General features: G+C 45.3%; 5 protein-coding genes across 11 annotated transcripts; 1 reads left to right on the forward strand and 4 right to left on the reverse strand.

Annotated features, from left to right (window-relative positions):
- Positions 1-25,528: 25,528 nt before the first annotated feature.
- On the reverse strand, positions 25,529-35,800 carry mmadhcb (metabolism of cobalamin associated Db). 5 transcript variants are annotated; one of them, XM_079276676.1, is made up of 9 exons: positions 35,596-35,800; positions 35,255-35,302; positions 34,470-34,626; positions 31,537-31,742; positions 30,943-31,048; positions 30,559-30,689; positions 29,273-29,359; positions 26,398-26,629; positions 25,529-25,855 (listed from the first exon to the last, which is right to left on the reverse strand). In XM_079276676.1, the coding sequence occupies exons 2-8, from the start codon at positions 35,261-35,263 to the stop codon at positions 26,435-26,437; spliced, it is 891 nt and encodes a 296-aa protein (XP_079132802.1). In that variant the 5' UTR covers positions 35,264-35,302; positions 35,596-35,800; the 3' UTR covers positions 25,529-25,855; positions 26,398-26,434. The 5 variants fall into 5 exon arrangements, with proteins under 5 accessions (XP_079132802.1, XP_079132803.1, XP_079132801.1 ...); XM_079276677.1 differs by having other exon boundaries at positions 25,529-26,629; positions 34,470-34,614; XM_079276675.1 differs by having other exon boundaries at positions 25,529-26,629.
- A 3,802-nt stretch (positions 35,801-39,602) lies between these two features.
- nmi (N-myc (and STAT) interactor) lies at positions 39,603-49,128 on the reverse strand. The gene is made up of 10 exons (XM_079277585.1): positions 49,005-49,128; positions 48,867-48,908; positions 48,700-48,771; positions 43,513-43,671; positions 43,318-43,434; positions 43,008-43,173; positions 42,213-42,319; positions 41,890-42,076; positions 41,200-41,303; positions 39,603-40,166 (listed from the first exon to the last, which is right to left on the reverse strand). The coding sequence occupies exons 2-10, from the start codon at positions 48,903-48,905 to the stop codon at positions 39,960-39,962; spliced, it is 1,158 nt and encodes a 385-aa protein (XP_079133711.1). The 5' UTR covers positions 48,906-48,908; positions 49,005-49,128; the 3' UTR covers positions 39,603-39,959.
- An 11,294-nt stretch (positions 49,129-60,422) lies between these two features.
- ubxn4 (UBX domain protein 4) lies at positions 60,423-76,079 on the forward strand. 2 transcript variants are annotated; one of them, XM_079276671.1, is made up of 13 exons: positions 60,423-60,617; positions 61,211-61,313; positions 63,353-63,381; positions 67,512-67,630; positions 67,977-68,130; positions 69,144-69,261; positions 70,245-70,296; positions 71,312-71,476; positions 72,576-72,703; positions 73,242-73,344; positions 73,906-74,037; positions 74,684-74,898; positions 75,637-76,079. In XM_079276671.1, the coding sequence occupies exons 1-13, from the start codon at positions 60,536-60,538 to the stop codon at positions 75,758-75,760; spliced, it is 1,524 nt and encodes a 507-aa protein (XP_079132797.1). In that variant the 5' UTR covers positions 60,423-60,535; the 3' UTR covers positions 75,761-76,079. The 2 variants fall into 2 exon arrangements, with proteins under 2 accessions (XP_079132797.1, XP_079132798.1); XM_079276672.1 differs by having other exon boundaries at positions 71,315-71,476.
- Positions 76,080-79,920: 3,841 nt separating this feature from the next.
- On the reverse strand, positions 79,921-91,325 carry LOC306783866 (interferon alpha/beta receptor 2-like). The gene is made up of 7 exons (XM_079277686.1): positions 91,212-91,325; positions 90,699-90,831; positions 88,391-88,566; positions 88,149-88,300; positions 82,878-83,040; positions 81,715-81,836; positions 79,921-80,417 (listed from the first exon to the last, which is right to left on the reverse strand). Exons 1-7 carry the CDS (start codon positions 91,246-91,248, stop codon positions 80,298-80,300), a joined length of 903 nt encoding a protein of 300 aa, XP_079133812.1. The 5' UTR covers positions 91,249-91,325; the 3' UTR covers positions 79,921-80,297.
- A 931-nt stretch (positions 91,326-92,256) lies between these two features.
- LOC306783661 (interferon alpha/beta receptor 2-like) lies at positions 92,257-104,028 on the reverse strand. 2 transcript variants are annotated; one of them, XM_079277392.1, is made up of 8 exons: positions 103,920-104,028; positions 103,241-103,342; positions 102,505-102,634; positions 100,557-100,732; positions 99,848-99,996; positions 99,241-99,400; positions 97,593-97,708; positions 92,257-94,270 (listed from the first exon to the last, which is right to left on the reverse strand). In XM_079277392.1, the coding sequence occupies exons 2-8, from the start codon at positions 103,284-103,286 to the stop codon at positions 93,623-93,625; spliced, it is 1,425 nt and encodes a 474-aa protein (XP_079133518.1). In that variant the 5' UTR covers positions 103,287-103,342; positions 103,920-104,028; the 3' UTR covers positions 92,257-93,622. The 2 variants fall into 2 exon arrangements, with proteins under 2 accessions (XP_079133518.1, XP_079133519.1); XM_079277393.1 differs by having other exon boundaries at positions 103,241-103,374; positions 103,920-104,005.
- Positions 104,029-113,130: the final 9,102 nt, after the last annotated feature.

Below are 113,130 nucleotides of genomic sequence, written 5' to 3' on the forward strand. Positions count from 1 at the left end.
GCAAGATGACAATATGACTTGCAAAAATAGATAATTATGTGTATGTGTATATGGATTTTTAGAAGATGAGAAAAATATAATATCGTGGCTTTTTCACTTCACCCTGAATGAACTGAATTTAAAGCTGCAGGGCAATTCAGTGAACATCATTTATCTAAAATGAATTGTGTTACGTAATGTATTCTTTAATCCAGCCGTTATTTTACTTGAAATGAGAAGAACATTTAGTCATGTATTTCTATGTATTATTTATAATCCATCCAGTTAAATTTGAAAAATGAGAATATTTGTTAAAATATAATTGATGTGTACTTTCTTTATTTGATTTGACAGTTTACTACACAGACGTCAGACTTCTTGAAAACATTATATTTTCCTGAATATAAGCTTCTGCATTTTCCAGATGCTCGAGTACTATCCAAACGTATTGCAAGTCTCGTACTGAACGTCAGTACATTTAATACGTACATAGTTACAGCCTATTAGAAACTAACTGTGGCGCCATTATGTGGTTATAAGGTGGTATTTCAGCTGCAGGACAACAGTAAAGGCCCAGGTATAAAATACACGGCCCGCCACTGCATTTGACACAGGACTACATTTAAAACTGGCTTAAAAATGAAGGACTAACAGTTGATTAATATGTAATGACGTTTCGTTGATGTTTTGAGTTGTTGTGGACTAAAATGTCATCTTCAAACTTGAGCAGCTGGGGCTCAACACCTCGCTGTGTAACTGGCTGCTGGACTTCCTCAGCGAGAGGCCACAAGCGGTACGTGTCGGCAACAACACCTCGAGCAGCATCACACTGAGCACAGGGGTCCCTCAAGGCTGTGTGCTCAGTCCACTGCTCTTCACCTTGCTGACACACGACTGCACTACAACCTACAGCACCAATCACATGGTCAAGTGACCATGATTGTGCGACTCCAGCCACCCCTCAGTCTCTTCAGCCTCCTGCCCTCTGGGAGAAGATACCGGAGCCTCCGTGCTGCACCACCAGACTCTCAAACAGCTTCGTCCACCAGGCTGTTAGGAAGCTGAACTCTCTAAAATCTCTCCCTCCTCTCTTTTAAGACTCCCCATGTCCAACTGCTGCTAAATACAGATTGATAGCTTTTTTTTTTTCTCTTATTATATATATTTATTGTCTAAATGTTTTTTAATGTTTTTTAATCTATTGCACTGTATTCACTTTATATGTTTATGTGTTGGACTAGAGAGAAATGTCTTTTCAACTCCTGTGTATGTTCAGTACATTGTGGAATTGACAATAAAGCAAACTTTGGAACTTTGAATGTATGAAGGATAAAATGACTAAATAGTGACTGAAACTAATAAGCAGGTCAAAGAGTAAGTCTACAATGCACACCGGTGTGACTTGAAACCCTCAAGACTGACTGATGGTCTCGGGTCTTCGTCTCTCGTCACCAACAGAGAGCTTCTGAGTCCTTTTACAGACCCATGTGTTCCTCTGCTCTCCCAGATCTCTGCCAAAGCCTTGTCCTCACTGCTCACGTCATCACATTGCAGTTTGAGGCTTTTGGACGTATATATTTAAACCAAAGTCCTTTCACCTATTGTGGAGGCATGTCACTTGCTGTCTCACTACATCCAGTCCCTTCTACATGGTGCTTCTGTGTGTAGATTGTTGTTGTGTGGAAGCAGTGATGGATAGCAGTGATGGATAGCAGTGATGGATAGCAGTGATGGATAGCAGTGATGGATAGCAGTGATGGATAGCAGTGATGGATAGCAGTGATGGATAGCAGTGATGGATAGGGCCAGCCTGCCACTGGCCCTGCTGTGTGATGGATGGTGTCTGGAGCTCCGAAAGTGACGGGGCTGAAGAATGGGCTGTGGCCTGTGTGGGAAACGATTCACCCTCATTAGCAGCAGACACTTTCCATTATGGCTGTGTAATGGAGGGGATACCCACATCTGTGGTCTGTGGGAGGGGATGCTCCCAGGTGTGGTGAGCACAAAAGCAGAGCAGGAGCACATGGGGGGATGGAGGCTGTTATGATGCTAGTGTGATATTCCAAGTCAACGCTTGTGTCATTACCATAACCTCACTCTGACACGTCAGTACCTGTTCTCCGTGTGTCACTGTTGGAGGAGGATTTGAGTTCCCTCAGAACCCGGAGTACCACATCAGAAGATATGAGGCTCTCCACTGGAGATGCCGGGATCCCAACCGGTCACGCACAGCAGCACAGATAGTGATGACACACACACACAAATATTCAGTTTTTACTGACTTCAAAGGCCCACTGCTCTGTTTCTTATGACCTACAGTGTGTGATTCCACTAACACAGCGGTCGGCAACCTTTACTGTCCAAAGAGACATTTTGTCCTGTTTTTCCACCAAATAAAATTTGTCTGGATCTGCAAAAGCTATTTTATATCACAGCTTATAAAGTTGTATATATAGTTATATTATATCAACAAAAACTATAGTTTGTTGTATTTATGATATTATAGAACAAGAATTAAGACAATTCTTGACATTGTATTGTTATTTTCAGTGACACAGCATCACCTCAAACTCCAAGATAAAAGCTGCTCCCTTTGAAAGACTGTCCACTGTGCAAAACATCAAATAAAAACAACCGTTATTTATTTCTATGTTACTTTTTGTCAAAGCCTGAGGCCATGTCCACACTACGTTCTCATTGAGGGATCCTCCTCTGTTGCTCTCCCACAGGTTTCTTCCTCTTTCCTCCCGTTAAAGGGGTTTTTTGGGGAGTTTTTCCTGTTCTGATGTGAGGGTCCCGGGACAAGAAGATGTCTAACGTGTACATATTGTAAAGCCCTCTGAGGCAAATTTGTAATTTGTGATTTTGGGCTACACAAAAATGAATTGAATTGAATTGTAAATGCATATGTTTTGCTACGTTCACACTGAGCGTCCACACTAACAGCTGTACTTGTAGTGCTGTAACATACGTGCCTCAGGATGGAGACGGCTACATTAAGGTACGGATCAGAACCGTACACAATGTTACACAATGAAACAATGTTACGGTTTGGACAGCAGCTAAAACAGCAGTCTGACCACATTCATCAGGTTGACCGTCCGGGTGAGACACCCTCCTGCATTAGATATGCCCCCCCCCCCCACTGACCGATAGTTCTTTACAGTGAATCATGGAAACCACAGAGGAAGAGGAGGTGCTTGTGGGGGAGGTGGTCCCTGAACACGAGTCCGTTCCTCATTCTTCATCACCGTAGATCTCTAGCAGTGACTCCCATCAGCACCACGGTGTCACTGCAGTATTCATACGTTCACAGCAGTCAAACTGATTGCATTCACAATGATTCACAATCAGTGTATCCACCCTGGATATATTTCAAGATGGGAGCGTGATGGGTGAACATGGTGTTTACTTCTTTAGGTGCCGTCATGGGGCCCTTGGCCCCGTGCACCATGTCGAGGACTCCTAATGAGGCCGTGGAGCCGTCCACACTTTGCTTAATTGCCCCTGAAGAAGATGTGCTGGCTGAGGTGACTGGAGGAGCGTGTGATGGTCACCAGGCCGTCTCCAGTGAGCTCTGACAGTAACATCTGATAGCTGCTGTCAGTTTGTCTGTGTACAGCATGCTGCTTCTACACAATCAAAGGGACCAGATGTATGAATCCATACAGTCGTGTTCACTGCACACATTTTACTCTACACATGAAAACTGTATGGAAACTAAACTGCTAGATGCACAATATTAGAAAGTATTATTGAAAGCGCTGCGTTCTGCAGCTCTTTAATGATAACTTGATCTGATGTTCTCTTGTATTTCCACAGCTGATGATGCACATTTCATCAGCAAGGTGCAGACGGTCCACCCTCTCCTCCTCCAGGGTGAGCAATGTGATGAAATAGTGAGCAGAACTTTATTTGAGATTTCAGTTGTCTTCTGGAATAGTTCTGGCTCATTAGCACAAACACCTACAGGTGGGAATCACCAGAGGCCCCACGATACCATATGATCACAATACTTACCCACCGTACAGCTTTATTGAGATTTATTACCTTATTTCAGCTGCAACTGATGCAGTTTTTCAACATCTGTTTCATCTGCTGTTCACTGCACTTCAGTCCATTTCTAACAGGTCTAGAGCCACTATTCACTATTTACTTTATTTAAGTGATCTATCGGGGGGATTTGCATAAGAACATAATTCAAATAATTAGGAAATCATTAATTTCAGTCATTTTAGTGATGAGCTGCTTAGAGCTGGTGTTAGGAAGTTAAACAGCTCATTACTCTCTAATATGTATTCATGTTGCTGTGACATAATGATAATATCATCATTTACTTTGGTCAGATGCTCATTTCTCCTGAATGGCGCTTGAAGGCTCAACAGTAGAACTCAATGGAACCTTCTCCGTTACAACAGCTGCTGCTGTCACTGTTACAGCTGCTGTTGACCATTCAAACACACACTTGATCTGTAACTACTGAGGTCACATGACTCTCTGCTCATTAGTATCCACAATGATCTCACTGCTGATTTCACTCACTTCATACCAGATACAATGTTGCAATGTTAGTTTCCTCTGAAATGTTTACTGCAAAGCTTCAGGTGAGCAAGACCCTCAAACACACAAAACAAAGGGCACACACACACAGACACACGCACGCACACGCGCACAGACACACGCACGCACACGCGCACGTGCACGCACACACACACAGACACACGCACGCACACGCGCACGTGCACGCACACACACACAGACACACGCTCACGCACACACACACACGCACGCACACGCACACAGACACACGCACGCACACGCACACGCGCACACAGACGCACGCACACGCGCACGCACACGCACACAGACACACGCACGCACACGCACACGCGCACACAGACGCACGCACACGCGCACGCACACGCACACAGACACACGCACGCACACGCACGCGCACGCGCACACGCACACAGACACGCACACACACACACGCACGCACACGCACACGCGCACACAGACGCACGCACACGCGCACGCACACGCACACAGACACACGCACGCACACGCACGCGCACACGCACACGCACACAGACACGCACACACACGTTACGTGACCGACTGGAGAGGACACCATCAACATGTCTCAGTGCAGGAGTCAGGACACCATCGATACAGTAGCTCTTTCTATTCATGGTGATGAAACTGTGACTTAAACAACCGCAGTTACTCCCGACATCCCTAATTGCAATATTAAAAGCTACGAATAGAAAAGAACCTCTGACTTCACTGTGTTCTCACGTCTGAAAGCAAACGCGTGCCCTTGATTGTCCACTGACGTTGGTGTTGTTGGCCCAGCGTATGTGCGTATGTGTGTATGTGCCATGTGTGAGAGGAGCACACGTTATTCTGTAGGAGGTTCCAGGACTAAATGTCTGTAATGTCCCCACACTGCGGGACATGTGCTCCCCGATGTCCTCGAGTCTGGATCCTGCCGTCAACCTTCTGTTGCCTTCCTGTCCTCACATGTGAAACGCTTCCTCTGCACAGGCTCCTGATGCACTCAGTAACGGCCTCTTAATATTCCTTGAATGTCATCATTCACATTTATGGTGAGTTGTATTGCTGGAGGTTGGATTTATCTCGTTGTGCAAATGTTTGAGATGACGGAGAGACGTGGATAGAAATAGAAGAAGAATCAACAAAGCAAATACAGTTCTCTGAAGTGTAGATGAGTTCTGATTGTAATTCATCAATTCATACATTTTCTTTATGCTTTCTCGTTGTTGGTAATTACGCTGAATATCTGCAAGATGTGCATGAATGCTGACGCGGTTTACATGTCGGTGAGCTGTTGAAGGATGAAATGGTGTTGAGGCTCAGTCATTACAGGCTGGACTCACAGTTACAGTCATCAAGTGGACATCTGCTAGAACGCTCCCCCATGTTCCCCCAAGACTTGATGTAAATAATGATGCCTGAGACCGATGATCAGTTTACAGCACATTCATGCAACACACACTTGTGTGTGTGTGTGTGTGGTTCTGTAAAGGTAAACAATACAATGTAAACGTCATAATAAATGCCTTAGCCTTCAATAACAGCATATGTCCAATAGTTTACAACTGAGCTACAACACCCAAACTGGCAAACTAACAAAAGTGAGAGCACCCTGTCACAGTGGACTCGTATAACCTCGCAATTTAAATAAGCATTCAATAAACTGTATGCATGATGGTCAGCATGATAAAGCTAAATGATAACAGACCGTTTGGTGCCATGACGTATTTCTACCACTATTCCTACACACGGTAATCACCGAATCATGAAGATGACAACAATAAGAATATATCCGCTGATAAACATCATATAACTTGGGTCAACTGTCATGTGTAGCCTGAACAGATAAAAACAATAACGTCTGAATCATGCTGCTCCCATAACACCAGTAAACCTACATCCCAGTTGGCTCTCTCAGACTATTTAACTGAGTCTCAGTGTTCATTGCCATCCAGTTGTGCAGCCCTGCAGCCCTCACACACCTGTGTGACTCAACCTAACCAGAGCAGGAGGAACACATGTCCCACACAACCTTCAAAGGGTTGACATCCTCTGCTTCATGCAGCTCTCAGACCCCAGTGTGACAGCAGCCCACAGGTGTCGTGGAGGAATGTGTAAAGTGCACATAGATCACACAGTGAGGAGAGGAGCAGCGAGGGAAGGACAGACATGCTTTTATTTGCTGCTCCTTCATCACTCTCACAAACCCACCGACGCTCACCTGCTGCCCTGTTACAAGAGCAGCAGGTGTTACAGAGCAGACTAGCTTTTCATCTGACATAACACAATGTTACATGACAAAGATAACCCTCCATATCATCTAAAGACAGTCCTCCAGGATCTCATCGCCTCTAAAGGGCACGCGCTGCCCTTGTTCTGGTTCTTGTGTTGGGAGATGTACTTGTTGCCAGAGTGATTGAACAGATGCACCCTCAGGTAGTCTGTTGCGGGACAACAACTCTTATGCTTTCTAACACGGGGGACTCCAGCCATATATCTCAATCACCTTCTTCACATATTTTTGTGTTTATCTTTTTTAAACACACAAATACAAATAAATAACCAGAGTTTATTCAAATCTAAACCTAAGAAGGCGTTTTCAAAAATATCCGTTTCAGTGACTTAAAACTGTCTGTGTGTGGAAGAGAGGTCAAAACACATCGCTGTTAAAATATATATGTGCACTTGCAGACACCATGGTAACACCATGACTGGACATGCAACAATAAAAGAAGCTTTGCAGCATTTGAATGTTATAAATAAAGTTTCAAACTACAACACAGCAGCTCAGTCCTTGAAGTCAGATTACTGTCCTCATCTCTCAAGTACAATGTTGGGATCTGACGACGGCGTTACATTACAGACGCTTTTATCCAAAGCGACTTACAATCCTATCTATTCTATTCTAGTAGTCTGTCTATTCTATACACCGTGTGCACAGCTACTTGCTCAAGGACACATTGACATGGACTAGTGGAGCCAGAGGATCGAACCGCCGATCCTCTGATTGAAGGACGGCCCCGCTCTCCACTTAGCCACCGTCAACCACGCAGACAAAGGAGTCAGGCCTTCCTGTTTGCAGAGCAACCTGGAGCCTGACTTGTGTATGTCATCAAAGCAACCAAGACTCTTTACTGTGCCGTCATGTTGCATGAATGAAGGCTTTGTGTCGGGTTGCTTACAGAATTGCTTGGTGTGGTATCACAACGGAGACAACGTCCATGTAGCAAGCTGAGCCGAGGATTAAAAGAGAGAGCGTTTACGTGGAGCACTTCAAGAGAAAGTGAGTGGACGAGGCTGGTCAGGAAGGAATGAAGAAAAACACTGAAATCAGTTGAGTAAAGTCTTAGAAGCAAGCTCTGGAATATTTGTATTTTACAGTAAACCTCGAGAATTATGACTCAATACTTTCTATACACCATATTCACGTGATTGAAAGTAAAACGATTGACACCAGAGACAAAGTTCTGTTTAGCAAACTGTGTTAGAGCCTACTTGGCACGAATCGAAGTATCAGAGCAATAAACCAGATAGTGCCGCTCGACTCCGGCCGCATGCTTCATCCATGATCTTTACAGCGGTCCTGAAAATGAATGGTTTTGGACAAACAGCGACGACGTGGAGCTGCATCTCCTGGTGAAATATGCAAAACACACTTTTTATACTAGTTGTTTTTTTGACAACTGGTGTCACAACATTCTTCAGACCGTCATTGTCAATAATCATGATGTACATCTTCCTTCTTTCATGGTACAGCATCATTCCTGGGAAAGATATTGTCGGCACATGAAGTATGAGGTGGAGATTTAACACGCATTTGGTTTTGCATATCTGCTTTAGTTTATTAATTGTTTGGTCTACAACATTTTCTTTAATCCACTCATTAAGCACAGACTCAGTGGGTGCAGCACATAAGCCGCCGACACTCCAGAGTGGGAGGGTCTCTTCCTGCCTATAGGCTTTGGAGATGCACTCAGGAAACCTTCCAGGCGTGTCTTGGACAGGTTACCGGCCACACAAACAGCTGCTCTTTGCTTGATGGGTCTGTGCGTTCAACAGAACATCCCAACACGTAAACTGGGCAAAGCGGATGTAACTGGCTCTCTGTCCCGGGCATGGGGTGGAGTTCAACAAGCAGCTAAGGTAAACGGACAGGGCAGTTAGTTTACATACTCCTGAGTTGAGGTCAGTAGCAGTGAAGCTGTTTTGAATGAAGATTCAACATGTTTATCGTCACTCCAGTTCCACAAGTACAATCATGTGAAATGCTTTTTCTGGGAGGCTCCTTAAAGGTGCCCACATGTCATGAAACCGACATCATTCTGGCTTATTTTGTGTGCAAAAGAACACTTCTACGCACATATTAGTGACTGAGGCCCAGCGAGAAGGGTTTCAGCTGAGCTGTCTCTTGATGTGCTCATGATGTAATGTGCATTTACACTGCCAGGTTAGGATGCCTTACATTCTGTTTCTGTGGTTTTAAAATAGCCAGCACGACAGAGCATTGTGCTCTGATGTTTACCTCTCCGTGGTTGAGTAGCAGGGCCTTTTCAAGTCAGCTGACGCTGTTCTCAGCCAAATATGAGCCAAGCAGCTTCAGAGATAAATGTACATCTGACTGTGTGTGGGACTCTTTGTGAGCTGTTCAATGAGTCGGCTCATTGATAATGAGCCCGTCCAGATTCCTGCAGGGCCTTCAATGCATCTGGCTGTGGTGGAGAACGGGGCACAAAGGACCAGAGTCAAGTGCATGTGACAAATGTTCAGTTGGCTCCATTTCTCTTCTGTGTCAGAGCAGTGTGTTGTCTATGGGACAAACTCTCCTGTGTGTCCTGGCTGTTGAATGAGCCAATGTTCTCAGTGGGCCCAGTCTGGCCTGACTTTACCTGCAGGGTAATGGATGAAACTGGTCCCAGTTCAGTCAGCTCCTGTTCTATCCTGGAGTTTCTATTCTCTGGTGTAAAGCAGGAAGAAGCCATCTCCGGCCATTGGAACGTCTTCATTCTTTGATTAATCGTCACATTATTATTTCACCATATAATAAAAGCTTACACTGAGAAAAACAATGAGCAGTAACAAAGCTGTGTGCTTGCTAAAGACATTAACTCTGTCCCAATTTCAAACTACATCCCAATTCAAAGCACTTTGAGTCGCACTGCAGAAGTGACGAAATAAAATGTCAGTACCAAATCCTTCTGATTCATGAGTGAGCTGTTGAGAGACAGAATAACATGCAAAAGGAACATTAATGTGTTACACGTAGTAGCAATTAAAACACGTGTGTTTCGTGAAAGCTTCAGGAAAATCTAAAATAAAATGTTTTCTTTCTCTCAAAGATGATCTTTCTGTAAAGCTAAGCTTGAGGTGAAGTTGGAAGTTGCAGTTTGATTAAGATCACCACTTTGGCAAAAAGAGCAACTGCATTGGGGGCCTCAGAATTCCAATGGTTCTCAAAAACACAAAATTGTGAAACACTCGTAAATATTTTACATCAAAACTCTTCACACTGGCAGCGAGGACAATTGGCGACAGTTGCATCACTTCAATAAAAGGTTGGAAACGATTCGCTGCGGCATGCTACCGACTCAGAGCTGCGTCTGTCTGAGTCAATCGTATAAGCTGCTACTGGCTTCATGTATATGTATATGTTTATGTATATGTATATGTTTATGCCTTCTATTGTGAAATGTAAGAACAGAAGAAGTGGATCTGGTCTGCCTGCCTTTGTCAAGGTTAAAAGGAGAAATAAAGTTTACTGTGTGGTCACTTCACTAAAATGTCATCATTTCACTAAAATGTCCTCACTTCACTAAAATGTCATCATTTCACGAAAATGTCCTCACTTCACTAAAATGTCATCACTTCAATAAAATGTCATAACTTCACTAAAATGTTATAACTTCACTAAAATGTCATAATTTCACTAAAATGTCCTCATTTCATTAAAATGTCATCATTTCACGAAAATGTCATCATTTCATTAAAATGTCATCACTTCATTAAAATGTCATCACTTCACTAAAATGTCATAACTTCACTAAAATGTCCTCATTTCACGAAAATGTCATCATTTCATTAAAATGTCATCATTTCATTAAAATGTCATCACTTCATTAAAATGTCATCACTTCACTAAAATGTCATAACTTCACTAAAATGTCATAATTTCACGAAAATGTCCTCACTTCACTAAAATGTCATAATTTCATTAAAATGTCCTCACTTCACTAAAATGTCCTCACTTCACTAAAATGTCATCATTTCACTAAAATGTCCTCGTTTCACTAAAATGTCCTCACTTCACTAAAATGTCATAATTTCATTAAAATGTCCTCATTTCACTAAAATGTCCTCACTTCACTAAAATGTCATCATTTCACTAAAATGTCCTCACTTCACTAAAATGTCATCATTTCACTAAAATGTGATCATTTCACTAAAATGTGATCATTTCACTAAAATGTGATCATTTCACTAAAATGTCCTCACTTCACTGAAATGTCATCACTAAAATGTCCTCATTTCACTAAAATGTCCTCACTTCACTAAAATGTCATCACTAAAATGTCCTCACTTCACGAAAATGTAATCATTTCATTAAAATGTCATCACTTCACTAAAATGTCCTCACTTCACTAAAATGTCCTCACTTCACTAAAATGTCATCATTTCACGAAAATGTCCTCACTTCACTAAAATGTCATCACTTCACTAAAATGTCATCATTTCATTAAAATGTCATCACTTCACTAAAATGTCCTCACTTCACTAAAATGTCCTCACTTCACTAAAATGTCCTCACTTCACTAAAATGTCATCATTTCACGAAAATGTCCTCACTTCACTAAAATGTCATCATTTCATTAAAATGTCCTAATTTCACTAAAATGTCCTCACTTCACTAAAATGTCATCACTTCACTAAAATGTCATAACTTCACTAAAATGTCATAACTTTACTAAAATGTCCTCACTTCACTAAAATGTCATCACTTCACTAAAATATCATCACTTCACTAAAATGTCCTCATTTCACGAAAATGTCCTCACTTCACTAAAATGTCATCACTAAAATGTCCTCACTTCACTAAAATGTCATCATTTCACTAAAATGTCATCACTTCACTAAAATGTCCTCATTTCACTAAAATGTCATCACTTCACTAAAATGTCATCACTTTACTAAAATGTCCTCACTTCACTAAAATGTCATCATTTCACTAAAATGTCCTCATTTCACTAAAATGTCATCACTTCACTAAAATGTCATCACTTTACTAAAATGTCCTCACTTCACTAAAATGTCATCATTTCACTAAAATGTCCTCGTTTCACTAAAATGTCCTCACTTCACTAAAATGTCATCATTTCATTAAAATGTCCTCATTTCACTAAAATGTCATCACTTCACTAAAATGTCCTAATTTCACTAAAATGTCCTCACTTCACTAAAATGTCATCACTTCACTAAAATGTCATAACTTCACTAAAATGTCATAACTTTACTAAAATGTCCTCACTTCACTAAAATGTCATCACTTCACTAAAATATCATCACTTCACTAAAATGTCCTCATTTCACGAAAATGTCCTCACTTCACTAAAATGTCATCACTAAAATGTCCTCACTTCACTAAAATGTCATCATTTCACTAAAATGTCATCACTTCACTAAAATGTCCTCATTTCACTAAAATGTCATCACTTCACTAAAATGTCATCACTTTACTAAAATGTCCTCACTTCACTAAAATGTCATCATTTCACTAAAATGTCCTCATTTCACTAAAATGTCATCACTTCACTAAAATGTCATCACTTTACTAAAATGTCCTCACTTCACTAAAATGTCATCATTTCACTAAAATGTCCTCGTTTCACTAAAATGTCCTCACTTCACTAAAATGTCATCATTTCATTAAAATGTCCTCATTTCACTAAAATGTCCTCACTTCACTAAAATGTCATCACTTCACTAAAATGTCATCATTTCATTAAAATGTCCTCATTTCACTAAAATGTCCTCACTTCACTAAAATGTCATCACTTCACTAAAATGTCATAACTTCACTAAAATGTCATAACTTTACTAAAATGTCCTCACTTCACTAAAATGTCATCACTTCACTAAAATATCATCACTTCACTAAAATGTCCTCATTTCACGAAAATGTCCTCACTTCACTAAAATGTCATCACTAAAATGTCCTCACTTCACTAAAATGTCATCATTTCACTAAAATGTCATCACTTCACTAAAATGTCCTCATTTCACTAAAATGTCATCACTTCACTAAAATGTCATCACTTTACTAAAATGTCCTCACTTCACTAAAATGTCATCATTTCACTAAAATGTCCTCGTTTCACTAAAATGTCCTCACTTCACTAAAATGTCATCATTTCATTAAAATGTCCTCATTTCACTAAAATGTCCTCACTTCACTAAAATGTCATCATTTCACTAAAATGTCCTCACTTCACTAAAATGTCATCATTTCACTAAAATGTCATAATTTCACTAAAATGTGATCATTTCACTAAAATGTGATCATTTCACTAAAATGTCCTCACTTCACTAAAATGTCCTCACTTCACTAAAATGTCCTCACTTCACTAAAATGTCATCACTAAAATGTCCTCACTTCACTAAAATGTCATCACTTCACTAAAATGTCCTCACTTCACTAAAATGTCATCACTTCACTAAAATGTCCTCATTTCACGAAAATGTCCTCACTTCACTAAAATGTCATCACTAAAATGTCCTCACTTCACTAAAATGTCATCACTTCACTAAAATGTCCTCACTTCACTAAAATGTCCTCATTTCACGAAAATGTCCTCACTTCACTAAAATGTCCTCACTTCACTAAAATGTCCTCATTTCACGAAAATGTCCTCACTTCACTAAAATGTCCTCACTTCACTAAAATGTCATCACTTCACTAAAATGTCATCACTTCACTAAAATGTCATCATTTCACTAAAATGTCCTAATTTCACTAAAATGTCCTCACTTCACTAAAATGTCATAATTTCATTAAAATGTCCTCATTTCACTAAAATGTCCTCACTTCAATAAAATGTGATCATTTCATTAAAATGTCCTCATTTCACTAAAATGTGATCATTTCACTAAAATGTGATCATTTCACTAAAATGTCCTCATTTCACTAAAATGTCCTCATTTCACTAAAATGTCCTCACTTCACTAAAATGTCATCACTAAAATGTCCTCACTTCACTAAAATGTCCTCACTTCACTAAAATGTCATCAATAAATGTCCTCACTTCACTAAAATGTCCTCATTTCACTAAAATGTCCTCACTAAAATGTCCTCACTTCACAAAAATGTCATAATTTCATTAAAATGTCATCACTTCACTAAAATGTCCTCACTTCACTAAAATGTCCTCACTTCACTAAAATGTCATCATTTCACTAAAATGTCCTCATTTCACTAAAATGTCCTCACTTCACTAAAATGTCATCATTTCATTAAAATGTCCTCACTTCACTAAAATGTCCTCACTTCACTAAAATGTCATCACTTCACTAAAATGTCCTCATTTCACGAAAATGTCCTCACTTCACTAAAATGTCATCATTTCACTAAAATGTCATCACTTCACTAAAATGTCCTCATTTCACTAAAATGTCCTCACTTCACTAAAATGTCATCATTTCACTAAAATGTCCTCATTTCACTAAAATGTCCTCACTTCACTAAAATGTCATCATTTCATTAAAATGTCCTCATTTCACTAAAATGTCCTCATTTCACTAAAATGTGATCATTTCACTAAAATGTGATCATTTCACTAAAATGTCCTCATTTCACTAAAATGTCCTCACTTCACTAAAATGTCATCACTAAAATGTCCTCACTTCACTAAAATGTCCTCATTTCACTAAAATGTCCTCACTTCACGAAAATGTCATCATTTCATTAAAATGTCATCACTTCACTAAAATGTCCTCACTTCACTAAAATGTCCTCACTTCACTAAAATGTCATCATTTCACTAAAATGTCCTCATTTCACTAAAATGTCCTCACTTCACTAAAATGTCCTCACTTCACTAAAATGTCATCATTTCATTAAAATGTCCTCACTTCACTAAAATGTCCTCACTTCACTAAAATGTCATCATTTCACTAAAATGTCCTCATTTCACTAAAATGTCCTCATTTCACTAAAATGTCCTCACTTCACGAAAATGTAATCATTTCATTAAAATGTCATCACTTCACTAAAATGTCCTCACTTCACTAAAATGTCCTCACTTCACTAAAATGTCATCATTTCACGAAAATGTCCTCACTTCACTAAAATGTCATCATTTCATTAAAATGTCATCACTTCACTAAAATGTCATAACTTCACTAAAATGTCATAACTTTACTAAAATGTCCTCACTTCACTAAAATGTCATCACTTCACTAAAATATCATCACTTCACTAAAATGTCATCACTTCACTAAAATGTCATAACTTCACTAAAATGTCATAATTTCACGAAAATGTCCTCACTTCACTAAAATGTCATCATTTCATTAAAATGTCCTCACTTCACTAAAATGTCCTCACTTCACTAAAATGTCATCATTTCACTAAAATGTCCTCGTTTCACTAAAATGTCCTCACTTCACTAAAATGTCATAATTTCATTAAAATGTCCTCATTTCACTAAAATGTCCTCACTTCACTAAAATGTCATCATTTCACTAAAATGTCCTCACTTCACTAAAATGTCCTCACTTCACTAAAATGTCATCATTTCATTAAAATGTCCTCATTTCACTAAAATGTCCTCACTTCACTAAAATGTCATCACTTCACTAAAATGTCATCATTTCATTAAAATGTCCTCATTTCACTAAAATGTCCTCACTTCACTAAAATGTCATCACTTCACTAAAATGTCATAACTTCACTAAAATGTCATAACTTTACTAAAATGTCCTCACTTCACTAAAATGTCATCACTTCACTAAAATATCATCACTTCACTAAAATGTCCTCATTTCACGAAAATGTCCTCACTTCACTAAAATGTGATCATTTCACTAAAATGTCCTCATTTCACTAAAATGTCCTCACTTCACTAAAATGTCATCACTAAAATGTCCTCATTTCACTAAAATGTCCTCACTAAAATGTCCTCACTTCACAAAAATGTCATCATTTCATTAAAATGTCATCACTTCACTAAAATGTCCTCACTTCACTAAAATGTCATCATTTCACTAAAATGTCCTCATTTCACTAAAATGTCCTCACTTCACTAAAATGTCATCATTTCATTAAAATGTCCTCACTTCACTAAAATGTCCTCACTTCACTAAAATGTCATCACTTCACTAAAATGTCATCATTTCACTAAAATGTCCTAATTTCACTAAAATGTCCTCACTTCACTAAAATGTCATCATTTCATTAAAATGTCCTCATTTCACTAAAATGTCCTCACTTCAATAAAATGTGATCATTTCATTAAAATGTCCTCATTTCACTAAAATGTGATCATTTCACTAAAATGTGATCATTTCACTAAAATGTCCTCATTTCACTAAAATGTCCTCACTTCACTAAAATGTCATCACTAAAATGTCCTCACTTCACTAAAATGTCCTCATTTCACTAAAATGTCCTCACTAAAATGTCCTCACTTCACAAAAATGTCATCATTTCATTAAAATGTCATCACTTCACTAAAATGTCCTCACTTCACTAAAATGTCCTCACTTCACTAAAATGTCATCATTTCACTAAAATGTCCTCATTTCACTAAAATGTCCTCACTTCACTAAAATGTCATCATTTCATTAAAATGTCCTCACTTCACTAAAATGTCCTCACTTCACTAAAATGTCATCACTTCACTAAAATGTCCTCATTTCACGAAAATGTCCTCACTTCACTAAAATGTCATCATTTCACTAAAATGTCATCACTTCACTAAAATGTCCTCATTTCACTAAAATGTCCTCACTTCACTAAAATGTCATCACTTCACTAAAATGTGATCATTTCACTAAAATGTGATCATTTCACTAAAATGTGATCATTTCACTAAAATGTCCTCATTTCACTAAAATGTCCTCACTTCACTAAAATGTCATCACTAAAATGTCCTCACTTCACTAAAATGTCCTCATTTCACTAAAATGTCCTCACTAAAATGTCCTCACTTCACGAAAATGTCATCATTTCATTAAAATGTCATCACTTCACTAAAATGTCCTCACTTCACTAAAATGTCCTCACTTCACTAAAATGTCATCATTTCACTAAAATGTCCTCATTTCACTAAAATGTCCTCACTTCACGAAAATGTCATCATTTCATTAAAATGTCATCACTTCATTAAAATGTCATCACTTCACTAAAATGTCCTCACTTCACTAAAATGTCATCATTTCACTAAAATGTCCTCATTTCACTAAAATGTCCTCACTTCACTAAAATGTCATCATTTCATTAAAATGTCCTCACTTCACTAAAATGTCCTCACTTCACTAAAATGTCATCATTTCACTAAAATGTCCTCACTTCACGAAAATGTCATAATTTCATTAAAATGTCATCACTTCACTAAAATGTCCTCACTTCACTAAAATGTCCTCATTTCACTAAAATGTCATCATTTCATTAAAATGTCATCACTTCATTAAAATGTCATCACTTCACTAAAATGTCATCATTTCATTAAAATGTCCTCACTTCACTAAAATGTCATAATTTCACGAAAATGTCCTCACTTCACTAAAATGTCATCACTTCACTAAAATGTCCTCATTTCACTAAAATGTCCTCACTTCACTAAAATGTCATCATTTCACTAAAATGTCCTCACTTCACTAAAATGTCCTCACTTCACTAAAATGTCATCATTTCATTAAAATGTCCTCATTTCACTAAAATGTCCTCACTTCACTAAAATGTCATCACTTCACTAAAATGTCATCATTTCATTAAAATGTCCTCATTTCACTAAAATGTCCTCACTTCACTAAAATGTCATCACTTCACTAAAATGTCATAACTTCACTAAAATGTCATAACTTTACTAAAATGTCCTCACTTCACTAAAATGTCATCACTTCACTAAAATATCATCACTTCACTAAAATGTCCTCATTTCACGAAAATGTCCTCACTTCACTAAAATGTGATCATTTCACTAAAATGTCCTCATTTCACTAAAATGTCCTCACTTCACTAAAATGTCATCACTAAAATGTCCTCATTTCACTAAAATGTCCTCACTAAAATGTCCTCACTTCACAAAAATGTCATCATTTCATTAAAATGTCATCACTTCACTAAAATGTCCTCACTTCACTAAAATGTCATCATTTCACTAAAATGTCCTCATTTCACTAAAATGTCCTCACTTCACTAAAATGTCATCATTTCATTAAAATGTCCTCACTTCACTAAAATGTCCTCACTTCACTAAAATGTCATCACTTCACTAAAATGTCATCATTTCACTAAAATGTCCTAATTTCACTAAAATGTCCTCACTTCACTAAAATGTCATCATTTCATTAAAATGTCCTCATTTCACTAAAATGTCCTCACTTCAATAAAATGTGATCATTTCATTAAAATGTCCTCATTTCACTAAAATGTGATCATTTCACTAAAATGTGATCATTTCACTAAAATGTCCTCATTTCACTAAAATGTCCTCACTTCACTAAAATGTCATCACTAAAATGTCCTCACTTCACTAAAATGTCCTCATTTCACTAAAATGTCCTCACTAAAATGTCCTCACTTCACAAAAATGTCATCATTTCATTAAAATGTCATCACTTCACTAAAATGTCCTCACTTCACTAAAATGTCCTCACTTCACTAAAATGTCATCATTTCACTAAAATGTCCTCATTTCACTAAAATGTCCTCACTTCACTAAAATGTCATCATTTCATTAAAATGTCCTCACTTCACTAAAATGTCCTCACTTCACTAAAATGTCATCACTTCACTAAAATGTCCTCATTTCACGAAAATGTCCTCACTTCACTAAAATGTCATCATTTCACTAAAATGTCATCACTTCACTAAAATGTCCTCATTTCACTAAAATGTCCTCACTTCACTAAAATGTCATCACTTCACTAAAATGTGATCATTTCACTAAAATGTGATCATTTCACTAAAATGTGATCATTTCACTAAAATGTCCTCATTTCACTAAAATGTCCTCACTTCACTAAAATGTCATCACTAAAATGTCCTCACTTCACTAAAATGTCCTCATTTCACTAAAATGTCCTCACTAAAATGTCCTCACTTCACGAAAATGTCATCATTTCATTAAAATGTCATCACTTCACTAAAATGTCCTCACTTCACTAAAATGTCCTCACTTCACTAAAATGTCATCATTTCACTAAAATGTCCTCATTTCACTAAAATGTCCTCACTTCACGAAAATGTCATCATTTCATTAAAATGTCATCACTTCATTAAAATGTCATCACTTCACTAAAATGTCCTCACTTCACTAAAATGTCATCATTTCACTAAAATGTCCTCATTTCACTAAAATGTCCTCACTTCACTAAAATGTCATCATTTCATTAAAATGTCCTCACTTCACTAAAATGTCCTCACTTCACTAAAATGTCATCATTTCACTAAAATGTCCTCACTTCACGAAAATGTCATAATTTCATTAAAATGTCATCACTTCACTAAAATGTCCTCACTTCACTAAAATGTCCTCATTTCACTAAAATGTCATCATTTCATTAAAATGTCATCACTTCATTAAAATGTCATCACTTCACTAAAATGTCATCATTTCATTAAAATGTCCTCACTTCACTAAAATGTCATAATTTCACGAAAATGTCCTCACTTCACTAAAATGTCATCACTTCACTAAAATGTCATCATTTCATTAAAATGTCCTCATTTCACTAAAATGTCCTCACTTCACTAAAATGTCATAATTTCACTAAAATGTCCTCACTTCACTAAAATGTCATCATTTCACTAAAATGTCATAACTTCACTAAAATGTCATAACTACTGTGCTCACTGTGTGATCACACAGTGACCACACAGTGATCACTGTGTGGTCACTGTGATCACTGTGGTCTGTGTGGTCACTGTGTGGTCACTGTGACCACACAGTGACCACACAGTGAGCAGTGACCACAGTGATCAGTGACCACAGTGACCACACAGTGACCACAGTGACCACACAGTGACCACAGTGACCACAGTGACCACACAGTGACCACAGTGTTCACCCAGTGGTCACTGTGATCACTGTGGTCACTGTGTGGTCACTGCTCACTGTGTGGTCACTGTGGTCACTGTGTGGTCACTGTGTGGTCACTGTGATCAATGTGGTCACTGTGTGGTCACTGTGTGGTCACTGTGTGATCACAGTGACCACACTGTGGTCACTGTGTGATCACTGTGTGGTCACTGTGATCAATGTGGTCACACAGTGACCACACTGTGGTCACTGTGTGATCACTGTGTGGTCACTGTGCTCACTGTGGTCACTGTGTGATCACTGTGTGCTCACTGTGGTCACTGTGTGGTCACTGTGTGGTCACTGTGATCACTGTGATCACACAGTGACCACACTGTGGTCACTGTGTGATCACTGTGTGGTCACTGTGCTCACTGTGGTCACTGTGTGATCACTGTGTGCTCACTGTGGTCACTGTGTGGTCACTGTGTGGTCACTGTGATCAATGTGGTCACTGTGTGATCACAGTGATCACACTGTGGTCACTGTGGTCACTGATCACTGTGTGGTTACTGTGTGCTCACTGTGTGGTCACTGTGTGGTCACTGTGGTCACAGTGAGCGGCTCTCCTGCTCACAGCACGGAGATGAACAGACAACGCTATGAGGTTGCACTGACTTCATTGTGTTGCGTTCAAGCTCTACTCAGTAAAAATGAGTATTGGGTGAAGGTAAATGAAAGGCTATCATGATGTGTTCAAATGTAGTTTCTACTGAAATGTGAATAAATCCAGTAGTTTGAGATGTTTTCACAGCAACATCAATAAACATGAGAGATGAATTATGAGCTGTTTAACTTCCTAACACGAGCTCGAAGCAGCTCATCATTCATGATTAAAACTACTAATGCCAAGATGCAAATATTTGAATAAAAAACAACCATTTAATTCCTAATCAGTAGAATTGTGTGTTGTCGGCACTACAGATGACAATAACAAAGTCATGAGACAACATCAGATGTTTACACGGATTCATAATTGGAATGATGGCATGCAGTTGCCACACCAGTGCTCCGCTTCAAAAGCATTCATGTTGACATGTTAGGAGAAACAAATATACCGTGAAATATCCCGGTACCGCCGTGCTTCACAATGATACCGTGATGTACGCTTCAGAGCGTACCGCCCAGATCCGCCCTCACATGTTTGTGCTTCATCTTTTAATATGTGTTCCAGAAGCCAGATACTGCTACACGCAGCACACGATAGAGTCAGGTGTCAAACATACGGCCCGCGGGCCGGACCCGGCCCGCCACGTCATTTTATGTGGCCCGCGAATCCGCCAGCAAAAAATTTAAAGTTAGATGTGAAAATAAAAATATCCCCATGGTCGAAATTATGAGATAGAAAGTCGAAGTGATGAGATGGCATGTTGTCTGTGTGCCGACATTAAAACTATCACAACAGGTGGACAGGAGATGCAACAGCCCATAAAGAGGATTTCCAACAAGTTTCTCAACATGCGTACTTCTCTGTACTGAAACGTCATCAGTCTCAGCCAAAGTACTGTTCCAATTCAAAGTTCACATCGAGCCAAGCACGGCCCTAATGCCCGGATGTGGCTCGCTCTGCCCATTTTACCCGGGATGCATCGGAGGTGACTTGTCTGTACTTGGGACAGCCAAATATCCCAGAATGCATTTTGCACCAGCAACAGGAAACAATGGCGGAGGAGAAATCACACAACTGGAAGTACGTGTTGTGGAAGTCACAGATATCCCGGGAAACTAAACTAACTATGTTAGGAGTACCGTAGTTACATTTACACCGTCTTACATTTACAACCGGCCCTTTGAGGGCGACCGTGATGCTGATGTGGCCCCAGAGTGAAAATGAGTTTGACACCCCTATCTATCGGATAGACGGAGAGGGAGGCAGTGTGTCAGTGACCAAACGCTGTGTGGCCCTGGAGGACTGCCTCTCCACAGGATGCACTGACGAGGCTCATGAAGGAAGCAAGGTGGGGAGTGTTGGGAGTCCACTTACTTATTACTCATTGCCATGTTTTAATATCTGCCTCCAACTAAATACAATGGAGGAAAATGGAGTAGAGGTGTTCACAGCACTGGTCATAAATGAAATGTGACATCTGTGTTTATGTGAAGTCAGTCAAAGTGTTCAAAGAGTAACTGGAGACGCTTCATAGTGGTGGTCAGTAGTGTGGAGGGTTCTGGTGCTTTGCCACATGAAGTGGACAACGATCTCCTCTCCTCTCAGGGCGTTCTTCCTCTGCTGTGTGTGACTGTATGTGATGATATCAATGAGGTTTTCAGCATCTGATCCAAACAGCGTCCATGATGTGGTAGCAGTGCTGTGGGGCTCAGCAGCGTTCATGATGTGGTAGCAGTGCTGTGGGGCTCAGCAGTGTTCATGATGTGGTAGCAGTGCTGTGGGGCTCAGCAGCGTTCATGATGTGGTAGCAGTGCTGTGGGGCTCAGCAGCGTTCATGATGTGGTAGCAGTGCTGTGGGGCTCAGCTGCGTTCATGATGTGGTAGCAGTGCTGTGGGGCTCAGCAGCGTTCATGATGTGGTAGCAGTGCTGTGGGGCTCAGCAGCGTTCATGATGTGGGGCTCAGCAGCGTTCATGATGTGGTAGCAGTGCTGTGGGGCTCAGCAGTGTTCATGATGTTGTAGCAGTGCTGTGGGGCTCAGCAGTGTTCATGATGTGGTAGCAGTGCTGTGGGGCTCAGCAGTGTTCATGATGTGGGGCTCAGCAGCGTTCATGATGTGGTAGCAGTGCTGTGGGGCTCAGCAGCGTTCATGCTGTGGTAGCAGTGCTGTGCTGTGGGGCTCAGCAGTGTTCATGATGTGGTAGCAGTGCTGTGGGGCTCAGCAGCGTTCATGATGTGGTAGCAGTGCTGTGCTGTGGGGCTCAGCAGTGTTCATGATGTGGTAGCAGTGCTGTGGGGCTCAGCAGCGTTCATGATGTGGTAGCAGTGCTGTGCTGTGGCGCGCAGCAGCGTTCATGATGTGGTAGCAATGCTGTGCTGTGGGGCTCAGCAGCGTTCATGATGTGGTAGCAGTGCTGTGGGGCTCAGCAGCGTTCATGATGTGGTAGCAGTGCTGTGGGGCTCAGCAGCGTTCATGATGTGGTAGCAGTGCTGTGGGGCTCAGCAGTGTTCATGATGTGGTAGCAGTGCTGTGGGGCTCAGCAGTGTTCATGATGTGGTAGCAGTGCTGTGGGGCTCAGCAGTGTTCATGATGTGGTAGCAGTGCTGTGGCGCGCAGCAGCGTTCATGATGTGGTAGCAATGCTGTGCTGTGGGGCTCAGCAGCGTTCATGATGTGGTAGCAGTGCTGTGCTGTGGGGCTCAGCAGCGTTCATGATGTGGTAGCAGTGCTGTGCTGTGGGCCTCAGCAGCGTTCATGATGTGGTAGCAGTGCTGTGGGGCTCAGCAGCGTTCATGATGTTGTAGCAGTGCTGTGGGGCTCAGCAGCGTTCATGATGTGGTAGCAGTGCTGTGGGGCTCAGCAGCGTTCATGATGTGGTAGCAGTGCTGTGGGGCTCAGCAGCGTTCATGATGTGGTAGCAGTGCTGTGGGGCTCAGCAGCGTTCATGATGTGGTAGCAGTGCTGTGGGGCTCAGCAGCGTTCATGATGTGGTAGCAGTGCTGTGGGGCTCAGCAGTGTTCATGATGTGGTAGCAGTGCTGTGGGGCTCAGCAGCGTTCATGATGTGGTAGCAGTGCTGTGGGGCTCAGCAGTGTTCATGATGTGGTAGCAGTGCTGTGGGGCTCAGCAGCGTTCATGATGTGGTAGCTGTGCTGTGGGGCTCAGCAGCGTTCATGATGTGGTAGCAGTGCTGTGGGGCTCAGCAGTGTTCATGATGTTGTAGCAGTGCTGTGGGGCTCAGCAGCGTTCATGATGTGGTAGCAGTGCTGTGGGGCTCAGCAGTGTTCATGATGTGGTAGCAGTGCTGTAGGGCTCAGCAGTGTTCATGATGTGGTAGCAGTGCTGTGGGGCTCAGCAGTGTTCATGATGTGGTAGCAGTGCTGTGCTGTGGGGCTCAGCAGTGTTCATGATGTGGTAGCTGTGCTGTGGGGCTCAGCAGCGTTCATGATGTGGTAGCAGTGCTGTGGGGCCCAGCAGTGTTCATGATGTTGTAGCAGTGCTGTGGGGCTCAGCAGTGTTCATGATGTGGGGCTCAGCAGCGTTCATGATGTGGTAGCAGTGCTGTGGGGCTCAGCAGTGTTCATGATGTGGTAGCAGTGCTGTGGGGCTCAGCAGTGTTCATGATGTGGTAGCAGTGCTGTGGGGCTCAGCAGCATTCATGATGTGGTAGCAGTGCTGTGGGGCTCAGCAGTGTTCATGATGTGGTAGCAGTGCTGTGGGGCTCAGCAGTGTTCATGATGTGGTAGCAGTGCTGTGGGGCTCAGCAGTGTTCATGATGTGGTAGCAGTGCTGTGGGGCTCAGCAGTGTTCATGATGTGGTAGCAGTGCTGTGGGGCTCAGCAGCGTTCATGCTGTGGTAGCAGTGCTGTGCTGTGGGGCTCAGCAGCGTTCATGATGTGGTAGCAGTGCTGTGGGGCTCAGCAGTGTTCATGATGTGGTAGCAGTGCTGTGGGGCTCAGCAGTGTTCATGATGTGGTAGCAGTGCTGTGGGGCTCAGCAGCATTCATGATGTGGTAGCAGTGCTGTGGGGCTCAGCAGTGTTCATGATGTGGTAGCAGTGCTGTGGGGCTCAGCAGTGTTCATGATGTGGTAGCAGTGCTGTGGGGCTCAGCAGTGTTCATGATGTGGTAGCAGTGCTGTGGGGCTCAGCAGTGTTCATGATGTGGTAGCAGTGCTGTGGGGCTCAGCAGCGTTCATGCTGTGGTAGCAGTGCTGTGCTGTGGGGCTCAGCAGCATTCATGATGTGGTAGCAGTGCTGTGGGGCTCAGCAGTGTTCATGATGTGGTAGCAGTGCTGTGGGGCTCAGCAGTGTTCATGATGTGGTAGCAGTGCTGTGGGGCTCAGCAGCATTCATGATGTGGTAGCAGTGCTGTGGGGCTCAGCAGTGTTCATGATGTGGTAGCAGTGCTGTGGGGCTCAGCAGTGTTCATGATGTGGTAGCAGTGCTGTGGGGCTCAGCAGTGTTCATGATGTGGTAGCAGTGCTGTGGGGCTCAGCAGTGTTCATGATGTGGTAGCAGTGCTGTGGGGCTCAGCAGCGTTCATGCTGTGGTAGCAGTGCTGTGCTGTGGGGCTCAGCAGCGTTCATGATGTGGTAGCAGTGCTGTGGGGCTCAGCAGTGTTCATGATGTGGTAGCAGTGCTGTGGGGCTCAGCAGTGTTCGTGATGTGTATCTTCCCGTCAAGGTGTGCACAGCCTGCTGTGAGGGAACCATCTGTAACTTACTGACGCCCTGGAACCAAACAGACACCATCTTCACCACCAGCAGCACTGTGGGGCGTTCCCAGAGCCACACACTGACTCTCTCACTCTGCATGGCGTCCTTCACCATCTCCAGCGGGTTTGAAAAGTGAAGACAGTCAAGGCCAGTGAGGTGAAGTGGGGGTGGTCAGTGGTCAGTGGGATTCTAATCTGACAGGTTTCTTTCCCTGTGAGCTCCAAACACACAGAAGTGGAAGCAGGTGGAGCAGCCTTTCAACTGAGAGCATCATCCTGACATTACATGCAGATCTACAGTGTTTGTTTTCACTGTTTACATTGTGGAACAAAACCTTTTTCTTCATAAAAACTCAATGAAAAGCTGAATAGAGGTTTTATTAACATCAGGAATTTAGCGGCTGCAAAAGTTGACATGAATTGTTCTCCTGTGAGACACGACAGACCAGCAGACTCCCACTGAGGAACTCTGTAAGCACAGACATGAGTCCTGTAATCTCACTACAACTGCATTCATTCATGTTTCTATTGCAACATCAGATCACATCACACACGTTCGTCTGCAGACCTCTTTGCCTCTTCTAGCTCATAGTTTTGGTTCGACGGCACACGTCTCACAGCTTCAGCAGGCTGATCGTGCTTCTCTGCGTCCTCTGGATTGTTTAACAGTCGTAGAGAGAATCTATCAGTGTTTTGGGTTCTTCTAAAGGGCCAGAAGAAGAGAAGAGAACAGGAGAACATTGCAACTGAAGAGACTGTTTTGTTTCGTCGAATCTGTAGGATTTGATGTTGCACGTGTAAGTCAGTAATCCATAGTGTGTGTCTTTGATGTACATCGCCATCGTATGTATTTGAGATCAACTGTCAGCTAAAGTTACAGAGTTTGATGTGAGACCTCGTGGTTCAGAGCTGAAGTCAATGAGAACAATCCATCAATATCATGACTAATAAGCATAAATCTCACGTCAGTTTCTCTGAGATTTTGAATTACTTGGTGTTCTTACAGTTTCTAAGCAGCAGCAGTAGGAAGCAGGATCTATTTTCTGCTTCTTGAAGTTTCCAAAGACGAACACTTTAAGCTGGCCGGTGACAGCACAGCTACAGTAGAGCTCATCAGTTCAGACACACAATGACATCAGCAGTGAGACGGCGGGCTGGTGGTACTGAGAGGGTTCTCATTCAGTTCAGTCAACAACCACTTTAATATGAGCGGGACTGTAATCGACATTAGAAATCAACACATACATATTACAGGGTTCATAGCGTTCTTAAAGAATTGTGTTCAGCTGCTCTGCAGCTTCTTCATGACGAGGCTGCTGGGCGGTGCGCTGGTGAATATAGTCCCCACAAAAACATGGCTCCCCCACAGAGAGTGCCGGATGACTCTGCAGCAGCCCAGGTCCTCGATCTGAAAGCCCAGGTGACGGTACCGGTCATCGGTCTCAAACAGCGTGTTGTTGGTGTACGAGCCGAAGAACTGGGGAGGAACACACGTCCGTCATGTGATCACATCCATCTCCAGCAACTCGTATGCAACTCTCTTCAATGCATTTACAACGCAACAGCAGCGCTGCATGTTGACTGAGGGTAATAATTCAGAGTTTATCTTCTGATCGACAGCTCACCCCGTTAACCTGCAAGATGTGGTTGAAGTTCACCAACGCACACACGTCCACCACATGAAGGAGCTTAGCTTAGCTTAGCTTAGCAGCAGAGTATCGGGATGTGTTCACGTCAGAGACGAGTGTGACGTCAGCAGTAACGTCACAGCTGTGAATGGAGCAGACGTGTGTCGACACTGAATAAATGCTCCAGCTCCTCACTAGCTAACTCCTCTCGCCTGATGATCAAAGAGGTTAGCCTCGAAGATAGAACAACTCAGGCTTCCTTAAGGTCGACTGACCTTTAAGGTGGACCAGCTATTCTCATTCTAGTGACAAGCTGCTCTTCTGAGTTCTGCTGAGTTTAAAGAGATATAAATGTGTTTCTTTTGTTTTGTTTCACTGATCAAAATGGTCAAACTGGATATTGTTGTCTGATGGTTAAGTATTAACATCCCTGATGGTGAGAGTACAACACGATGTAAAGAACAACACCACCTGTATCCTCGTCCTACAGCGATCCTGATCCTCGTCCTACAGCGATCCTGATCCTCGTCCTACAGCGATCCTGATCCTCGTCCTACAGCGATCCTGATCCTCATCCTACAGCGATCCTGATCCTGATCCTCATCCTACAGCGATCCTGATCCTCATCCTACAGCGATCCTGATCCTCGTCCTACAGCGATCCTGATCCTCATCCTACAGCGATCCTGATCCTCGTCCTACAGCGATCCTGATCCTGAAACGTATCCTGATCCTCATCCTACAGCGATCCTGATCCTCGTCCTACAGCGATCCTGATCCTCGTCCTACAGCGATCCTGATCCTCATCCTACAGCGATCCTGATCCTCATCCTACAGCAATCCTGATCCTCATCCTACAGCAATCCTGATCCTCATCCTACAGCGATCCTGATCCTCATCCTACAGCGATCCTGATCCTCATCCTACAGCAATCCTGATCCTCATCCTACAGCGATCCTGATCCTCGTCCTACAGCGATCCTGATCCTCGTCCTACAGCGATCCTGATCCTCGTCCTACAGCGATCCTGATCCTCGTCCTACAGCGATCCTGATCCTGAAACGTATCCTGATCCTCATCCTACAGCGATCCTGATCCTCGTCCTACAGCGATCCTGATCCTCGTCCTACAGCGATCCTGATCCTCGTCCTACAGCGATCCTGATCCTCATCCTACAGCGATCCTGATCCTCATCCTACAGCAATCCTGATCCTCGTCCTACAGCGATCCTGATCCTCATCCTACAGCGATCCTGATCCTCATCCTACAGCAATCCTGATCCTCATCCTACAGCAATCCTGATCCTCATCCTACAGCGATCCTGATCCTCATCCTACAGCGATCCTGATCCTCATCCTACAGCAATCCTGATCCTCATCCTACAGCGATCCTGATCCTCATCCTACAGCGATCCTGATCCTCATCCTACAGCGATCCTGATCCTCATCCTACAGCGATCCTGATCCTGATCCTACAGCGATCCTGATCCTCATCCTACAGCGATCCTGATCCTGATCCTACAGCGATCCTGATCCTCATCCTACAGCGATCCTGATCCTGATCCTACAGCGATCCTGATCCTGATCCTACAGCGATCCTGATCCTCGTCCTACAGCGATCCTGATCCTCATCCTACAGCGATCCTGATCCTGATCCTACAGCGCTCTCATAACAGTCAAAGTTTAAATGATTTGAAGTCACGCTCAGAGCTGGTCTGGCTTTTTTCTTTCGTGGTTCTTATAAATCAATCAAAGTGCTGAGCTGGGCGCTCAGCACCAACTCTGAACCATTCCCATTGTTGAGTCCAGCTCAGACCGCTTAACATGAGTCTCATGTAATCTCTGCCGGCTCACTGCTCATGTTGACCTGAGGCCTACACAACCATGTGACCTTTGAGTGAACCTGAGACGCTTCACTCAATCCAGTACTCTGGTTTGATGCAGCAACTAGTGGTGACAACATGCTGTGCAGCACTATAGCACTACAGCTCATTACTGTGGTGAAACAGTCTAACGTGCATAAGCTGGGCCAACACTCTATACTAGTGGAAGACGTGTCTAGAACCCGGCCCCGTGAGTAGATCTGCATCTGTTCACATCTGTGCTGGACCTTGCACTGCGGCTGGATTCTCAGCACGTCTCCAGACCGGAGTGAGACTCTCACGACCACATTTCACTCGAAATGTATCCTCAGGCTACAAATAATGACTGTGTGTCCAATCAGGAGCCACAGGCAGCTCGGGCGGGGCTTAGGTGTGTGTGACCACACAGGGAGGAGACTGTTGGTTCTAAACAACAATGGCGGCTTCTGAAGAGGTTAGCGTAGCTGCTGCAATAGCATCTACAAACAGGAGAGATCTTTTCCATGAAGATGTTTCCACCAAACAAGCCACCCAAAGAGATGAGATGAGCAGATTCTGAACTGGATTGAGATTTGATGAAGTGCTGACCCTCATGAAGAGTTCCCTCTACAGTGAGTGACAGCGCTATCTTACCGCCAGGCCCGAGGACGGGTCGATGAAGTCGGCCCAGAAGCCCTCCCTCTGCAGAGCGCAGCAGATCTCCTTCGCTCCATCAACAAACTGTAAGCAGAGGAACAGCTTCAGAGACCAGATGATTCATATCGTCTCCCAAAAACCCAAAGACACCTGGTTCTGTCGGATTCATTTGATGCACTTCTATGATGTTTAAAACGTAACAATGCAAACTGTTCTACTGAAATCACATCTTTGAGCCCGGTTCTGCCGGTTATGGACCGTTGGCTCTGCGGTCCAGACCTTCTCCAGATCAAAGTGTCTCCAGATAACTTCTGGAGGATTTGACGCTATGTGAATACATTGAATTGTCTCCTCCAGAGATAAGAGCCCACATGGTTCCTCTCCGTACAGACGGCGCTCTACGGGGATGAACTGTACTTCTTCAGTTAGTCGTCTCAGAGTCAGAGTACATCTGGTCTGTCCAGCATGAACTGACCCGTGCAACATCACTGATAGTTAAATATGCGTATTCATTATCTGGTGAGGTCAGAGCGAAGGAGGGAAACGTCAAACGTGCAAAGATCCTCATTGAAACACATTCAAGTGGGCTTAAAGGAAAACCCAATGAATTCATGGTTAAATGACAGAATATTTGACTCTACATATATCACAATATATAGATGAAGTGAATCTATACATGTGCACTGACACAATGTGAACAGTATATATTGATCATGCAGAGGAGGACTACTGTCACTGTTAGATTACAAAGAATGAGACGTCATACAGAGGAGATCAGGGAAACAACACATCACATTATATCAGGTCATATCAGGTTTAGAGCTCACAGACAAGCAGCTTCATCAGCACAAACGACTTTGCTTTTGTTTATATGGTGCGTGGGCTTCATAGTGATATTGACTCTAAACCGACTCCTGTACTCAGTCAGATGGGTTCATCAGACGACTACATCTACTAAACATATCGGTGATATCTGATGTTTGTGTTAAGCATACATTAACTGATTATGTTTTCAGTTCAGTTGGTTTGTTGGTGTGTCGGCAGGATGACAGAAGAACTACTGGCCCTGTTTTTAAGGAACTTGGTGGAAGGTGGAGCATGGGCCAAGGAACGAGCCGTCATACAGGTACTTAGGAGTGGATCCAAACCATGAACAGGCTTTATGTCTGACTGATGGAGGCCTGGGCTCTCTGATGGCCTTCTAGTTGAGAAGAGCTGTAGGACAGACTCTGACTCCACGGTTATTGGACTCAAAGGCTGGACCCCCCTCCACAGCAGCTCACCTTGTCCAGCATCTGATCTCTCTCCTGTTCCACCTCAGTGCTCCATGACGTCATATCGTTCTGGGTCTTCTGGGTCACTGTGACCACCATCATAGCAGTGGATGGAGCCTCAGGAAACATGGACTGGAAGTCTGTTGATGGAACAGAAAAGGAAACGCACACATCAGCAAGAAACAGGAAGCACTGCTCCTCAGCAGTCAGAGCAGCACCTTCAGGAGAAGGTGCTGCTCTGACTGCTGAGGAGCAGCACCTTCTCCTGAAGGTGGAGAGGAAGACCGCGACCAATTCACAAACATTCACAACACTGTTAACGAAGGCCACACTGCCTGCTGCTCCACATTCAGAACACCATCACGGATAATAACTGTGGTCTCACTTCTGTACCTGTCTTTAGGAGGTCAGGGCAGGACTGTATGGCACACTCCAGACCGGAGCTGTCAAAGTACTGCTCAGCTCGACTGACGTGAGACGAGGCTGGCTCATCTTCCTCCTGACACAAACACACAAACACACTCATGGATGTACAGTTGTTGTTAGTTTAGATATTAGTTGACTAGATCGTTATTCTTGGAACTTAATAAACTCTGTTATATCTAAAGAGCAGCTGTCTGTGATTACTTGGTCCATGTGTATTGTGATAACAGCTGATATGTGGTCTGTGCTGTGCTCACACCTTCACTGTTCACTCTGGATGTGTAACAGTACTCAGACTGCTGACATTGTGAGTGAACACGAATTATGAGACTTAGTTCATAGTTTGGTTATTGGTCCCTGTTCTCAGGGTGGAGCCCCGTTATTAATAATAATCATACTGACATTAATAATTCTATTGATGTCAATAATTTAGTTTTATATATGCTGATAACTCAAACACGCTCCTTTACGTTCCCAACAACGTGACGCACTGTTTTCCGAACAGCGGTGTCGGAGTCTGGAGCTCAGCAGCCGGAGTACGAGTGTCAACATTACTGTACTTACAAAGAGCTCTCCGATGACCTGGGCCAGAATGAAGTCATGCCTGTCACTGCTGGACGGGGAGGACAGCACGTCAGGGATGGCGTTTGCTGGCAGGCTCTTCTTCTGCTCTGCTAATCCCTCCAGGTGGCAGTCAAATCCCACGTTACCGGGCAGCTGGAAGCGCTGGTCCTGGGGTCCAAAAGGGCCCATGCTCTCATCGGGCCACACTGTCCAGAGTCCATAAGAAGAACGTTATTCACAGGTCAGATAAATGAACAGCTAAAATGATTTTCTTCCAGGCTTGGTCTACACCAGCGGTTCCCAAACTTTTTAGGCCGCGCACCCCCTTCTACATCCCGACTGGGTTCGCGCACCCCCCCCCCCCCCTTAATAAAGAAAAAAAAAAAAGAAGCAACAGAGCCTTTTAAGCCTTCATAGACGCATAAGAATCGGACAAATGAGAGGACAGTTTGCGCGCGCGTGGCATTTGTTTACAAGATTTAGTCCGCTGTTAAATGTTGCAGTGTGAACACAAACTGCAACATTGTATCATATTAATCCCTGAATCGGAACAAAGCAAATGAACTGAAGGTGTGAAAACGCCCTGAAACACTGCAACAAAGTTTCAATAACTTTCAGTGACACAAGGCGTCACTTTTAAAGGGCAATACGGATGCGAGCACACACGCACAGGCTCAGAGGCAGATTATCACATTTAATTTACAATTAATGAGCGACTAATGTAGCCAGGATGTCTTCGGACAAAGCATCGATGCGGCGACACAGTGTTGTTGGACACCGGGATCATGTCCAACTTTTTTGCTTCTTTCCCCCCAATCATACATTCCACCATCTCTCTGGCAGCTGGCAAGCTCACGTCTTCAGTGATTGTGTGCGGTAGCCCCTTTCTCGCTATTCTGTAACCAGATATGAAGCCCGTAGTGCGTCATTTATAGACCAACACATGAATGAGACTCCAGTTGTTTTTGGCTGTTTTGTAACTCCTCCAATGATTCGATATAAAGAATGTAAGGGGCTTTTGACTTGCACTGGCATGCTTGGTGTTCAGGTGGCGACGTAAATAAGAGCTTCAGACTGTTAGCCAGAACCTCACTGCACACCACGCACTGTGGCTTTGGGGAATCTGCGTTGCCAATCCAAGTGAAGCCCAGACACAGATACTTTTCATCATATTTCCTCTTTTTTTCCCAGTCTGATGCTCACTCTCGTTTCCTCTTTTTCACCTTGACTCCGCGATGGGCCGATGTGCTCCCGATTTGTCTGTGCTGCACCTCTCCGTTCCCCTCGCCTCCGATTCCTCTCTCTCTCTCTCTGTCCCTCTCCTCTTTTACGACTGATAGCTTCAGATGTCCCACCTGACAGTTTTTAAATTTAAATTAATTTTTTTTTAAATATTTAATATTATTACACCATCAGACCGCCATTACACTTTTCCTCTCGCGCACCCCCTAGAGCAGCGGTTCCCAAACTTTTTAGGCCGCGCACCCCCTTCTACATCCCGACCGGGTTCGCGCACCCCCCCCCCCCCTTAAAAAAAAAAAAAAAAAAAAGAAGCAACAGAGCCTTTTAAGCCTTCATAGCCGCATAATAATCGGACCAATGAGAGAACAGTTTGCTCGCGCGTGGCATTTGTTTACAAGATTTAGTCCGCTGTTAAATGTTGCAGTGTGAACACAAACCGAACAAAGGAGCAACTGCAACATTGTATCATATTAATCCCTGAATCAGAACAAAGCAAACGAACTGAAGGTGTGAAAACGCCCTGAAACACTGCAACAAAGTTTCAATAACTTTCAGTGACACAAGGCGTCACTTTTAAAGAGCAATCAGGATGCGAGGACACACGCACAGGCTCAGAGGCAGATTATCACATTTCATTTACAATTAATGAGCGACTAATGAAGCCAGGATGTCTTCGGACAAAGCATCGATGCGGAGACACAGTGTTGTTGGACACCGGGATCATGCACAACTTTTTTGCTTCTTTCTCTCCAATCATACATTCCACCATCTCTCTGGCAGCTGGCAAGCTCACGTCTTCGGCGATTGTGTGCGGTAGCCCCTTTCTCGCTATTCTGTAACCAGATATGAAGCCCGTAGTGCGTCATTTATAGACCCAACACATGAATGAGACTCCAGTTGTTTTTGGCTGTTTTGTAACTCCTCCAATTTGGATATAAAGAATGTAAGGGGCTTTTGACTTGCACTGGCATGCTTGGTGTTCAGGTGGCGACGTAAATAAGAGCTTCAGACTGTTAGCCAGAACCTCACTGCACACCACGCACTGTGGCTTTGGGCAATCTGCGTTGCCAATCCAAGTGAAGCCCAGACACACATACATTTCATCATATTTCCTCTTTTTTTCCCAGTCTGATGCTCACTCTCGTTTCCTCTTTTTTCACCTTGACTCCGCGATGGGCCGATGTGCTCCCGATTTGTCTGTGCTATCCCTTCCTCCTTCCTCCGTCTCATCTTCCTCTGACTCCCGTTCGACTTCTTCTCCCGGTTTCTCCCCAATAACGCACCTCTCCGTTCCCCTCGCCTCCGATTCCTCTCTCTCTCTCTGTCCCTCTCCTCTTTTACGACTGATAGCTTCAGATGTCCCACCTGACAGTTTTAAAATTAAAATTACATTTTTTTTTTAATATTTAATATTATTACACCATCAGACCGCCATTACACTTTTCCTCTCGCGCACCCCCAGGGGTGCGCGCACCCCCAGGGGTGCGCGCACCCCACTTTGGGAATCCCTGGTCTACACCAACATCAGTGGCTCAGAGGAAGAGGCTGCACAGATATTTAACCATCTTGCTGCCTTTGATGGCCTTTCAAAGCTTTGTGTTGACTGCCACACATTAGGATCTTTAGCAGGCTCTCATTTTATATTGTATCATCAGCTCCAGCTACGTCATGTTGAAAAGCAAACACCCTACCCATGTCAGAGGGAGTGATGGCTATGCGGGGCTCATCGGAGCCCGATGATCCAGCAGCAGAGGAGGCTCTGGCTCCGGCCACGCGATGCACCAACACATGCAGCCCTGGGAGGTAACTGACCAGCCTGGCTCTGCTACACAGCACCTGTTGATTCAACTGTATGATCATTTTGAATGATGGAGATCATAAAGAGCGGTGTTTCTTTTCTTCAGCCTACACTCATATGTATGTACACATACTGCACATGCAACCGTTTCAAATAAGGCTCTGTCTACACGTTAACAGATTTATTTATTTTAAAGGATATTGTCCAACATTGTGGTTAAAGGAGGAGCTGCCCTACCCTGAGCTACAGCCGTCCTCTCCACGAGTATTCAGAGAACTACAGCGGCCTTCAAGCAATGTAAAAACAAGGAGGTCTCTCTCTAGTCTGTTCAGTTTGTCCCTTCTGGGCTGCTGTAGAAACATGGCGGTGCAACATGGAGGACTCTCCCTGTGTAGACATGAAGAGCTCTTCAGATATAAACTAGACACTTTAGTAACAGACTTGGTTTAACATACTCTTAATTAATGTTAACACAACGATTCTTAGTCGCAGGTGTTTATACACCACTGAAACTTCTGCCAATAAATCATCCGAAATCCTACACACTGTTTCCCTAACATCTCCAACTGCACATCTACGGTGTGCACCGTGCATGCATGTTAAATAGCAAACAGAATGTCCCCCAGGGACTACTGCGCTAACTCTCTCGCGCGCACGCACACACACACGTGGACTTACACTGGTCATCCTGGTGGGCCTGTTCTCCTGCAGTGTCCACTTGTGTTTCTGTGAGAGGAGAAGCAGTCAGGAGCTAGCTCCAAGCACACACCAGTAACATGAAAACCTAACCCAGAGGGAGAACCGTGTATCCCACAAGATGTGACAGAACTAAACCAAGTATGCTATGATCCATACTTCTATCATTCGGTCACATACTGCACGAGACAGAGAGCTGTAAGCAAACCGTGTGCAGTCATTTAGATCGGGCCACTTACAGGAACTGAATCTGATGAGTCACGGAACACACCAGCGGTTAAAGTCACCGACAGGCTAACAACAGAGCAAGAACCCGAACTTACCGAACAGTTGAAAGTAGAAGCCAGCCTTACTGAGCGGCCATTGGCGGTGTAGGACAGACCACCTGAATACAACGGCGCTGGAGTCGTACCTGCTAGCGCTATGTGATACTTTCTATTACTCGTGCAGATGTTTAGAAAGACCGAAGTCACGTAAGGCTAGTTAGCATAACAGTAGCAGCTAAGTTCATGCTAGCGTCACCTTGAATTCGCGCATGCGCTGTTGTGATGGAGGCTCGTCTCTTTTTTTGTGTGGATTCGATGAATGGCGCTTGGCAAACAACTATCATACGCATTACCGCCATCTACTGACCGGAGTGTGGATGTGCATGGCTGTGCTGGTTACATGTTCTGATATCCAAATCTGCTTTATGACATACAAGTCATTTGACTCTGTTCTTTTCATCCCTCACAATGTAATTACACAGAAAGAGAAACAACAGCAGGTTGAACTTCCAGGGCTGGAGCAGGAAGGGTCAGTACGTCACTGAACTCACATTAAGTATTCTTAATGAATGTGACTGTAATCGAGCATCTTTGTTATCAATAACGAACCAACTATCAAACTGTTGATGATATTTCATAATATTCAGGAGGGCTAATGTTAACCAGCAATCTCTATTTTTGTCCGGGGGTGGTTGTTATGACTTAGAGCAGCGGCCTCTTCACTCCGGGCCACATCAGCATCACGGTCCCTCAAAGGGCCGGTTGTAAATGTAACTACTCCTAACATATTGGTAAATAACTGTCTCTGCATTTGATTATTGTTTATTCAAGTGTTAAAATATTGTACATGTAGTTATATAAATGTAAACATATATGTAAGCACATTTCTGTTATTATAACTTAAATCCTTTTAATTTAGGGTTAATAAACCCACATTACTCTATCAAAGATCAAACTATTCAAGAAAATATCAAAGACAAATATCAAACAAGATATTACAATAACTTTGTTCAAAGCTTAAAATCCTTTCAATGCACAATCCCACATGAAGTATTTCATGTGTTGTAAAGACACGTTTAAAGTAGTCTTCAATGTACTCACAATACATTTCCATGTTAAATGTACAGTAACCAGCCAAACAGCTGCTTCTGTGACTGTTGTGTTGAGGTATCTCATCATTATGACTTTCTATCTCATAACTTTGACTACGGGGATATTTTTATTATCAAGTCTTAACTTTAAATTATTATAAATTGTTTTGCTGGCGTATTCGCGGGCCACATAAAATTATGTGGTGGGCCGGATTTGGCCCGCGGGCCTTGAGTTTGACACCCCTGACTTTGTGGGCCTTTCTCAATATGCCTTTCTCTGAACTCGTGGACTTGTGAAACGTCATCAGTCTCAGCCCGAGTACTGTTCCAGTATGAGGTGCCGAGCACATTCATTGAGTCTGTCATTCAGCTGCATTGTCATGGCCTGTCTTAGCTCAGGCTCCAACGTTTCGCACAGAAAACACTGCTGGACTTCAAGGGACGTCCGTCGCTCTTTGAGTGCCCCTCACCGGGTCATTCTGATTTTCAGCTGCCCTTCTTCTTGCACGCTCAAGCTTGTTGTTGCTGAACATCAGACGACAGCTTCGGTGATATTTGGCTTTGTTCTTTCTCAGCGTTTCTTCAACACCACTTCCGTCGTCCAATCGAGACATGTCCAACCTGATTGGCAGTTGATTAATTGCTTGAAAGAGTGGTACATTTGTGGCAATCATAGAATAACCATCGTTTTCAGGACTACATGCATAATGAGTTGGAGGAGATTTCAACTCTTCCTTTTTAACTGTCTGACACAGACAACATTTTGTCCAGTCAGTTTTGGCGCACAACTCAGTGGATTAGAAGTGGACATTTGTGTGTGACGGTTCGGGCCGAGGGGCTATCCTTTTACCACCCAACTGTATAAAATACCTAAGCACCTTCAGGTATACAACCAGATTCAAACATCGAGATGCTCTACACCTAGCCCGATCGTTCACCCAGTGCCATTTAAGTCCCGTGCGATCTGTACAACATCCGGGTAACTAAAGCCCTATTACCCTGGGCTCGGCTATCCCGCGCTGGCACATCCTGTCAATTCAGGTACGGCTATCGAACTACTACACTACAACTAACTACACTGCTAGCTGGTGCATATACAGGGCTAATTAGATAGCATTTGGGACACTAAACTATACCAGAATTACAGTTAGCACTACAGTTAGTAGACTACAACTACAGCAAGTACACTACTTAGCTGATACTGAACCCCATGCTGAGTCTCACAGCAATGATGTCACCAGTGTGCCCTGGTTGTGCTTTGACATCACTCTTTTATAAACAGAATGTCACCTCATATAGATCAATCAAAACATTTTAATTTGGATCACAAAGATAACTTGGAACTTGGACTACTGCCTCATCCAGCTGAAACCTAATCTCTGATCACAGAACAACAAAAAGTGTGAATTGAGTAACAAATGGCTGCCATCTTGAAAAATAGCAGCCATATCGAATTTTTATTGGCACCATTGAATTTCTCGTGTCAAAATACATACATTTTGATGTCTAGATTATTCAAATATGTCCAGCCATTCAAGTTCTACACTGAAAAACCTTTATTCACATTGCCGGTGATGGCCATCTTGAAAAATGTCCGCCATCTTGGATTTTCAGGTGGATACCGGGCTTTTCTGAAGGAGTAGATCAAAGGCATTATTCAGCCAAATGTGGTGCTTGTATCACCAAGTGAAAGATTTTTATGGAATATTGACTTAATCTGCCGCACTAATCTTGTGAGGAAAGTCTTGAATACGTTTAAATCAGGGAGTACAAAGTACAACATAAATACACACAATTGTACGTTATATTTGTTGACGTCATGGTAACGTGATATATTGCAGCAAAGTGCTGTCCCATTCCTATTTACACCATTTCAAGCCCTCACGGTCTCTCACACTCACCCATCTACCAGTAGTCGTCAGTAGGTCCCTGAGGGCTCAGGTCTGAGGCTTTAGGGGGGACGTTGGGGGGACGTTGGGACTGCGCCGAAATCTGCAAGAGAGCCCTCAAACACTCTGATTTAACAGCGGGACAGCCCTGAAAGTCCGTGAGTGTTGAGAGATTGGATCGTCGTTGCAGTTTGTTCGGCTCACCCGAAGCTTGCCACGGCGCCACAAAGTGGCATCACGTGTGGTTGTATCGGAGTAGTTTCACGACTTACTGGAGATATTTGTTGAAATTCTGTCGACCACCAAAGCTTTGTTCGAAACATATTTTCTTATGTTGAGATGAAGTTTATGGAAATATGAGTGCTTCATCATCAACTCCAGCAGAGGATGTGTTGACGACTTCCTGGAAGACGACGAGCAGTAAAAGAAGAGTTGCTCCTCCATTGACAGCGTGTGAGTCGGCCAACCACCGGTACCGGTAACCGGGTGTAAGTCTCATGACGTACTGATGGTGCTCTGGTAACTCATCACACACTGTGGACAGATGAACCTCTTGGATCTGGATGACACTGTGCTCAGACTTCACCTTTTGTTTTTCCTCTGTGTCACATTTAGACTTGTGGAGGTGGAGCGGAGATCAGTACGCTTTAGTGTAAAGGAGGTTCGTTTTGAAGGACAGACTATGGAACCCATTCCTACCAGCAAGAGAAAGAAGACTGATGAAGAGTGAAGGATGAGAACTAGAAGAGGCTATACTGGGTTAACAATATGAAACTAAATCACAATGAGAGAACATGTCAAATGTTTTCCCTTTTGAGTCAAACTAATGGCTCCGTATGAAGCAAAGTCAGAGAATTCAAATGAATGAAGTGAGCAGCTGAGCCCATTAGCTGCATCAAGTGATGTTGTGTTCAGTTTGAGTTTCCCTCCGATATCCGACCAGCTGTGGACTAAATTCAAAAGGGCCGACCGGGAGTTTATGTGAAAGTCCTGAGGGAGTTCTGTGACGCTGTAAAGCAGCCCTCCAACCGTATATGGAGTCATGTTTGGATGGATGAAGAAAACACTCCTCCTGTGGTTGAGTCAGCATAAAGATCTTTTAATGAGCACAGAAGAGAAAGTATGACACGTTTAAAACATGTCCAGTAAAACAGGAGGACAGGAAGTGTGCCAGTGTCACTAATAATACCCAGACTATCACCGAGGCAACCGCTTTAACTTCAGCTTGTGCAGCTGTGACCACTGAAGGGAGCGACGAGTGATCCGGTGACTGTCCTCCACATATACGTGTTAGAAAGCAGTGCCTCGCCCAAGAAATCACTCAATATTCCCGTCTAATTCTCAGCAGGACAGCAAATAAATGAAATTTTCATATCATATTGATATATTACAGATAAGCTTTTCTAAGTCAATGGATCACAGGAGACGGCTGAGGAGCCGCTCATGTTGCAGCTGTCGGAGGCGAGTCCTCACAGAAGAAGGCCTGCAGAGCCTTCCCCCTGGAGGCGTACTGGATGCTCTCTATCTCACCGCCGAAGTTGCTGGGCTTCTGGAAGTGGATCTCCAGGTGGTCCTGCAGGTCCTCCTCGTCCCCCTTGTCCTCGATGTCATTCAGGAGGATGGTACGCTTTGGAGCGCCGCAGAAGGTCTGAAATGAATCGCCAGCAGACGGTTATTGATGCCACCACTGGTATGAACTTGAGCTGTTGATCGATACTAAAAGGATCCAGTTCTTGATGCCAACCTCTGATAACAGGTGGTTCAGAAGACCTCCGTGTCTGTCACTGGGTCACAAACTGTTCTTATGGGGAACCAAACCGCAGCGACCCCCCAACAGGCCTCATCTCTGACTCATGAGGAGCCTTTGTGCAGAAATGAGCGTTCCTCACCACTTTTACTGCCATCTGCACATGACCGTATGTCACTTTGAATCGGTAAACCCAGTGTGCGAAATATGGCGGTCTCGGGGGTCTAAGACCCCTTGATTGACCCTTCAGACCCCCTGAATGCCTCAACAGCAAAATAAAATGTCTTATAATCTTACTAAGAACCTGGATTAAAACAAGACATCGTCTCTGCTCTTCTTGGAGTTGTTTTGTGAACATGCTCTCTATCTGTGTAGGTCTGTGTAGGTCTGTGGAGGGCTGTGGAGGTCTGTGGAGGTCTGTGGAGGGCTGTGGAGGGCTGTGGAGGGCTGTGGAGGTCTGTGGAGGTCTGTGGAGGGCTGTGTAGGTCTGTGGAGGGCTGTGGAGGGCTGTGGAGGGCTGTGGAGGGCTGTGGAGGTCTGTGGAGGTCTGTGGAGGTCTGTGGAGGTCTGTGGAGGTCTGTGGAGGGCTGTGGAGGGCTGTGGAGGGCTGTGGAGGGCTGTGGAGGGCTGTGGAGGGCTCAAGCCTGTGCATGTGTGTGGGGTTATGTTAAATACTTTTTGTTGTTACATTGAGCAGGAGTTAACAGACATCTCGTTCTCTTCATGGCTCTCATCAGTTGAAGGTACGCTCTCCTGTCATAATGGACTCACTGTTATAAGAAGACTACAGCTATCAGAACCACATGGCTCGAAGGTGAACTGCAGTTATCACTTGTGTATTTCATCACATTAATGTAGAACAAGTTAACATTAAACACATGATGTAAACATCGAAACTCCAGCTGTGCTGTAAAGCACGACTCCAACATCTCACCTGGAACTTGCACAGCTGGTATTTGTAAACGGGTCCAACCTGCACGTTCACTTCAGAGTCCAGATCCACACGGTACCTCCCACTCAGGGCCAGGCCCTCAGCAACTACACACACACACACACACGCACACGCACACGCACACACACAGTTCATCCAGGGTTGAGTGCAGCATGTTGTCATTGTAAGCTGTGTTCAGCAGCAAACAGAGGAGAGCAGTTCCAGCCTGTGTTGAACAATCGATCCCTGAATCCCAACAAACCCACACTGATCCACTCCCGACTGCTCTTCAATGAATAAGGTGCACATGAACAAAGTAGGATGACACCAGCTGTTTCACCTTCTCCTCCTCGGCCTCTTTTGGCTGCAGCAGCTGACAGGTTGGGCTGTCGCTGTGCATCTGAGGAGGATGACTAGCAGGCGTCCCCATAGTGCTGAATCATGATGCATCACTGAACACAGTAGGCTGGCTGCTGTGGTTAGAGACATGTGCCCTCAGTGGTCATGCTGTTGCATTCATGACATCATTAGTGCTGAACGTTTGAATGGTGTCATTGCTCTGAATGAAAGCTGGTGTCCTATGAGCTCTCCCTCCCTTGCCGACTGCAGACTGTCTAATGAGCTTCTCTCAGTAAATCAGGTGCTGGCAACACAAATGCACTGAGACTGCAGCTCTGGCTCAGAGAGTCTTACCTCCAGGATGGAGGAAGCTGATCTGTCCTGTCCCAGTGTTCCTGTCGTACTCCACGCCGTCCACCTCTCCTCCTCCTCTGCTGGGCCGGGAGAAACTCATCTCCAGCTGCTGCTTTGTCCTCTCCTCCGGTATGGAAGGGGGGACGTTGGAAACCTTGAGCTGCTTTCTGGACACATCGAGGTGGACCTACATTGGTGACAGTAATGCTCAGTGCAAAGAATACAGACCCGTGCACAGCATGTCACACACTGAGCACCATTGTTCTGTGAGTCAGTCTGATGTTTATCAGTGAAAGATCTCTCTCACTCTCACTCTCTCTCACCTCAAACTTAACAGCAGGCTCCATGGTGATTCTTCTTGGTTTCACATCCAGACTGATGTTGTCACAGGACACAGAGCACTTGGCAATCTTCAGGACCTGCGAGGCCACTGGAGGACAGAGTAGAGTCGTCACAGTGAGGCTACATGGGTTTCTCTCTTCAAACCAGAACCTTCTCTATACACAGCCTCTCATCATCGCCGTCTTACTGGAGAGCATTTACACTCTTGTTCCTTTACACTTTCTCTGACCTTTACAATAGTTGTGCAGAACAAAATACGCATTGATAAGAAAAGTCCTCTGTTGTGTATCCATCGCCCTCCCTAAAGCCACAAACCGGGACTGATAGGCGCCTGAATCAAGACTGAACGTTGGTGTCTGCGTCTCTGTTTCTGCCTCTCCAGACTAAAACACAAGCCGGGAGTTCTCAAACTAAAACCGTTTAGGTGTTAAAGTAGCAAAAGATATTCTTTCTCAGAGGGAAACCCGTCCGTGTGGCGGTAGCATGAGGATAATACTGTCTTACTGGACCACAGAACACTCTTATTGTTCCACTCCCTTCTACCGTTTAGTACGTGGCCAAAACAGCAGCGCCCCCTGCTGGCTGCTCAGCTACATTGACTTGAGGTAATGTTCAACGTTTGCTATTAGCGTGTCTACCAAGTGAGCGTATGTGACACAGACAGTCAGCCTCAGCACAGATTATTGAGACTTTGTTCATCTAAATCTAAAGAAAAACAGAAAAGACAGATGAAGAAGCAGCTACTTGTCAGATGCCAGCCTATGACTGCAGCGTACCCTTCTCTTCTTCAAAGGTGATGAGTGCCTGTCCTCCCTGCAGGAGCACAGTGGGTCTCTGGCTGATGGCAAACACTCCTCTGATTGGCTGACTGTTGTCGTCGTCCCCCTCCTCTTTACTCTGAGCCCTGAACTCCACCTCTGTGTCTGGGATCTGGGCGTAGATCTGCAATACAACAGACAACAACAATGACATGAAGTTGTTATTGTTGGACATGCCAATGACTTGCTATATTGTTAAGATGTTGTATTCTGTTGCTGCCATGCAGCGGCAGGTTGGTGTACTTGGATGGACCGACTTCATTCCCACCTTGAATTTCTGCTTGAGTTTTGTGGACTCGGCCCTCTTGGCCTCAAGCGCAGCTTGACATCTCTTCAGTCTGTCCAGCAGATCCTGTCTGCATCCACTGTGCAGCAGGATGTCCTCCTATGAGGATCAAGTGAGAACATGCAGTGGGTCCTCTGTAGTTCTCCCTGTGGCTTTACAGAGATGACGTAACTGTACCTGCACTGTGCTCATGTTGAGCTTGAACTCCTTCTGACACTCCTCCTGCTTTTTAACGTGAGCTATCATCTCCTGCTTGGCCTTCTCCTTGGCCTCATCTTCTTCCAGTTTTTCCAGGATCAGCCTGGCTTTCACATCATCGGCTTTCTCTGCTTTAGTCTGAAAGACACGGACGGAGAAGTCCAGAGAGACTGTGAGAGACCTGTGGACAGTTTGCATTAAGGCTGTTTCTACCAGGAGAAGTAGTTCCACATAATGACGAGCACATTTCTACAAATACATGTTGCTGCTGAATCTTAGTGTTGTTAAGGTACTAAGTGACGTGAGGCCTACTTTAGGCTAGATCAGCGGTTACCAAACTTTTTAGGCTGCGCACCCCCTTCTACATCCCGACCGGGTTCGCACCCCCCCCCCCCTTAATAATAATTTAAAAAAAAGAAGCAACAGAGCCTTTTAAGCCGCATAAGAATCGGACCAATGAGAGAACAGTTTGCTCGCGCGTGGCATTTGTTTACAAGATTTAGTCCGCTGTTAAATGTTGCAGTGTGAACACAAACCGAACAAAGGAGCAACTGCAACAAAGCAAACGAACTGAAGGTGTGAAAACGCCCTGAAACACTGCAACAAAGTTTCAATAACTTTCAGTGACACAAGGCGTCACTTTTAAAGAGCAATACGGATGCGAGCACACACGCACAGGCTCAGAGGCAGATTATCACATTTAATTTACAATTAATGACCGACTAATGTAGCCAGGATGTCTTCGGACAAAGCATCGATGCGGCGACACAGTGTTGTTGGACACCGGGATCATGTCCAACTTTTTTGCCCTTTTTTGAACCTCACTGCACACCACGCACTGTGGCTTTGGGGAATCTGCATTGCCAATCCAAGTGAAGCCCAGACACAGATACTTTTCATCATATTTCCTCTTTTTTTCCCAGTCTGATGCTCACTCTCGTTTCCTCTTTTTTCACCTTGACTCCGCGATGGGCCGATGTGCTCCCAATTTGTCTGTGCTATCCCTTCCTCCTTTTCGGTCTCCTCCGTCTCATCTTCCTCTGACTCTGGCTCGATTTCTTCTCCCGGTCTCTCCCAACGCACCTCTCCGTTCCCCTCGCCTCCGATTCCTCTCTCTCTCTCTCTCTCTGTCCCTCTCCTCTTTTACGACTGATAGCTTCAGATGTCCCACCTGACAGTTTTTAAATTAAAATTACATTTTTTTTTAATATTTAATATTATTACACCATCAGACCGCCATTACACTTTTCCTCTCGCGCACCCCCTAGAGGCAGCTTGCGCACCCCCAATTAACGTTAGGCCTACACCAGGCTAAATGAATAAGTAACGTTAGGCCTACACCAGGCTAAATGAATAAGTAACGTTAGGCCTACACCAGGCTAAATGAATAAGTAACGTTAGGCCTACACCAGGCTAAATGAATAAGTAACGTTAGGCCTACACCAGGCTAAATGAATAAGTAACATTAGGCCTACACCAGGCTAAATGAATAAGTAACGTTAGGCCTACACCAGGCTAAATGAATAAGTAACGTTAGGCCTACACCAGGCTAAATGAATAAGTAACGTTAGGCCTACACCAGGCTAAATGAATAAGTAACGTTAGGTCTACACCAGGCTAAATGAATAAGTAACGTTAGGCCTACACCAGGCTAAATGAATAAGTAACGTTAGGCCTACACCAGGCTAAATGAATAAGTAACGTTAGGCCTACACCAGGCTAAATGAATAAGTAACATTAGGCCTACACCAGGCTAAATTAATAAGTAACGTTAGGCCTACACCAGGCTAAATGAATAAGTAACATTAGGCCTACACCAGGCTAAATGAATAAGTAACATTAGGCCTACACCGGGCTAAATGAATAAGTAACATTAGGCCTACACCAGGCTAAATGAATAAGTAACGTTAGGCCTACACCAGGCTAAATGAATAAGTAACGTTAGGTCTACACCAGGCTAAATGAATAAGTAACATTAGGCCTACACCAGGCTAAATGAATAAGTAACGTTAGGCGTACACCAGGCTAAATGAATAAGTAACGTTAGGCCTACACCAGGCTAAATGAATAAGTAACATTAGGCCTACACCAGGCTAAATGAATAAGTAACATTAGGCCTACACCAGGCTAAATGAATAAGTAACATTAGGCCTACACCAGGCTAAATGAATAAGTAACGTTAGGCCTACACCAGGCTAAATGAATAAGTAACATTAGGCCTACACCAGGCTAAATGAATAAGTAACGTTAGGCCTACACCAGGCTAAATGAATAAGTAACGTTAGGCCTACACCAGGCTAAATGAATAAGTAACATTAGGCCTACACCAGGCTAAATGAATAAGTAACATTAGGCCTACACCAGGCTAAATGAATAAGTAACATTAGGTCTACACCAGGCTAAATGAATAAGTAACATTAGGCCTGCACCAGGCTAAATGAATAAGTAACGTTAGGTCTACACCAGGCTAAATGAATAAGTAACGTTAGGCCTACACCAGGCTAAATGAATAAGTAACGTTAGGCCTACACCAGGCTAAATGAATAAGTAACGTTAGGCCTACACCAGGCTAAATGAATAAGTAACGTTAGGCCTACACCAGGCTAAATGAATAAGTAACGTTAGGTCTACACCAGGCTAAATGAATAAGTAACATTAGGCCTACACCAGGCTAAATGAATAAGTAACGTTAGGCCTACACCAGGCTAAATGAATAAGTAACGTTAGGCCTACACCAGGCTAAATGAATAAGTAACATTAGGTCTACACCAGGCTAAATGAATAAGTAACGTTAGGCCTACACCAGGCTAAATGAATAAGTAACATTAGGTCTACACCAGGCTAAATGAATAAGTAGCGTTAGGCCTACACCAGGCTAAATGAATAAGTAACATTAGGCCTACACCAGGCTAAATGAATAAGTAACGTTAGGCCTACACCAGGCTAAATGAATAAGTAACATTAGGCCTACACCAGGCTAAATGAATAAGTAACATTAGGCCTACACCAGGCTAAATGAATAAGTAACATTAGGCCTACACCAGGCTAAATGAATAAGTAACATTAGGCCTACACCAGGCTGAATGAATAAGTAACGTTAGGCCTACACCAGGCTAAATGAATAAGTAATGTTAGGCCTACACCAGGCTAAATGAATAAGTAACATTAGGCCTACACCAGGCTAAATGAATAAGTAACGTTATTCCTACACCAGGCTAAATGAATAAGTAACATTAGGTCTACACCAGGCTAAATGAATAAGTAACATTAGGCCTACACCAGGCTAAATGAATAAGTAACATTAGGCCTACACCAGGCTAAATGAATAAGTAACATTAGGCCTACACCAGGCTAAATGAATAAGTAACGTTAGGCCTACACCAGGCTAAATGAATAAGTAACGTTAGGCCTACACCAGGCTAAATGAATAAGTAACGTTATTCCTACACCAGGCTAAATGAATAAGTAACATTAGGTCTACACCAGGCTAAATGAATAAGTAACATTAGGCCTACACCAGGCTAAATGAATAAGTAACATTAGGCCTACACCAGGCTAAATGAATAAGTAACATTAGGCCTACACCAGGCTAAATGAATAAGTAACATTAGGTCTACACCAGGCTAAATGAATAAGTAACATTAGGCCTACACCAGGCTAAATGAATAAGTAACATTAGGCCTACACCAGGCTAAATGAATAAGTAACGTTAGGCCTACACCAGGCTAAATGAATAAGTAACATTAGGCCTACACCAGGCTAAATGAATAAGTAACATTAGGCCTACACCAGGCTAAATGAATAAGTAACGTTAGGCCTACACCAGGCTAAATGAATAAGTAACATTAGGCCTACACCAGGCTAAATTAATAAGTAACATTAGGTCTACACCAGGCTAAATGAATAAGTAACATTAGGTCTACACCAGGCTAAATGAATAAGTAACGTTAGGCCTACACCAGGCTAAATGAATAAGTAACATTAGGTCTACACCAGGCTAAATGAATAAGTAACATTAGGTCTACACCAGGCTAAATGAATAAGTAACATTAGGCCTACACCAGGCTAAATGAATAAGTAACATTAGGCCTACACCAGGCTAAATGAATAAGTAACATTGGGTCTACACCAGGCTAAATGAATAAGTAACATTAGGTCTACACCAGGCTAAATGAATAAGTAACATTAGGCCTACACCAGGCTAAATGAATAAGTAACATTAGGCCTACACCAGGCTAAATGAATAAGTAACGTTAGGCCTACACCAGGCTAAATGAATAAGTAACGTTATTCCTACACCAGGCTAAATGAATAAGTAACATTGGGTCTACACCAGGCTAAATGAATAAGTAACGTTAGGCCTACACCAGGCTAAATGAATAAGTAACATTAGGCCTACACCAGGCTAAATGAATAAGTAACATTAGGCCTACACCAGGCTAAATGAATAAGTAACATTAGGCCTACACCAGGCTAAATGAATAAGTAACGTTAGGCCTACACCAGGCTAAATGAATAAGTAACATTAGGCCTACACCAGGCTAAATGAATAAGTAACGTTAGGCCTACACCAGGCTAAATGAATAAGTAACATTGGGTCTACACCAGGCTAAATGAATAAGTAACATTAGGCCTACACCAGGCTAAATGAATAAGTAACATTGGGTCTACACCAGGCTAAATTAATAAGTAACGTTAGGCCTACACCAGGCTAAATGAATAAGTAACGTTAGGCCTACACCAGGCTAAATGAATAAGTAACATTAGGCCTACACCAGGCTAAATGAATAAGTAGCGTTAGGCCTACACCAGGCTAAATGAATAAGTAACATTGGGTCTACACCAGGCTAAATGAATAAGTAACATTAGGCCTACACCAGGCTAAATGAATAAGTAACATTGGGTCTACACCAGGCTAAATGAATAAGTAACATTAGGCCTACACCAGGCTAAATTAATAAGTAACGTTAGGCCTACACCAGGCTAAATTAATAAGTAATGTTAGGCCTACACCAGGCTAAATGAATAAGTAACGTTAGAGACATGTAATCTCGCTGTGCAGAGTCAGAACAGAATATAATGGTGTTGTTTTGAGCGCTGCTGTAATGAAACAGTTCTCTGTGCTTGGCCCTCTGGAACGTGTCAGGCTGCATCACACAGTCTTACCTTCCATGCCTCCAGCTCCTTCTTGGCCTCCTCGGTTTCTCTGGCCTCCTCTTCCAGACGCCCGTCCTCCTCCTGCCCATGAAAACATTCGCTCCGTTAAACTCCGGTAATGATGTGGCTGCTTCACTCACTTCTCCACCGAGAAGTCACGAGCCCACGAGCCTTACCTTGCCATTAACCGGGCGGTTACTGCAGATGTCAGCCATGACCTGACGGGTTCGAAAGGGAAACTCGGTAAACAACGTCGTCTGCGACTAAACACAGCCAGCTAAATGCGCCAATATGAACGGCACGTCGAGTACTACCTGCTCTGTACTTCTTTGCTGCTTGATTTTCCTGTCGAAGTGCCGTAAAGTGAGAACACACCGAGCACAGAGCTTCCGAAGGACTCGAATCAAAAGTGAAAGTGAGTTTGGAGTGCCGGTGACGCAGCAGTCCCGGCGGGAGGAGCGCGGTGTGTGATCGACTGTAACTGGAGATGGTTTCCACTGCTGACGTCTCACTACAGTTTCTTTCACTTGTTTACAGTCAGTCCATGAAAGCAGACCTGCTCATCTCAGATCAGACGCACACACAACGCTGAAGTCCACACATCTCCCGCAAAACAACACTTTGCATTCAAAACAATGTTGTTTCTTCTGAAAGTGGCATTTTATGTCCAAATGACACACACGCACACACACACACACACACACACACAATCATGTGAATAGACATTTCTAAGAACCAAAGGAAGAGCGATCAGACTTAACAGCGGCATACTTGTTCAATAGAAAGTCATGAAGGGATGGATCTGTAAAACATGCAGTCATGGTCACAGTGACCTGTTGAGGGAACCAGAGAACCCGTGCATCGCTTCTCCCTGCTCTCTGTGCATGTTCATATACCTCCATCAGAACACACTCATTGAGCATCGTCGACTGAAGCAGAGGTTCGATCTGCTGCCGAGTGGTAGAAGCTAAACCTCGTTCCCAATCGCAAGCTCTGACAAATGTATTTGTCTTCACAGTGTAGTTCATGTGCTGTTGAGAAGAGTCTCTGGAGATATATATATATATACATACACAGTGACTTTTTATAATATACTTGTTTTTACTCTTGTTTGTTTACCACATTTCTTCTATTTTTACATTACGTCTCATTATACTATCATACTATTGCATGTGTTTTGCTGCTATGCACCAAGTCATCGAGCCAAGTTCCTTGTATGTGTCACGTACTTAATAAACCGTTTGTGATTGTGATTTTGGGTGAATCCAGCTTGATGCAGCAGATGTAAAAGAAAAGATAATAAGAATAAAATGCATTGTAAATTTAAAGTGTATGTGTGTATTACATGTTTTAACTAAATGAATACATTCACACATTCACATGCTATAAGTTCTAGAAGTTGTTCTGCTTTGTTGATCGGAGTGGGTTCTTTGTCCATGTGAATCGAGATAAACTGGGACGTTTCTGACCTGAACCCTGGAATGAAGCAAAGGCCTCACATTTTGTGTTAAACCTCAGACCTTGTACCAACAATATAACTGCGTTATCTTGTTCGGTGTGCGCACCAGCTTGAGTAGCCAGTTCATATACTTGATAGCAGACATGGAGAAGGCTGCTGTGGACAGAGGTTAATCCAGACTCATCTTTATTTAGCTGCTCTATAATTATATATATTTTTAAATAGGATTTATTATCGAACGTTTTTCTAGTTCTTCAGATTTGTGTCTTTTGTCTGAGGAGGTGATTTGTTATTTTCCTCGTGGCAGACATAAGATGATGGTGATGGTCTCCTGTAGTTGGTGAGTACTTGCAGGCCTCTCCACACTGACGAGGGGTCGTTGGCTGAACACCTTTTCTCCAACTTTTCAGTGTAGCTTCTCTTTGTGTCGGTGTGTTCCTGGTCTGGTTGTACAGGATCCGGTCCCCACTTCTGTAGGCCTCTTCCTTGGCCCGATGAAGCTGCCTGAGTTTTTCAGTAAACCAGGTTTATTGTTGTTGAATGTGCAGAAGGTTTTAGTCGGCACACGCATGTCCTTTGGCCGACAGCCACCTCAGCTCTGCCCGTGCCAAGGGTTCAAAGGGACCGAAGAGCCCCTTTTTGGAAGAGGGACACCAGCCTGTGGCTCCGCACTGTCATTGTCGACAATAGCATGCTGCCATGACATAGCAGCCACGTACACCGTCAGGTTATCGAGGAAGGACTGCAGAAACTCAAGTACAGCAGGCACGGGGCACTTTACTGGGTCTTTGTTCTGAGCCACACACCAGTCAGAAAACAGCCTCCACCTGTTCTTGTACTGCAGACGGGTAGATGGTGCTCTGGCATGCAGAATAGTCATTCTGACTGGTTCTATGCAGCCAATCAGCAGCGGGTCGGGCCCTCCAGCGGCCTAATCCGACCCCTGCAGGGCGTCCTGCAGCAGAGTCTGTGCAACAGGGAGAACCAAGTCCTGGCTGACCATAAGAGGGCCACTAGCAGAAGTCTGTGGCACTGTTGAAGCACTCTGAGAAGCATTGGTAAGATCAGAGGAAATGGTGGAAAGGCATAAAGAAGACCCTCTGGCCATGTGCGAGCCTGACCCAGAGGACTGGTCCTCTCAGAATCAGAACTGTTTAATACCAAGTATGTTATACATTACAAGGAATTTGACTGTAGGTGCACAACAATAAACACAGTGTAATCGTATGAGACATAATTTTAAAGTCTGGTCCGACCAGGGGCCTCCTAAGTCAGAAGAGCACGGGACAGCTGTGACGACCCTTTCTGCCCTACTGACTCCATATGCCACTGCTAGTTTACGCTCCTCTCTTATTTGCTTGGTTGTGTGCATCTCACTCTTGTCATGGCTGTGTAGCCCCGTTTGTGACAAGCAGGGACTCGTCCATCCAAATTGGATTTGCTTGAGGGTGTTATCTGGTACCGAGTAATAATGGTTGTGTGTGTTTGGGGGATGCATTTTTGGGCAGCAGAGGTCGCTCCTGCAGCCAGCGTGTGTTTACACGAGTTGGCAGGTGTGAACTAGCAGCAGTGAGTACATGGTCCTCTAGTGCAGTGTTTTAAACCTTTTGAGCCACTGTCCATTGTTCACATTTAAAAGATGAGGGCTGCATCAGCCCGCAACAACCAAAAAAGTTAGAAAAGATGGACTCAGGCATCGGGGTCGTCTGGCAGCTCCTGCAGCACCCGGCCGGTCTGGGTGAACAGAACATAAAACCAAATTATGAACACAGTCAAACATATGGGCACCTTTCTGGGTTTCTCTCCCTCCCTCAGCAGTTACCTGTGTACTCCCGTATCCGGGTGCAACTGTCAACCAGCCTCCTCCCGTACAGGCTTTGGGCCAGCTGGTTGATAGTGTCCAGGTCCTGGCTGTCCCCCCTCTCCACCGAGGCACGCCTGTGGTCCTCGTTCCACCTCGTCAGGCCCTCCAGCAGGTAGAGCTGGATGTTCATGGCACTGGCACTGGTGCCTGGAACATTACACAGAGAGGGGTGAGGCAAGAAGCAACGGACTCGCAGTGAAGATTAACTTGTGTGTTCAGGCTTCAGACACTTACCAGAAATTAACCTGTTAAGGTGGAGATGGAATGACTCCAAGGAGGTGGAGCCGCGGGAACACCGGCAGGGTGACCCCTCCCCTGGTGAGCTGGCCCGTCCTGGTATACAGCTGCAGCCCCGGTGGATCCTGGATGCACTGGAGGTGGCAGTGCTGGGTGCTCCAGATGCCCTCCACCCTCTCCTGGTCCAGCAGGATAGCCATGCCGTCTCTGGCCGACTTGAAGTGGTCCAGGGTCTCCCCAATGAGATGCTCGGTCTCCTGTGCCCCACGTATGTGGCGGCGACAGTGCCGAGCCATCTCCTTGGGGGAGACCCTGCTCCAAGCCCCGGGCCCCTCTGCCTCCTTGACTCTCTTCAGCAGGGAGATGTCCTCCTGGTCCCAGGTAAAGATGGAGGCGGAGAGGCGTTGCATAAACTGGGCATAGAGGGGGTGGCTTTCGGTGGTGACCATCGCCGCCAATCTCCTCATAAAATGCCCAATGTCCAGCCTGACCACTAGCTGGGTCCACTCTGGGAACAGAGCGGCAGCTGCTGAACCCCCAGTGATTGAGCAGCACTCCCTGTCCACGTAGAGGACCAGAGGTGGCTCCTCCTTAGCCTGCTGGTACCGCCTGACCAGCCCGGAGGTCATCTGCTGCAGGCCGCAGCCCTCGGCCGCAGTGAGGACCGACATGAGCACCTGCCCGTGCTCGTTGCCCACGTTGGTCACCCACTGGATCGTCCCCGCAGCGTGACCGGACAGCTTCCTGGTGATCTACACGATCACAATCACAGTTACTGTATTGATCCCTGTGGGGAAACCGGGAATCTATTCTAAAATAGAAACATAAGACCACAAGACCATGTGAAAGCTAAATACAATGTAAAAATGTCTAAACATTCTACCTTCTTGGTGGAGTCCATTTTTAGGACGGAGCCAAAGACGGAGGTCACCTTGGCTCTCATCTCCTCCAGACGGGCGAAGCTGTCGGTGGCGAAGGCGGAGAGGATCCACTGCCTGGTGGGGACCAGGTCCATCTCTGGCAGGTCTGGAGGAGGAGGAACAGTCACACCCGGTATCATGGACTTCTTGTAAGTTGACATGAAGCGGATGCAACTGTTCATCCAGGCCGCCGTGTGCTTCTCCACCAGGCAGGAGCGCAGACGGACGGCACTGCTGCCGAGCGACCGGCCCCTCATCTGCACCAGGACCCTCTTATCACACGACAGCCTGCAGAGCAGATACAATCAGATAGTGGACAGAAAGATAATGACAAAGAACTGGTCAGTTCAACTCTCAGGCTCCTCCCTCCTCACCCCAGAGTTCTCCTTCAAAGTTAGTTAGCCAACTTCTTCCCACAGCGGCGACCCTCGAGGTACTCCGTGCCCATAAAATACCAACCGTCGCTGTACAAGACCTTGCGAACGGTCTTGTACAGGCCACATCCAGTCATGCTGTGGGCACAGACAGGGCAGCTGATAGCGCACTGCCACATCCTTTGGGGCACCCAGAGGAAGAACGGCCGCTGGAAGAAGGCATCGAAGGAGGCCGGTGGCTGGAAGTACAGCCGGTCGGGTCCAGGAGGATAGTTCCAGCACTGCAGTTCTGGGTTTAGGGTGAGCTTCCCACTCTGGTCCCTGGTGAACAGAGCCCGGCTCACCCACCCATGCTGCACCCTGGGCAGCGTGCTCCTCCAGCTCTCTGGGAGAGGAACCTGTAACACACAGACAATTATAGAAAGAACCGTCGGCAAAAAGATTACAACTTGCAATATCACATCTGCAATATGTGTGTTTAGATTTGAATCAGAGGACTGACATCAGCTGGGAGAGGGCCAGATGCTGGAGCAGGGACCACTGGTTCACCAGGAGCTACAGACATGATGGTAAAAAGAAAAACGAATAATTTACTCTCATGCTTTTCTTACTGAATCACGTTAAGACAGGTGAACAGGAAATAAAAAACCCGGTCAATGGACGGCCCCGGGGAAGAGGATGCCCTGGGGGAGGAGGAGGTTGGTGGAGCAGACGGTGAGGAGGCTGCTTTGTCCTTCTGGTCCCTCCCCATCACGTACCTCTTCAGGTGGTCCATGCGTGAACCTGTGGACTGCAAGCGGGCTCTCTTGAGCCACATCCTGTAGCTGTGGAGGGATGAAGCCACATTAGATGAAAACAGGAAACGCCTTACAGTGACTCTTTGATTACGACTTGCTCTGTGACTTACCTCTGCACTACAGGATCTGCAGACTCGTAGAACTCCCGGTATGAGAGTCCAGCATGCTCCCCAAATCCCACCCGGCTGCTGTCCAGCGCTCCCTCAGAGGAGGGGCTGTCAGACACCCTGCTCTGCTGGACAGCAGACGTCATGCAGGGAAACAGCCTGGCGTACCGGGACAGAGCGTCCTTGTTCTGCTTGATGGGGCTGGTGTAGAGGTCTCCCGACTCACGCTCCTGATGATGAGACGCCAGGATCCCGATGAGGTATCCCACATCGTTGCTGAGAAGCCAGTGGAAGGTCTGCCTTCTGTACTTTCCAAACTGAATCTCATGGCGGCTGAGAACCAGTTTGGTGTCGCCGCGGCCCCTTCCACCAGCAACGACCCGGTGCCTGGCGTCCTGCATTGTGGATGCAGGGTTCTTCGGCCGGTGGGATCGGACTCCCTCCTGCTGACGGCGAAAGGCATCCGCCTCGGGAGAAGCTTTCAGGATCAGATCATTTGGCGTGGAGCTAACTCTCAGATTTGGTACGTAGTCCATCTATTCATGAAAGAGCGACAGAAGGAAGACCCGAAGAGCCCAGTGATATCACAGTACTGGATATGTAGTACCAATTTATAATGTAGTATTCTGATGGGATTAGGAGATCATAACATAATAATAATAATCACAACCACAGTTGGAAATGAGTCAGAATGCATAATAACCGTCATTACTGCTGCACAGAATAATTGATCTTCTGTTTCCCAGCGAGCATGTTTCAGGTTCAAATATTTTTTTCACAGGCCATTTGAAGACGTTGATTAAACTCACTTTTAAACATCTTTTCACCAGAAGGATGCTTACTGGGATATCACACCGTATGATACTGTATGTCGTTTGTATGTTGCTGTCTGCCAAACAACATTTTGTTTGTACATAACTTTGTTTTACTTACTTCCTCGTCTTTTAAACTCACTTTCTGCCGTGTCTTTAAATGTGAAAAGTCCTGAAAACTCATTTTATAATGTTGAGCTACAGCAACAGAACATAAAGACATGTTTACGTTTACTGTGGGTCCATGGTGCAGTACGCTACAGGCTAACACTACAAACCAGGGGCGTCATTAGGCCTATTTTAGGGGGGCTGAAGCCCCCCTAAAATGTTCTTCAGCCCCCCCAAATAATTTGTCATTATTGGCTTTAAAATAAATATATATATATATATATATATTTATTTTGGTGATGTCATTAAATTAAACTATTGTTTCTCACATGGACAAGTTATTTGTAACTCTAACATGCTACATATGTGCGTGCGTTCTGGTTTGTATGTTTTCTCCCCTTCAAATTACAATCCAATAGCCTATCATCATAACGATGAACGATCTATAAACCCCGGGCACTAGGACCTTGGGGAGGCTGCTGCGCTGGCTTTCTCACTCTGCCAAGTAACGTCTCTCGTCAACCACAGCCAGGATTATAGCCAAGGAGCTTAGCTCAAAGTAAATGATTAACGGCGTGGAATTGTAAGAACAGGTAGTTACAGAATGTGGCTATCTGTAGTTGTTAATGATTGTTACCTGCTTAAATTCAGGTTTACTTGAGGCAAATGAAAGGGAATATTGTAGTGCGCTATGTTATGTATTTTTTTTATCTGCCTCTAATGCTATCCTGGATCTAGTCCTATAGTGTTTTTCTCTGTACATTGCAATCCTAGTTTGACTTGATTACAGTGAATGCATTGGGTGCCTTCCATTTCAGCCCATCATACAATATTTATCATTCGATAATTAAGATGTGTTCTTTTATTTTGTTATTCATGGGGTTTTTTTTCCATTGAATGATATATTTGACACTGAACTAGTTAATCTTTATCTCAGTGATAGTGTCCAAATTAGCATAAAATATCACTGGTATGTAAAAACTACACAGCCAGCAAGATAGATGTAAATGTTGATCAACATCTTATTCCCTTCTGCTCATAATAAAACAAGTAAACAACTCAAAAGTTGACACTGTCAGGTCCATTCTCCATCCATTGTGTGCGTCCCTTTAAGAATCAGGATTTGGGAGTGACGCGGATATGAAAGCGAGTTTATCCGTCTTTCCTTTACAAGCAGGACAATTATTTCTCTCTTTATGTGAGACAAGTTCATATTTGTGTTGTCAAATTTCACTGTGACCCTGAAATTCTGTCTCTTGTGTTATCATATACTGAATGCAAGCAAAACTGCAGAGCAAAATCACACTCTTTCTGATTGAACCAATCTATGAACTGTCTGAAACAATGGATATCCACGGCCCCAAATGGGCCCCAAAAAAATTGCACAAACATGCTGCTCACCTTGGGGCTGAGACCCCCCTTTCTTTGAATCCTAGAAACGCCCCTGCTGCGAACTAACATGCTAACGCTACAAGCTAACGACCAGAATCTCTGGACGGTGCTGCCCTCAAAGTAGTAGAAGCAGTCCGAGTTCCTGCGCATGCGTGTTCCTGCAGTAAATACACGTGTGTTACATGAACTACAGACAGAATGTTCTGGAGCTTCTTGTTGGCAGCACACAGTCTATAAATCCACATTCATCACATTTTATTTGTATTAAACATTAACTCATCACATCTTAAATCACATCTTCGTGGAGACCACATTTCTTTCACCAGTGTAATATGACTTTGTTATATACATGTACAAACTAAGTGGTGTTTAGTGACACATTGCTTTTGTAACCGCATTTTATCCGGTTTAAAAGACGTTCAGAACGAAGATGAACTGGTTTTCAACCAGAAACCAAGAGTGCATCCCGGTTGGCGCTCACTGGGTGTGGGTGTGTGGATGTGTTTGTGTCTCTCAGTCTTCATCAGGAAATACTTGAAGAGGACTTGCACGGTCTGCTAAATCTCCTCGAAGCAGCCAATCACAGAAGTACTGCAGGTAATGTAACGGAGAACCGGCTGAGGGCGGGTTTAGCTACGTAGAGCCTCCCCCTGTATCAAACCAATCAGCAAGTAGAACGGTGAAGAGGAACGTCCAATTGGAGCTGCAGAGACACCCGGGGCTGAATAGGGACCAATAGGAAACAACGGGAAGGCGGGACTTTCTCTCTGGGAGTAAGTGAGACCAGTGAGACCTGCAGACCAGTAATGATCAGGAGGATATTACCAGTAAGTGCAGTAACTGCTATTTGTTGGAGTGGTTTTCTGAAATCCCAGCCTTCTTTTCAAAGATTTTTTGAAGAAAGCCATTCGGTTGATTGTTGGTTGACGCACATGATGTCTATGTCTTCATACCCTAACTTGAGCATTGACTGTTGACTTCAGTAAGTGGTAATTGTTGGGGCCGTTTTAAGTGACAAAAGCAACAGAATGGAAGAAGAAGAAGACAGAAGAAGACATATTTAAAAAGAAGACATTTTTAAAAAAGACTTGATTTCATGGGAAACACTCTCAGATCACTTCGAGCCACGGTGATGCTTGTGTTCATACGTGCTTCTCTTTGGGGTTGTCTTAGTTGTAACAATCAAGTGGGATTGAATGCAGTACAGTTTTTTCCCATCTGTTTACGGCAGAGTTTATGTGACTTATTCAGTGTTTAAGATGTGCAAATCTGAGCAGGAAGCACCGCTCCCACAGCTTCCTGAACACAACACAGATCACAATCACATGTAAATATGTCAGGATCCAGGATCCCTGTCTGACCCGACACCTCCCATAGCCACACCCGTGATTGGGCACAGCTGAGGACACTCCAGCCGATCACCTCCTGCAGCCTGACACACCAGACTCAGGGCCCACTAATGAGTCTCCTGTCTCTACATAAGCTCTGGCCCTGCAGTCTGGGGTTGTCAGGTCGTACCGTCTTTCACCCGCTTCAGCCCCGTGGCGTCCTCTGCCCTCCTTGTGTTCTACGGATTACACTCCGCCGCTCTGCCCTCCTTGTGTTACACGGACTACACACGCCGTCAAGCTGCCAGCCCTCCGGTGTCGAGCCACGGGCCTCACACCGTCGATCTGCCACTCGGGTGTCGGACCACGGGCTCCACACCTTCCTGTCTTAGTCAGGATGAATAAAACCAGTTTCCATTAACTTCTGTCTCCTGTGGTCTTGCGTTTGGGTCCTACCTGTGAACTCCCGTGACAAAATCAGACATGGACATAGTCTGCATCATCATGAACACGAAACCAGTGAAAGCTCACTATAACCTCTTCAGGATTTGTTTGTATAACAGTTCAAATATGGGGAAATTATGAATATCATAATGTCATTTGATCTGACTTTCCCTTTCATTTTCTCAAAAACTGTATCGTAAAATCTCCTAAAAATCTGAGATGGATATAGGGGTCATCCTGACCAAGACTATTAAAAGTGTCTTATAGCCGCTTAAGGGTTTGTTTTAATGATAGTTAAATATGAGGAAATAATTAACACCACTGTGTAATTTGAGCTGATTTTACATAGAGTAAAATCACATGGAATTAGACATGAGCACAGTCAGGGACATTATAAACAAGAATCTAGTGAATGTTTACTGTAACCTCTTAAGGAATTCCTGTAATAAAAGACCAAATGTGTAAATTAATTAATATGAATACCATTTGAGCTGACTTGCCTCTTCATTTCTCAAAAACTGTACAGTAAAATCACATGAAAGTTTGGATGGATATAGTCAGGGACCGGGTTATCCTGAACAAAAACCCAGTGGACATGTTCGCTAACCAATAAAGGAAATGTTTTATTACACATCAAAGATTGTTTGATAATATTTTAACTTTTCAGCCCCCTTTTTAAATTTAAAACAGTACAGTAGTGTAAATTCCGATTTTCTTATCATTGGATTTCAAATAATGTCCAACATTATCCATATATGTATTTATTGCTTTGTCACTAGATGCTATAAGGACTGAGACAAGGTGCTTTACAACTTCATTTGGAGGAATACGTCTCATTATTTAAAAGTGCTTTATAATACCAACGAAGGTTTAGGTCTGAAGATGGTTTTAGCTCTGTCACCAATTGCTCTTTGGTTACAGTTGGTGGTGTCACATTTCTCCTAAAATGTGGCTTCTCTGTTGATAAAATCCATATGAGTTATTGTCATAGGAAAGCAGTGACAGCTCTGTTATTTGCTGACACATATCACGGTTCGCCCTATATATCTTCTTTATATGGGACAATAATGACAACCCGTATAAATACAGGACTATCTTCTGTCACACATGGTTTAATAATTCAACACTGACAGTTGGCTAAATACTTCATCAAAATGTTGATGTATTATCTTATAAAGAATCTCTTAAATCCACAGGAGCATGCTATTGTTTTTGATAACATGATACGCTGTCCTTGAACTTTTACGAAACTGAAGTTCAACCTCTTCATTTTGAAGATTGTGTGGAAAATACTAATATTTGGGAAAGTACTGTATTGTTAATACAAATATTAGGAATACACTTAGTTGTGTTACTGTCCCATCATTTAGATGTTTAGGTCTTCCTTATAAGAGAAAGCAGATGGACAATGTGCAATGAAAACGGTAATGACCAGCTAAGGCGGTGTGCCTGCAGAAGAGACTTCAGAGCAGCTTCTGTCCTCTGGCTGCCTCCTGAACGCATGCACATGTGACAGAGGCAGCTTTTCTGTGTGTGCGCTTTCTTATGTAGCAAAATGGAAGAACTCGTCGCGCGCTACCCTGTTGTGCAATGGCAGTACATTAAACTTGTGACCCTGACTGTAAATGCGTGTGGGTGTCAAACTAAAATCAGAATTCTGTCACGATGACGTGATGACCCTTAATGCAAATTGCTGATCATGCTGTCATGTGTTGAATCCTACTTTCCGAAGATGTACTTTTGCAGTTGAGTAAATGTTTATTTGTCTGCTTTCATTGTATCATGTACATTTGTGTCTGTTATTGTTAGTGTGAGAGATGACGGAGCGGTCACATGATTCGTGAGTTCCTGCGCTGCCTCGCGCACTCTGCCGGCTGCTCAGCGCACTGCTCGATGCTCAGGCTCGGATGTAGAAGCTGACGGACTGACGTCGCTTCATAAGTTTCTGTAGTTTAGGTGGATCAGTGTCACCAAACAAGAGACGGACAACACCGCTCGTAAAGATGCTTTGGTTTGAGGGCTCCATTCCTGATGCCATTCACTTAGCTAAACAGCGGGGCTCAGTCTTCGTCGTTGTCATTACAGGTATGTGTGTCGATTAGCGAGCTAGCTAACTCTAGCCTCTATAGGTGACGAGTAGTTCAACAAAACAGCTGCAGACAGCTAGCCAGCTAGCCAGCTAGCCGTCGTACATTGACCACATAGCAAAGCTGCCCAACACACGGTACGTGTCGCTATGCATGTTTGAGCGGCATGGCCCACGAGGACAGAAGCAGTAACCTAAATATGTACTAATATGATGCGCTAACGATGACGTTTATGGTCGCTTGTAGTGTTGCTGGCCTATGGGGCGCTAACGTCATGCTAACGTCTAACAGCCTAACCAGATGAACTGAACGCTAGCTAGAGGACGGGCAGTGGGTGATTTTACAAACTGTTGATTGATAGTCGGACGGGTAACGTTAACTCTGATCCTAGCCAGGTCGACTAATACGTCGCCAGTATGAGTTGGGTCATTGTTGCGTCACAGGCACCAGTGTGAGCAGTGACGGAGTTAGTTAGCGCTTTCACCATTGCAGCTGTGATGTAGTGTCCCTAACCTCCTGTAACTCCACGGTGAATGTGCTGGCAGTGAGCTGTAACTGAACCACTCGTGCTGTCATCGCCTCTCTCCTCAGACCAAGACGACCAGTCCGCGCAGCTGATCTCCAGCTGGGAGGATGACACGGTGTCAGAGGAAGCAGAGAACTGTTGTGTGGCGATCCAAGTCGATGCCAAGAGGTACTCACGTGTTCATTGCACAGTGTACTGCATTTTAGTTTACCGGCTTCAAAATATACCCATCAGTCTCCCGTAAGCAAAATATGATGCCCCACAGCTCTAAGTGCCTGTGACCTGAACACCCGATCTCCTCTTTTGAAATTCAATTAGAAAAATGATCAGTCTCCAAAGTTGTTGGATGAACTTAAATTGGAAATCTTAAGGAACATTTTATGGAATTCAATTTTCCCTTAAAACAAATGAAATGTTATGTTGATACGAACTTCATTAGGTATAAATATTTTGGGAAAGCAGCAATAGTCAACCCTGCAATATCGTTGCAATGTTGATATCAAGGTATTTGGTCAAATATTTAGTGATATTTGATTTTCTCCATATTGCCCAGTCCTAGTTGCTCCCTGAGTTTGGGAAGCACAGAGAAGACGTTTACTGATGATGTCTCCTGATCAACAGCTGTCTCCTCTGAGCTCACACGGCTCTCTCTCTTTCCCTGCTCGCCCACTCACTCGCTACGGTCATCATTTTATAGCCAAGTAGCACTTACAAGGAATTTGTCTTGGTGAATTGCTGCATAGCAATAAACACAGTGACAAAGTCTAAACACATAATATACATGAGGTTATTTTAGCTCGCATCTTTTTCAAAGGAGCCGGTCTTCCCCGTATTAACGGCCTGAGGAAGTTAGTGAGCGCTGCTGACTAATCAAAGCTACACACCATCAATAGAGCAGCAACACACACACACCAGCATGCATGTAAACATGGCCTGCTTAGCTACACAACAGTACTCAGTTTCACGAAAGACAACATGGAAGGAACTCCAACCTGTGGACCTACAATCAGAGCCAGACACAGTAGCAGCGCAGGAGTGTTATTCTGAATCCTACTGCTCTTCTTGGCAAGACTATGGCGCCAAATCCAGGCCAATAGTTCTGATCATTTGAAAGAACTCTTTGGTGGATCACAGTGTCACCAAACAAGAGACGGACAACACCGCTCGTAAAGATGCTTTGGTTTGAGGGCTCCATTCCCGATGCCATTCACTTAGCTAAACAGCGGGGCTCAGTCTTCGTCTGTGTCCTTACAGGTATGTGTGTCTTTCTATACACCGTATTCACATGAATGCAGTGAAAAAGAATCTGCGAGACTCTGAGCACCAGCTATCCTGAGGGAACCAGCTACTCGATGGTTCGATTAGTCTTTCGCCCCTATACCCTATATGCAGGTCAGGACCGCTACGGGCCTCCACCAGAGTTTCCTCTGGCTTCGCCCTGCCCAGGCGTAGTTCACCATCTTTCGGGTCCCATCGCACACACTCACCCTCCACCCCGACGGTGCAGAAAGTTCAGGCATTGACCTCGAGTAGTTGGGGTCAGGAGAGCCCGTTGTTCAGGGCAATGTACCCCAACAAATCAAGTTGCCACTACTTCGGGGAGCATGGACGCCTGGCCAATCCCCCAATCCCAGCACTTGAATGCTGCACAGGGGGCGGGTCTTGCCAAGAATAGCAGTGGGATTCGTAAATACACAGCTCAGTATGCTAATGTTAACAGGCAAACCGTCCGTTAAATAAACAGCAACAAACAGATAGCGAAGAAATCCAAATGGCGGACAGTGATAGCTTCAGGCTCACCTAGTGGAGGACGTTGTACCAGGCGGCCGAGTTTACACACGGTTTCTGATAGATGGAGCCGGACAGAATGAGAGAGAGGGTGTCTATAGATACACCAGAGACGCATGTCTGTCTTTTAAAAACCATGAAAAAGTGCATTTAGCATATATGTGATCTTTAAATTCCCTGATGTTTGTTCTTTCAAAAGTCAATGAGTCTCTGCACCCTCGAAGCCTCTCTGTTCTACACTTCACACATCACAACAGACTTCTGTCATTGCCAGTAAAATCATTCTCACGATTTATCACAACAGCTGCTTGTTTAGCACAATCAATGAGACAGGTGTGTGAAGTGAATAGTTTGACATGAAAGGATGTGTTGATGTGTATTGAGATCCAACATGTGACGCTGCAACATTTCCTCCACAGCGAGCCGTGTGTGCAGTTCTCTCAGATCTGTATCCTTTTTGTCTGAAATATTTACAATTTCTTCTTCAGATGAATTAGTGTGGAGCTACTTTTACTGACTAATCTCAGAGGAAAGCTAATAGTTGCACCATTACATTGCTGTATTCATTGGACCGATAGCTACTCTTGACCTAAGCGACTACGTCTTACAGAGTTCAGAGCAGTGCTGTTGCATGTTTTAGACCATGAACCTCCTCTTTCAGGCTGAATTACACAAGAAATAGTTATAAGAGAATGCATGAGACTAGATCCGTCCTGCAGATGAAATACCTCCACCATCAACCGCAACGTGACATTAGAGATGTCCTGAATAGACGTCTGAGTAAACGTGATACTAGACATTTACTGACTTTACTGTGCACACTGTTTCCTTACTGTACTCTTTACTGTGCTCACTGTTTCCTTACTGTACTCTTTACTGTGCTCACTGTTTCCTTACTGTACTCTTTACTGTGCCCTAATGTGTTTCTTTACTTTACTCTATTGGGTTTCATCGCTGTGTTTTATTGCTGTTTGTTGAGGCCATGTCTACACTACTCCCCTTCCCTTTAAAACACATCTTTTGCTACGTTCACACTGAGCGTCCACACTAGGCCGGAGTTTATAGACCACCAAAAATAGATACGTTTAAAAACCCCGGGGTAACCTCGTAGTGTAGACGCTCGTAAACGCATACGTTTGGAAACAATCTACTTGATTGGTTCTTGGTTGATTGGTCACGCCCCTATCACGGGACCCTTTCCCTGAAAACCACAAACAGCATTGATGACCGATCGACTACCAGGTTAATTCAACAGACAACTGATTACAGGTGCTGCTGACCTTGTTGTCTTTACTAGCAGCTGTTGTTCAGGTAAAGTCTGCATTATTACGGAGGAAATAATGTATAATAAATAAAGGAAACGAGTGAGAGATGTGTGTTGTCCATATTTATGGACCATAATCTAGGAAACCTTTATGTGTAAGTTTGATGTGAGAGAGAGAGCGCAAGACGCACGCAGCGTTGTATGTCTGAAAAATAAAACTTCTAAAACGTTCCACGGAATTTGTCTGTTTGAGTTTAGAGGAAGATCATAAGTCGTTATTAAAGACTACTTTATTACTCTGTCATATTTTTTTAAACTCAGCAACCAATCTACTTCCTGTTTACACCGTCACCATCATGCCCAGTGTAGTGAAGAGTCACGTGATATTTGTTTTCAGGCGTGTTAGTCTGGACGGAGATCCTTTAGAGACGATGCTGAGACGCCGTGTGGACGGAGATCCTTTAGAGACGATGCTGAGACGCCGTGTGGACGGAGATCCTTTAGAGACGATGCTGAGACGCCGTGTGGACGGAGATCCTTTAGAGACGATGCTGAGACGCCGTGTGGACGGAGATCCTTTAGAGACGATGCTGAGACGTCGTGTGGACGGAGATCCTTTAGAGACGATGCTGAGACGCCGTGTGGACGGAGATCCTTTAGAGACGATGCTGAGACGCCGTGTGGACGGAGATCCTTTAGAGACGATGCTGAGACGCCGTGTGGACGGAGATCGTTTAGAGACGATGCTGAGACGCCGTGTGGACGGAGATCCTTTAGAGACGATGCTGAGACGCCGTGTGGACGGAGATCCTTTAGAGACGATGCTGAGACGTCGTGTGGACGGAGATCCTTTAGAGACGATGCTGAGACGCCGTGTGGACGGAGATCCTTTAGAGACGATGCTGAGACGTCGTGTGGACGGAGATCCTTTAGAGACGATGCTGAGACGCCGTGTGGACGGAGATCCTTTAGAGACGATGCTGAGACGCCGTGTGGACGGAGATCCTTTAGAGACGATGCTGAGACGCCGTGTGGACGGAGATCCTTTAGAGACGATGCTGAGACGCCGTGTGGACGGAGATCCTTTAGAGACGATGCTGAGACGCCGTGTGGACGGAGATCCTTTAGAGACAATGCTGAGACGCCGTGTGGACGGAGATCCTTTAGAGACGATGCTGAGACGCCGTGTGGACGGAGATCCTTTAGAGACGATGCTGAGACGTCGTGTGGACGGAGATCCTTTAGAGACGATGCTGAGACGCCGTGTGGACGGAGATCCTTTAGAGACAATGCTGAGACGCCGTGTGGACGGAGATCCTTTAGAGACGATGCTGAGACGCCGTGTGGACGGAGATCTTTTAGAGACGATGCTGAGACGTCGTGTGGACGGAGATCCTTTAGAGACGATGCTGAGACGCCGTGTGGACGGAGATCTTTTAGAGACTATGCTGAGACGCCGTGTGGACGGAGATCTTTTAGAGACGATGCTGAGACGCCGTGTGGACGGAGATCCTTTAGAGACGATGCTGAGACGCCGTGTGGACGGAGATCTTTTAGAGACGATGCTGAGACGTCGTGTGGACGGAGATCCTTTAGAGACGATGCTGAGACGTCGTGTGGACGGAGATCCTTTAGAGACGATGCTGAGACGCCGTGTGGACGGAGATCCTTTAGAGACAATGCTGAGACGCCGTGTGGACGGAGATCCTTTAGAGACGATGCTGAGACGCCGTGTGGACGGAGATCTTTTAGAGACGATGCTGAGACGCCGTGTGGACGGAGATCCTTTAGAGACGATGCTGAGACGCCGTGTGGACGGAGATCCTTTAGAGACGATGCTGAGACGCCGTGTGGACGGAGATCCTTTAGAGACGATGCTGAGACGTCGTGTGGACGGAGATCCTTTAGAGACGATGCTGAGACGCCGTGTGGACGGAGATCCTTTAGAGACAATGCTGAGACGCCGTGTGGACGGAGATCCTTTAGAGACGATGCTGAGACGCCGTGTGGACGGAGATCCTTTAGAGACGATGCTGAGACGCCGTGTGGACGGAGATCTTTTAGAGACGATGCTGAGACGCCGTGTGGACGGAGATCCTTTAGAGACGATGCTGAGACGCCGTGTGGACGGAGATCTTGTAGAGACGATGCTGAGACGCCGTGTGGACGGAGATCCTTTAGAGACGATGCTGAGACGCCGTGTGGACGGAGATCCTTTAGACACGATGCTGAGACGCCGTGTGGACGGAGATCCTTTAGAGACGATGCTGAGACGCCGTGTGGACGGAGATCCTTTAGAGACGATGCTGAGACGTCGTGTGGACGGAGATCCTTTAGAGACGATGCTGAGACGCCGTGTGGACGGAGATCTTTTAGAGACGATGCTGAGACGCCGTGTGGACGGAGATCCTTTAGAGACGATGCTGAGACGCCGTGTGGACGGAGATCTTGTAGAGACGATGCTGAGATGCCGTGTGGACGGAGATCCTTTAGAGACGATGCTGAGACGCCGTGTGGACGGAGATCCTTTAGAGACGATGCTGAGACGCCGTGTGGACGGAGATCTTGTAGAGACGATGCTGAGACGCCGTGTGGACGGAGATCCTTTAGAGACGATGCTGAGACGCCGTGTGGACGGAGATCCTTTAGAGACGATGCTGAGACGCCGTGTGGACGGAGATCCTTTAGAGACGATGCTGAGACGTCGTGTGGACGGAGATCCTTTAGAGACGATGCTGAGACGCCGTGTGGACGGAGATCCTTTAGAGACGATGCTGAGACGCCGTGTGGACGGAGATCCTTTAGAGACGATGCTGAGACGTCGTGTGGACGGAGATCCTTTAGAGACGATGCTGAGACGTCGTGTGGACGGAGATCGTTTTTGTTTCAAACAAAAACAACGTATTAGTGTGGCTGTAGCTTTAGTGCACTCTATTGTGTTTCTTTACTGTACTGTCATGGGTGGGTGTGGTTTCATCTCGCAGCCCTTTGCCTACTCTTCAGCAGGTTACATATTGTGCAGTGGGTGGACTGAGGCTCAAAGCTACGGATGAAGTTACTCTTTAAAGTATACATGGACAACCTCAGGTCATCTCTGTTTGATTCATTTACCATCTCATAATTAGAACTGAGAGTCCGTTTTGACAGGGCATCTCATAAACTAGTCTTACTAAGACTATTATCATCTCCATCATTCATTGTCTCTCTGACTGGCCGAGGTGTATGTGATCAGTGAAGAGTGCTATTTATACGATGTAAACGCAACATGTCATTTGCTGGGAGCGTGTTCCTTAACCCCCCCCACCTGTGTGAAGATCCAGTGGTGTGCGTACCCTCCAGCTTCTTCATCGGGGAGAATGGGATCCCCCTGGAAGTCATCGCTGGCAGTGTGTCTGCTGAAGAACTGCTGAAAAGATTCAGCAGAGTTAAGCAGGTACGGCCACAGCGGGTCAGGTGAGGTTTGCAGGGAGCTTCACATGCTTGTGTCTAGCGGTCCACAGCACCCCAACAAACACACACATGGCAATGTTGGTTGTTGGCTCTGTTGATGGTAGTCCACTACTTTGGTCCTGACAGAATTATCTCAACATCTTTTATTGTTATGTGAATTGCCATGACATTCTCCACAGACCTTCGTGGTGCCCAGACAGTGACTTTGCCATCGTTCAATAGAAATCTATCCAAACCCTAAACACGAGGCCAGGACTCGCACCTGAGCCGCTGCTAGTGAATCTACTGGATCCACGTGGTAATAATCTTTCTCCCTGTTTGTCTGACAGATGCATGCTCAGCAGATTGCAGGTGGGGCAGTGTTACTAGAGGCTAGCGGTCCTGTGGAGGCCAGCCCACTTGATGGCACAGCTCCAGTCCCAGCTCCAGCAATGCCTGTCCAGTCAGCCACAGAATCTGCAGCAGTACCACAAACAGCAAAAGGTGAGTGAGCCTGGATCATATCCAGTAAGTCCGAAAAGGAGAGTTCAGTGCACCTCATTCATCAGTGTACTTTTATATTACTGCTTTTAATCAGTTTCCATTTGCAGCATGGGAGTTAAAGGCACAGATGTTTTGGCTGTGCCGTCCTCATTGTCCGGTACAGACGCTGTAGAAGGCAGAGTGAAAAACTGTCTGTCATAGAAGTGGGAGACATGAAGTCGTTTGACTCTGGAGATACCAGCATACATTTTAAAGACATGGATTAGAGATGCTCCGATGGATTGGCCGCCGATCAAAACCGGCTGGTTGTCAGCTGACCTGCCGATCAGTCTCATACTACACTACACAGGCGCTGCATGATGGTTTTACATTGTGAACACAGCGGCACAGACAGTAGCGTCACAGATGCACACACATCATGTCGCCGTGTGCTACCATAATGCATTATGTTGGCGGGTGGGTGTGGGTTGATGGCTCTCATAACGGCCGGCTGGGTTCGGGTATTGACAATACTGACAAAACAGTTTTATGTAAATGACGTAAGGCGTGTTGTTCTATAGCTATGTTGCTCCTGTTTTCTTCTCAGAGTAAAACATGTTATATACTGTAAGATGTACTGTTATTCATTTTACTGTTATCCAGTAACTTTTACTTTGAGATTTGTTTGAGTGACAGAAGGTCCTGTTCCTGTGATTTAATAGTGAATGTTTTAATATGAACATACAAATGAATTTAAATGATTCCATGAAAGAGGAGACATGAGCCTGTATTAGTTCGATATATTTGTAATATCGCAGCTGAGCGAAGTGCATGAATGTCTTTCATTCTTGTCTTGGTAATGCAGCAGCAGCTAACATCAGCTCTGTGTGTGTGTGTGCGCTGAATGAGCTCGTCTGGCGTACCTGATTGTGGAAGAGCTTTGGATGTGTAAATCAATGCAGGATGGGTAGACTTTGATTGCTTTGTGCTAACAAGGTGTCAATCAGCGAGTTAACTCGATTCTCTCCACATAGCATCCCTCTCCAGCACAGCAGCTGATAGCAGCCTTCCAGCCTCAGTGACTCCTGCAGAGAATGCATCTTCAGATCATGCTGCTGAGAGTGAAGGCAACCTGGATGCTACGGTGGAAAGGTAGGAGCCACATACATGTCACGCTCTCAACATTCTCGTCAGAACATGTGCTTTGTGTTGATGTGTTGGCAGAATCCACACACAAGGGTCTGCTGACTGGCTCCGGTAAGCCTGCTGTCTCATTTGCGGTTGCCAGCGTTTCTGTCTCAGCGTACATCGGCTGCTTAACCCAGCGCATTCGCTAGGATACTGAATCTCCTTACAGCTAGTAAGGCTTGCTGATTTCTAACTTTCAGACTGACCTTATTTCACTCATATTGAAGTAGTCGATATAATGTAAATCTAATTAAACTATGAATAGCTACATCAATCAATGACATATAACCTGTCAACCAACCAGTCCAGAGTCCTTTAACTGCTGAGATTGTGATGAATTAAAACATAAATGAGTCAATGTGAGGAAAGAAGCAGCATTCACACAGCCTGTCATGGTTACACTTGTCATGGTTACACTTGTCATGGTTACACTTGTCATGGTTACACTTGTCATGGTTACATTTGTCATGGTTACACTTGTCATGGTTACACTTGTCATGGTTACACTTGTCATGGTTACATTTGTCATGGTTACACTTGTCATGGTTACACTTGTCATGGTTACATTTGTCATGGTTACACTTGTCATGGTTACACTTGTCATGGTTACACTTGTCATGGTTACATTTGTCATGGTTACACTTGTCATGGTTACACTTGTCATGGTTACATTTGTCATGGTTACATTTGTCATGGTTACACTTGTCATGGTTACACTTGTCATGGTTACATTTGTCATGGTTACACTCGTCATGGTTACACTCGTCATGGTTACACTCGTCATGGTTACACTCGTCATGGTTACACTCGTCATGGTTACACTCGTCATGGTTACACTCGTCATGGTTACACTCGTCATGGTTACACTCGTCATGGTTACACTCGTCATGGTTACACTTGTCATTGTAAGGTAGATGTGATGTTTTCTCATGATATTGTGCTGTCAGGTTAACCAAGAAAATGGAGAGGCGAGAACAAAAGAAGAAAGGAGAAGAAGAGGTAAGGAGACAAGATAGTAGTTCATATTATTCATGGGTTACATCCCCCCCATTATTTGAAACGTATAAATATTTGTTATTGAACAGACGCATGATTCGATTCCTCCCAAAGCTGTAAGGAAAGTAATTAGTTCAGTGTTGAGCTGGATGTGTAGCGCTCCCTCAACTCCTCGCACTTCATTTTGGTGTCGCCCAGCGACGGGGAGCACGACGGCCGTGAGAGCAGCTCAGCAGCTGCTCTGTAACCGCCTCAGTCCACGCACACGTCTCAGACCTACAGCAGCTAAGCCCTCGCTGGTCTCAGTGCAGTCTGTGTCCATCACAGCACCACTGAGGCACATGTGACTATGAAGCAGCGCTTAACTGCTCCTGTTGATTAACATGTGTGCCAGTGACTTGTCTCTAAGAACTGTGTACTAGTACATCAACTATGCATAGTACACGTTACTGGCGCCTCACCTGAAGACATTTGATGTTTCCTCCTGTGAGTCACAGTCTTGTGTCAGTCTGTTCTCCTTTCAATTCAATTCATTAGTACAGCCCAAAATCACAAATTCTCCTCAGAGGGCTTTACGGTCTGTACACGTACGACATCCTCTGACCTTTGACCCTCACATCAGAACAGGAAGAACTCCCCAAAACCCTTTAACGGGGAGAAAAGAGGGAGAGACCTGAGGGAGAGCAAGAGAGGAGGATCCTCCATCAGGATGAAGAGTGATCGATGTCACAATGTAACAGAGTTACAACACATTCAATGCATTCGACAGAACCACGGCAGGAGGCACGACGTACATATATTAGTAATAGTGTGCTACCTTCACCGCTCGCACGCTAACAGCATCCTGTAACAACCACATGTCACCACTGCTTAGCAAAAGTGACTTTAATGCAAAGAAAATACAAAGAAATAGTGTTTCATTGTTACAAAAGCAGTCAGTTTACAGGCTTTGTGCCAGTGTGTGCACGTTGGGATTGAAACGGGGCCCCTGACCCACCGTGTGTTGCCTGTGATTCAGAAGGAGATCGAAGCGGAGGTAGAGCGGCGGAAGATGGGGAAGGACGTGCTGGACCTGAAGAAGAAACAGGAAGGGGACCGGACCAAGCGACTCCTGGATGAAAGGAACAAGGAGAAGGCTGAGGAGAAGGCTGCTCGGGACCGGGTCAAACAGCAGATTGCCTTGGTAAGCTCGTCTGTGTGTCATGTCTGCTCTACCTAAAGAGCACAGCTCGCAGGATGAAAGGTGGAAGTGAAGTTGTCACGCGACAGCAGGGGTCTACAAGTAAATGTCCAAAAGGTCCAGATTGAGAAAATCTCCTCGTGCAAAGGTTGAGAACATTACAATAATATCGAACGTGCTCTATTTAGTGCCAAATAAAAACTATGATCAGAGTTCAGTCAACGGGCAGTTTGTCTCATACGTCCACAGACGGTGGCCATTATTAAAGACACAAAATATAAAAATACAAAGTGTCCGGCTCAATTCAGGGCCTTCTGGCTGCTGTTATCAGTAACGGCAGGCAGCCTGTACTTGTATCGTGCTTTCTGACACTCGACATGTCATCATCCACTCATTCACACCGATGACAGGACGACCACCTGCCCATCAGGACTCGCTAACAGTCAGACAACAGTCACACACAGCTGCGGGTGTTTGTGGGGTTCAGTGTCTTGCCCGTGGACACGTGGACTAGAGCTGCTCCTTCAATGCTCTGCTGAAGGAGCAGCCTGCTGAGCCACACAAAATACAAATCACGAAATGTAGACTGTTGAGAAAGACCATTTAGAGCCCTGGTGCTCCACAGCTCCCCGAGCCTTAGAGCTCCCTTCATCCTCTCCTGCTGCCGGTGACCCGTCCTCAGTGTGGGGATCAACCCACCGACCTGTCCTCGGACACGGAGCCCGGCTCCTTTACCGTGCTCTGGGCGGGGCATTCGTCTCCTCCATTCATATCCATTCATCCAATGTGCTTCTGATTGAACTGCTTCAACAGCACAGATCTATTCTCTTCATGTAGCTCTCAGCGCACCAGACTCATGCATCCAACCTTCAGATGGAGGCTACAAACGTCCTCTCGAAGCGCCCGATGCTTCCAAAGTCAGCGCGTCATTGTTTTCAATAGTCGTGATCTCAGTACCACAGTAATGCTGTTGTTTGTTGGTGAGTGTGACATGTCTGTGTTGTACTGATGGAGTCGTGCTGTGCAGACGTGTATGCAGGAGTTCTGTGAGCTGGTTCAGTCTCTCTGTGGATAACATGGGGTCTGTCCCTCTGTCCTGCAGGACCGAGCTGACAGAGCAGCTCGCTACGCCAACACCCAGGAGGAGGACAAGACGGCCAAGCGGGCCCTACTGCAGGCCAGGCAGGCAGAGCAGGAGGCCAGGAGGGAGGCGGTGGTCAGGGAGAGGAGGTAAAGGAGTCGTATCTACACTGATGTAGCTGCTGCACTGCAGCATGCGCAGCCTGAACAATGATCGTCCTGCAGTGTACATGTCAAAATGAAACCAATTCAGTTTGTTCCTTTTACACAAAGATGTTCTGACGTATCGAAGGCTGAAGAACATCTGCTCTTTGCTGAAACTGAGCAGATGAAACAAATGAAATATTGAAACCGTTAAAGTTTCAGTCAAAATACAAACCGTGAAAGAAGTTCGGGTTGAGTTGTGAAACCTTTGAATAGTCGAGTGAAGCGCTGAACCGGACCACAACGCAACGCTCCGATATAGAAGTGCTTCCCGTGGTCCGGTCCAGATGAACCCACGACACGTGTTAGCATTCTGTCCATTCATGTTGAATACCTGTCATTAGTAAGGATGCTAAACAAGGAGCTGAGCATGCTGAGCGCTCTGTCCACACACTCCTCTGTGAAATATGTTGACCGTTACCCTGTGTGTGTGTGTGTGTGTGTGTGTGTGTGTGTGTGTGTGTGTGTGTGTGTGTGATGTCAGCACCATAGCGAGGATACAGTTCCGCCTCCCAGACGGCTCCTCCTTCACCAACCAGTTCCCCTCACAGAGCCGGCTGCAGGAGGCTCGCCACTTCGCTGTTCAGGTCTGACAACGTGTTCTCACTCTGCCGCTGTGCTTCTGCTCCGTCTGCTTCATCTTCACACGAGTTGCTCGAGGGAATAAATCTCTTTTCTCTAAAAGTCCAGGGTTCACATCACCATAACATACGTTTCACTCATAGAACACGGATCATTGTGATGAGCCTCTGTTGTACGTGGGCTCATATCTTGAGGGAGCATCTTAACGGTACACATCTTGAGTTGAAAGATGTAGCAGCAGCGTGGGCCACACACAGCCGTGTGGTGGGGACATCTGCACACGGTGCACTTTCCTCACACTGATTCTGAACTACACACTCAGACCGACAAGTTCACAGTATCTGACATAGAGGTGCACAGCTGAAAGGCTGGCTCATATCACTGTAGTGTTACAGCAGCACATACGTGTTGGACTTCAGTATTAATATTAAGTATCCATGAGTTGACAGGAGTACACACACACACACACACACACACACACACACACACACAGGATGCTGTGACCCAATGTTTCCACATCACACGGTCACACCTGTGAGTACGCTTTTGTGCTGCTTCTGTCTCAGGAAGTTGGAAACCGCTACGGGAACTTCTCCCTGGCGACCATGTTCCCTCGGCGGGAGTTCACCAGTGAAGACCTGGACAAGACTCTGCTGGAGCTGGAGCTGGCTCCCAGTGCTTCCATCGTGCTTCTGCCAGTGAGTAGACCAGAGCTCCTTCCACGTGTCACCCTCTCCCCACGTAACCAAGTCGTCCCCGAAGAACACGAGCAGAGCAAAGCAGTGTGCTGCTCAGGAGAGCCTGCTGGTGTAGCGTGTCTGTGTTGAGGAAGGTTTCACCACTTTATCTACCTGTACCAAAGCCCTCAGGTGCCTCAGATAGCATGCACATTAAATCACTCTGGAGATTTTATTCATGTATGTCCTACCTCTGTGTTTCCTAGCTAGACCACACGCAACGGGCCAGACGACGTCTCTATTCTGCACTTGAGACATAAAGGAGAGAAGTCAGCATCGAGTGACTGTAGACCCGTGTGGTGCCTCCTCACTGAATCTCTTATCTGTGAATGAGAGAAAAGAAATGGTGTCTTTTGGTGAATTGACTAAAAGACATTGAAGTGTAAATCACACATCAGACATCTGTGGACCCGGCCAGAGGTCAGGTTGATGAGGCTTTAGGCCGCCGTCCTCTGCTTTCATTCAGCACTTCCACAGGAATGCTTCAGCTGATGTTCAGTCCCAAGTCTGTGCGTGATGCAGTCTTGGAGTCGGCATGAGGTTAGCGTAGCTTGTATTCCTTAAATCGTGTCTTGTATCCTCATCATTTGGATGCTCTCTCTTCTAGCAGTCCAGCCGGCCCGCTAACGCGGTGGTCCAGTCCTCTGATGGTGGTATCTGGCCCGTTCTGGGCACACTCGTCTACCCTCTGCTGGCTGTGTGGAGGTTCCTCAGCTCCTTCCTCTTTGCTACCCCGCCCCCTCGCGGAGCAGCGTCCAGAGGCCCTGGCCAGCCGTCCGGCTCCTACACCAACTCGGCGTCAGCCTCCGACAAAGCAAAGAGGTACGTCTCCGACCCGAGTACACGTAGTGTGCGGTCTGGGGAACAGAACAAGACTGGCTCAGCGAGAGCAGCGTCCTTCAATCAGAGGAGCGACGGTTCGATCCCCGGCGCCTGTCTCGGTGTGTCTCGGTGTGACACTTGACGCAGCTGTGCCTACGCTGTGTGGATGTTAGTTGGTCCTGATGGGAGTCCTGTCATCAGGGTGTGAATGATGACATGTGGTGTTAGAAGACTAGACCAGCGGTCAGTAACTGCTGACGGTGAACGTTGAGTCATTCTGTTGAATCATTTTCGTCAACATTTTTTCCTGACAAAATATTGGTTAATAGACAAAATCTATTGAGACTTAATAATAAAACGAGACAAAAATGTGAAGAAAGAGATCCAATCAGAGCTCATTTCCTCCACGCTGGTGCTTCCCAACCGGCTCGAGCTGGGCCGGGGTGAAGGGGTTCGCGGGTCGGGCCGTGGACTCATCATCCTCCTGCTCCGGGGCGGACTGTCCTCAGTGCGTCGGGGGTCTTTGGCAATGTTCTGCAACCCACGTGTTCAGGATAGAACACAATCCCACGGCATCGTTTACTCTCCGCTCAGCATGACGGCACTGTTCCTGATGAACGGACGGCTCGCTCGTTCTCCTCGTTGGCTGGTGTGTGTGTAGCTGATGGTGGCTGCTCTGACACGTGATGTCAGTTAGCTTTGTACTGTGGTGATTCACTCACTGTGTCCTCCCATCAGAGACTCTGTGGACAAGCGGCCCAAGGACTTCAAGAAGGACGGGAAGATCTGCCGGCTCCGGACTCAGGAGGACAGCGAGGACGAAAACAACACCTGGAACGGGAACTCCACCCAGCAGATGTAGCGCAGGACAGCCGTGTGATTAGTTGAGTGTGCTGAGTTCAAGGCTTCTGTTCTCTCCTCTTTCTGTCTCCAGGCCTCGCCTGCATGGGTCCATCTTAACAATCAACAGAACCTCCTTTGGCTCCAGCTGAGTGTCTTTGTGTTGATGACGTGATCGTGTGTCCTAACTGTTGCTGTTAAAGTTCTACCAAGATGGTGGTGGTGGCGCGCGTGCGCGCACACACACACACACGCTGGCATTATGTGTCTATTTGTAGACGATGGGTGTAGTTCTCCTCATCCAACCATGAATATTAAAGCAGCCTGTTTTTCAAAGAGCGCTGGAAGGTGTGGTGTGTGTTTGTGGTGGTCCTGTAGTCGGACGCAGCGTGAGGTAACTTCAGGGTGAACTCACGTCACTGCTCCGGGGCAGGTTATAGGGAAGAGATCAAGATGGGTTTATGACTTACATCATGTAAATCTCTCCTGAAACATTTAACCTGTTCAATGTCCAATAGAAACCATAATCATAGTATTATGTGGCTTATTAAATGACTTCACAATTAGAATGTCAATAAATAGATAATACATGAATAATAAACACCTTCTGCCTGTAGATCTAAACAGAACACAGTGTAAAGACTCCATGCAGGTTAAACAGGCTCCACTGCTGCGCCGACTGAGGATCACCGTCTATTAATATTAGTATCGTTCACGTGTGTGACTCAAACTTATCTCAAGTCTCTCCAGCTGTTAAAGGCGAGTGACAGCTGGATCAGCAAACGTGTGTTTGGGACTTCTCGGCATAAACTCCATCTTCAGGCAGTGCGCTGCTGAAGTGTCTTTCTGTCACGTCTCCTCACATTGTCCTCTGATTCTGAGGTCGAGCAGAAACTCATTGGTTGGAGTTTGAAGGGAGGAACTGCATCTTTAGCAGCACGGTCAACATCACAATAGAAACGCTGTTCAGAGGCAACGTCTTGAAGTTAAATCACACAAACCGTGTTCTTATTTCACACACTGTTTGAGTTTTTGCAGAAACGTGTTGAGCGCTGAGAGGGAGGAACGGCAGCTTCAGGCTGTGCAGCTGAACGGTTCAGTTCTTCATGGAAAGAACATCAAATGGTGAATGTGCTTCAAGACAAAGTAAATCTTTCACAACATCCAGTTTGCTGCACAGAAACGTTTCAAGGGAACCATTGCAGCTTTAGATGGGACGTTGTTGGACACGACAGTTCTTCATGAAAGTGGACAAATCTGCAGTTCATGACGTTTCTGAAGAATATAACAAATGTTGTCTCTCTAGAGTCGGTGTTCAGTTTGTCCCTTCTGGGCTTCTGGAGAAACATGGAGGACTGAAGAAGAGCTGCTCCCTCTGTAGATAGAAACGTCTTTATCTAAGTTCAAGTTCAAGTTCAAAGTTCACTTTATTGTCAAAGTTTCCACATGTGTTATGCATACAGAAAATTCGAAATGCCGTTTCTTGCAGTCCCGCAGTGTAATATAGACATGAACATATAACATATAATAGAATAAAATAGAATAAAATAGGGGAAAAAAAAAGAGAAAAAGTTAAGAACATAAGGGCCTAGATAAAGGATTAAACAAGTAGCAGCAGAGAATAAAAAGTGACTGGTGCTGGATGAGGGAAGGGTGTGTGAGGGGGGTATTTGTTCGTAGCAGCAGAGAATAAAATTAAAATAAATAAATAAAAAAAAGTGACTGGTGCTGGATGAGGGGAGGGGTGTGAGGGGGAGTAGATGTCCTGGTATGTTCCATTTGAGGTAGAGGGGAAGGTGGGTGAGGGGGAGGGTAGAGAGGTCAGGGGAGAGATGGCAGGGGGGGAGAGAGGGGGGGCGAGAGGAGAGAGGGAGGGAGAGAGTTCAGCATCCTGACCGCCTGGTGGAAGAAGCTGTTCCTCAGCCGGGTAGAGCTCGAACGGAGACTGCGGAACCTTCTCCCTGAAGGCAGGAGGCTGAAGAGGCTGTTGGAGGGGTGGGTGGGGTCACCCGCAATGCCGAGTGCTTTGCGGGTGAGGCGGGTGTTGTAAATGTCCTGTAGTGTAGGGAGTGAGACTCCGATGATCCTCTGGGCAGAGTTCACAATGCGCTGCAGGCTCTTGCGGTTGGAGGCGGTGCAGCTTCCGAACCACAGCGTGATGCAGCTGCTGAGGATGCTCTCAGTGGCGCCTCGGTAGAATGAGAGCATGATGGGGGGGGGGGCTCCTGCTCGCTTGAGCTTCCTGATGAAGTACAGGCGTTGCTGGGCCTTCTTTGCCAGTGCAGTGGTGTTGCTGTTCCAGGTGAGGTCATCTGTGATTGTCACACCCAGGAATTTGGTGCTGCTCACCTGTTCCACAGCAGCACCATTGATGGTCAGAGGGAGGGGGGGTTGGGAGTGGGTTCTCCTGAAGTCAACAACAATCTCCTTTGTTTTCCCCACATTGAGGAAGAGATTGTTATTTTGGCACCAACGGACCAGCTGGTTCACTTCCTTCCTGTAGCTAGTCTCATCGTTGTGGCTGATGAGACCTACCACGGTAGTGTCGTCAGCGAACTTCACGATGTGGTTGGAGCTGTAGTTGGGTTTACAGTCATGGGTCAGCAGGGTGAAGAGAAGGGGGCTGAGCACACAACCTTGGGGGGCCCCCGTACTCAGTGTTAGTGTGTTCGAAGTGTTGTTGTTGACCCGAACAGCTTGTGGTCTCTCTGTGAGGAAGTCCAACAACCAGTTGCAGAGAGAGGGGCTGAGGCCCAGGTCATTTGAGGCAGAGGGGAAGGTGGGTGAGGGGGAGGGTAGAGAGGTCAGGGGAGAGATGGCAGGCTAAGCCAACGGAAACACGATTCTTCGTTTCAGGTACGCTGATTAAAGGTGCTGATGAGTTTATGCATGCAGCCTCCTGAACGGCCACACGGCGAAGCGCAGGAAGCAGCAGCTCTTCCTTCAACAATGAAAGTAAATGTTTGAAAGTTTAAAACCATCAACTTTTAACTCCACACAGCAGGAACCTGATCCACAGCTGGAGATATGAGACCAGTCTCAATATTATTAAAGAAACACGAAAGGATAAACAAATGATGTATTATGTCAAGAAAATCCACTTATAAAGAACATCGACTCACGAATATATTTCTGATGCACAGACACATCGTTCACGTTTTAAATATATTAGAAATCCACAAATATGTATTTTTAAATAGATTTTTATCAAAATATATTTTGATGTAAAATGTATATGCAAGACTCATCCTGCATTTACAAAGGGCTCTCAGATATGAACTCCACTGCATCTGTGTGTGGTTTTTTAACAGGGAATTAGCTGCAGCCAATCAGATCCCAGGAGAGAGGAGGGGTGCGTCAGTGTGACGCAATCTGCCATCTCACCATTACGTGCCTCAATGTCCGACACACTGCTCCACTAACGGCACCGTGTGTGGTGGTGACATGTAATGTGTATAAATGACGTGTCAGCACCACGGAAACAATTGAACGTTTAGGCAACAAAAGCACTGCATTAGGTTAATGAGAGGGAACTTCACGGCTAGCCTTCAATGAAATACGTTGGCTGAGGTTGAGGCAACTAACCTCTTACCGAGGTTACGCTTAGTTAGAGAAACATCACGTTAGAAGAATCACGTAAATTAAGTTCTAGGAAACTGAACCACGGTTCAGGAAAAATGTCACAAACATAACTTCCCCATAACTCAACAGCTTTGTGGACACAAACTGGAACACTGGTGTCATGGTTTACAGTCCTGTTTGTTTGACCCAGAGACCCCCCCCCCCCCATCCAGAGACCCCCCCTCCCACCAGAGACCCCCCCCCTCCCACCAGAGACTCCCTCCCACCAGACCCCCCCCCCCTCCCACCAGAGACTCCCTCCCACCAGACCCCCCCCCTCCCAAATGTGAGAGTCCACCACAGAACATCATTCCATTGTATCAGCGGTCATTTAACACATGTGGAACGTCATGTTTCTTCATGTTCTGGAAGAAACCTAAATGCATGTAAGAACATGAAAATAAGTTAAATCCAAGTAACACTCAAACTCTTCTCTTGAGCCATGTTCACCGGCTTTATTCACCGGATGTTTTCATATCTTGAGCTCATTGGTGCGGCACCGTACAGAACGCCACCATCAGCACGGCAGCACAACAACTGCTTCTTAGTAAGTGTGATAACAGTAGAGAGGAAAGAGGGCAGCGTTTACAGATGGGCTACGTTACAGTAATAAAACAGTTATTACTCAATACTCACACTAACGTGTTCACCATGCTGAAGCTTTATGCTGATTCATATACGACTCGTTGCTCAGGTCAAGTCTCATGCATTCGTTCAGGTTTTCCTAAAGTTTACTGTTGACAGTTATTCGCTGGATTATAAAACAGCAACTTTAATTCATCTTCCTCAAACTAATATAGAAAGTCAGAGGAAATTCTGAATATTAGCATAGAAACAGAATTATAACAATTTACAAAAACATCTCTGATAGTAAACCAGTCGACCTAATCAACCCCCAACCCCAAAACCATAGGATTCCACAGTCTTCCTCTCCCCCTTCAGAGCAGCTCCGTGGTGGCTGAAGCAGCCTGTTGGCAGCCAGCAGAGCCCTCTGAGATCTCACGGGACACTACGATGGGTGCACTTCCACGATGCCGGCATTGGAGAAGGATGTACGACTGGAAATGAGAGATACAGTCACGTTTACATGCTGCTGACAGTACTCCACTTCAACAACAATCAAACCTGCACACATGCAGTCCTTGAGTGAAATTCAAGGTGGAAGTTGGCAAGTTGTACCTGGAAAATAATCTTCTTTAATATCTGGATACAGATCCTAGCAAATAACCCGATGCAGTCTACTTTTATACATTTAGCCTGTTGCACATTAAACTGTTGCAGAGTCCAGCAGGAGACAAAGGGAGTAAGACATAAAGCAGAGGGTTCAAAGAGTAAAATCAATGGTGTGGTGTGTTTTTACTGACTGTCAACAAATCTCAACAATATATATCAGGCCGTGATGCACACATATACGTGTTAGTAGATACAGTCACTGGTGCCTACGATTTGTTGACAAGAAGAAAAAGAAACTAGAATCTCAGCAGACTTATTTTATTTGATGATGGCGCATGGCCGCATGCATGGACGCATGGCCGCATGCATGGACGCATGCATGGACGCATAGCCGCATGGACGCATGGCCGCATGCATGGCCGCATGGACACATGGCTGCATAGATGGCAGTGTTGGGTGGATGTTCCACCACTTTGTCGAAACTGAAAAATCGTAGCTATTAAAAGGGTTTTTATTTCTGTTTTTTCGTGAAATGTTTTAGCAACTGTTGCAGGAGGAAATGAGCTACACACATTCATGTTCTCCTCAGGAGGAATTGTAACGATGCGCCATCATCAAGCCACAATGTCAGCTTGTCCAATACTCACGTTTAAGACTAATATCTGCAAAACTAATGAGCCAATAATGTCAGCCTCTGCTGCACTTTGTGTTTAATGGTAATTTGAAGATGCTCGCGTGATATAATTCTCAACAGATGGTCAACATTGGTACCTGCTAAACATCAGTTAGCATTGTCATTGTAAGCATGCTAGCATTGAGCTCAAAGCAACGCTGTGCCAAAGCCTCACGAGCCACTGCATGGTCAGTGACTGAAACAATTGATTATTCAAATTGTCAGTTATTAATATTCTGTTGATTGACAAACTGATTCATCTAATAATCACTTAACACTTGAAAGAGTTTTACCAAAATGTCATGTTTTTCAAAAACGTTGTGAAACAGCTTCCTTGGCTTGATGATGATGATGGATTTTTACTCATCATCAAAATAGGATCTTAATTAGCTCAGTTAAAGCAGAAATTAATAAAAGTATTGATCAGAGGGAGGCACATTCACTCTCTGTGCACATCAAGTATTGTGAAGGCGAAGATGAAGAGCAGCACACATGTTAGGATCTGTTACCAGAGTTCTCTGTAGAGGTGTTCTTAGTAATTTAAAGCTCCGCTGACCGCCGTGGACAACCAGTCCACCGAGGAGGAAGCCCAGTGCACAGAACGCACCCAGCAGGCTGAGGACCAGGTGCACTGTGGAGCAGGACAGCAGCACACGTCACGTTACTTCCTATTGCCATATCAAACATTGCAATATATTCAGATTTATTTCCTTTTTTTCAACTGCAAATTGTGCAGTTTGTCAACATCTGATTTAGCTTTTAGTTCGGTTCATCAAAACCACCAAGCTTAAAATAACTAACGAAACTTCAGAATCACTCCAGACTCAAACAGCCGTCTCCAGCTGGAAAGTCCTGTTAGTTTGTAGAAAGTAAGAAATACACTTTAACGGAGTGAACAAACATGTGATGCTGTAGATCTACCGTCTCATTCTGTGGTGAGAGAAGAGCTCCTTGTGAGATAAAACACATCCGATACGTAGAGTTAGCTGCTAATACTTCAGAGCGAGTGGAGACTGAATGTGGACCCATCAGCTCTTCTGAACCTTTTATTCTGTCATCAATGACGTGTGAAATGTCAAATATATTGCAGTTTGTGTTGTTTGCTGGTTCAGATGTTTGAGTAGAAGACAAGAGACAAACTGACATGGAAATCTCATATTGCACATTTAAAATCCAAGGTGTGTCAGAATATCTCAGTTTGGAACAAAGTAAAGTAAATGTTGGACTCAGCAGCTCAGCGGTAGTACATCGTTCCTCCTGTTGCATCCAGTGCTGCAGGAAATATGCCCAATTCCTATCTGCACTTTCCCACCTTGTATTATAACGTGTTGTGTTTTGACCTTTAGGGCCACCGTAGAAGTGTCCCGTTGAAGCTGCATAATCAGCTATGAAACAATTAAAAAGTCAAACGTGCCATTACAGCTTCACATATGTTGTTAAGACGTGAACATGTTCTCATTACAATGATTTGTGCTCCTTGATGTTGTGGTGACAGTGATGCATTCGTATCAACACGTTGAGTTAAACTGCTCTCACACTTTGGTATTAGAAGGTCTGGACTTGAAGAAAGCTTGTGGACGGATTATGAACAGAGAAGTGTACATCTCATCCCCCAAACACACAGATTCACATTGCCGTCTTATTCCTCGTGAGTTTTACAGTAAAGACGTACGTGAGCTTCTGGAGCGAGGAGGGCTGGTGAAGGCGCAGCGCGGTTCACTGGAGATCCGGTTCGGGCTGAGGAGTGATGTCACAGAGACAGTCACACAGTACTCCACGCCCGCCTGCAGGTAGGAGATGATGTTCTCCTCTTCGTAAGGCAGACTCAGACTGAACTGCAACACAACAGAAACATGGATGGCTTTGAAGTTTACATGAACATTAACTTTCACAATCTACTGAACACATTTCTCCTGATTGTTAATATCTTGTATTCTGTGTATATTTGCAGCTTGAAATCATTTTGCACAGCTAGCAATACATTTGGGACGGTTTAAGGTCAAACCGAAGCTTATTGTGTTGAAACTGTCAAAATATATAATGTTGAATAAAAGTATTCTGAACACAAACAGTAATATCAGAATGACAGCAGGTCAAAACAACTCGTTCTACAACGGCTCAACACCAACGAGTACAAACGTTATGACAGTGTTGCCCGAACGCTGTTCTGACCCAGTGATGAGAAATAATTGAACAATTTAATGAACGTGTTAGTTGGTCGAGGTGGGGCTAACTGGACTCTATGGAAGATACTCTCCTCCAATCACCAGCATGCATACGCCCCGCTGGCCAAGCAGGACACGCCTCCCTGGATATGTGCAGACAGCAGCGTGTTGAGCAGCAGCAGCAGCAGCAGCTGTGTGTCTACGCTGCCGTCTGTGGTCCCACAGAGGGGCCTCTGCACTCATCGAGCAGGACCCCCAGATACTCCAGCTGTGTGGCAGGGGGCTGCTGCCCGTACAGCTGATGGTAAAGCCTGGCTTGGTTAGCTGTAAGATCAACCAACTGTATGGAACATAGCCCATTGATGGCCCTAGCCACGATGATGAGGTCTCAGAGATAAACTAAGAAAAAAGACCCTCATGCCTCGTTTGCGCATCGGCCTAAGCGACGTGTCCACACGCTGAGGGCGCGGGGGGCCGGCATAGCTGAGCGGCAGTCTGTACTCTCATAGGCTATCCCAGCAATATCCTGTGTATCAAAGCCACCTTCACCTGGAAGTATACGCCTTTAAGTCGATGGTGTTGAGCCGCTTGACAGACGGTACATCTTGCAGATGACAATGCACTGGTTTTGGATGCGGAGATCTGAAATCTCCCATCTTCTTGGAAAGCAGAAAGTAAGTCGAGTAAAAGCCTTTCTGTCATGGGGACGACACCACGCAGCCTGTTACTGTAACAGCTGGATCTCTGCTGAGAGGTAGTCTACCGTCGTCTTAGAGGGTAGACCGGGGGGGGGGGGGGCCGGACCGACAGACTCAACGCAATCCTGCTCTATATTATTCCACCTCTTTATTAAAAGCAGGAAATAGTTTGGTGTTGATGAGCTGTGAGTAAATATCATGATCAGTGGTGGAAAGTAACTAGTACATTTACTTAAGTACTTATGTACAAATTCAAGGTACTTTACTGGAGTATTTATATTTTATTTAACTTTGTACTTCTACTCCACTACATCTCAGAGGGAAGTGTTGTACTCTTTACTCCACTACATTCGTCTGCCAGCTTTAGTTCCTTTAAACATTACAATTTGTCAAACCTTTCCTAACTACACCAACACAGCTGATGTCAGTGAGAGGATCTGGATTTGTTGAACTTCATCACGGAGAATGTTTGTTCACAGATGTAGGTCGATCCAAAGAGAAGCAACATCTTCTGAGCGTGCCTCCTCATGAGAGAAGAATCCAGCAGTGCTACTGAGCGCGTGCTGTGCAGTGCTGCATCAGACTGCATCAGACTGCATCAGACTGCTGCATCAGACTGCTGCATCAGACTGCATCAGACTGCATCAGACTGCATCAGACTGCTGCATCAGACTGCATCAGACTGCATCAGACTGCTGCATCAGACTGCATCAGACTGCTGCATCAGACTGCATCAGACTGCTGCATCAGACTGCATCAGACTGCATCAGACTGCATCAGACTGCATCAGACTGCTGCATCAGACTGCATCAGACTGCATCAGACTGCTGCATCAGACTGCATCAGACTGCTGCATCAGACTGCATCAGACTGCTGCATCAGACTGCATCAGACTGCTGCATCAGACTGCTGCATCAGACTGCTGCATCAGACTGCTGCATCAGACTGCTGCATCAGACTGCTGCATCAGACTGCTGCATCAGACTGCTGCATCAGACTGCTGCATCAGACTGCATCAGACTGCTGCATCAGACTGCATCAGACTGCATCAGACTGCTGCATCAGACTGCATCAGACTGCATCAGACTGCATCAGACTGCTGCATCAGACTGCATCAGACTGCATCAGACTGCTGCATCAGACTGCATCAGACTGCATCAGACTGCATCAGACTGCATCAGACTGCTGCATCAGACTGCATCAGACTGCATCAGACTGCTGCATCAGACTGCATCAGACTGCATCAGACTGCATCAGACTGCTGCATCAGACTGCATCAGACTGCATCAGACTGCTGCATCAGACTGCTGCATCAGACTGCATCAGACTGCTGCATCAGACTGCTGCATCAGACTGCATCAGACTGCATCAGACTGCATCAGACTGCTGCATCAGACTGCTGCATCAGACTGCATCAGACTGCTGCATCAGACTGCTGCATCAGACTGCTGCATCAGACTGCTGCATCAGACTGCATCAGACTGCATCAGACTGCATCAGACTGCTGCATCAGACTGCATCAGACTGCATCAGACTGCATCAGACTGCATCAGACTGCATCAGACTGCATCAGACTGCATCAGACTGCATCAGACTGCAGAGCACTGAGTGAGCTGCACGTCACAGCGGCATCCACACTGCAGGAAGAGAAGAACTCACGCTTCACTCTCAACTCTGAAGTCTTGTAAACTCACCATGCAGTGTATGAAGGTATATTTGTGTCTTTATTACGCAAACAAACAAAAAAAGTTTTAAAAGCAAATTTCTCGCACTGCAATCAAAAATCAAGTTTGTCAGTGAAAATATATTAACAGAATAATTTGTTAGTTTTGCTTATGAAACTAGAATTTCTGGTTAAAAAAATAAAATCTTTTTTTGTTTGCGTAATAAAGACACATATACCTTCATAGCAGCGCCCCTAACATGGATGAGTACCTGTGGAGGTGATCAACTGATGGTGTGGCAACAAGTGCGTTGCCGTCCGGCCCGCGGGCCACTCGGTGCCCAGGTCTGGGATCGAGGATCGATCCATGAACGGAGAAGGCTCGCTGTAGGACTGGAGAAACCAACCGAGTCTCACAGTCCATCCGTTCCCTTAAGTTGCGTTGCCGCTCCTCGTAGAAGTGCGTTAGAAGAGGAATGAGCAGCTGTGGGAACTTGATCTCCTGTCTCAGACCTCAACGCTGCTGCAGCACCTTTGCACTGAGACATCAGCTGCTACAGCAGGTGGACAACAGTCTGTCTCTTTAAACAGCCTCGGCACACTCCACACCGCCGTTGGACAAATAACACAATGTTGTTTTGTGTTCATCGAATATTTTCTTCTTCATGAAAGAACTTCTACCACTCACTCTCTTTCAATGAAGATGCATCCATGGAGCAGCTGCCGTTCAGTGATCTCAAGTAAGAGGCTTGTGTCTGGACAGAGAGGTCAATGATCAGGTGTTCATTGTACCTAACGGGCCGCTGAATCATGTTCAATGACTGCTGAGCAGAGGATTACCCATGCAGTCCAGTAGAGGGCGGAGCCTGTGTGAGCTACAACTGTCTGTTTCAATAGAAATGGTTTCAGTTAATGTAGTAAAGGGGATGCACGTTACTTCCTGTTTCAAGTACTCTATTCTACCCTAGAAAGAGCTGCCACACACCAGGTGTTCAGACAGGAAACAGTAGTAGTACGTAATCTGTTATTCTATCGCCACTCATTTGAGATTTTAGTAACACGCATGCTTGCTATAAGAAATGAAAGGCTACTCATGTCACGGTTGCATACTGTCACTGAGAAGATTGAATTTACTTTGGTTTCTTCTCATCAGACTGAGCGTTTCTTCGAACAGACAAATATGATCCGTTGAGAGGAAAACGTGGGTGAAACCCACATAGTTCAGACAGAACATCGGCCTCTAGAAGTCACGTGTTAGGCCGACATGTGTTTCACTCAATATTTGGATGGGCCTTTCATGAGTCTGTCAAAGTGAAGAAGAACTGCTCGTGGGTTTGCCGTTTGGATTTCTCTGCATTTCACGCTGCGCTGAGTTTCATATCAGTTTCATATATGAGCACATGCAACCTGAAACAAAGATGCAACCTGAAACAAAGATGCAACCTGAAACAAAGATGCAACCTGAAACAAAGATGCAACCTGAAACAAAGATGCAACCTGAAACAAACATGCAACCTGAAACAAACATGCAACCTGAAACAAACATGCAACCTGAAACAAACATGCAACTTTGAAAAGGTAACGGACGTACACCAGACGATTGGCCAGATTGGCCACATCTGTAGGCTCGTCTACTTGCAGAGAGTAAAACTCACTCTTCTTCACGCGACCGACTAATGAAGCCAGGATGTCTTCGGACAAAGCATCGATGCGCGCGACAGTGTTGTTGGACACCGGGATCATGTCCAACTTTTTTGCTTCTTTCTCCCCAATCATACATTCCATCATCTCTTTAACATTTTGTTCCCTCTCCACCACCGCCTCTCCTTCTCCCTATTACGCAGTCAGAATACTACCACAACACGCCGCCTGTCTTCGGCAGAAATGCGCGCACCACACTTTGGGAATCCATGTGTTAGAGAATTCATGGAAATCAGAGGATGGGCTTTTTATTACTCTCATTGCTTCTGGCTATGTCACCTGCATGCGAGGTCAAAGTTCAAATGATTTGAACTGTGAGCTCAGCTCTCTGTGCCAATGTCGGGTAGTGTGGAAGAGACGGCCGTGGTTCTGCCGGGACGACAGACTGAAGACGGTCTAGCACGGTGTCGGCCGACGGAGCCGGGACCCACACTTCCCCCACGACCCCCTAGATACCGGTGAGACAGCCAGGCGTGTTCCCCAGAACGGTGACTGCTCGAAGTCCACGCTGCCAGCATCACAGGAGGCTGGCAGGGCGAGGGCCTCCGCCAGACAGGGAGCAAACCCACTGAAGGAGAGCTGCCCAGTCTGAGCTATCGAACAGCCCAAACTGTTGACTTCTTGTTTATTCAACACTAGTATTTGTATGAAAAAAACAATTCCTCAACAATGTGTAGATTGTTTATGATGACTGCAGCTTTAAGCCCGACACGTACCTGTGCACCATCCCTGGACCTCCGCACATCGAGGACGACTCGTCTGTAGAAGCGTTTGAAGTGCTGGAGCCCCGTTGTGGACGGAAATCTGATCTGCAGGAGCAAACAGTTCCCACAGCCGGACGCAGACACATCAGGAGGGCCCAACACCGCTACGGGGGAAACAAACAATGAAGTGATGAAATACAAGTACGCGTTCATACGGACCAATTATATGTTGAATATATAGGTGTGTGTCTCACTGTCAAACAGAGGCCTGAACAGCTCAGACACAGTCCAGTTGGATGTCTGGGTGGGAGTGAAGGCTCGGACGCGGGCCCAGTATTGATTCAACGGGTCCTTAAGCGCTCTGGTGAGGTTACACGTCTGTCCGGCCGTCAGCTCCAGACAGGCAGCCACTGGTCTCCACCTGTTCTTCCTCCAAAGGCAAAGAAATCCGGAGGGAGAGAGAAAAGGAGTGACGATAATCCAAGAAGATCAAGAATAATGTGTCGTCCGAAAGAATGAGGGTGAAGGTGAATGACGCAGCGAGGGGGAAACGTAACCAACACGTTGTACATACAGGCTGCATTCACGGCTCGAGATACAACAAACTCTCTAACAAGGAACTCACACTTGTTAGGATAGAACTTCAACAAGCGCCTCAGAAACACCAATGACACAAACGACCTACTGTGCAGAGCAGGCATGAGGTGAGCATCGATTAATATCACACTATGATAATGAGCATCGTGATCATTGAATAATATCACACTATGATAATGAGCATCGTGATCATTGAATAATATCACACTATGATAATGAGCATCGTGATCATTGAATGATGTCACACTATGATAATGAGCATCGTGATCATTGAATAATATCACACTATGATAATGAGCATCGTGATCATTGAATAATATCACACTATGATAATGAGCATCGTGATCATTGAATAATATCACACTATGATAATGAGCATCGTGATCATTGAATAATGTCACTATGATAATGAGCATCGTGATCATTGAATAATATCACACTATGATAATGAGCATCGTGATCATTGAATAATGTCACACTATGATAATGAGCATCGTGATCATTGAATAATATCACACTATGATAATGAGCATCGTGATCATTGAATAATATCACACTATGATAATGAGCATCGTGATCATTGAATAATGTCACACTATGATAATGAGCATCGTGATCATTGAATAATGTCACACTATGATAATGAGCATCGTGATCATTGAATGATGTCACACTATGATAATGAGCATCGTGATCATTGAATGATGTCACACTATGATAATGAGCATCGTGATCATTGAATAATGTCACACTATGATAATGAGCATCGTGATCATTGAATAATGTCACACTATGATAATGAGCATCGTGATCATTGAATGATGTCACACTATGATAATGAGCATCGTGATCATTGAATGATGTCACACTATGATAATGAGCATCGTGATCATTGAATGATGTCACACTATGATAATGAGCATCGTGATCATTGAATGATGTCACACTATGATAATGAGCATCGTGATCATTGAATGATGTCACACTATGATAATGAGCATCGTGATCATTGAATGATGTCACACTATGATAATGAGCATCGTGATCATTGAATGATGTCACACTATGATAATGAGCATCGTGATCATTGAATGATGTCACACTATGATAATGAGCATCGTGATCATTGAATGATGTCACACTATGATAATGAGCATCGTGATCATTGAATGATGTCACACTATGATAATGAGCATCGTGATCATTGAATGATGTCACACTATGATAATGAGCATCGTGATCATTGAATGATGTCACACTATGATAATGAGCATCGTGATCATTGAATGATGTCACACTATGATGGGAGGAGCTGTTGCCATGCAGGGATGTCATTCTGTTGTTGGACCACCTATCTGATGCAGAAGGGTTCACACATCATCCTCTCAGCAGGAATATGGAGATCTCTTCACGTTCATTTCAAGTCGAATGTACTGCTTAGAAAGTCCTGGTTTAAGTTCTTAACAAAAATAAAAGATCCTGAGCATAACTAATTGTTTCTGTAAGGGAACCAATGCAGTATACAGTGTGTCGTTCCAGCAGTGAACTGCTTTGTGGATATCTGTCTCTAAACGACAAGAACCATCAAGACAAGAAGAGAAACCGGCATTTCCTGTAAGAGCTGCAGTTGTTTCTGTGAACAACTCAAGGCAGTATTCTATATTAATATTGCAGTATTAGCACCAACTCAGTCATTGTGTGTAACGTTAATCTTTCAACCTCGACAAAGCACTGATCTCCAACAAGAGGTTTGAGTTTGGGAAGCAGCTGGACCGGTCGTGGGTTTGTTGTCCGTGCTAATAACGATCATCGAACAGAATGACACACAGCGAGTGGAGCGGCGGCTCAGAGCTCCTGGAAGCAAACACCACTGTGATGTTGAAGAGATACGTTTGTCTCAGCCGTGGACCTAACGCTGCCTCTGCGTCTCATCCATCCAAGCGTTGCGAGCCGTCGACCGAGTACCTGAACTGAAGGACCTGAACAGCGAAGCGGGTGTCGGAGGGCGTTGGGAGGCCGGGCAGGAAGCGGAGTGTGTGCTCCATGTTGAAGGAGGAGATGGAGACGTTGGAAGGTGCGGGGAGGGAAACACACACCACTGCACAGGAGGACAGGAGAACACAGCCTTTAGGTTCTCAGTCACATCCTTTGTGTTTATCATCATTTACAACTCTGGATCACTGAACACGGCTCCGTCTAGTCTGCACACGGTACACACACATCTCCTGGACATCGCTCTGCATCTCAGTCACTCACTGTGAGAACAGAACAACACACTCACTGCTGCTGACAACATTCACATACACATCTACACACAGCGTGGACAAAACAGTGACACACACACAAGCACAATGTCCCTCCACAGCCGTGCTCCAGCTGGAGAACACGAGCGGTCCATAACTACCGGTACATGCATTCACATCACAGTCACCACGTCAAGCCCGGCGTCCTCCACACACTCCATCCAGAAGGCATTACCAAGGTGTGAATGCAGAAGAAGCCTCCACAACCGCATCGTCTCTCCATGGACTTTCTTATGGCTCGGAGAAAAAGGTCACGCACAAGAGAAGGCTGGTTCTTGGGCTGGAGCGCACAACCAGTGGAGGCATGTGAGGGGGTTGGTGGAGCAACAGTCACCATGTGCAGAGCTGAGTTTCTGTTTCCAGAGAAGTCCCTCCCTGTGCTTCCTCTACAGGTCCTGCAGTGAACTGTGTGAGCGTTCACCGCTGCAAAAGAGAAAATGGTGAACAGCAGAGTCAGCAAACCTGCCTTCAGCTTCACCTGTTTCTGATCGCTTGGTCTGCTTGAAGAAGTTGTACTTTTACTGCTAGAACACAAACAGAACACGACTTAAAAACGTATCTTTATTAAACGTGACATGTACGAGTAATGAGTGACAAAGATCTTACAGTGAGCATACAACTACACAAATGATGAAACAGTTATTTGCAGACTGTAACTTGCAATAATACATGTATTATGTGAATACAGTGTAACTTCAAAGTATTATAATGTTAGGGAGTGAGGGATGAGGAGGTAAGGAAACATGAGAACACCAGGGTAGGGAGTGAGGGATGAGGAGGTAAGGAAACATGAGAACACCAGGGTAGGGAGTGAGGGATGAGGAGGTAAGGAAACATGAGAACACCAGGGTAGGGAGGGAGGGATGAGGAGGTAAGGAAACATGAGAACACCAGGGTAGGGAGTGAGGGATGAGGAGGTAAGGAAACATGAGAACACCAGGGTAGGGAGTGAGGGATGAGTAGGTAAGGAAACATGAGAACACCAGGGTAGGGAGTGAGGGATGAGGAGGTAAGGAAACATGAGAACACCAGGGTAGGGAGTGAGGGATGAGGAGGTAAGGAGACATGAGAACACCAGGGTAGGGAGTGAGGGATGAGGAGGTAAGGAAACATGAGAACACCAGGGTAGGGAGTGAGGGATGAGGAGGTAAGGAAACATGAGAACACCAGGGTAGGGAGTGAGGGATGAGGAGGTAAGGAGACATGAGAACACCAGGGTAGAGAGTGAGGGATGAGGAGGTAAGGAAACATGAGAACACCAGGGTAGGGAGTGAGGGATGAGGAGGTAAGGAAACATGAGAACACCAGGACACACATGAGAACTCTGTCAAGCTACATATTAGACAAAGTGAACATCTTTTCTTCTACATAGCTGTCCTCAGTCTCATCTGCTTAACTTGGTCATGGAGACATCAACATGTAATAGAGATGTTAAATTAACAGTGAAAACTCATCATAGCTTAATTTAACATCAGTATTCATAATTACACTTCATGTTTACTTCTCCTGATCTTTACCTCCTATAACAAGGTCCATAGGACATCTAAATAAATGAACATGTTATATTATATTATATAAGTGTTATTTACTGATTGTTTTCGTGTTGGAATACATGTTAAATATTTAACTGCCAAGTCATAATGCGTGTTTGATACTTACATTGTTTTGCATTAAATCATACTGGGATGTTTGCTGAAATTGACAGGATGGCCCTAGAACATGTTCCACCGCTCAGCTGTCAGTGTTAGTGAGTGTTCAGCTGCCTTCTCTCTCACCTGGTGGACCACCTCAATGACTCTGTTCCACAGGATGTCCCAACAACCAGCTGCAGTCAGACATTGCTGTACATTATCGTTCTTTTGTGTGAGCGTGGCTTGTTCTCTTAACAGCACAGCCGGCTCATTACAGGGAGTGTGAGGCGATGACGAGTCACAGCAGCCTCACAGTTCTGCAGCCTCACTGACACACACATGCAGCAGTGCCTCTGAACATTAGAGGACATGAACATTGCTGTCAACACGTGCTCAGAGCAGCACTGTGCTGTGAAAGAAATCAAAGTGAAGGTTTGACATGAGGTTCTGAATCGCAGCGGTTCATGGCGGTGGAAGAGTTCCAGAGATGATCCAACACGGTCGGGGACGCAACACTGGCAGGCTGTGGTAATAGGAAGGGGCGGGGCATCACTAGTCTCTGACCTCACAAATGTGTTCTTTGTTGGTGAATATAAATCGTCTGAAAGAAGGCAACGGTATCTGCAACCGCTATAGAAGGTGGAGGAGCTTCAAAGAACAGGCTGATACACACTCTCACCAGGCTCTGCAACTCTCATTGTTCTTCTAATACAAACCATCAAATCTGTCATTTCTGCTGGAAAAACAAGAATCTCCATCACAAACCTTACTTCTGAGAAAAGTAGGTCCTGTAATGAGTTGTCAGTGTGTAGAGGATGGAAGTGACTCTGGACCAGCACCGCTCCACTCAGTTTCACAGTCCGTCTTTGTAACACTGCTTTAAACACGTCGTACAAATGCAACTTACAGCTGGAGAAGCCCAGGACTTCTACAGTAAGTTCTGTAAGACATGTGTTCATGGACGCCCCATATATCCACAGTGCTCTTTCTCCTCCTCTTCATCTACCGAGCAGGAAACAGTTCCTATGACAGCTTCCTTGGTTGGGATGGTGTTGCACAGCTCTGAAGCAGAGGAAGACTCTGGCTCCATCTCCCCAAAGTCAGAATGTGAGTTCCCCACCTCCTCCACCTCCTCCCCAAGCCTGCCGAAGGTTAATGTGAGCAGGTCCACGTCCCAGCTGCCCCCCTCTAGCGCCACCTTCCTCTCCTCCGTGTTCGGCGGGCCTCGTCCTCCGGTCCCGCTGACTGAGCCTGATGCAGGTGAAGCATCAGTGTGTGTGCTCTGTGCTTTGTTCAGTCCAGCGTTGGAATGTGCGTCTGTGGGAATCAAGGGTTCAGGCTCCGGGGGTAACGGATCTGACAACAATGATGAAGACGAAGAGGAGGAAGAGGGGAGGTTATTGCCCAATCGCATTTCATAAGCTCCTCCTCTGCTCCCACCGGTGCTCTCAGTTCCACTCTGCCCATCGCTCTCATCGCATGTCTGGTTGCTCCTCTTTTCACCTGAAGAGGGCGCAGTTGGTTCAACTTTGACGAGAGAAGAGGTGAGGGAGGTGTTGCAGAATGGAATGAATAGAAGCTCTTCTAGGTGATGGATGGACGTCTGAGACAGAGAGACACACACAAGAGAGAGAAACTCACGTTAAAGCCAATAAGTCGAATCAACAGCAGCACAAGCAGCTCGTTTAAAAAGCAGATGTTCAACAGATGGAGCCTCTCCAGACAACTAGTCAGAAGAAGAATCAGGGACACTTGATCAAATGATGATGATGATTCTGTGCTCTGGTGCGCTGTGATACACATTTGTACACATTTTAAACCTTAATTATGGGATTTATGGAAACTAAAAGGCCAACGTTTAAAAGGCTACAAACAGCTTGATTAATAGATGAGTCATTTGTTTTACTAACTGTCGATCAGTAATCCATCCAGCATCGGTGACTTCAGTGATTAACCCATAATCACAACACCTCTCTAGCAGTTCAATACAACAACTCTGACATAGACTTACATACATCTACAACGTCTGGAATGTTCATTGTGTGCTGTGACATTGGACCGAGATGAAGCTGCGTTTCCTGAGCCATGGAGCAGCATCGTCCCCACCAGTGGAAACGTTGCTGAATCACATGACGTGCCGTCTGCTCCGGTGCTCTGCTGGTGAGCAGCCGGTAGCCGGGCGTCCCCCTGTGAGGGGAAGCCCCTCCACATCTCTCTGTCACTCTGCTTGACTTCAAGTAATTAATAGTGAAACATGAAACGCCGTCTTATTCTACAAGAAAAGTATGTTCAAATCCGCCTCGCATGAGAAACATACCACAAATAAAGGTCAACTGTAGCCGACGCCCACACGCATCAGGCCTCCGCATGCCAGCACGCTGTAATAACACAACAGCACTCATCGATGTGAATGGAAGGTTTCAGAAGATGTTGCTGACTGTCGACGTAATTTTCACAGAATTTGCATTAAAAATATTTCATGTTCAGAACCAGTGGTGGCATGAGGCGTTCTGTTGCTTTAGGTTATTAACGGAATCAAAGGATTCACTTTATATTGACGTTTTGGGGAAAAATAAATGAGAGCAATGAAACAGGTGACCTGATGCAGTTCAGACCGTCTGGAAACATTCAGGAGGTGTAGAGAGAATATGAAGGAGAAGATCAAAGGGCGCTGGTGAATTGTGAATCTGGTTATTCTCCCGTCTTACTTATGAACTTCACACATGAGGGGGGGCTGAGGTTTCACTAGGTTTGGATTTTGTTTTTGTGCAAAACTGACCTGACCAATAGAAAGCTCGGTATAGTGTGAGCAATGATCCCTGCCTCCCTGCTGGTGTGTGAGCTTCACTTCTTCAAGCACATAATAGTAGAATGAAAGGTGTATAGCGGTCACTGTGTGGTCAGTGGCCCACGTCACAGTTAGCACTCGTGGCCCACGTCACAGTTAGCACTCGTGGCCCACGTCACAGTTAGCACTCGTGGCCCACGTCACAGTTAGCACTCGTGGCCCACGTCACAGTTAGCACTCGTGGCCCACGTCACAGTTAGCACTCGTGGCCCACGTCACAGTTAGCACTAGTGGCGTGGCCCACGTCACAGTTAGCACTCGTGGCCCACGTCACAGTTAGCACTCGTGGCCCACGTCACAGTTAGCACTAGTGGCGTGGCCCACGTCACAGTTAGCACTCGTGGCCCACGTCTCAGTTAGCACTCGTGGCCCACGTCACAGTTAGCACTCGTGGCCCACGTCACAGTTAGCACTAGTGGCGTGGCCCACGTCACAGTTAGCACTCGTGGCCCACGTCTCAGTTAGCACTAGTGGCGTGGCCCACGTCACAGTTAGCACTAGTAGCGTGGCCCACGTCACAGTTAGCACTAGTAGCGTGGCCCACGTCACAGTTAGCACTCGTGGCCCACGTCACAGTTAGCACTCGTGGCCCACGTCACAGTTAGCACTCGTGGCCCACGTCACAGTTAGCACTAGTGGCGTGGCCCACGTCACAGTTAGCACTAGTAGCGTGGCCCACGTCACAGTTAGCACTCGTGGCCCACGTCACAGTTAGCACTCGTGGCCCACGTCACAGTTAGCACTAGTGGCGTGGCCCACGTCACAGTTAGCACTCGTGGCCCACGTCACAGTTAGCACTCGTAGCGTGGCCCACGTCACAGTTAGCACTCGTGGCCCACGTCACAGTTAGCACTAGTAGCGTGGCCCACGTCACAGTTAGCACTCGTGGCCCACGTCACAGTTAGCACTCGTGGCCCACGTCAGTTAGCACTCATGGCTCAGGGAGCTGCTGCGCACACTAGTGACAATCTGTTGATGCCCTTCAGGAGCGGCGCCAGTCAGTGAAACACGGGCCGTGATACCACGGCAGCCAGACCGCCACTCACAGGAACATGACGAGCGCTACAGAGTTACCGTTCACTGTGCATCAAGCTACCAATAGCCGAGACTGAAGATAGAGCATTGTCACTTTAAGCTTGTAAGGGAACTACAGCACAGCTACAGAGAGGTACAGAGCTTACCGTGGGCAGACCAGGGATGTATCGAGGAGAAGTGGCAGAGCTGGCATCAGAGAGCTATAGGCTTGCTCTCTGTGTGCAGCATCGGACCATGTGGTTGAGCCATGGCGTCCGTGTCAGTCATAAAACAGTTGCTTTTAGTAACAGTTGCTGGGTAGATATTATAGAAAAAGTGGTACAGAAAGCAATGTGGATAGGCTACATAATGAAGCCTTGATGGGCAGAAGCCCGTCAGAATGACGCACCATGTTCTTAATTAACGGACGAGCCCGGTTCCTGTGCACGTCGGGTTGAAGAGGCGGAACGCCGGCTGTGTGTCTCTATGACCTGCGGATAGATGCCACTTCTCACACAAAGTGTGTGGCTATAGAAATCAGGTGTTGCAACTTGTACCACTTTCTGTGTCCACTATCTAGTGCTAGAGAACACACGGATGATGTCATGTTGCACGTTCATTTGATGTACATTGGATGATCTTTGTCATGTCCAGTGTAGAAGCCTTCAGGCCTGGACTCTTATCCAGCATGTTACATGTGGGACCAGTAGACCGTGTAAAGCTATGACCCAACAAAGATGTGGGAATATAGGTCATAAACACAACCTTTGGTGCTGGTGGATTACCTCTAGACTTCAGTTAACACAGGTGCAGGCAGGAGTGCAAGTTTGTCCGGATTCTTTTTCTTTACGATGACGGCAGAAACCCACAATGACTTCTTTCAATCTACTGCTTATTGAAGACCTGAATATTATTGTTCTGCTAAATATGTGGCCTGACATGTTCCAGTTATGATTGATGAATGTTGGCTCACTTCTTATAAAATGATTATTATAATTGAACATGTTTCAACCACAGATGAATTGACCACCAACTGCTTCTAAGACTTCATTGTATTACTTACCAGGACCAATGGCAGCGGCCTCCTCAGCAGACCAGTGAAACCAGTATAGACCAGCAGGGCCCCAACGACCACACCAAGCATCACCAGCAAACACACGGTGGCTGATATCCATGGGTCTGCAGAGAGGGGGGGGCACGGCACACATTAAGCCAGAGGGACTTGAAACAGAGCAAGCTCACCGGTATCATCAGCAGTACTGACAACTACAAGTGCTGCGGTGACATGGATCCATGTTCAGAGGTTAGTTTCACCATACTGGAAAGAACACAGCAATATTGTTTGAAAGACCTTTCACCTCAGAAGCAGCTACATGTCCTCAACAGACCGCGGAGCGAGTCCACTCCTGTGGCGTCGTACCAAAGGTTGCGATCGAAGATGCTCTCTTAATAGAACATTTACAAATCACACTGTTTTGAAGATATGGGGTGTTCAGCTTTCAGAATCCGTAAAACAACGTATGTTGGTCTCATCACAAGTACTTTAATGTTCTTCAGGCTGTAATAACGCGCTAGGTATCGGAAAACAGAGATTCCAGGCATTCGAATGCACCTGAAGCCCCCTCATCAACAGACAGTGAAGAGGGTATCCTGTTTGAATTGTGTCAAAGACGTCTGTGTATCGTGTTGCAGAGATTTCACGATCTACTTTGTGGGCGACTGTGGCTCAGAGGGTCGGCGGTTCGATCCCCAGCCGGTCCTCCCGTCGCTGTTCCTACGGGTCCTGGTGGGCAGGTGGCACCTTGCACGGTAGCTCTGTCATCAGTGTGTGAATGGCTGAATGATGACATGTAGTGTTACAGAGCTTTGCACTACTGCTCAGTCAGTTCATTCATATCATTCTATTTCATGGTAAATATTGTGCCTTTTATACGTAATGATTGATTGCTAAAATATACTTCTGCTGCTGTAGTGAACTCATGTCCCGTTGCGGGATGAATGAAGTATCTGTCCATCTATCCTTCAGTCAGCAGGCGGTGCTCAGCCTAGGGTCACCGGGGGTCTGATCCCCACCAGACCAGCAAACCTTCCGTTATTGCCATTGCACAGGTTAGTCCAGCAGGCCACCGCCCCGCTGGGACCCCAGCGCTGGGCTTTGAGTTGTTACAGCTCTGCTAACAGAAGGACTCGTCCTCTCCTCCTGGTGGGGTCGCAGAGGACGAGACCAAGACCAAGCTTTATTGCTTCTGCTCCATTCAATGTAATACAAAACACAAACTATCAAAAGGTACACGGAGCGTGTAGCGCTGTTCGTGGCACAGTGAACAGATGGCTAATGGACGCTGTAGGCCGACGCTACATGTGAAGATGAGACAGCAGTGTTGTTTTGACCGGCTCTCAGAGTTCCATCATGTAGTTCCAAACAGAGGGGCTACTGTATACTCCATCAGACCTAGTTGGTACCTTTGTTTGGTCAAGAGTTCAAAGCCCAGCTCACTTCTCTCCTGTACAGCTGGCCAATCGTGACGTGAAGTTGCGTCAGTGTCCGATAGTCAGTTTCAGACAGTCTGATGAAGTGTAATGGCCCTTTAGCTCCATCCAACTTTACCTGACTAGAGGCGGACTAGGCCAGGGTCACTGAAACCACCTTTGTGGGAGTGCAAAACCTTTCAAATGATGAGAAACATTGACACAGACACAGTGAGCTGTACCTGCAGTATAGTGGCCAGGGGTGGAGGCACACACAGCTTGGCTGTAGTTGGACTCTCGGGACACCAGACCGTGTGAGAAGCAGACTGACACACAGTACCGTCTGCCAGAGGCCACGTTCTTCAGAATCTGTCTGCTCAGAGACTTGGTGGACTTAAAGAACTGCACACAGAGACACGCAGACACACGTCAACAAGACAAACGCAGCGTTCAAACACAGCAGGCTGTGGTGAGGTATGCTGCATTCAATACGTCATGTTAAAAAGCATCCAGCTGTCACATCTAACGAGGTGAAATTAAAAAGGACAACACCTGTTCTCATAAAGCACCTACAAATATCACAAGACGTCCACAGATCTCCACTCAGTTCAGTTGTGTTTCAAAGCTTCCAGTGTCGAAGATGTGGGCACTTTACTTACACCAGTGCTTTCTAGATGTGTCTTGTGTTCGGTCAGCCTTTTAAAGGGTGTTACTCAAACTGGACTTTCTCGTTGGCATCTTCTCACCTGTACCAACACGCCCGCATCAACACAGCAGTGCTATCTTGACTATCCGGATAAAGACATGCATGTATAAACCTCTCACACCATGTTGGTCCCTGCACGGTACCTGGGGTTTGTCTGCATTGTTGCTCTTAATCCGGAGTTTGTAATTGAGAAGGTCATAGACCTCTCTGAGGTGCTCCATGGGAGGCTGGAGGTCCACACACAAACCCTCTGCACACGGTGTCACAGTCAGCAGCGGCAGGTCCAGGTGAGCTGCAGGACACCGGGACAGAAGACACACTTTGGTTTGCGTCGCATGATCAATGGAAGCCGAAGAAAGAAAAACACTTTGAAAGAGACTTACAGCATTGGATTGATCTACTTCACTACCATTCACAGTAAACAGGTTTATGCAGAGTCCTCTGAGAAAATACATTGAAAACAAAGAAACAGGCATTGCTTATTTGCTGTTCTCAGCATAACATGGCAAAAAGTATTCTGGTGTCAAATAATTCATTTAATGAATCAGTTTAATCATCAGATTGTTGCCCTGTCATCATTCAGAGACACCAGGGGAAGATCCCCGTCTGAAGATATCACCACAGGACAACTCTGAAATGAATAACTGGTAGCAGTAGTAGAGGAAGGTATTATAGGCCGGGGATGACCCACAGAACTCTACAAGCTTTGTTCGGGAAAGCCAGAACCAAGAGACACAAGTGAAGAAGAAGCTATTCTCTGCTCCAACGCAAAATAAAGAAAAGGTGATGTCTCATCTGCATCATCCGTCCCCATCATTCCAATCATTCTAGCTTCAACACAGCGCCGCTTACTGTCATTGATGGGTTTGAATCCTCGGAGGGTGAGTGGTGTAGAGCCCTGTCCTTCCAGCAGAGCTGTAATCTGGGTAAAGTAGACCTGCTGTGGGTCAGAGAAGGCCTCCGTCAGGTTGCATATCAGTGGGTGCTGGACACGCTCGCAGCCAACCACTGGCACAAAGGAGGTTCCCCTACAGGACGGCAGAGAGAGGAGAGAGGCAGACTTCAGGGCCGAGGCATTAGAGAGACTGTCCTCATCAAAGGTCCAGATGGTCCGTCATGATCTGGTCCCATTATACTGACGCAGCTTAGTAGCATCAACCGATGTATGAACTGACTGAAATGAATTCAGTTCAATTGAATAATATCTCAACAATATTTATTGTCATTTTTCAAATTGAACTGGATAAATTATCAATGATGAATACTCTCAAAATAAATAAATGTTCTTCTCTTGTTTGAAGTAAAATAAGGGATGCATTAAAAAAATACATAACAGAAAATACATAAACAGAAAGATGTGCATCTTAAAATAAAGTACTTCATTTTGGAAAAATAATACAACTGAATTGCTCTGAAGCTTCAAATTCAGTTTGTTCAGGTGTGAAGTGATGTCACACAAACATGATGATGTAACAGAGAGGAACAGAGCTACTTTCAATAACCACAGAAACATCTGATGAGTAAACTCAATAACCACAGAAACATCTGATGAGTAAACTCAATAACCACAGAAACATCTGATGAGAGTAAACTCAATAACCACAGAAACATCTGATGAGTAAACTCAATAACCACAGAAACATCTGATGAGTAAACTCAATAACCACAGAAACATCTGATGAGAGTAAACTCAATAACCACAGAAACATCTGATGAGTAAACTCAATAACCACAGAAACATCTGATGAGAGTAAACTCAATAACCACAGAAACATCTGATGAGAGTAAACTCAATAACCACAGAAACATCTGATGAGAGTAAACTCAATAACCACAGAATCATCTGATGAGAGTAAACTCAATAACCACAGAAACATCTGATGAGAGTAAACTCTTAATAACCACAGAATCATCTGATGAGAGTAAACTCTCATCAGATGATTCTGTGGTTCTTGAAAGCAGCTCTGTTCCTCTCTGTAACATCATTAGTGGGAAGTGAATGAATGTGATGGATCGATCACATTGGGCTCTTGTTGGTTGTTTTTTTTGTCAAAGGCTTTTCACTTTGTAGTGAAGCTTCACATGGAGTCCTAATCATCATCATCACAGTCTCTAAACATACGAGACATGCTGGTTTTAAACTGCCCGGAGGAAGAATTAACCGAGACGAGTCTGTTCATTCTTGGTTAAAGGCGCTGGTTAAGCTGTCCACATTCTCTTTTTGGAGAACGTCATGTGAAACGACTTCTCTGACTCACGTATTATTCGTGTCCTGTATTATATATATATATATATATATATATATACACACATCTATTAGGGGTGTAACGGTTCACAAAACTCACGGTTGGGTTGGGTACGATACAGTGGAGCCACGGTTCGGTACGTTTCAGTACAGTAGAAAACTATGAATGCAGAGAAATGGACTTGATTTTAAAATATATGTATTCATTACAACTATCATCATGAAGTTATTCTTTGACTTTGAACAATGATGGAACTATACCTGAGTGACTCATCTTCTGGGGTGTCTTATTAGCAACACATAAGCATAAAAAACAGAAACTGCTCCTTAATGTTATGTAGTATTGTTACTTACATCTTGCAAAAGAGATTTTTCATCTCAATGGGACTACCTGCTTAAATAAAGGTTTTAAATTTTTTTTATTCAAACGTATTGTTCGGTTCGTCATGCGTACCGAACCGTGAGCCTCGTACCGAACGGTTCAATACGAATACGCGTATCGTTACACCCCTAGTGTATATATAGTAAATGAACACGAACACAGATGAAACCCACGTTTCTGTGTTGACGGTGACATGGTAGTGGACTCCTGTGGGTGTTCCTGGTCCAGGCTCCCATTTAAGCATGTGAATGAAATGGCGTGAGACCAGGGTCGCATTGACAGGCTGTGGGAGTTTACTCATAGCTGAAATACAAACAAACAGGACATTAAATGCATCTGAAGTAGATTTATATTATATATGCACCTCAGTCAGACTTGTCATTGTAAGTACCTTTGTGCTGAGCCACACTGTGTAATTCTGAGATTGGACAATATTAAAGGGGAACCCCCCGATTCAGTTTGAACTGTCCCGTGCGGGACATGAACGTGGGAGTGCACTGCTGAGTTAGTAGGGTATTCCGTTAAAGAACAGGGCTCAACACGCATGTTTTTATGTGAACACAAACGTCTTTGGTTCTCCACACGTGTCTTCTTCCCAATGTTCTACCTCGTTTAAATGAGCGTTGAGCCCCGGTCTTTATAAATGCTTCTAGAAAACACACACATTGAAAAGTCTACTTTGTTTACTTCACAGGGAGCGACTAATGCACCACTGTGTTCTCTGTCGCTCCACCACTCGAAGACCTTTGCTTGAAATCCACTTTTTAGAGCGCTGGATAACTTTTAACGGGTTTTTTAATTTATGGATTTCTGTGACAAAACTGTAATCTCGACCGAGGCTGAATGGTTGGTCTTCAGAGGAAGTGCACCCACTATGAGACAGATGACATCACGTGACTGTGTGCTCACCTGGCAGGACCTGAGGCAGCCACGCGAGCATCCACAGGAGGATCATGACAGCAGCTCTGCTCCACCGCCATCAGCACCTCAGGCCTCTGTCCACATCACCATCTGTCAGAAACACATCGAGTCACGACCGCGACCTATGTATTCACAACGTCACACAAAGTGGCCAAATAGTTATTACAACTTATTACACCTCGCTTTAGACAAAAGCATCTGAATGTGGGGATAGAACTGAACGGAGCAGCTTACACTGACGCCGGTCAGTTTACGGTTATTCTCACTGTTCATTAGCCAAATCACGGTCTGAGCTTGAAAAGTTAACGGCTCCTGTAACAGCCATTAACTTCCACATTAGAACCACTGACAAGTGAGTGAGTTGCAAACACTTTCACTTTGCATGTATGGCGTTTACGGCCCGTTTAACGTGACTTCCATTGGAAAACAATACAAGTAAAAGGAGCCTGAACTTCTACAGACAGATACCGCTGTCTAGCGTCACTCTGCCCGCAGACACCACATAACGCTAACTAACGAACGCTAATTCCTCTTCTTACACGCCCACTTGCCGGAAACGCATCTGTCGCTAGCTAGCTAACGGACTCGCATGTCAACCAGTCAAAGCTTTTTGAACAGGTCAGAAACGCCACACAATGTTCAATGGTATGTTTAAAATGACAGCGACCTGTCCTGAGATTCGTGTCCATGTTTATCCACCAATTTCAGCTCTGGAAGTCAACCCATGCTGTCCCATCACACAGCCTGTCTGTGGGACCTCATGGGGCGGATCGGCGCGTAGACTGCAGCCGCTCTTGGTGCCTTCAAAGAACTTCAGTTAACTTGGGTTTTTATGACGGCGCGATGTGTTTTTTGCAGACTGACTGGATACTCCACAGACTGCAGAGTCTCGTGTTTTTCGAGTTGGGGTAACACAGAAAACCCTAGTACAATTGTATTTTGCGCACTGTGGGGCCTGTCACTTTGCCTGCAGAGACTGTAACTGATCAAATTATTCCGACGGGAAGTGAATGCAACATCTGCCAGAGTTGATGAGAGGAAATCATGTGACCTAGAAGAAGTAGAGGGTGGCAGGAGAGTAACGTTCCCTTCACTGGAGTAGTTTTCTTTCTTAAACCTGAAATCAGGAAAGCGACCGCAGTGTTTTTTTTATTTTTTACTTACTAAATGGTGTTATTAAGGCCCAAGCACGAGCGCAGGGCTGTGAAGCACATTTAAAAATGTTGGAATGCAATTTCCCAAAAATATTTTCCCATTGATTTCGGGCCAATCTCAATGTCCCCCTTAAACACTGAACCCCAGGGATTAGCTGACGTCACCCAGTGAATGGTCGAGCTGAGAGGGCTAGACGTTGTATAAATACGAATGGAACAGCACTTTGGGGCGAAATATCAAGTTTGATGACCAAAGCATGTTGGGATTTTATTTTTATGTTGTTTTACTGCCTGATTTGAACTCTTGCCAAACATCCATGTGCTTTGTTTACTTTTTCTTTTATACACCTCTGGGCCTTTATGGGAACAGACCTCACAGTCATTGAGTCTGTGAGTGTTGAGATTTAAAGGAAATCGTTCATAAAGCGTTCAAAATCTCTACAAGAGAGGCCTCAAACACTCGACCATGTGACAGTGGGACAGCCTCTCTGGGTTTAGGGCTGTCCCACTGTCGAGTGTTTGAGGGCTAGCAGAGATTTTGAACCCTTTAGGAACACTTTACGTTCGTCGACATTTCTGCAGACTTTGCCCAAGGGAATTACCCACAATTCATAGAGTTGTGACGTTAAACACAAGCTTACCACGGGAAGCCGGGGTTTTCTAATCCTTCTTAAGAAGGCGAATTGGCCGCCAATTGTCAATGCAAAGCAGATCTTTGCTCGTCTGTGGTGGTTACTCCCCTTACCAACCTGTGTAGTGCGGCTGTTCCATTCGTGTGGACCAGTGAGTGTAGTCATGCATTTAATGCTGCCAAGTCTCTCCTCTGCAGTGCTCCAGTGTTGTCTGCTCCCAACTTCTTGCATCCTTTTAAGCTTGAAGTCGATGCTAGTGCTTCTGGAGCCGGTGCCGTGCTGTTGCAAGAGGGCGAGGGAGATGTGTTCCAAACTGTGTGCTACTTCTCTGTGAAGTTCAAGCCCCACCAGCTGAACTACTCCAGCATTGTGAAGGAGACGCTAGACATGCTTCTATCCCTTCAGCATTTTGAAGTGTATGTGGGCTCCGGTTGATCTCCGGTGACTGTATACACCGATCATAACCCTCTCGTCTTCCTGGCCCAGATGTACAATCGTAACCAGCGGTAGATGCGTTGGGCCCTGCTCGTTCAAGGGTTTAAGATCGAAATAAAGCAGAAGAAGGGGGCAGACAATGTGGTGGCTGATGTTCTGTTCCGTGGGTGAGATCTTTTTGTTTGTTTTTGTTTTCATATAATCATGTATGGTGTAGTAATGAGGGTTGGTTGTGGCCAAACTGTGGTTTGGTCTCATGGGAGGGGGTGTTACGAGTTGTGTTGTCTCTGTGCTCTCTCTCTACCCACCTCGCTCCATTCAGGTGCCAGCTTTGGTCCTGCCTAGCAGCTGCAGCCTGTGAGTGAACGTGGCTGGGCTCAATCCCTGATTAGTGCCACGGGGAATAAAAGGAGAGGAGATCCACACAGACGACCCGTGAGCCAAGTAGCAGCATTGAAGCTGCGTGTGGATCGCCTCGGTTCAATCCGTGTGTTAACCTGACCCGTTAGGGTCTATACTATTGTGGTCTTTTGAGTTTGATTATCACTGCTGTTAACTAGTCTCGCTTTCTTGTTTTAAGAAAGTAGTTTTCAGTTGCCTTGTGAGCATTTCATCTTTTTGTGAATAAATCCCTTTTGTTAAACTCATCAACTCTGTTAGCGAGAGGCATGTCCAGCGGTGGTATCAGACCTACGGGGCGGACGTCTGAAGTCACGGTTAGTGGCTTTAGGGAGGACGATGGACACAAAGCGGAGGACTTTCCTTTTCTTATTAATGCTTATTTTGTTCTGCACAAATATTGTGAAGTCCGCACACATGAACTATAAAGGAACAAAAGCAGTAAATGCTCTCCAGTAGGACAGAGACTTCAGCCTCCAGCAGAGCTACGAGTGAGAACAACGAAACCAGAGGAACGAGTGAGAGACGTGTGTTGACCTCTATGGATCATAATCTAGTCAACTTCATGTGTCAGTGTTGATTCTAAAGTAAATGTGATGTGAGAGAGAGAGAGGAGACCTGCAGCGCTGTAAATAACGCTGAGTCTGACAAACAAAACTTCTAAAACTTTCCACGAAATGTGTCTGTTTGATTTTATAGAGGAAGATTCAAACACGACCTTTCATTATTGAAGAATACTTTATTACTCTGTTGTATTGTTTTAAAACTCAGCAACCAATCTACTTCCTGTTTACACCATCACCATCATGCCCAGTGTAGTGAAGAGTCACGTGATATTTGTTTTCAGGCGTGTTAGTCTGGACGGAGATCCTTTAGAGACGATGCTGAGACGCCGTGTGGACGGAGATCCTTTAGAGACGATGCTGAGACGCCGTGTGGACGGAGATCCTTTAGAGACGATGCTGAGACGCCGTGTGGACGGAGATCCTTTAGAGACGATGCTGAGACGCCGTGTGGACGGAGATCCTTTAGAGACGATGCTGAGACGCCGTGTGGACGGAGATCCTTTAGAGACGATGCTGAGACGCCGTGTGGACGGAGATCCTTTAGAGACGATGCTGAGACGCCGTGTGGACGGAGATCCTTTAGAGACGATGCTGAGACGTCGTGTGGACGGAGATCCTTTAGAGACGATGCTGAGACGTCGTGTGGACGGAGATCCTTTAGCGACGATGCTGAGACGCCGTGTGGACGGAGATCCTTTAGAGACGATGCTGAGACGCCGTGTGGACGGAGATCCTTTAGAGACGATGCTGAGACGCCGTGTGGACGGAGATCCTTTAGAGACGATGCTGAGACGCCGTGTGGACGGAGATCCTTTAGAGACGATGCTGAGACTTCGTGTGGACGGAGATCCTTTAGAGACGATGCTGAGACTTCGTGTGGACGGAGATCCTTTAGAGACGATGCTGAGACTTCGTGTGGACGGAGATCCTTTAGAGACGATGCTGAGACGTCGTGTGGACGGAGATCCTTTAGAGACGATGCTGAGACGTCGTGTGGACGGAGATCCTTTAGAGACGATGCTGAGACGTCGTGTGGACGGAGATCCTTTAGAGACGATGCTGAGACGCCGTGTGGACGGAGATCCTTTAGAGACGATGCTGAGACGCCGTGTGGACGGAGATCGTTTAGAGACGATGCTGAGACGTCGTGTGGACGGAGATCCTTTAGAGACGATGCTGAGACGCCGTGTGGACGGAGATCCTTTAGAGACGATGCTGAGACGCCGTGTGGACGGAGATCCTTTAGAGACAATGCTGAGACGCCGTGTGGACGGAGATCCTTTAGAGACGATGCTGAGACGTCGTGTGGACGGAGATCCTTTAGAGACGATGCTGAGACGTCGTGTGGACGGAGATCCTTTAGAGACGATGCTGAGACGTCGTGTGGACGGAGATCCTTTAGAGACGATGCTGAGACGTCGTGTGGACGGAGATCCTTTAGAGACGATGCTGAGACGTCGTGTGGACGGAGATCCTTTAGAGACGATGCTGAGACGTCGTGTGGACGGAGATCCTTTAGAGACGATGCTGAGACGCCGTGTGGACGGAGATCCTTTAGAGACGATGCTGAGACGCCGTGTGGACGGAGATCCTTTAGAGACGATGCTGAGACGTCGTGTGGACGGAGATCCTTTAGAGACGATGCTGAGACGTCGTGTGGACGGAGATCCTTTAGAGACGATGCTGAGACGCCGTGTGGACGGAGATCCTTTAGAGACGATGCTGAGACGTCGTGTGGACGGAGATCCTTTAGAGACGATGCTGAGACGTCGTGTGGACGGAGATCCTTTAGAGACGATGCTGAGACGCCGTGTGGACGGAGATCCTTTAGAGACGATGCTGAGACGCCGTGTGGACGGAGATCCTTTAGAGACGATGCTGAGACGTCGTGTGGACGGAGATCCTTTAGAGACGATGCTGAGACGTCGTGTGGACGGAGATCCTTTAGCGACGATGCTGAGACGCCGTGTGGACGGAGATCCTTTAGAGACGATGCTGAGACGCCGTGTGGACGGAGATCCTTTAGAGACGATGCTGAGACGCCGTGTGGACGGAGATCCTTTAGAGACGATGCTGAGACGTCGTGTGGACGGAGATCCTTTAGAGACGATGCTGAGACGTCGTGTGGACGGAGATCCTTTAGAGACGATGCTGAGACTTCGTGTGGACGGAGATCCTTTAGAGACGATGCTGAGACGTCGTGTGGACGGAGATCCTTTAGAGACGATGCTGAGACGTCGTGTGGACGGAGATCCTTTAGAGACGATGCTGAGACGTCGTGTGGACGGAGATCCTTTAGAGACGATGCTGAGACGCCGTGTGGACGGAGATCCTTTAGAGACGATGCTGAGACGCCGTGTGGACGGAGATCGTTTAGAGACGATGCTGAGACGTCGTGTGGACGGAGATCCTTTAGAGACGATGCTGAGACGCCGTGTGGACGGAGATCCTTTAGAGACGATGCTGAGACGCCGTGTGGACGGAGATCCTTTAGAGACGATGCTGAGACGCCGTGTGGACGGAGATCCTTTAGAGACGATGCTGAGACGTCGTGTGGACGGAGATCCTTTAGAGACGATGCTGAGACGTCGTGTGGACGGAGATCCTTTAGAGACGATGCTGAGACGTCGTGTGGACGGAGATCCTTTAGAGACGATGCTGAGACGTCGTGTGGACGGAGATCCTTTAGAGACGATGCTGAGACGTCGTGTGGACGGAGATCCTTTAGAGACGATGCTGAGACGTCGTGTGGACGGAGATCCTTTAGAGACGATGCTGAGACGCCGTGTGGACGGAGATCCTTTAGAGACGATGCTGAGACGCCGTGTGGACGGAGATCCTTTAGAGACGATGCTGAGACGTCGTGTGGACGGAGATCCTTTAGAGACGATGCTGAGACGTCGTGTGGACGGAGATCCTTTAGAGACGATGCTGAGACGTCGTGTGGACGGAGATCCTTTAGAGACGATGCTGAGACGCCGTGTGGACGGAGATCCTTTAGAGACGATGCTGAGACGCCGTGTGGACGGAGATACTTTAGAGACGATGCTGAGACGCCGTGTGGACGGAGATCCTTTAGAGACGATGCTGAGACGCCGTGTGGACGGAGATCCTTTAGAGACGATGCTGAGACGTCGTGTGGACGGAGATCCTTTAGAGACGATGCTGAGACGCCGTGTGGACGGAGATCCTTTAGAGACGATGCTGAGACGCCGTGTGGACGGAGATCCTTTAGAGACGATGCTGAGACGTCGTGTGGACGGAGATCCTTTAGAGACGATGCTGAGACGTCGTGTGGACGGAGATCCTTTAGAGACGATGCTGAGACGCCGTGTGGACGGAGATCCTTTTTGTTTTAAAATGAAAATGTAGTGTTGATGTAGCCTGACAGAGTGGTGCTCATAGAACAACCTACTGATCGTCAGTAAAACCAAGGAGATGATTGTTGATTTTCGAAAAAAGGAGGTGAAGACATGTTCTAACATGTTCTAACATGTTCTAACATGTTCTAACATGTTCTAACATGTTCTAACATGTTCTAACATGTTCTAACATGTTCTAACCCTGGCTAATACACGGTTATATACGAAAATCGACGTAAAATGACATGCATCTTGCAAGTCTAGCATAATAATGACATAAAAATGTTTTGCTATTTATACGCCTTCCCAGGAGATTGGGTTGTCTGCTTAGTGAATACAAACATGACACATTAAAACACCAGTCACTAGCTGTCTCATTTTGAAAGGTAGAAATGTATTTTCATTGATTATAAGTTGAAACGAATGGATACTGAGGATCGGATCCTTCCATCTTTAGCCCATGGAGTATGTAATGAACACCGTCAATGGAGTAGGTAGGCTTAACAGCTATTTGTGAAGAAGGATATAGATTCTATGTGCAGACAGAATTACATTGAGATCCAGAACAACAACACCTAAAGGTATGATACGCCACAATGTCCTAAAAAACAATGTATCGACTGATACAAAATGAATCCCTCTCAATCATCACTCATTCCCATTAGAAGTGTGTGGCGGTGAGTATCTGCAGACTCTCTGCCTGTGTTCTCTCCTGTGTTCTTATCTTGCTGTGTGTGTGACTCTTCTGGGCATCAGCAAAGTGTATTTGGACCTCTAGTGGGGATGTAACCCAGAGCCAATGAGCAGCCTCTGCATCCTTTTCAGGTCAAACACCGGCGCTTTGTACAGAGGCTCACAACCCTCACAGGCCTGAGACCACGGATCTATTAAGAGAAGTGGACACAGCGTTGGAGGCAGCACCCCGGCCATTCCTATTGAAGTTGCTCTTGGGTGCATGAAGCAAAAACGTTGAACTTCCAAGTATGGCATTGAGATGAAAAGACTTTCGGCAACATGGCCGACTGTATGCAGAAAATGCTCTGAGCTCTGTCTGCTTGTCACAATCTTTACGTGAACGCAACTACCCAACACTCATTATTTGGTCCTCTTGAACCGTTTAAGTACTGAAACTGAATTACACCACGATGACAAAAATGAACCCTTTCTCAGCTCCCAATGGCCACTATAATCACTATAATGCAGCTAAGATGGAACGTTCCACGAGAGCTTAAAAAGGAAATACCCTTTCCTCAGAATCAGAATCAGCTTTATTGGCCATGTATGTGTAATCCGGTTTACACATCGCTCTCAACGTACATACACAAGTTTACAATAAACATTTAACTCCATACAATATATATATATATATATATATATATATATATATATATATATATATATATATATATATATAGATAGATATCTATATCTATATATAAAATATATACTAGTGCTGGGCAACGATTAAAATATTGAATCGCGATTAATCGCATTGTTATGGCAAAGTTCAATCATGAATTATAAAGTAGTGTATTGCGCACTTTTATTTTAAAGTACTGCTATATGAACTAAAGGGCAATAACATTTGGTTCACGAGATGCAGGCAGCATGTTTCATACTTAATGTGAATGTAATTCATACTTTGTTGGCATCTTATTCTGAAAACCGGATGTTGTCTCACGTTAATGTTTCCGCTAACTTTCAAAGTCCTTCGCTCCCGATCTGTGCGTTTGAATGTGTTTACGGTGAATGTCAGCGTGTAGCTGCACTGACATGTGAGTGTCTGTGAGTTTACCAGCGATGTCCAGTCGTCTCCAGGCAGAGCAGCGGAAGCCTTTTCTCTACGGCAGCCCTGAAGGGACATCATATCTCTAATGCAAAACCATAAACATGAGACAGTCTGACTCACATTATATTCAATAAATTGGACTTTGGCTAATGTAAGGGATCTCTATGTTGGGCTCTTTGGGCTGTTCTGTATCATCAGGTGGGATGTATCCAGCCTCTCAGAGAAGTTATGACTTGGATGTTAACAAGGAGGCTCATCTTAACCCTTAGATGCATAAGTGGGTCAAAAATGACCCGGTGAGGTTGTTTTCTTGAAATATCTTCGTAATGAAAAATTGTTATTTCATATTCCAGGTATTCCTCAAAAAACATGTTTTTGATATAATGCCATTTACATTTTTAACTTACCTTTTATACATTTTAAGAAATTGTAGTTTTTGTATTACTACCCTAAGCTTCCATAAGTGGGTCAAAAATGACCCGCATGCATTTTCTATGGAATCCAATGGGAACCTTTAATTCTTATCAACTGTTTCTGTCAGGAATAAATTAACTGTGGACCACACAGACTATATCAGAAGTGTCACCCCTCAGGAAGATTATTTTACACAGCAAGAGCTGATACGTGTAAGTATTATCTTCATATAATATTGTGTGTGTCTTTCGTGACTGTTGTTATTATTTATCAACAAATTAGCCTACTTTATAACTAGCTAACTAAGTTAGCTAACATTCCTATATGTAGTGTGTGTGTGTGTGTGTATTTATTTATTTAGCTACATATTGATCTATCGAAAACATTACTCTATGTGTCCTCATCCAAGGTGTCATGGCTGAAATGGTCCTACAGATGCTGGATGATGGAGAGGCAGTAATGGGGTTGGACTCAAAGTCTGAAATTTCTGATGAGGACCCAGACTATTGTCCAGGTGGCAGTGGCAGTCGTCCACCTGGAAATCCAACTGAACAGGATCCATCTGACTCAGAAGAGTCCTCTTCTGTGTCCTCTGAAGAAGAAAGTGTCCAAATCATGTCCAACAGAATGAGTCGGAAGTGCTCTTACCGGAGCGAGTTACCTCCCACCCAGGGCAGAACACAGCGCCAACATATCCTCAGAAGTCGGTCAGGGCCTGCACAAGGGCTTAGCACCACTGTCTCACCAAAAGATGCATGGGAGCTCTTTATCACCGATGATATAATACAAGAGGTGATGAAGTGCACAAACTTGGAAGGACGGAGAGTAGCAACAGCTAGAGGAAAAGAATGGAAAAATGTCACCAAAGATGAATTCATGGCCTTCATTGGATTGACCCTGCTTGCAGGAAGTGAGAAGAACTGGGATGTATCAGTCCGTGAGCTGTTTGGGAGTCCTCTACATAATCCCATGTACAAGGCCACTATGGCTATTGGAAGATTTGAAGACATTCGCCGTACCTTGCGCTTCGATGATAAGAGGACCAGAGCCTTCCGACTGGAAACAGACCATATGGCAGCCTTCCGCTATGTATGGGACCTGTTCCTGGTCAACTGCAGACAGCGATT

The sequence above is a fragment of the Melanostigma gelatinosum genome, assembly GCF_949748355.1.
Source record: "Melanostigma gelatinosum genome assembly, chromosome: 10".
NCBI lineage: Eukaryota > Metazoa > Chordata > Actinopteri > Perciformes > Zoarcidae > Melanostigma > Melanostigma gelatinosum.

Excerpts from the sequence above, each read along its gene's own strand:
- nmi (XM_079277585.1), bottom strand. The coding sequence starts at position 48,905 with ATGGCTGACATCTGCAGTAACCGCCCGGTTAATGGCAAG. Across the intron at positions 48,772-48,866 it reads ACCGCCCGGTTAATGGCAAG|GAGGAGGACGGGCGTCTGGA; the intron begins GTAAGGCTCGTG and ends TTTCATGGGCAG. Across the intron at positions 42,077-42,212 it reads AGCCTGCTGTTAAGTTTGAG|GTCCACCTCGATGTGTCCAG; the intron begins GTGAGAGAGAGT and ends TCACCAATGTAG.
- LOC306783866 (XM_079277686.1), bottom strand. The coding sequence starts at position 91,248 with ATGCGGTTGTGGAGGCTTCTTCTGCATTCACACCTTG. Across the intron at positions 90,832-91,211 it reads TCTTCTGCATTCACACCTTG|TGGTGTGTGTTTCCCTCCCC; the intron begins GTAATGCCTTCT and ends CCTCCTGTGCAG. Across the intron at positions 81,837-82,877 it reads TCCTCGCTCCAGAAGCTCAC|TGCACCTGGTCCTCAGCCTG; the intron begins GTACGTCTTTAC and ends CCTGCTCCACAG.
- mmadhcb (XM_079276676.1), bottom strand. Across the intron at positions 31,743-34,469 it reads CATCACTCCCTCTGACATGG|TGTGGCCCGATGAGAGCATG; the intron begins GTAGGGTGTTTG and ends GACTCTGGACAG. Across the intron at positions 29,360-30,558 it reads GAGATCAGATGCTGGACAAG|TTTGTTGATGGAGCGAAGGA; the intron begins GTGAGCTGCTGT and ends CTCTGCTTACAG.
- ubxn4 (XM_079276671.1), top strand. The coding sequence starts at position 60,536 with ATGCTTTGGTTTGAGGGCTCCATTCCTGATGCCATTCACTTAGCTAAA. Across the intron at positions 60,618-61,210 it reads CTTCGTCGTTGTCATTACAG|ACCAAGACGACCAGTCCGCG; the intron begins GTATGTGTGTCG and ends CTCTCTCCTCAG. Across the intron at positions 72,704-73,241 it reads GCGGTGGTCAGGGAGAGGAG|CACCATAGCGAGGATACAGT; the intron begins GTAAAGGAGTCG and ends GTGTGATGTCAG.
- LOC306783661 (XM_079277392.1), bottom strand. The coding sequence starts at position 103,286 with ATGATCCTCCTGTGGATGCTCGCGTGGCTGCCTCAGGTCCTGCCAG. Across the intron at positions 100,733-102,504 it reads GTCACCGTCAACACAGAAAC|GGGAACCTCCTTTGTGCCAG; the intron begins GTGGGTTTCATC and ends GCCGTCCTGTAG. Across the intron at positions 97,709-99,240 it reads CCCTGGCCACTATACTGCAG|ACCCATGGATATCAGCCACC; the intron begins GTACAGCTCACT and ends CCCTCTCTGCAG.